This window comes from Scyliorhinus torazame, chromosome 4, assembly GCF_047496885.1.
Source record: "Scyliorhinus torazame isolate Kashiwa2021f chromosome 4, sScyTor2.1, whole genome shotgun sequence".
Lineage (NCBI taxonomy): Eukaryota > Metazoa > Chordata > Chondrichthyes > Carcharhiniformes > Scyliorhinidae > Scyliorhinus > Scyliorhinus torazame.
The window spans coordinates 12,647,532-12,789,344 of record NC_092710.1 but is presented as its reverse complement, the minus strand read 5'-3'; the positions used below and the strand labels follow the sequence as shown (position 1 = coordinate 12,789,344).

At 53.0% G+C, this 141,813-nt stretch overlaps 1 protein-coding gene across 7 annotated transcripts; it reads left to right on the top strand.

Annotated features, from left to right (window-relative positions):
* The first annotated feature begins 23,955 nt into the window (after positions 1-23,955).
* Positions 23,956-127,599, top strand: LOC140410119 (uncharacterized). 7 transcript variants are annotated; one of them, XM_072498062.1, is made up of 11 exons: positions 23,961-24,242; positions 29,050-29,091; positions 36,586-36,630; positions 48,517-48,558; positions 87,823-87,927; positions 95,003-95,107; positions 101,954-102,067; positions 112,878-112,934; positions 113,934-114,047; positions 124,311-124,422; positions 127,127-127,599. In XM_072498062.1, the coding sequence occupies exons 1-11, from the start codon at positions 24,147-24,149 to the stop codon at positions 127,186-127,188; spliced, it is 894 nt and encodes a 297-aa protein (XP_072354163.1). In that variant the 5' UTR covers positions 23,961-24,146; the 3' UTR covers positions 127,189-127,599. The 7 variants fall into 7 exon arrangements, with proteins under 7 accessions (XP_072354169.1, XP_072354166.1, XP_072354163.1 ...); XM_072498064.1 differs by having other exon boundaries at positions 23,962-24,155; XM_072498066.1 differs by lacking the exon at positions 23,961-24,242 and adding an exon at positions 24,260-24,697.
* Positions 127,600-141,813: the final 14,214 nt, after the last annotated feature.

Here is a 141,813-nt window from a genome sequence, read left to right as displayed (position 1 = left end):
AGCGTTCGCAGTTTTTGTGCTCTACTGCAAGCATATTCTTCGGACCTGACTCCCCACAGCCGCCTGGTAAGAACACTGCAAAGGCAAGGACAGTAAAACATACCAGCCCAACACCGTCAGTTCTCCAGGTGCGGGGAAACAGCTCCAATTCCCAGATTGCGGACATCACTGGCAAGGACAACATTTGTTGCCCCATCCCGGATTGCCCTGGAGAAGATGGTGAGGTAGCTGTTCATACAGTCACCAAACAGACATTCAACATGAATGGACAAGTCATTAATTCACTCTTGCACACATATGCACATGCAAACACACACTCGCAAACTCCCACTCTCCCACACACACTCACCACATTCACACAGGCTCTCACACCAGTCCCCACACACTCACACTCTCCCACACACACTCACCACATTCTCACACACAGGCTCTCACACCAGTCCCCACACACTCTCACACTCCCACACACACTCACCACATTCTCACACACAGGCTCTCACACCAGTCCCCACACACTCTCACACTCCCACACACACTCACCACATTCACACAGGCTCTCACACCAGTCCCCACACACTCACACTCTCCCACACACACTCACCACATTCTCACACACAGGCTCTCACACCAGTCCCCACACACTCTCACACTCCCACACACACTCACCACATTCTCACACACAGGCTCTCACACCAGTCCCCACACACTCTCACACTCCCACACACACTCACCACATTCACACAGGCTCTCACACCAGTCCCCACACACTCACACTCTCCCACACACACTCACCACATTCACACAGGCTCTCACACCAGTCCCCACACACACACACACTCTTCCACATACACACACCACACACACACACAGACTCTCACACCAACCCTCACACACACTTGGGCACACTCACACATACACTGATAGTCACATACACCAATACAAACACACACATAGACTCAAACCCCCTCACCTCCACACATAAGCACTCCCACAAACACACACAAATTAATACACACAGTCATTCACTGACACACACACAATGCACACATATCCACCTACTCATCTACTACTACATACACAGTAACACACCAATCATCCAGACATCCACTCTCACACACACAGAAACTCCCACACATGTGGGGACACTCACCTATACATACTAATACTCACACACACTTCACACATGCACACACCGACTCACGCACACACTTGCACACTCTCCTCCCATACTCTGTCACACAAACGCACACTCATCAACCCACCAACACACACTCACACTCACACTCACCTACACATACACTAATACTCACACACACATACGTAGAAACACAGACTAATACTCACAAATGTGTATGTCAGCACAGACTAATACTCACGCACACGTGAACATTTGCACAGACATTCACACCTGCCAGAAGTGCCCACACCTCATGAACAATTTTTTTTTAAACTCCAGGAATTGCACACACACACACACACACACACACACACTCACACACTCACTGGTTTAGCACAGGGCTAAATCACTGGCTTTAAAAGCAGACCAAGGCAGGCCAGCAGCACGGTTCAATTCCCGTACCAGCCTCCCCGAACAGGCGCCGGAATGTGGCGACTAGGGGCTTTTCACAGTAACTTCATTTGAAGCCTACTTGTGACAATAAGCAATTTTCATTTCATTTCCCTCTCACACACACACACTGTCTCACATACACACAAACACACTTACACACTCACACACACACTCATACACACACACACATATACACACACACTCTTGCGCACAAGCGCACACACAACCACAACAATGTTGCAATTAATAAACTGTGAGGATGGGATACTTTACCCCCAGGAGTGACTCCACTGACAAACGGGATTGTTTATATTGAAACAAACGTTATTCTTTACAAAGTACCAACTGCATTAATATCACAGAAAATAGCGTACAATTAACAGTTGAACAATTCTTTACACTAAAAGAAAAAACTTTAATTTCTAACTTATGTCTGTACTCTCTATAATTAAGCCCATCACAAGTCAAAAGCCACTTGTAAATAAAGCTATAATTGTTATCCTCTGTGCAGAGAGTTGCTTTCAGAAAAGGATTGGCTGGATTCTCTGGGTCCCCAGCCGTGTGTTTCTTGGCGGCAGGATTTTCTCTTGCTGCAGCTTGTCAATGAGATTTGACATTGAAGCCACCCAATGCCATCGGGAAACCCGCGGGCAGGGGTGTGGTGCCAGCGGGAAAAGAGAATCCCAACAGCCGGAGAATTCCAGCCCCTTCCAGACACAGGCTGCAAGTCCTGTATTTAGCAGCTATACTGTCTGCTACAGACCTGGCTCCTCCCTTAATGACAATCTCTATCCCACATATGACCATCGTACTCACGTTAAACACAACCTCTCAATTATCTTAACACCAGGGAAGATAAACTAATCTCCATTAGCTCTATATAGGTGAACAGTTAAATGGTTATAATCAATGATTATCCCACTTTTATCTTGATTGCATCTTTTGCAGACACACTGCCTGCCTGTGTGTTAAACCAGGATTTATAAAAATATTACTGCAACAGATATATAATACAATATATATAACGACCTCCTTTATTCATCACAACACATCATAGCTAACAATAATGTCCCAGAAACCACCATCAACTATGCCTGGGTACTTCCTGTCTCACCGGCAGCACAGACCCAGAGAGTTGATGGCACAGTGGAATACAGTCAGTGGAAACATGACCCACATAAAGGGGGCAAATCATCGTAAGAAGAGGCCCATTAAACCAACCCTTCTCCTCAAGCCTGTGACACAGGAACAGGAGGAGACCCCATTCAGCCCCTTCTCCAGCCTGTTACACAGGAACAGGAGGAGGCCCCATTCAGCCCCTTCTCCAGCCTGTTACACAGGAACAGGCCCCATTCAGCCCCTTCTCCAGCCTGTTACACAGGAACAGGAGGAGGCCCCATTCAGCCCCTTCTCCAGCCTGTTACACAGGAACAGGAGGAGGCCCCATTCAGCCCCTTCTCCAGCCTGTTACACAGGAACAGGAGGAGGCCCCATTCAGCCCCTTCTCCAGCCTGTTACACAGGAACAGGAGGAGGCCCCATTCAGCCCCTTCTCCAGCCTGTTACACAGGAACAGGAGGCGGTCTATTCTGGTTAACTCCGTGTCTACCTAACCCAGATACTGCCTGGACTGTGGAATACGTCCAGTCCTTCCTCTTATTCTTTCAGGTTTCATACCTCGCAGCATTTTGCTTTTCCAAGAATCATAGAATGGCCACTGCCTTGCTCAAGGCCATTCATGTTATTGTCTCCATGGCGACTCTACAGCAGCAGCTTAGCTGGTCCCACTGTACAAAGCCCCTCCCCATTGCTCAGCAATGTTGTTTTTTTTCCCAGGATATGCCTTTGCTCCAGGAATCCGTGGAGCCGTGGTAACCTACGGGAAAAGGTGCCGTGCTCCCACTCCACGGGCCAGGATAAATGTTCTACAATTCCCAGGGCTGGACACAGAGCTCCAGATGTATTTTAACCCGGGCTTTATCCAGCTATAACTGGACTTCATCCATCCCCTTACGTTCGCACCCTCTGTAGCGCAACAATTACTCACTCAAGTCGAGAAGTGATGAAGTCAATCGAGGCTTTATTAAGCAAGACTTGTTCCCCAGCAGCTCAGTTACAGAATGCGGCTGCTGGGAGAACTCGAGCTCTTATACTCCGCCTTTCTGGGCGGAGCCAGCAGGCGGCAGATCCAACCAGGACCCAGGACCTGTCAGCCAATAGCCTCTCGGCTTCACAGGTACCGTACTACCCCTAATACATACCACCACACCCTCTGCTTTGAGTATTCAATCAATCTTTTTGATTAGATTTTGTATCTGACCACTTTATTCAGCACGGCAAGCATTAATTCCTCCCATTTATTTGCAAATTAATATTTCAGGTGAAGAGATTGCTTCAACTCCAACCATCGAAGACAGTGCTTTACCGAGATGTTGCATCATGGTGAAAGTTTAAAATTTGTGTCCTTGTTTCCAATTCCCTCCTTGAACCACGCCCTCTCTATCCCTCTCTCTGTAACCTCCTCCAGACCCTACAACCCTCCCTGTCTCTGTAACCTCCTCCAGCCCCTACAACCCTCCCTATCACTGTAACCTCCTCCAGCCCCTACAACCCTCCCTGTCTCTGTAACCTCCTCCAGCCCCTACAACCCTCCCTGTCTCTGTAACCTCCTCCAGTCCCTACAACCCTCCCTATCTCTGTAACCTCCTCCAGCCCCTACATCTCTCCCTATCTCTGTAACCTCCTCCAGTCCCTACAACCCTCCCTGTCTCTGTAACTTCCTCCAGCCCCTACAACCCTCCCTATCACTGTAACCTCCTCCAGCCCCTACAACCCTCCCTATCTCTGTAACCTCCTCCAGCCCCTACAACCCTCCCTATCTCTGTAACCTCCTCCAGCCCTTACAACCCTCCCTATCTCTCTAACCTCCTCCAGCCCCTAGAACCCTCCCTATCTCTGTAACCTCTTCCAGCCCCTACAACCCTCCCTATCACTGTAACCTCCTCCAGCCCCTACAACCCTCCCTATCTCTCTAACCTCCTCCAGCCCCTAGAACCCTCCCTATCTCTGTAACCTCCTCCAGTCCCTACAACCCTCCCTGTCTCTGTAACTTCCTCCAGCCCCTACAACCCTCCCTATCACTGTAACCTCCTCCAGCCCCTACAACCCTCCCTATCTCTGTAACCTCCTCCAGCCCCTACAACCCTCCCTATCTCTGTAACCTCCTCCAGCCCTTACAACCCTCCCTATCTCTCTAACCTCCTCCAGCCCCTAGAACCCTCCCTATCTCTGTAACCTCCTCCAGCCCCTACAACCCTCCCTATCTCTGTAACCTCCTCCAGACCCTACAACCCTCCCTGTCTCTGTAACCTCCTCCAGCCCCTACAACCCTCCCTATCACTGTAACCTCCTCCAGCCCCTACAGCCCTCCCTATCTCTGTAACCTCCTCCAGCCCTTACAACCCTCCCTATCTGTGTAACATCCTCCAGTCCCCACAACCCTCCCTATCTCTGTAACCTCCTCCAGCCCCTACAACCCTCCCTATCTCTCTAACTCCCTTCAGCCGATACAACCCTCCCTATCTCTGCAACCTCTAGCCCTACCACCCTCATTATTTCTGTCACCTCCTCCAGCCCCTACAACCCTCCCTATCTCTGTAACCTCCTCCAGCCCCTACAACCCTCCCTATCTCTGTAACCTCCTCCAGCCCCTACAACCCTCCCTATCTCTGTAACCTCCTCCAGCCCCTACAGCCCTCCCTATCTCTGTAACCTCCGAAAACCCTCTGAGATCTTGGAGCTCCCCTTGATCTGAACTCTTGAACCTGCCCCGTTTTTAAACGCTTCACTATTGGTGGATTTCTGAGCTGGGTTTCCAAGCTCTGGAATCCACTCCCTAAATCTCTCCGCTTCCTTCTCTTTCTCCCTCTCTCTTTCTCCGTTAGAAATTGTCTTTTTTGACCGAGTTGTTGCTCACTCCTGTCCAAGTTGTTACGTGTTGCCTGATTTACGCTCTGTGACACCCATTGAGAAGGTTTTAGCTGAGTTGAAGTTGCTGTATTAATGCAACTGTTGTTGCTTGTCCTCCTGAGCGAGGACATTCTCTGTATTTAAATATTAAAGTTGGATGAGTGGGAGATTAAAAATCTGCAACCTGTGTTCCTGAGTTTTCGAGGGCGGGAGGTTTCGTCAGGAAATGGGTGAAGAACCCATAGCCCAAATTTCAACCGTTCCACCATTGGCTGCCATGTTAGCCTCCTCCATCACTGAACCCAACCAACCTTCACCGCGACTCCAGTCGGGAGATTGAAAACAGTTTATTCCATTCCTCAGGTTAAAAATAGTATAGGGACTGTACTTTTGTATGTTGAAAATATACAAAATGCACCATAAATTCATTAAATAATTGAATTAAGCGATTATTTAAAACATGTTAATGGCGGCAGGAGGTGACACGGCTGGAACATGTGGGAGCGCCACGTGTTTACGGCTTCAGCATCATCTGCTCAAGAGTCATTGAGGTGGAGGCTGAGCTGCGGACGCTCGGACATCAGGGAGGGAGAGAGGGTTACTCGGACCAAAACAGAAAAGACCGGACCCTCTCAGCAGCTCTGACAGCATCTGCGGGGAGAAAAGCGAGCTAACATTTCGGCTCTGAGTGACTCTTCGTTAAAGCTCAGGTTACGTGGAAGCTTTGTTACAGGGGGCAGTCTTTGGGCGGGCTCTTCTGGTTTGGAAAGTGGGCCGGGGACAGGGTACTGTGACTGCAGTCAAAGGGGTCCCAAAGTGTGGGACTGTCGGCCTCTGTCGTTCTCCAACAGCTTTGAGGTGCTCCCAGCTTGCATGGCTGCAAGTGGGGGTTGTGGTGGACATGCATCACTGTAAATACACAAGGGGTTAATGTAAATACACTACAACTAAGTCAACACTAGAGGGAGCACCAGAGATGTACATACAGCTAATGAACACTTAGACTAGGACACGACCAATGGGCAGTCAAGACACCCAGAGGTGACACTACCACAAGGGGGCATTACACAACCCATATAAGAGGACAGGGCACACATGCTCTGCCTCTTTCCACAGACCAGCATTTAGAGAGTACATCAGGGTTGATCAGAAGCATCACACCCAGCACGTGGCTTAGAGCAGGCTGGTTTAGTTAGACTTGAGTTACTACAGTTAGATTAGCAGGAGAGTCGAACTCAAGTCGGAGAATTGTGACCTGTTCAATAAATGTGTTGAACCTATCTCCGAGTCGGGAGCTTCCTTTGTCAGAGCGCACATCGAGGAAGCAGCTTATGCTACACGAAGAAGCAGAACGCAACAGGGGTGGATGAGCTAACTGACTCTGTCATCGTGATGTGGAGATGCCGGCGTTGGACTGGGGTGAGCAGCGCTCCGAAAGCTAGTGCTTTGAAACAAGCCTGTTGGACTTTAACCTGGTGTTGTAAGACTTCTTACTCTGTCATCGTGGTACAGGAAGTTATTCAAGTGGGGAGAGCAGATAGGAATGTAGGGGTAGAAGGGGACGGTATGGTGAGGGGGGTTGTACTGTTCTCGACAGAAAAGAGCGAGAGTCTAGACAGCTATGTTGCCTGGTTGGAGCCAGCGTTCAGGGAGATCAGGCTGCAGAGGCTCTTCCAGAGCGAGGGGGTCAATCCCATCGTTGTGGTCCATGTAGGTCTCAAGTACCTCGGGAGAACGAGGAAAGAGGTTCTACTTAGACAGCTTGAGGAGCTCGGCACTAAATGACAGAACCTCCAAGGTTCTAGGCCGGAATTCTCCGGCCAGGGGGATTCTCTTTTCCCGCTGGCCGGGGCATTGAGTATAAGAATTGGCAAGTCATGTTGCAGCTGTATAGAACCTTAGTTAGGCCACACTTGGAGTATAGTGTTCAATTCTGGTCGCCACATTACCAGAAGGATGTGGAGGCTTTAGAGAGGGTGCAGAAGAGATTTACCAGGATGTTGCCTGGTATGGAGGGCATTAGCTAGGAGGAGCGGTTGAATAAACTCGGTTTGTTCTCACTGGAACGACGGAGGTTGAGGGGCGACCTGATAGAGGTCTACAAAATAGACAGAATGGATAGTCAGAGGCTTTTTCCCAGGGTAGAGGGGTCAATTACTAGGGGCATAGGTTTAAGGTGAGAGGGGCAAAGTTTAGAGTAGATGTACGAGGCAAGTTTTTTACGCAGAGGGTAGTGGGTGCCTGGAACTCACTACCGGAGGAGGTGGTGGAGGCAGGGACGATAGGGACATTTAAGGGGCATCTTGACAAATACATGAATAGGATGGGAATAGAGGGATACATAAGAACATAAGAACTAGGAGCAGGAGTAGGCCATCTGGCCCCTCGAGCCTGCTCCGCCATTCAATGAGATCATGGCTGATCTTTTGTGCACCCAGCTCCACTCTCCAGCCCGAACACCATAACCCTTAATCCCTTTATTCTTCAAAAAACTATCTATCTTTATCTTAAACACATTTAATGAAGGAGCCTCTACTGCTTCACTGGGCAAGAAATTCCATAGATTCACAACCTTTTGGGTGAAGAAGTTCCTCCTAAACTCAGTCCTAAATCTACTTCCCCTTATTTTGAGGCTATGCCCCCTAGTTCTGCTTTCACCTGCCAGTGGAAACAACCTGCCCGCATCTAACCTATCCCCTTCATAATTTTATATGTTTCTATAAGATCCCCTCTCATCCTTCTAAATTCCAGCGAGTACAGTCCCAGCCTACTCAGCCTCTCCTCGTAATCCAACCCCTTCAGCTCTGGGATTAACCTAGTGAATCTCCTCTGCACACCCTCCAGTGCCAGTACGTCCTTTCTCAAGTAAGGAGACCAAAACTGAACACAATACTCCAGGTGTGGCCTCACTAACACCTTATACAATTGCAGCAGAACCTCCCTAGTCTTAAACTCCATCCCTCTAGCAATGAAGGACAAAATTCCATTTGCCGCCTTAATCACCTGTAAACCAACTTTTTGCGACTCATACACTAGCACACCCAGGTCTCTCTGCATAGCAGCATGTACGGACCCAGGAAGTGTAGAGGATTGTAGTTTAGACGGGCAGCATGGTCGGCATGGGCTTGGAGGGCCGAAGGGCCTGTACTGTTCTTTGTACACCCCAGCCCACGGGTTACCCAGCGGTGAGGGGCGGCTTCAGCGGGAAATCCCCATGACGAGCGACGGGACGAGAGAATTCCAACCCCCCCCCCACCACACACCCACCCGCCAGTGAACAGCGCATAGCTGCGAAACAGACAGCTGGGGTACCTGAAGAACCCTGCCCATAACCTTTGGAATATTACCCAGAGAGATGAACACGAGGCTCAACGACTGGTGTGGGGAAAGTAGGATTCAGTGTGTCGGGCACTGGCATCAGTACTGGGGGAAAGTGGGGGCTATGCCACTGGGCTGACTGACATCTGGACTGTGCTGGTCGCAAACAACCTGAGAAAGGAGAGAGATCTTAAACTAAATAAGAGGCGAGGGAGGGAGGGTGGGGATTTCATAGATATCATAGAATTTACAGTGCAGACGGAGGCCATTCGGCCCATCGAGTCTACATCTTGGAAAGAGCACCCTACCCAAGCCCACACCTCCACCCTATCCCCATAACCCAGTAACCCCACCCAACACTAAGGGCAATTTTGGACACTAAGGGCAATTTAGCGCAGCCAATCCACCTAACCTGCACATCTTTGGACTGTGGGAGCAAACCGGAGCACCCGGAGGAAACCCACGCACACACGGGGAGAACGTGCAGACTCCGCACAGACAGTGACCCAAGCCGGGAATCGAACCTGGGACCCTGGAGCTGTGAAGCAATTGTGCTAACCACCATGCCACCGTGCTGCCCTCATGGTTGTGTCGAGGGATGGTTCTGCCGAGGGGGACTGTGACATGCAAATGTACAGAATGAAAAGAGTTAATGTTCTGTTAAGCCGAGCCACTAAGGGACTATCTGGGAGCAAAGAGAAAAGGCTGGAAAATCTCAGCAAGTCTGGCAGCATCTGTAGGGAGAGAAAAGAGCGAACATTTCGAATCCGATGACTCTTTGTCAAAGCTATCTGGGAGATTAAGTTGTAGCTCGAGATTAGATTCACAGTGTATTGCAGAGTTATTTAAAATATAATTGTTATAGTTAGCAGATAGAGTTAGTGAGTGTCGTTTAATTCTTCCATGCATGTTTGCTATTTGGAAGAAGTGTCGAACTCACATTTAATAGTGTTAAAATAAAGTTAGTTTAGTTCTTTAAAAAGAGCTTTGGTCGTCTTTGCGATCACTATGTCTACCATCCTGGAAGACCCTCACAAAGATCACCTCAGGGATGTGTCGACTTACAAGGCAGCGATTTAGGTAAAGATACCCAATGTGTCAGGAAGGGACAGAGAGTACAAACATTAAAAATACCGCCAACAGATAGATAGCGCCAAAGGGGACAAAATGGTTAATAAGGCAAAATTAATGGCTCTTTACTTATGCGCGGGTAGTGATCGGTGGGCCCCGATCGCAGGCCAGGCCCCTTCGGAGCCCCCCCGAGCGTTCCCGCCGGGGTGAGCGGCGCCGGCCGGACTCTGCCGTGTCGGACCTGCCGCTCGGCCCATCGGGGCCGGAGAATCGGCGGCATCGCGGCGCGGTTGCTCCGATTCTCTGGCCCGGCGCGGGGCTCGGAGAATTGCCCCCTCAGGATTCGCGGAGTTCTGCAGCAGCAAAGCCGTCGCGGCACCCGGACCGATTCAGCGACCGTTGAGGGGGCAAGTACCACCGCCACGTGGAACGCAATCGATTCCAATGAGAAACGGCGTCGGATTTGCTGGGTCCAACATTGATACTCAGGAGGCTGACAAGCTGAAGCCGTACATACGCACTGCACTCCCCACACACACACACACACACCAGCCCAGCCAACAAGATGGCAGCGAGGAACGCGGCCACGGACGCAGAGCTCGAGACCCTGCAGGACACCGTGGAAGCGAGGCGAGCGGCCCTGTCACCCCGGCCCAGGAAGGAGGCTGCCAGCCGCCGCCATTCGCTGGGCTGGGGCGCAGATGCCAAAGCACCATGAGCAACACCGTTCGGCAGTGCCGTAAGAAACTGCACGGCATCCTCCGGGCGGCCAGGGTGAGAAGGCAGCACCGCGCCCCCCCGGCACCAACCCCAGTCCCACACACCCGATCCCCACCCTGCACCGCGTGCCGCCATGGCCGGATGCCCTGGTCACTGAAGCCGCCAGCCACCCCTGGGCTGCACGCGTCGCACTGTCTAACATTGTGCGTTTTCAGTGTCACGGTCTGATCATGCGCCTTGTCTCGCGTCTTGCAAGAGCTGCTGGTGATGGGGGCGGGTGCATCTGGTGTGCCCCGCCCCAATCGCAGCCAGGACTCCGGGTGCAGACCGTGGCAATGGCGGTCCTTTGCCTGACACCGCCCCTCGTCCCACTCCGGCCCCAGGCCCACCCCCCCTCCGACACACAGACCCTGGGACCGGGCCCCCCTCATCCGCTGCTGTCGAAGCACTGGAGAATTGCGATTTGGGTTCAACCGGCAGCCGTCACGGTTTCGGCGTCAGAACCGAATCTCCACCCAAACGCGTTTCTCGATCCCGGTGTGAGCTGATGGAGAAACCCACCCATAGTTAGAAGTAGATCAAAACTGGGAACTAAATAGTCAGGGGTGTGTGAAATATCGTACAGGCAGTCAGCAAGGAAAGGGTGGTGGGTAGCTTTCTTTGTACGAGATGGAATAAATAAATTAATGATCTTGGATCAGAAGACATAGAATCCATATAATCATAATCTTTATTATTGTCACAAGTAGGCTTACATTCACACTGCAATGAAGTTACTGTGAAAATCTCCTCGTCGCCACATTCCGACGCCTGCTCGGGTACACAGAGGGAGAATTCAGAATGTCCAATTCACCTAGCAGCGCGTCTTTCGGGACTTGTGGGAGGAAACCGGAGCACCCGGAGGAAACCCACGCAGACACGGGGAGAACGTGCAGACTCTGCACAGAGAGTGACCCGAGCCGGGAATCGAACCTGGGACCCTGGCGCTGTGAAGCCACAGTGCTAACCACTGTGCTACTGTGCTGCCCATGGGTGGAGGTAAGAAGTAACAAGGGGGAGAAGACACTGGTGGGAGTGGTCTACAGGCCCCCAAACAGTAGTTATACTGTAGGGTGGAGAATGAATGAGAAGATAACGGGGACATGTAAAAACGGCAGTACATTAATCATGGGTGACTTTAATCTTCATGTTGATTGGGTAAATCAAAGTGGGACAAGAAAGGAATCATAATATTCGGAAGTTTCATGGATCGAGAAGTGTGGGTCCAACCATGGATCAGGATATTTTGGATCTGGTGATGTGTAATGAGGCACGGTGAATAAGCAATCTCAGAATAAAAGATCCCAGAGGAAACAGTGATCACAACGTGTAAGAATTTGACATTCAATTTGAGAGTGAGAAACGTGAGTCAGAAACGACTGTGTTAAACTTAAATAAGGGCAATTCTAAAGCAGTGGAGTGGACTGCGAAAGGAGTTTAGAAGAAAAGACAGTTTAGCAGAAATAACAGGTGTTTATGAAAAGTGAAAATAGTTCATGACTCACAATAAAGCAATTATCCAGTGAGGAAGAAGGATTCTAGGAAAGAGATGAATCAACCATGCTTCACCAAGGCAGTTAAGGACAGTATTAAACTGAAAGTAAAAACAGACAATGTGGAAAATATGAGTGGTAAGCTAGAGAATTCGGAAAGGTTAAAAACCAAGAAAAGATGACCAAAAAAATGAAGATAAACTATGAGGGTAAACCAGTAAGTCATGTAAAAATGGATAGTAAGAGTTTATTTAAATATATAAGATGTAAACTTGGCCTCTGAGGGTATGAGATTGGGGAAACAGTAATGGGAAACCAGGAGTTAAATGACTTCATGTTGGGAGTAACTGTTAACATTCCAAAGATACAAAATAATTAAGGAAATAAATAGAATAAATCGCCAGACAAAACGTACTAAGGAAACTAATGGGGCTAAAGGCCTATAAGCCATAGAATCAGAGAATCATAGAATTTACAGTGCAGAAGGAGGCCATTCGGCCCATCGAGTCTGCACCAGCCATTGGAAAGAACACCCCACTAAACCCCACCTAACCTTTTTAAAAAAATATATATATTTTATTCGAGATTTTTGGCCAAACATAACAGTACGTAGTGTTTCTCTTACACAACAACAAAGCAATATAAATGACAGTGGCCAGTTTTAAACAAATAGATAAATAATATATAAACAAAAACAAAACTGAATGGCAACTGCCTTGTCCAAAATAAATACTCTCCAAAAATACAATCCAGCAATCCAATATACAATTACCTATAACAAATACCTATACATATTATACATATACAATAACATCTCTGAGAGTCCGTTCGATTCCTTCCCCCCCCCCCCCCCCCCCCCCGGGTTGCTGCTGTTGTCTACTTCTTTTCCATTCCCTCTATCTTTCTGTGAGGTAATCGACGAACGGTTGCCACCGCATGGTGAACCCCTGAGCCGAACCCCTTAACACGAACTTGATCCGTTCTAACTTTATAAACCCTGCCATGTTGTTTATCCAGGTCTCCACACCCGGGGATTTGGCTTCCTTCCACATTAACAATATCCTGCGCCGGGCTACTAGGGACGCAAAGGCCAACACGTCAGCCTCTCTCGCCTCCTGCACTCCCGGCTCTTCTGCAACCCCAAATATAGCCAACCCCCAGCTTGGTTCGACCCGGACCCCCACCACCTTCGAAAGCACCTTTGCCACCCCCACCCAGAACCCCTGTAGTGCCAGACATGACCAGAACATGTGGGTGTGATTCGCTGGGCCTCTCGAGCATCTCGCACACCTATCCTCTACCCCCCAAAATTTACTGAGCCGTGCTCCTGTCATATGCGCCCTGTGTAACACCTTAAACTGAATCAGGCTTAGCCTGGCACACGAGGACGATGAGTTTACCCTACGTAGGGCATCAGCCCACAGCCCCTCCTCAATCTCCTCCCCCAGCTCCCCTTCCCACTTCCCTTTCAGCTCATCCACCATGATCTCCCCCTCGTCTCTCATTTCCCTGTATATGTCCGACACCCTACCATCCCCCACCCATGTCTCTGAGATCACTCTATCCTGCACCTCCTGCGTCGGGAGCTGCGGGAATTCCCTCACCTGTTGCCTCGCGAAAGCCCTCAATTGCATGTACCGAAATGCATTCCCTTGGGGCAACCCATATTTTTCCGTCAGCGCTCCCAGACTTGCAAACGTCCCATCTACAAACAGATCTCTCAGTTGTACTACCCCAGCTCTTTGCCCTGCTCCAAATCCCCCATCCATTCTCCCCGGGACGAACCTATGATTGTTTCTTATCGGGGACCGCACCGAAGCTCGCGTCCTTCCCCTATGCCGTCTCCACTGCCCCCAAATTTTCAATGTAGCCACCACCACCGGGCTTGTGGTGTATTTCTTCGGTGAGAACGGCAACGGTGCCGTCACCATTGCTTGTAGGCTAGTCCCCCTGCAGGACGCCCTCTCCAATCTCTTCCACGCCGCTCCCTCCCCTTCTCCCATCCACTTACACACCATTGAAACATTGGCGGCCCAATAGTACTCACTTAGGTTCGGTAGTGCCAGCCCCCCCTGTCCCTACTACGCTGCAAGAATCCCCTCCTCACTCTCGGGGTCTTCCCAGCCCACACAAAACTCATAATACTCTTCTCGATTCTTTTGAAAAAAGCCTTTGTGATCACCACCGGGAGGCACTGAAACACAAAAAGGAATCTCGGGAGGACCACCATTTTAACCGCCTGCACCCTACCTGCCAGTGACAGGGACACCATGTCCCATCTCTTAAAGTCCTCCTCCATCTGTTCCACCAACCGCGTTAAATTAAGCCTGTGTAATGTACCCCAATTCTTGGCTATCTGGATCCCCAAGTACCGGAAGTCCCTTGTTACCTTCCTCAACGGTAAATCCTCTATCTGTCTGCTCTGCTCCCCTGGATGCACCACAAACACCTCACTTGCCCCCATGTTCAGTTTGTACCCTGAAAAATCCCCAAACTCCCCAAGTATCCACATTATCTCTGGCACCCCCTCCGCCGGGTCCGCCACATATAGCAACAAATCATCCGCATACAGAGATACCCGGTGTTCTTCTCCCCCCCTGAGTACTCCCCTCCACTTCCTGGAACCCCTCAATGCTATGGCCAGGGGTTCAATCGCCAGTGCAAATAATAACGGAGACAGAGGACATCCCTGCCTCGTCCCTCTATGGAGCCGAAAATAGTCAGACCCCCGTCCCACCTAACCTTTTTGGACACTAAGGGAAATTTAATGTGGCTAATCCACCTAACCTGTACATCTTTGGACTTGTGGGAGGAAACCGGAGCACCCGGAGGAAACCCACGCAGACAGGGGGAGAACGTGCAGACTCCGCACGGACAGTGACCCAAGCCGGGGATCGAATCCGGGACCCTGGAGCTGTGAAGCAACAGTGCTAACCACTGAGCTACCGTGCTGCCCCTGGACCTGATGTTTTGCATGCGAAGGTATTTTAAAAAGTGGACTTGGAGGTGGGGGAATGCCATGGAAATAATCTCCCAATAATTCTTAAATTCTGAAAAGTCCCAGAGGATTGAGAAACTTTCATTTAAAAAAAAGGGAAGGAGACAAAAAGGCCACTTTGCTTATTGTCTGGCAGTGCGAAAATGTTAGGGTTCACAGTAAAGGATGTAATAGAAATACATAACATAATCAAGCAGAGTCAGTACGAGTTCATGGTTATTCTTCGGTACACTTTCCTCACAGCACTCTGGCCAATCAATATCTGTGGTCTCCAGCCTTCTTTGCAGAGTCATTCATTCAGGGTCCCCACAGGCTGGAAAATGCGGTACTTGCAGGCCATAGGCTTTCTGGACAGAAGGTTCCGTTCTTATCAAACTGGGCCTTCAGCTCAAGGTTCACATTCAGGCCTCTTGTCGTTCTGGAGAGACATTTTATTCCACATCAAACCTTTGCTTTCCGCTATTGGTTCGACCTCCGGCCTTTGCAATCTGACACTAATGGCACGCAGCCCTGCTGCAGACAGCGTCCGTCCTCCCAGTGGCCTTGGGTGGAAGCTGAGTTCGATCTTTCCTGGAAGGGAGCAGGTTAGGCTCCTCCCACCAGGCGGCAGAATCAAAAGTGAAGCCAAAATGGAACCCCGTGACTCTGTAAAACATTCCGGTGGGATCAGGTCCCGTCGCCGCCTGTTACCGGGGGGGGGTGGGGAACACAGCCTTTTGGGTCAATTCATGGGCTACCAGCCAAAATCGATCAAACCGAGTCCCAGCCAATCCCTGTCATTGGTCAGCCTGCAGCTCCAGTTTGAACCAGCACAGACTAGCACCGTGATCTCCCCTGCTGCTGAAATCCTGTGCCTGAGTTAAAGGCACAGGCCTGTACTGTTGCTGCTGTTTGAATTAAAGATACAAGTTGCCTTAAAGACGCAGGGTTGAATTTTTAATTTTTTTAATTCTTCTAAAACCATCAACTCTCTGAGGGCTTCTGACATTTTCAGGATCTTTAAAGCCTGCATCCAATGATCAAAATAGTTTTCTTGTAGTCTTTCCAATTCAAGGTGTGTTTTCCCAAGCCGTTTTCTTGTGTTTCGAAATTTCTGCCTGCCTAACTCGTGCACTATTCTGGGCGTGAACCAGGTGAGCCCGTTTAAATATGCGTGCTCATCTCAGCACCGCATTCACCTGGCTCCCGGGAGTCACCGGCTACACGGGCAAGGCCTCAACCAGTCGCTGATTAGTACTGGTCTCCACAAGTAGAGACCAGTCATGATGGCCACTCGGGAGTCTCGGAGGCCTTTGGAATACCCCATGTGGTCGGGGGCAGGCCAGGGCAATATCCGGGCACTCCCCCTGGCACCTGAACACCCTGGCAGTGCCAACCGGGGACCTATGGCAGTGCCAAAAGGCCTTTATAAAAGTAATTTTCACAAATGCTTCAAGGACATCCAACGGCTAAAATTCTACTCTCTAATCAGTTAGACGGATCACATTCTTAAGGGAATCCTTATCTGGGTTTAGCCCCTTACTTAGTTTCATTGGTCCTAATTCGCAGCTGAGATCCCCTTGATTCGTTCAGGAAAGTGTCAATCGATTGGTCAATTGAATATTAATCAATTACTCCAAATTAATTACATTTCCCATGACTCTTGTCCCACGTTCAAACTCTATTCGTCATGTCTGGTCCCAGTTATGAGATTGTTTCAAACTTGTTGAATGTACTCTCATATCGCTTACTTGCAGCACCTTATTCGTAACATTTGAGACAGTCATGGACAGTATTCAAAAGTTTAGCCAATTTTATAACTTACTCATATTTCTACAAATTTTCAAGAATTATTCTATTTTCCAGTATATAGAACATAGAACATAGTACAGTACAGGCCTTTCGGCCCACGATGTGCCGACCACGTATCCTAATCTAAGAGATATTTAGCTAATATTTTAAAGGACCCCACTCTATAATTGTTGAATCCAACAGGCATGATCGATTGACCCTTAGTGTCCAAAGATGTGCAGCTTAGGGACATTTGTCATGATACGTTGTCCCTTAGTATCTAAAGATACGCCGGTTAGGTGGATTGGCCATGCTAAATTGCTCCTTCGTGTCCAAAGATGTGCAGGTTGGGTGGATTGGCCATGCTAAATTGCTCCTTCGTGTCCAAAGATGTGCAGGTTGGGTGGATTGGCCACGTTAAATTGTCCCTTAGTGTCCAAAGATGTGCAGGATGGGTGGATTGGCCGTGTTAAATTGTCCCTTAGTGTCCAAAGATGTGCAGGTTAGATGGATTGGCCGTGTTAAATTGTCCCTTAGTGTCCAAAGATGTGCAGGTTGGGTGGATTGGCTGTGTTAAATTGTCCCTTATTGTCCAAAGATGTGCAGGTTAGGTGGATTGGCCGTGTTAAATTGTCCCTTATTGTCCAAAGATGTGCAGGTTGGGTGGATTGGCCGTGTTAAATTGCCCCTTAGTGTCCAAAGATGTGCAGGTTGGGTGGATTGGCCGTGTTAAATTGCCCCTTAGTGTCCAAAGATGTACAGGTTAGGTGGATTGGCCGTGTTAAATTGCCCCTTAGTGTCCAAAGATGTGCAGGTTATATGGATTTGGCCATGATAAATTGTCCCTTAGTGTCCAAAGATGTGCAGGTTAGGTGGATTAGCCGTGTTAAATTGCCCCTTAGAGTCCAAAGATGTGCAGGTTGGGTGGATTGGCTGTGTTAAATTGCCCCTTAGTGTCCAAAGATGTGCAGGTTGGGTGGATTGGCCATGTTAAATTGTCCCTTAGTGTCCAAAGATGTACAGGTTAGGTGGATTGGCCGTGTTAAATTGTCCCTTAGTGTCCAAAGATGTGCAGGTTAGGTGGATTAGCCGTGTTAAATTGCCCCTTAGTGTCCAAAGATGTGCAGGTTGGGTGGATTGGCCGTGTTAAATTGCCCCTTAGTGTCCAAAGATGTGCAGGTTGGGTGGATTGGCCATGTTAAATTGTCCCTTAGTGTCCAAAGATGTACAGGTTAGGTGGATTGGCCGTGTTAAATTGTCCCTTAGTGTCCAAAGATGTGCAGGTTGGGTGGATTGGCCATGTTAAATTGTCCCTTAGTGTCCAAAGATGTGCAGGTTAGGTGGATTGGCCGTGTTAAATTGTCCCTTATTGTCCAAAGATGTGCAGGTTGGGTGGATTGGCCGTGTTAAATTGTCCCTTAGTGTCCAAAGATGTACAGGTTAGGTGGATTGGCCGTGTTAAATTGTCCCTTATTGTCCAAAGATGTACAGGTTAGGTGGATTGGCCGTGTTAAATTGTCCCTTAGTGTCCAAAGATGTGCAGGTTGGGTGGATTGGCCATGTTAAATTGTCCCTTAGTGTCCAAAGATGTGCAGGTTAGGTGGATTGGCCGTGTTAAATTGTCCCTTAGTGTCCAAAGATGTGCAGGTTGGGTGGATTGGCCGTGTTAAATTGTCCCTTATTGTCCAAAGATGTGCAGGTTGGGTGGATTGGCCGTGTTAAATTGTCCCTTAGTGTCCAAAGATGTGCAGGTTAGGTGGATTGGCCGTGTTAAATTGTCCCTTAGTGTCCAAAGATGTACAGGTTAGGTGGATTGGCCGTGTTAAATTGTCCCTTAGTGTCCAAAGATGTACAGGTTAGGTGGATTGGCCGTGTTAAATTGTCCCTTAGTGTCCAAAGATGTGCAGGTTAGGTGGATTGGCCGTGTTAAATTGTCCCTTAGTGTCCAAAGATGTACAGGTTAGGTGGATTGGCCGTGTTAAATTGTCCCTTAGTGTCCAAAGATGTACAGGTTAGGTGGATTGGCCGTGTTAAATTGTCCCTTAGTGTCCAAAGATGTGCAGGTTGGGTGGATTGGCCGTGTTAAATTGTCCCTTAGTGTCCAAAGATGTACAGGTTAGGTGGATTGGCCGTGTTAAATTGTCCCTTAGTGTCCAAAGATGTGCAGGTTAGGTGGATTGGCCGTGTTAAATTGTCCCTTAGTGTCCAAAGATGTGCAGGTTAGGTGGATTGGCCGTGTTAAATTGTCTGTTAGTGTCCAAAGATGTGCAGGTTAGGTGGATTGGCCGTGTTAAATTGTCCCTTAGTGTGCAAAGATGTGCAGGTTAGGTGGATTGGCCGTGTTAAATTGTCCCTTAGTGTCCAAAGATGTGCAGGTTAGGTGGATTGGCCGTGTTAAATTGTCCCTTAGTGTCCAAAGATGTGCAGGTTAGGTGGATTGGCCGTGTTAAATTGTCCCTTAGTGTCCAAAGATGTACAGGTTAGGTGGATTGGCCGTGTTAAATTGGCCCTTAGTGTCCAAAGATGTACAGGTTAGGTGGATTGGCCGTGTTAAATTGTCCCTTAGTGTCCAAAGATGTACAGGTTAGGTGGATTGGACATTCTGAATTCTCCCTCTGTGATCCGAACAGGCGCCGGAATGTGGCGACGGGGGGATTTTCACAGTAACTCCATCGCAGTGTCACTGTAAACCTACTTGTGACAATAAAGATTATTATTATTGTGAACATGTGCCTTGCCCTTTGGCCTCCCTCCTCCATTTGATTCCGGCATTGCGCATGCGCCTCGCCCGGTATCCATTCTGCCAGGCGCCCCATCCGATGGGGATGCGCGCGCAGCTACCGCCGCAGTTGCGCATGTTGCCTGATCGGGATCGAGCCTCGCGGCGGAATGCGCCTTCTGCGCATGCGTCCCGCAGGCCGTCTCCTCCCCGCCCTCCTGTGTGCCCCCCCCCCCCCCCCCCCGCGCGAGCCGGCCGCGGCCGTTTCCACTGAGAGGCGCGAGGGAGGGCGGGGCAGCGGGGTTTCCCAGGACAGCGGGCAGGGCGGAGGTGAGGAGGAGGGAATGAGGGAGGAGGGGGGAATGAGGGAGGAGGAGGGGGGGGAATGAGGGAGGAGGAGGGGGGGGAATGAGGGAGGAGGGGGGAATGAGGGAGGAGGGGGGAATGAGGGAGGAGGGGGAATGAGGGAGGAGGAGGGGGAATGAGGGGAGGAGGAGGGGAATGAGGGAGGAGGAGGGAATGAGGGAGGAGGAGGAGGGGGGGAATGAGGGAGGAGGAGGAGGGGGAATGAGGGAGGAGGAGGGGGAATGAGGGAGGAGGAGGGGGGAATGAGGGAGGAGGAGGGAATGAGGGAGGAGGAGGAGGGGGGAATGAGGGAGGAGGAGGAGGGGGAATGAGGGAGGAGGGGGGAATGAGGGAGGAGGAGGGGGAATGAGGGAGGAGGAGGAGGGGGGAATGAGGGAGGAGGAGGAGGGGGAATGAGGGAGGAGGAGGAGGGGGGAATGAGGGAGGAGGAGGAGGGGGAATGAGGGAGGAGGGGGGGAATGAGGGAGGAGGAGGGGGAATGAGGGAGGAGGAGGGGGAATGAGGGAGGAGGAGGGGGAATGAGGGAGGAGGAGGGGGAATGAGGGAGGAGGAGGAGGGGGAATGAGGGGAGGAGGAGGGGGAATGAGGGAGGAGGGGGGGAATGAGGGAGGAGGAGGAGGGGGGAATGAGGAGGAGGGGGGAATGAGGGAGGAGGGGGGAATGAGGGAGGAGGAGGAGGGGGGAATGAGGGAGGAGGGGGGAATGAGGGAGGAGGAGGAGGGGGGAATGAGGGAGGAGGAGGAGGGGGAATGAGGGAGGAGGGGGGAATGAGGGAGGAGGGGGAATGAGGGAGGAGGAGGGGGAATGAGGGAGGAGGGGGGAATGAGGGAGGAGGAGGAGGGGGAATGAGGGAGGAGGGGGGAATGAGGGAGGAGGAGGGGGAATGAGGGAGGAGGAGGGGAATGAGGGAGGAGGGGGAGGGGGAATGAGGGAGGAGGAGGAGGGGGAATGAGGGAGGAGGGGGGAATGAGGGAGGAGGAGGAGGGGGGAATGAGGGAGGAGGGGAATGAGGGAGGAGGAGGGGGAATGAGGGAGGAGGAGGAGGGGGGAATGAGGGAGGAGGGGGGAATGAGGGAGGAGGGGGAGGAATGAGGGAGGAGGAGGAGGGGGAATGAGGGAGGAGGGGGAATGAGGGTGGAGGAGGAGGGGGGAATGAGGGAGGAGGGGGGAATGAGGGAGGAGGAGGAGGGGGGAATGAGGGAGGAGGGGGGAATGAGGGAGGAGGGGGATGAGGGAGGAGGAGGGGGAATGAGGGGAGGAGGGGGGGAATGAGGGAGGAGGGGGGAATGAGGGGGAGGAGGAGGGGGGGAATGAGGGAGGAGGGGGGAATGAGGGGAGGAGGGGGAATGAGGGAGGAGGAGGGGGAATGAGGGAGGAGGAGGAGGGGGGAATGAGGGAGGAGGGGGGAATGAGGGAGGAGGGGGAGGAATGAGGGAGGAGGAGGAGGGGGAATGAGGAGGAGGAGGGGAATGAGGGAGGAGGGGGAATGAGGGAGGAGGGGGGGAATGAGGGAGGAGGGGGAATGAGGGAGGAGGAGGGGGAATGAGGGAGGAGGAGGAGGGGGGAATGAGGGAGGAGGGGGGAATGAGGGAGGAGGGGGAATGAGGGAGGAGGGGGGGAATGAGGGAGGAGGGGGAATGAGGGAGGAGGAGGGGAATGAGGGAGGAGGGGGGAATGAGGGAGGAGGGGGAGGAATGAGGGAGGAGAGGGGGAATGAGGGAGGAGGAGGGAATGAGGGAGGAGGGGGAATGAGGGTGGAGGGGGGAATGAGGGAGGAGGGGGGAATGAGGGAGGAGGAGGGGGAATGAGGGAGGAGGAGGAGGGGGGAATGAGGAGGAGGGGGGAATGAGGGAGGAGGGGGAGGAATGAGGGAGGAGGAGGAGGGGGAATGAGGGAGGAGGAGGGGAATGAGGGGAGGAGGGGGGAATGAGGGAGGAGGAGGAGGGGGAATGAGGGAGGAGGGGGGAATGAGGGAGGAGGGGGAGGAATGAGGGAGGAGGAGGAGGGGGAATGAGGGGAGGAGGGGAATGAGGGAGGAGGAGGAGGGGGAATGAGGGAGGAGGAGGAGGGGGAATGAGGGAGGAGGAGGGGGGGAATGAGGGAGGAGGAGGAGGGGGAATGAGGGGAGGAGGAGGGGGAATGATGGAGGAGGAGGAGGGGGAATGAGGGAGGAGGAGGAGGGGAATGAGGGAGGAGGAGGGGGAATGAGGGAGGAGGAGGGAGGGGAATGAGGGAGGAGGGGGGAATAAGGGAGGAGGAGGAGGGGGAATGAGGGAGGAGGAGGAGGGGGGAATGAGGGGAGGAGGAGGAGGGGGAATGAGGGAGGAGGAGGGGGAATGATGGAGGAGGAGGAGGGGGAATGAGGGAGGAGGGGGGAATGAGGGAGGAGGAGGGGGAATGATGGAGGAGGAGGAGGGGGGAATGAGGGAGGAGGAGGAGGGGGAATGAGGGAGGAGGAGGAGGGAGGGGGAATGAGGGAGGAGGAGGAGGGGGGAATGAGGGAGGAGGAGGAGGGGGGAATGAGGGAGGAGGAGGAGGGGGGAATGAGGGAGGAGGAGGAGGGGGGAATGAGGGAGGAGGAGGAGGGGAATGAGGGAGGAGGAGGGGGAATGAGGGAGGAGGGGGGAATGGGGTAGGAGGGGGGATTGGGGGAGGAGGGGGGATTGAGGGAGGAGGAGGGGGGAATGAGGGAGGGGGGAATGGGAGGGGAGAATGAGGGAGAAGGAGGGGGTGGGAAATGGTGAGTTGGAGGGGGAGGAGGAGGGGGATGAGGAAGGAGGGGATTGAGGGAGGAGGGGGGGAATGAGGGAGGAGAAGGAATGAGGTGGGAGAATAAGGGAGGAAGGAGGGAATGAAGAGGGAGGGAGTGAGGAGGGGGAGGGAAGGACGAGGGGGAATGAGGGTGGAGGGGAAATGAGGGAGGGAGAATGACTGGGGAAGGGGTACGTAGAGGGGGAAGGAGGAAGAGGAAAGGAGGGGGAGAGGTTGGAGGAGGGGAATGAGAGAGAGGGAAGGAGGATGGAGAGGGAATGAGGGAGTGGAGGGGGGAATGTGGAGAAACGGAAAGAAGGGGGGGTGAGAAGGGAGAGGGAGGAGGGAGATGGAAGGAGGGGGGGAAATGAGGCAGGGGGAATGAGGTGAGACATAGTGGAGGGGGAATGAAGTGAGATAGTGGAGGGGGAATGAGGTGAGACACGGTGGAGGGCGAATGAGGTGAGACACGGTGTAGGGCGAATGAGGTGAGACACGGTGGAGGGGGAATGAGGTGGGATATGGAAGGAGGAGGGGGAATGAAGGGGAAGGAGGAGGGACAGGGATGGAGAAATGAGGGAGGAGGAAGTCGGAAGGAGCATGAGGAGGGACAGGGAAGAACGGGAGCGGGAAGGAGGAGGGAATGGAGGGGAATGGGGATGTGGAATAGGGAGGAGGAGGGGGACCAGGGAATAGGAGAAGGGGAATGGGGAGGAGGGGAAATAGGGACGGTGAATAGGGGGAATGGGGATGGCAAATAGGGAGGAGGGGGAATGGGGAGGAGGGGGAATAGGGGGGATGGGGAATGAGGAGGAGGGGAAATAGGGACGGTGAATAGGGAGGTGGGGGAATGGGGATGGCAAATAGGGAGGAGGGGGAATGGGGAGGAGGGATGGGGAATGGGGACGGTGAATAGGGAGGAGGGGGAATAGGGACGGTGAATATGGGGAATGGGGACGGTGAATAGGGAGGAGGGGGAATGGGGATGTCAAATAGGGAGGAGGGGGAATGGGGAGGAGGAGGGATGGGTGGAGGAGGGGGAATGGGATGGAGAAGGAATGAGGAGGGGGAAGGGAGGACAAATGGGGAGTGGGAGGAGCAGGGGAATGAGGAGGGAGGGAGAAGGGAATGAGGGGGGGGAGGGAAAAGCGGAATGAGGAGGGGGAAGGAGGCGGAAGGGGGGGAGAATGGAGGGGGCATGTGTTGCCCCTGGAATCCTCAACATCGACTGTGGACCCTGCGAAGTCTCATAGCTTCAGGTCAAACATGGGCAAGAAAACTCCTGCTGATACCGGCCACCATGAGCTGACAAATCAGTCCTCCTCCACGTTCAACACCACTGAGGCTATCCAGAGGACAGAATATGCTCTGGGTGAGGGACTTCAATGTCCATGACCAAGAGTGCCTCGGTAATATCACTACAGACCGAGCTGGCCGGGCCCTAAAGGACATGGCAACTGTTAAGTAATGGGTTAAGAGCCATTCCAATTAGTTGTCTCATTTATGTTAAGTATCCAGTAATTGACACTGATATGTAAAGGGGCTTCAGGTGGCCTTTGTGTCAGGTGATGTGATGTTAGAGTTTGTGCAGAGTCTGTTGAAGTAAATTAAAGGTGTTTGTGGAAAAGGAGCAGAACCTTTGACCCTTTATACAACAGCAGCTAAACGTCTAACAAGTGGCAGCAGAGGATGGTCGCTGTGCAAATGTGAAGGGTTGAAAGATACAACTTTTCCAGACCAAACCAAGGAGTGAGTGAGAAGAAAACAAAAACAAAGATACATGGCTGAACCCAGGATAAAGATGGCCGGATATGACTATCCCCTCCTTATTTTCTGAAAGGGGATCGTAAGACCAATGGAGAAGTGCAGTACTTATGTGGACTAAGGTAACTGCCTTGGGAAAGAGAAAACAAGGTATGGCATTGGCTCTTTCTCTACCATATGACAGTAAAATCCAGAGCAAAGTGTTTTCTGAGCTGGAATTGGAAGAGTTAGAAGAAAGTGCAAACTATTGCGTTATAAGGATAGACATCGCTAATTTGAAGCAGATGTTGGACAGAGGGGAAATAGCAAAAATTAAATGGGTTGACAGTAGCTATTAATTGTCAGACTGTTTTACAAACAGAGGGACTAGCTCACAGAAAGTTTTGAATATTGTTAACGAAGGACGCCTGTTTCTGTGACTATTTTTCTTAAAATAAATGAAGGGGAAATTGCGTGTGTTTTTGAGGTCCTTGTAATTTTGTTTTCACCTCATTTTTTTTCCCCCCCAAGGAAGGGGAGACTGTTAACTAATGGGCTAAGAGACATTCCAATTAGTTGTCTCATTTATGTTAAGTATCCAGTAATTGACACTGATATGTAAAGGGGCTTCAAGTGGCCTTTGTGTCAGGTGATGTGATGTTAGAGTTTGTGCAGAGTCTTGAACTAAATTAAAGGTGTTTGTGGAAAAGGAGTAGAACCTTTGACTCTTTTTATACAACAGCAGCTAAACGTATAACAGCGACAAGTGGTGAGGGAACCAACAAGAAGGAAAACATACTTGACCTCATCCTCACCAACCTGCCTGCTGCAGGCGTATCTGTCCATGACAGTGTCGGTGGAAGTGACCACAGCACAGTCCTTGTGGAGACAAAGTCCCGTCTTCACATTGAGGATACCCTCCATCGTGTTGTGCGGCACTACCACCGTGCTAAATGGGATAGACTTCGAACCGATCTAGCAACTCAAGACTGGGAATGCGTGAGGCGCTGTGAGCCATCAGCAGCAGAATTGTACTCAACCACAATCTGTAACCTCATGGCCCGGCATATCCCCCACTCTACCATTACCACTAAGCTGATTCTCTGAAGAGTGCAGGAGTGCATGCCAGGAACAACACCAGACATACCTAAACAATGAGGTGTCAACCTGGTGAAGCTAAATCCAAGGGGTACTTGTGTGCCAAGCAGCATAGCAGCAAGTAATAGACAGAGCGAAGCGATTCCACAATGAATGCATCAGATCTAAGCTCTGCCACTTCCAGCCGTGAATGGTGGTGGTGAACTCACTGGACGAGGAGGCGCCACAAATATCTCCTTTCTCAATAATGGAGGAGCCCAGCACATCTATGCAAAAGACAAGGCTGAGACAACGATCTGCAGCAAGAAATGCCGAGTAGATGATCCATCTCGGTCTCCTCCTGTGGTCCCCAACATCACAGATGTCAGTCTTCAGCCAATATGATTCACTCCACGTGATATCAAGAAATGGCTGAAGGCACTAGATAGTGCAAAGGCTATGGGACCTGATACTATCCTGGCCATGATGTGGAGATGCCGGCGTCGGACTGGGGTGAGCACAGTAAGACGTCTTACAACACCAGGTTAAAGTCCAACAGGTTTGTTTCAAACACTAGCTTTCGGAGCGCTGCTCCTTCCTCAGAAGCCCACGGATAATCTCACGATGCTCCACTTCTCCAGCTTCCACCCTAAACATATTAAAGAAACCATACCCTATGGACAAGCCCTCCATATACACAGGATCTGCTCAGCCGAGGAGGAGCATAACAGACAACTGTAGACGCTGAAAGATGCCCTCGTACGAACGGGATATGGTGCTCGACTCATCGATTAACAGTTCCAACGCGCCGCAGCAAAAAACCGCCCCGACCTCCTCAGAAGACAAACATGGGACACAACCGACAGAGTACCCTTCGTCGTCCAGTACTTCCCTGGAGCGGAGAACTACGACATCTTCTTCGCAGCCTTCAACATGTCATCGATGACGATGAACATCTTGCCAAGGTCATTTCCATACCCCCACTACTTGCCTTCAAACAATCGCGCAACCTCAAACAAACCATTGTTTGCAACAAACTACCCAGCCTTCAGAACAGCGACCATGACACCTCACAACCCTGCCATGGCAATCTCTGCTAGATCATCGACATGGGTACCACCATTACACATGAGAACACCACCCACCAGGTACGCGGTACATACTCGCGCGACTCGACCAACGTTGTCTACCTCATACACAGCAGGAAAGAATGTCACGAAGTGTGGTATATTGGCGAGACCCTGCAGACACTGCGACAACGGATTAACGGACATCGCGTGACAATCGGCAGGCAGGAATGTTCCCTTCCAGTCGGGGAACACTTCAACAGTCAAGGGCATTCAGCCTCTGATCTCTGGGTAAGAGTTCTCCAAGGCGTCCTTCAGGACACGCGACAACGCAAAATCGCCGAGCAGAAACTTGTAGCCAAGTTCCGCACAAATCAGTACGGCCTCAACCGGGACCTGGGATTCATGTCGCATTACATTCATCCCCCACCATCTGGCCTGCGAAATCCTACCAACTGTCCTGGATTGAGACAATTCACACCTCTTTAACCTGGGGTTACCCCATCTCTGGATCTGTAAAGACTTAATTACCTGCAAATGCTCGCATTCAAAGCATTGTCTGGCATCTTTGACTTTGTCTCTCTATATATATAAATATATAGATATATGGTTCTGGAACATACCTCTTCATTTACCTGAGGAAGGAGCAGTGTTCCGAAAGCTTTGAAACAAACCTGTTGGACTTTAACCTGGTGTTGTAAGTAAGACTTCTTACTATCCTGGCAATAGTACTGAAGACTTGTGCTCCAGAACTTGTCGCACCCCTAGCCAAGCTGTTCCAGTACAACACTACCATCTACCCGCCAATGTGGAACATTGCCCTGTATACAAAAATCAGGATAAATCCAAATCAGACAATTACCGCCCGATCAGTCTACTCTCCATCATCAGTAAAGTGATGGAAGGAGTCATCTACAGTCCTATCAAGCAGCACTTACTCAGCAATAACCTGCTCACGGGCACACAGTGTGGGTTCCGCCAGGGTCACTCAGCTCCTGACCTCATTACAGCCATAGCAGCCATGACCGAGTCTGGCAACAAGGAGCCCGAGTAAAACTGCAGTCAGTGGGAATTGGGGAAAAAGTTCCGCTGGTTGGAGCCATGCCTGGCACAAAGGAAGACTGTTGTGGTTGGAGGCCAATCTCCTCAGTACCAGGATATCACTGCAGGAGTTCCTCAGGGTAGTGTCCTCGGCCCAACCATCTTTAGCCGCTTCATCAATGACCTCCCTTCCATCATAACTGGGGATGCACAATGTTAGCACCATTCGTCGCCTCAGATAGTGAAGCAGTCCCTGTCCAAATGCAGCAAGACCTGGACAATATCCAGACTTGGGGCTGACAAGGGGCAAGTTCCATTCGCGCCACACAAGTGCCCGGCAATGACCATCTCCGACAAGAGAGGATCTAACCATCGCCCCTTGACATTCAATGGCATTACCATTGCTAAATCCCCCACTGTCAACATCCTGGGGGTTACCATTGATCAGAAACTGAACTGGACCCAGCCACATTAATACTGTGGCTACCAGGGCAGGTCAGAGGCTGGGAATCCTACAGCGGGTAACTCACCACCTGATTCCCCATAAAACCTGTCCACCATCTACAAGGCACAAGTCAGGAGTGTGATAGAACAGTCTCCACTTGCCTGGATGAGCGCAACTCCAACAACACTCAACAATCTCGAAACCGTCCAGGACAAAGCAGCCCCGCTTTATTGCTCCCCCTTCCACAAACATTCACTCCCCCCACCACCAACGTACAGTGGCAGCCGTGTGTCCCATCTACAAGAAGCAGTACACACCGGGGCTCCTTAGACAGCAGCTTCTAAACCCACGACCACCACCATCTAGAAGAACAAGAGCAGCAGATACCCGGGAACCCCACCACCTGGAGGTTCCCGTCCAAGTCACTCACCACCCTGACTTGGAAACATATCGGCCGTTCCTTCACTGTCGCTGTCCTGGAACTCCCTCCCTAACAGCACAGTGGGTGTACCTACACGTCCGGGACTGTAGCAGTTCAAGAAGGCAGCTCACTACCACCTCCTGAAGGGCAACTTGGGATGGGCAACAAATGCTGGCCTAGCTAGTGATACCAACATCCTGCCTATTGAAGTTAAACAAAGGGGGAAGATGGGAAATGGAGGGGGAGAGAAGGGTGTACAATTGGCTGAGGGTGAGATGGAGGATGAGGGCAATTAGGCAGGATAGAGGAGGGGAAAGCATGGGTATTTTAAGAGCTTTGGCGAAAATGCTGGAGTGTGTGGTCTCAGTTAGATAGCTCTAACAAAGTATCTTGTCTCTCGTATCTAATGCATTTCTCTGCCCAGTGACAGTAACACAGCTAATGCACTAATTTTCTGGTGATTTCTTTCTAGTCTGGTTTGGAGCCCAGAATCAAGATGTTGCAGGGCAGTCAGGTGAGATGAAAGCTTTAACAGTGCTGCGCTATCTAAAGATCAGTACTGAGGGAGTGCTGCACTGTGTGGGTCAGTACTGACGGAGTGCCGCACTGACAGAGGGTCAGTACTGAGGGAGTGCTGCACTGTCAGAGGGTCAGTACTGAGGGAGTGCCGCACTGTCAGAGGGTCAGTACTGAGGGAGTGCTGCACTGTGAGAGGGTCAGTACTGACGGAGTGCCGCACTGTCAGAGGGTCAGTACTGACGGAGTGCTGCGCTATCTAAAGATCAGTACTGAGGGAGAGCTGAACTGTGTGGGTCAGTACTGACGGAGTGCCGCACTGACAGAGGGTCAGTACTGAGGGAGTGCTGCACTGTCAGAGGGTCAGTACTGAGGGAGTGCCGCACTGTCAGAGGGTCAGTACTGACGGAGTGCCGCACTGACAGAGGGTCAGTACTGAGGGAGTGCCGCACTGTCAGAGGGTCAGTACTAAGGGAGTGCTGCACTGTCAGAGGGTCAGTACTGAGGGAGTGCCGCACTGTCAGAGGGTCAGTACTGACGGAGTGCCGCACTGACAGAGGGTCAGTACTGAGGGAGTGCTGCACTGTCAGAGGGTCAGTACTGAGGGAGTGTCGCACTGTCAGAGGGTCAGTACTGAGGGAGTGCCGCACTGTCAGTGGGTCAGTACTGACGGAGTGCCGCACTGACAGAGGGTCAGTACTGAGGGAGTGCTGCACTGACAGAGGGTCAGTACTGAGGGAGTGCTGCACTGTCAGAGGTTCAGTACTGAGGGAGTGCCGCACTGTCAGAGGGTCAGTACTGACGGAGTGCCGCACTGACAGAGGGTCAGTACTGAGGGAGTGCTGCACTGTCAGAGGGTCAGTACTGAGGGAGTGTCGCACTGTCAGAGGGTCAGTACTGAGGGAGTGCCGCACTGTCAGTGGGTCAGTACTGAGGGAATGCTGCACTGTCAGAGGGTCAGTACTGAGGGAGTGCTGCACTGTCAGAGTGTCAGTACTGACGGAGTGCCGCACTGTCAGAGGGTCAGTACTGACGGAGTGCTGCGCTATCTAAAGATCAGTACTGAGGGAGAGCTGAACTGTGTGGGTCAGTACTGACGGAGTGCCGCACTGACAGAGGGTCAGTACTGAGGGAGTGCTGCACTGTCAGAGGGTCAGTACTGAGGGAGTGTCGCACTGTCAGAGGGTCAGTACTGAGGGAGTGCCGCACTGTCAGTGGGTCAGTACTGAGGGAATGCTGCACTGTCAGAGGGTCAGTACTGAGGGAGTGCTGCACTGTCAGAGGGTCAGTACTGAGGGAGTGTTGCACTGTCAGAGGGTCAGTACTGAGGGAGTGTCGCACTGTCAGAGGGTCAGTACTGAGGGAGTGCTGCACTGCAAGAGGGTCAGTCCTGAGGGAGTGCCGCACTGACAGAGGGTCGGTACTGAGGGAGTGCTGCACTGTCAGAGGGTCAGTACTGAGGGAGTGCCGCACTGTCAGAGGGTCAGTACTGACGGAGTGCCGCACTGACAGAGGGTCAGTACTGAGGGAGTGCTGCACTGTCAGAGGGTCAGTACTGAGGGAGTGTCGCACTGTCAGAGGGTCAGTACTGAGGGAGTGCCGCACTGTCAGTGGGTCAGTACTGACGGAGTGCCGCACTGACAGAGGGTCAGTACTGAGGGAGTGCTGCACTGACAGAGGGTCAGTACTGAGGGAGTGCTGCACTGTCAGAGGTTCAGTACTGAGGGAGTGCCGCACTGTCAGAGGATCAGTACTGACGGAGTGCCGCACTGACAGAGGGTCAGTACTGAGGGAGTGCTGCACTGTCAGAGGGTCAGTACTGAGGGAGTGTCGCACTGTCAGAGGGTCAGTACTGAGGGAGTGCCGCACTGTCAGTGGGTCAGTACTGAGGGAATGCTGCACTGTCAGAGGGTCAGTACTGAGGGAGTGCTGCACTGTCAGAGTGTCAGTACTGACGGAGTGCCGCACTGTCAGAGGGTCAGTACTGACGGAGTGCTGCGCTATCTAAAGATCAGTACTGAGGGAGAGCTGAACTGTGTGGGTCAGTACTGACGGAGTGCCGCACTGACAGAGGGTCAGTACTGAGGGAGTGCTGCACTGTCAGAGGGTCAGTACTGAGGGAGTGTCGCACTGTCAGAGGGTCAGTACTGAGGGAGTGCCGCACTGTCAGTGGGTCAGTACTGAGGGAATGCTGCACTGTCAGAGGGTCAGTACTGAGGGAGTGCTGCACTGTCAGAGGGTCAGTACTGAGGGAGTGTCGCACTGTCAGAGGGTCAGTACTGAGGGAGTGTCGCACTGTCAGAGGGTCAGTACTGAGGGAGTGCTGCACTGCAAGAGGGTCAGTCCTGAGGGAGTGCCGCACTGTCAGAGGGTCAGTACTGAGGGAGTGCTGCACTGTCAGAGGGTCAGTACTGAGGGAGTGCCGCACTGTCAGAGGGTCAGTGCTGAGGGAGAGCCGCACTGTCAGAGGGTCAGTACTGAGGGAGTGCTGCACTGTCAGAGGGTCAGTACTGAGGGAGTGCTGCACTGTCAGAGGGTCAGTACTGAGGGAGTGCTGCACTGCAAGAGGGTCAGTCCTGAGGGAGTGCCGCACTGTCAGAGGGTCAGTACTGAGGGAGTGCCGCACTGTCAGAGGGCCAGTACTGATGGAGTGCCGCACTGTCAGAGGGTCAGTACTGAGGGAGTGCTGCACTGTCAGAGGGTCAGTACTGAGGGAGTGCGGCACTGTCAGAGGGCCAGTACTGATGGAGTGCCGCACTGTCAGAGGGTCAGTACTGATGGGAGTGCTGCACTGTCAGGGTCAGTAATGAGAGAGTGCCGCACTGTCAGAGGGTCAGTACTGAGGGAGTATTGTACTGTCAGAGGGTAAGTGCTGAGGGAGTGCTGCATTGTCAGAGGGTCAGTACTGAGGGAGCGCCGCACTGTCAGAGGGTCAGTACTGAGGGAGTGCTGCGCTATCTAAAGATCAGTACTGAGGGAGTGCTACACTGTCAGAGGGCCAGTACTGAGGGAGTGCTGCACTGTCAAGAGAGTCAGTACTGAGGGAGTGCTGCACTGTCAGAGGGTCAGTACTGAGGGAGTGCCGCACTGTCAGAGGGTCAGAACTGAGGGAGTGCTGTTGGAACGTCAGCATTGTAAGGATCCTCCTGTTACTCCCTGTTTGTTCCTTGTTCATTCCCTTCATTTTCTTTTGTTTTGGCTTTTCTACTTAGAGTACCTGGACAAGTACTGGGACTTGTAGGGCTACGCGGTGGAACAGTAGTTTGCACTGGTGCCTCACAGTGCCAGGGTTCGATTCCAACCATGGGTGGCTGTGGAATTGGCATTTTCACCCTGTATCTTTGTGGGTTTCCTTCAGGTGCTCCACTCCAAAGACTTGCAGATTTGGTGGATTAGCCATGCAGAATGCTCCTCAGTGACCAAAAGGTTAGGTGTTACGGGGATAGGGCGGGGGAAGGGGCCGAGGTATGGTACTCTTTTAGAGCGTCCGTACAGACCCGATGGGCTGAATGGCCTCCTTCTGCACTGTCGGAATTCTGTACCTTTAAGATGGACTTCACCTTTAATATAAAGACAAGGAATCCAGCAGGATGTGTTGACATTGGTGATGACTATCTTGATGGACTTGGCTATCAGCCAATGTTCCACGAAGGACAGGAAAGATTCATCTTGTTTTAAGTTTTGTTTTGGGCTCAGAGCTGAAGTGGTTTTGAGTTACTCTCTCGCTGAAGGGGTAGATCTCTCTCAAATACTCCAGTGGAGACTCTGTTTTCTCCTCAGCTATGCTGGTAGACATTCTGGTGAGACCCGACAATAAGTAAGAATAAGATCCAAGCTTAGAGCTGGGTTTGTGGGAAGAGTATCCAATCCAGCCACCAGCTAAACGCAGGGTCACTTGTTAAAAAAAACCTTCTTGCAACCTCGTGTGGAGAACTCTGTTCCTTCTCACAAAAGGTCATTCTGGTGGAGTTGGGAACAAGTCAGAATTAAAGAGACCTGAGGTGGATCCTTCGAGTGAAAGCCTAGGTTAAAATGAGTTAGTAACTCGTGGGCGGAATCCCACAGACTGGGGGTTCTGACTGAATGTTGCAGCCAGAAGATCCTCGTGAGCCATTCACCCGGTTCTTGTTCACTCCACGCCCTAGAAGGACATTCAGCTGATAAAACAACTTCAGTATCTGAAGGAAGGGCAGTCCTCTTCCATGTCACGAGAATCCTCTTTTATTCCCTACCCCACTCTGCGTGCGTGTGTCTTGCATGTATTTAGGTGATGGATGGGACAGTAAAAGGGGAGGAACAGTACATTAGCTGGCCGTTATTGTAATCTAATTATTGCACGTCTATTTTTGTTACAAATAAACAGTTGTGTTTCACTTACAAATCTGGTGCCTGTAAGTCATTGGAGCAGTGAGGGGCCAAAGATCTTAGAATCTTCATAAAGATTATTGGTTGGTTCGCTTGTGATGGGACTCCAGGGCCTGTGGGGCTAGAATTCACCATGCAGTCGCACAGCATGTCATAATGTCTGAGGGAGCGCTGTAGTGCTCGAGGGTCAGTACTGGGGGAGCGCTGCATAGTCGGAGCATCAGTACTGTAAGGATCCTCCTGTTACTCCCTTTTGTTGCCTTTATTTTCTTTTGTTTTGGCTTTTATAATTTTTGTACCCGGACAAGTACTGGGACCTGAATCTTTAAGATGGACTTCGCCTTTAATATAAAGAAAAGGAATTCAGCAGGATGTGTTGACAATGGTGATGACTATCTTGATGGACTTGGCTGGCAGCCAATGATCTGTTTACATTGCCAGGCTCTTCGCTGATAGTCTATTCTGATTGGTGCTGACCGTACTGGAATGTTCTGCCAAAGACAGGAAAGCTTAGTTATGTTTGGGACTCCGAGCTGAAGGTGGCTTTGAGTTACTCTCTCCCTGAAGGGGTAGATCTCTCTCAAACACTCCAGCTGGAGGCTCTATTTTCTCCTCAGCCAAGTGGGTAGACAATCTGGTGAGACTGGACAACAAGAATGAGATCCAAGCTAAGATCAAGCTAGGTTTGAGGGGAGACGAGGAATCTTAAGGATCTTAAAGACGTTAGAATCTTTGTACAAATTATTGGATGGTTCGCTTGTGTTGGGACTCGGGACCTGTGGGATAAAATTCACCGTGCTCTCGCATCGAGTGTGTTAACAGTACTGAGGGAGTGCTGCACTGTCAGATCTGGAACTTCACAGGAGCAGCCGGAGGTGAGGTGAAAACAGCTCTCTAAAGCAGAACAGACTCTCCCTCGTAACATCAGGTGTTGCGGAACCGTCGTGGTTACTTTACAATAAAACAGAAACTGCTGGAACAGCTCTGATCTGGCAGCGCCTGTGGAGAGAGGTACCGATTTTTAAAAATTAATGTTTTTATTGGTGTTCACAGTTCAGACTTTATATTTCAGTCCGTAGGTTAAATTACAAGTTTCATAACTGTGCATAATAGCAACCAAGGAAAGATCAAAATTTACAGAAGAGAGATAAAGCAAAGAGTGGCAAAGAAAACATAAACAAACAATGATCATGGTAAATAGTTACATCGATTTGTCCTCCCCCACACACCTCTTCGGCGGGTGATAAGGGAGGCAAAGACTCAGGCATCAGGCGCCCTGGCTGCTCTGAGATCCCGACGACTGCCACGCATAGCTCCACCCTTACCCCCATAACCTTAGACATTGCCTCAAAGATGGTCGTCCAGAACCCAACGGGTCCAGAACATGTGGGTGTGGTTGGCCGAGCCTCCCTGGCACCGTTCAAATTTGCCCTCCACCTCCTTGAAGGATCTGTTCATTCAGGTTCTGGTTTGGTGTGCTATGTGGACCATCTTTTGTTGCTTTCGGCTCAGCCCTGCGCATGTGGAGGTGGAGCTCGCCCTGTGTAGAGCTTCGATCCAGTACCCTTTCTCCGCGCGCCCCCCCCCCCCCACTTCATGCCTAATTCTTCCTCCCATTTTACCCTCATCTAGAGGTAGGGGAGCAAACCTCCTCCAACAGTCTGTACAGGTCCCCACAGTTGTTTCTCTTCCCTCGGTTGCCCACATCCTCAACCAGGGAATGTCCTGGTGTCCTAACGTTTGGAGGGGGAGGCCTCCCATCTTCTTTTACTTCGTATAATCCTTCATTTGGAACCTCAGGTTCTCCCCAACTGCTCTGGCACACAAACGCCATGATTAGTTGACTACCGTGTAAAAGACGGCCTTGGGGGATGTAGATTGGTTGGGATCTGAATAGGAAGGGGAACTGTGCAGTACATTCATTTTGATCGTCTGCACTCTCCCTGCCAGCGAGAGTGGGAGTTTGTGTCCCACCTCTGCAGGCCCTTTTGACTTCCTCCACCAGACTGGTCAGGCTCCATTGGTGGATCCGTTTCCAGTTGTGGGGTACTTGGCTTCCCAAGTCACGGAATCTGTTTTGGGCTTGTTTGAATGGTAGTCCCTCCAGCTCTGTTACAGGAAATAAGGTCAGATTTATACTGTAGTGGCGAGAGGGTTGTGGAGCGGTGGAGATGGATGGAGGACTAGCGATAGGAGGAGATTGAGAAAGATGTCGAGGACAGAAGACAAAGGGGGATGTAAATGGGGTGATTTAAGACTAGGAAGGAACTGATACATAAAGAGATTTGAATGTGTGAATGGCAGAACAAAGGTAAACTATGTCAAAGGACAATTGCGGACAGATGGCCCAAGTGGGATGGAGCGGGGGTGGAGGGAAATTGTGAGGGGAAAGCAGATCGATGGAAGAAATGAATTGATAGAAATATGAGTGGAATGACGGTGGAGGAGAGAGTTCACAGTCTGAGCTTGTTGAACTCAATGTTACGTCCGGAAGGCTGTAACGTACCTAATCGAACGATGAGGTGCTGTTCCTCCAGTTTGTGCTGCGCTTCACTGGGACATTGCAACGGGACGGTGAGTCAAACGTGTGAATATGTGAGCAGGGCGGTGAGTTAAATGGTAAGCCTTTCCTCTCCCCCCACTTGGGCCATCTGTTCCTAGTTGTCCTTTGACATAGTTTACCTTTGTTCTGCCATTCACACATTCTAATCTCTTCATGTGTCTCTATCAGCTCCCTTCTTGGCCTTAATCACCCCATTCACATTCCTTTTGTCTTTCTGTCCACGGCATCTTTGTCAATCTCCACCTACCCCGGCCCCTAATCGAGCCCCACTGCTCCATGCCCCCACTCCCAAAATCTGCCCTATTACAAAGTTACCCAGACTCAAAGCGTTAGGTCCCTTCTCTCTCCAGAGATGCTGTCACACCCTCTGAGATTGTCCAGTATTTTCTGTTTTCGCTTCAGATTCCAGCATCCGCAGTAATGAACTTTTAACTGGTGAATCGTGCAACGGTCAATCGTAGGTGAAGAGGCAGATTGAGAATCTGAACTGTGTCTGAATTACTGCTCATATCGATTGTACAGTGACATCTCTCATGCTCAAATGTTATTTTGCTTGCTTTCCAGGAAGATGCAAGGCTCGGTGCTCCACTGAAGCATCACCCGGAGCAGGTGAGGTGAAAACAGCTTCACTAAATCGAATCAAACTCTCCCTCGTAACTCCAGCTGTTGGGGAACTTGTGTGGTTATTTTGTAATACAACCAGACAATGCTGGAAGAACTCGGGTCTGGCAGCATCTGTGGCGAGAGAAACAAAGAGGTTTTGATTCCGTACGACTCTTGACAGTTCGGAAGAAAGGGGATTAATGCTTTGTGTCCGTATGACTCTTTTTCAGAGCTGTCAAGAGTCCCAGGTTCGATTCCCGGCTTGGGTCACTGTCTGTGCGGAGTCTGCACGTTCTCCCTGTGTCTGCGTGGGTTTCCTCCGGTTTCCTCCCACAAGTCCCGAAAGACGCGCTGTTGGGTGAATTGGACATTCTGAATTCTCCCTCTGTGTACCCGACCTGCCGGAATGTGGCGACTAGGGGCTTTTCACAGTCACTTCATTGCAGTGTTAATGTAAGCCGACTTGTGACAATAAAGATTATTATTACATGGCGCGGTCTGATCTCACCAGAGGTTTCTTGGTTCATATGTTTATGCAGCCAGTGCATCATGTCTGGTTTCATCATTTGTTCCAGTTCCCAGTTTTTAAAGTCTGGCAAACCTGGAATCATAGGAACCGCTTCCCGGTGAATGCTCAAAGCAGCATTACTTTCTGCCCTGTTATCTGTAACGGTTCTAAGTCATAACGTAAACGAATATGGTCTTGGTGCCTGCGAACAACTCTTGTGTGTTGCAGTCTCAGAACCCAAGTCACAGTACCTCTTTGGTTCAGAATTATTCCCGGTAACCACCTCTGGCTACTTCCAAAATTCCTAATGTAAACCTGATGAGCCGGTTTGAACTGCCTCACTTTGGCATAGTCGTGTCCCTCCTTTTGGTTCTCTTGTCTCCTGCTCACCTTTGCCTTGAGATCTGGGCCAAGCAAATCCAGATGAAAGTTTGTGTCATCGTTTTTAAGGACAGGAACGATTGGAGTTGCCCAACTGAATAGGACTCCATAATTCCAAGCCTTTGTAGCCATTCCAACTCCCCAACTTTCCTTCTCATGGCAGAAGGCACTGTCGACTTGTAGATCCCTTCACCAATTATGGACGCGGAGGCTCCCGTGTCTACCTCCATCTTGATTTTCTTTGTAAAATCAATCTCTGCTCCTACCTCATTAACATGAAAAATGTTGCAAGTACGCTCCTCTGCCTGCTCCGAGCTTTCCATGTTGTGTGTAACTGTTTGAGGCCTTCTCAAATTTAAATTTTCTGACTCTGCCTTCGCCTTGCATTTCACACGCCTGCATTTCTTCACGCAATGCCCTTCCTGTTGCATCAGTGATAAAGAGCATTCAGAAACCTGCCCTGATTTACACCATGTAACCATCCACACCAGAACCCTCCACTGCTTTCACCTTTCTGCTTGCATCCTCTTGCTGTACTTGGTGGAGTATGCCTGTCTCGACACCACCATTAGTTTGCTGAATATGGCTCGCAATATTGTTAACTGGGAACATTTTCGTACTCTCCACATCAGGTACAATGGGTATTCCCAATACTATTCCTCTAGCTCCATTGGCATTTTTAGGATATATACGGTCAACAACTGTGTTCCATGTATTTCACCTCCCCCTATAATTCCTCGTTTCCCTCATCCTATCGTTTTGTGTCCTTTGTTTTCGCCAACCTCTGACCTGAGTCTGAACGTTTCTGTAAAGTAGCAACAAGAGATCTCCTTAAAGAATATCTCTGTAAAACAAATATTCCTCTGTGCCAATGAGACTTAAGGTGGATTGACAGCTGAGATGGTTGTTTTATTGATGTATTAAGTCAGAATAAAGATAGCAATTAAGTGTATTGAATTCACTGTATTGAGTTGTATGGTTTAAGGGGTAACTGTAAGCTATTTTCTTGTGTGATGTTAAAGATTTTAATACTGTGTTTTGGTAATAAAGTCTGTTTTAATATACCATATTATCTCCCATTAGATCTCCTTGAGTTAGAATCATTAAAACCTCCTCCTTTTACTCTCCTTCCCTTTCAAGATACCTTTTAAGCATATTCACATGACACACTCGGTGAGTTTTCCTTCTATCTGACGTTCTTACCAAATAATTCACCTCACTCAATTTCTTTTCAAGCTTATAAGGTCCACAAAACGTTGCTTTTAAAGGTTCACCTACCACTGGTAACAATACTAAAACTGTAACTTCACTGGCAAAACTACAAACTTTTGCTTTCCTGTCCATTACCTGTTTCATCACATGCTGTGCAACTTTTAAATGTTGTCCAGCCAATTCACCTGCTCTACCTAATCTTTCCCTAAAATTTGACACGTAATCCAATAATGTAATTTTAGACTGCTCACTCACCAATTTCTCCTTAATCAATTTAAGTGGTCCTCTTATCTCATGAACAAACATTAGTTCAAAAGGACTGAATTTGGTAGACTCATTAGGTGCATCCCTAATTGCAAACAATACAAATGGAATTCCTTTATCCCAATTCTCTGGATAATCTTGACAATAAGCCTTCGAGATTGTCTTTAATGTCTAATGTCACCGTTCTAACGCTCCCTGCGATTCTAGATGATACGCAGTTGATTTAAATTGTTTTACTCCGAAGCTATCTATAATCTTGAATAACCTCGAGGTAAAATTTGATCCTTGATCCGATTGTATTTCTGTAGGTAGTCCATATCAAGAAAGAAATTTAAGTAACTCCTCCACAATCATTTTAGCTGTAACATTGCATACTGGAATGGCCTCTGGAAACCTAGTAGACACATCCATTATAGTCAAAAGATATTGATTCCCACTTTTGTTTTAGGAAGTGTCCTATGCAATCAATTAAGACCCTTGTAAAAGGTTCCTCAAATGCTGGAATGGGTATCAAAGGCGATGGTTTTATCACTGCTTGAGATTCCCCGATCACTTGACATGTGTGACATGATCAACAAAATTTAACTACATCTTTATATAGTCCAGGCCAATAAAAATGTTTTTGTATTTTAGATTGAGTTTTCCTTACTCCCTCATGTGCAACTCGTAACACCTCTTTTCTATACCCTACCGGCAATACTACTTGATGAACGTCTGCCCACTTTTCATCCGCCTGCATATGTAAAGGTCTCCATTTTCGCAGCAAGACATAATTTTTAAGGTAATAACATTCTGGTATACACTCAGATTCCTCTTCCGTGTATGCTTTCTGATACACCCGTTTTATTTCTACATCTTTCTGTTTTAACTCCACCAACTTTCCTGCACAAAAAAATATCTGCCTCATCCTCCACCTGTTCTTGTTCTTTTCCAACCATCTGATCAAAAATCGTTTCTGATAATTGAACTTCAACTTTACCTTCACTCTTTGATTTCTCCTCTTGTCTTAACCTGTGACTTTGCGACCTTGTTACTACACAATCCGGAAAAATCCCAGGATATTCTCCTGTCAACAATTCAGTTGTTTGATTTTCCACTGGCTTATCAACCACAGTAGGCATCACTCCCACCGGCGATCCAGCTATATCATTACCCAAGATAAACTGTATTCCTGGACACGATAGTTTCTCTATTACTCCTACTACCACTTCGCCACTCTTCACTGGACTCTCTAACTTCACCTTGTATAATGGAACACTACTCTTCTCACCCTGAATTCCACATATTACCACCTTTTCTGGCAATATTCCTCCCAAATTATATAACTCCCCATCTCTTACCATCAAATATTGACTAGCTCCCATATCTCTTAAAATTTTGACTTCTTTACCTGCTCCTCCTTGTACACATGAGTAAACTTTACCCACACAAGTAAATTCTTTAAAGAGATCTGGCACCTTCTTATCAATCACCGCTTGATCAGGCTGTACATGCATTTGCACCTCCTTCGCTTCACTTGGGCTTTCCTTTCCTACTTTAACCAACCCCATTGGCTTTACCACATCAGCTTTCCGAGTGTTTTTCTTCAACCCTGACTTTACATGGCCTAGTTTATTACAGTACAAACATTTGAAACTTTTCATTTTACTTCCACCCTCCTGGATTTCCTTTTTAACCTGCGACACACTATCCTCAGTATCTCCCATTAGATCTCCTTTACCTTTAGCACCGGAGTATTTCTCTTCTCCCCAGTTTCTATCCCTCAGCGGCTGAAACTGATGTTGAAAATCAAACTTTGATTTATGAACTAATTCATCTGCCATTTCTGCTGCTAATCTCGCAGTTTTAACCATCTGCTCTTCCACATGAGTTCTCACTACATCAGGAATTGAATTTTTAAACTCCTCCAAAATTATAATTTCTCTAGCAGCTTGATACGTTTGGTCTATTTTCAAAGCCCTTATCCACCTATCAAAATTACTCTTGTTCGATCCTTTCAAACTCCATGTATGTTTGACCAGGTTCTTTCCTTAAATTTCTAAACCTTTGTCTGTAGGCTTCAGGCACTAGTTCATCTGCACCTAAGATGGATTTTTTTCACCTCCTCATACATCCCAGATATCTCCTCCGGTAGTGATGCAAACACTTCACTAGCTCCACCTACAAACTTTGTTTGAATCAGTAATACCCACATGTCCTGTGTTATGGGAGAGGTGTTTTGAGAACCCCAAAATGTATCATGGAGTTCAACCAACCTCTCCCTTTAATGGATTGTTGCTTTTGAAGCACGCGGCTTGTCTCCAGGTGTGATATTACAACTATGGACACGTGGGTTTTTAAACACAAAACAAGTTTATTCCATGAACTCAACTTAACCTCTTAAATAAACATTGGCTCTCTTAACACCCCTTACTTCAAAGATAACCCTGAAAATATTATAACACTAAATAATCCTTCAGTTATTCCTTTCAACATCCAAGAGACTGAACACCTTTAAACAGAAACACATCAGGTTAAAGGCTTTACTATTATGAGTTTAAATCATCCAAATGATCCAGAGATAGTCTTTCATGGCAGAGATCGCAGCAGATCCAGCTCACTGCAAACACAGACGCACACCCAAGCTCTTTTTCAAACTGAAACTTCAAAATGGCTGAACTGAGCTCAGCTCCACCCACTCTCTGACATCACTGTTTTCTTAAAGGTACATTGCTTAAACATCCATTTCTTAAAGGTACTCTAACATGATACCTGTGACCATTTCATTTGTTTAGCTACCTTCTCAAATGAAATGAAAACGGTTTCTTCATCCTTCTCATCAAACCTTGGCAATGCTTGGACATATTTAAATAGATTCCCACCAAGCCTTCAACTATGCCGCTCTTTCTCACTATCCTCAGACTGTATGTTTCTCTTTGCCAATTCTCACTGACTTTCACATTTCATGCCAGTTTCTGAAATTCAAAATCTCTCTTTCTCTTCCCCTGATTTGTACCTCACTTTCTCTCACATTTTGTTCTGATCGGGCTATTCGTTCTTTTTCCCTTTCCTCTCTCTCCTTTTCTTTTTCCCTGATCTGTACCTCCCTTTTTCTCACATTTTGGTCTGCTAAGGCTATTCTTTCTTTTTCCCTCATTTCGTATTCAAGCTGCTTTAATTCCTTTTCATGTTCAAGCTGCTTGATCTGAGGTTGAATTCTTTCCATTTCCAGTGATTCTGACTGTGTCTCAGGCAATTTTAAATGCTCAGCTACCGCCGCAATTACCTCTCTTTACGTATTTTGTCAGGCAATGTTAACTGCAATTTTTGTGCCAAATCTAAAAGCCCTTTTTTAGTCTCTGTCTGTAAGGTACTGCGCGTGACCTTCTCCACCCCCAAAAACGTCTGAGCCTCTGAAAGAGCCATTGTCCACAACACACTCCCGATTTAAACTTTAATACAACAACTGAAAAGCAAACCCAAATATGTTCACCCCTCACTGTCTTTAAAGTTCACTAAGCCAACTCAATCACGAAAGGTAGACTTTTATCCCAGACGAGCCCCCAATTTTGTTATGGGCCAGGTTTAGAAACTCCAAAGTGTATTATGGAGTCCACTTGACCAACAACCTTTATGTTGAATTTAGCTGGGTTGAGCACAAGAGCCTTCCTTTGAGGTGTTATTCAACGGACTTCTTCAGTGCTTTTAATAAAAAAAACAAGCTTTATTCTAAGAATTTAGTTAACATTTGTATAAACACACACAGAAAGAATTTTTATCAATTACAAACATAAAGACCCCACACAACTACAGTAATCTATGTATAACCCCTAACAAATTCCCCTTTAACTGTTCTAATTCAGAAACAAGATCACATAAAACAAAAAACCCTTTTTACCAAAACAGCAGGTTGCTCTAATCAATGGGTTTCTTCCTTGGAGCAACTCTTGAAAATGAAAATAGAGAGACAGGGCAAGATACTTCTGTTCTCTGAGTCCACAGCTAACTTGAAATTCCGTTGAATAAATTCACAAAGGATCTTTCCCACGCTGAAGCAAGGAAAACATCGCTTTTTTTCCTCTGTTGTTTCTTCCTCGTCGTCGAAGTGTTGTAGCTTGATGCCATGAAGCAGGTGGCTGAATGTGTTGTTTAAAAGAAGGAACTTCATATAAATAAAGGATGATTTTCGAATCCTCAATAGATACAGGAGAGGTACTGGCAAACTGGAGAAATGCAAACGTGGTCACATTATTTAAAGAGGAACTGAAGGAAATGCCAAACAATTATTGGCCAGTTAGTTTTATGTCGGTGGTGGGCAAATTAGTAGAATCAATCCTGAGAGACGGGATTAACTCACATAGAAAGACATGGACTACGCAGGGATGGTCAGCATGGATTTGTTAAAGGAAGGTCTTGCCTCGCAAATTTTAATTGAATTCTTTGAGGAAGTGACCAGAGGGTTGATGAAGGTAGTGCAGTGGATGTTGTGCACCTGGATTTTAGCAAGGCATTTGACAAGATCCCCCATTGCAGATTAGTAAAAAAAAAGTAAAAGCCTGTGAGATACATGGCAGTGTTGCAAACTGGATTAAAAAGTTGGCTTTGTAACAGGAAACAAAGGGTAACGGTTGATGGATGTCCTGGTGAATGGGAAGTTGCTTCAAGTGGTGTTCCACAGGGCTCGGTATTGGGACCCTTCCTGTTTGTGTTTATATATTAACGATTTGGACGTGTACATGGAGTGCACGATTGGGAAATTTGCAATGGCACAAAGATTGGCGGAGCGGTGGACGGTTTAGAGGATAGCAATAATCTCCAAACCAATAGTGGGTGGAGTGGCAGGGGGGAGGGCTGTAAAGTGGCAGATGGATTTTAACATAGGGAAGTGTGAGGTCATGAGAATGTTGCTTTAAGAAATGGTTAGCTGCTCATGTTACTGCAGTGCTGTCAGAGTGTGGGTGGAGCTGAGCTCTGGTTTTGCTTTTTAGTTTCACTTTGAGAAAAGCTTGGGTGTGTCTGTCTTTTTGGTTTTGTTTTTCAGTGTGTTTCAGCTGAAGTCAGACAAAGCAGCTGAACTGTTGAGCTCTCTGCCATGAAGGACTATCTCTGGATCATTTGGTGAATTCAGAATTATAAATGTTTTCAGGAGTGAATGTAAACCTGACGTGCTTCTGTTTAAAGGTTTGTTAAGTCTTCTGGGTGTTAAAAATGAAAGCTTAAAGGTTTACTTCGTGTTGTAGTTTTTGAGGGGTGTATTTGAATTAATGGTTGCTAAGATATTCACTGTATGTTTTAAAAAGGTTAACTTGAGTTCATAAAATAGTCATTGTTTTGTTTTTAAAAATACTTTTCCATTTCTGCTTTTTCACACCTGTAGAGTGGGCCGTGTGCTCCCCATACCACAATCTAGTAAAAGTCATGGGTCAGGTGAACTCCATGATACACTTTGGGGTTCTCTAAACCGTGGCCCTTAACAAAACAATTATAGGGAGTATGCATTAAAAGCCGAAAGCAGCAGATCTGAGAGTATCTGTGGACAGAGAAGGGAGCGAAGGTTTTGTCCGGTTGATTCTTCGTCAAAGCTGCGATTATGCAGTATTGTTTCAGATTACAGCATCTGCAGTCATTTGCTTTTAACGCAATTAATGTGTATATCCTAAGGGGGGGGTAGATGAAATGGGAGATCTTGGTGTACAGGTACACAGGTCCCTAAAGGCAGCAGTTCAAGTAGACAAGGTTGTAAAGAAGGCATATGGAATGTTCTCCTTCATTGACAGAGGTATAGACTATAAGAGTAAGGATATAATGTTAGAATTGTGTAAAACACTGGTGAGGCCACAACTGGAGTAGTGTGTGCAGTTCTGGTCACCACATTCGACGAAGGAGGTAATTGCTCTGGAGTGAATGCAGAGCAGGTTTACAGGAATGTTGCCAGGACTATAAAAGTGTAGCTACGAGGAGAGATTGGATAGGTTGGAGTTATTGTCCTTGGAACTGAGAAGGCTGAGGGGTGACTTGATTGCGGGGTACAAAATTATGAGGGAAAGAGATGGGGTGGACAGGATAAAATTGTTTCCCTTGGTGGAGAATTCTAGAACCGGGGGGGGGGGGTGGGGGGGCAAAGAGTAAAGATAGAAAGGGTGGCACAATGGTTAGCACTGCTGCCTCACATTTCCAGGGAACTGGCCTCCGGTCATGTCTGTGTCTAGTTTGCACGTTTTCCCCACGTGTCAGCATGGTTTTCCTCTGGTTGATCCGGTTTCCTTCCACAGTCCAAAGATGTGCAGGTTAGGTTCAATTTCCATACCAGCCTCCCCGAACAGGAGCCGGAATGTGGCGACTAGGGGCTTTTCACAGTAACTTCATTTGAAGCCTACTTGTGACAATAAGCGATATTCATTTCATTTCATTTTCAAGATGTGCAGGTTAGATGGATTGGCCGTGTTAAACTGTCCCTTAGTGTCCAAAGATGTGCAGGTTAGGTGGATTGGCCGTGTTAAACTGTCCCTTAGTGTCCAAAGATGTGCAGGTTAGGTGGATTGGCCGTGTTGAACTGTCCCTTAGTGTCCAAAGATGTGCAGGTTAGGTGGATTGGCCATGTTAAATTGTCCCTTAGTGTCCAAAGATGTGCAGGTTAGGTGGATTGGCCGTGTTAAATTGTCCCTTACTGTCCAATGATGTGCAGGTTAGGTGGATTGGCCATGTTAAATTGTCCATTAGTGTCCAAAGATGTGCAGGTCAGGTGGATTGGCCGTGTTAAATTGTCCCTTAGTGTCCAAAGATGTGCAGGTTAGGTGGATTGGCCATGTTAAATTGTCCCTTAGTGTCCAAAGATGTGCAGGTCAGGTGGATTGGCCGTGTTAAATTGCCCCTTAGTGTCCAAAGATGTGCAGGTTGGGTGGATTGGCCGTGTTAAATTGTACCTCAGTGTCCAAAGATGTGCAGGTTAGATGGATTGGCCGTGTTAAATTGTCCCTTAGTGTCCAAAGATGTGCAGGTTAGGTGGATTGGCCGTGTTAAACTGTCCCTTAGTGTCCAAAGATGTGCAGGTTAGGTGGATTGGCCATGTTAAATTGTCCCTTAGTGTCCAAAGATGTGCAGGTCAGGTGGATTGGCCGTGTTAAATTGTCCCTTCGTGTCCAAAGATGTGCAGGTTCGGTGGATTAGCCGTGTTAAATTGCCCCTTAGTGTCCAAAGATGTGCAGGTTAGGTGGATTAGCCATGTTAAATTGCCCCTTAGTGTCCAAAGATGTGCAAGTTAGGTGGATTAGCCATGTTAAATTGCCCCTTAGTGTCCAAAGATGTGCAAGTTAGGTGGATTAGCCGTGTTAAATTGTCCCTTAGTGTCCAAAGATGTGCAGGTTCGGTGGATTAGCCGTGTTAAATTGCCCCTTAGTGTCCAAAGATGTGCAGGTTAGGTGGATTAGCCATGTTAAATTGCCCCTTAGTGTTCAAAGATGTGCAAGTTAGGTGGATTGGCCGTGTTAAATTGTCCCTTAGTGTCCAAAGTTGTGCAGGTTCGGTGGATTGGCCGTGTTAAATTGTCCCTTAGTGTCCAAAGATGTGCAGGTTCGGTGGATTAGCCGTGTTAAATTGCCCCTTAGTGTCCAAAGATGTGCAGGTTAGGTGGATTAGCCATGTTAAATTGCCCCTTAGTGTTCAAAGATGTGCAAGTTAGGTGGATTGGCCGTGTTAAATTGTCCCTTCGTGTCCAAAGATGTGCAGGTTCGGTGGATTAGCCGTGTTAAATTGCCCCTTAGTGTCCAAAGATGTGCAGGTTAGGTGGATTAGCCATGTTAAATTGCCCCTTAGTGTCCAAAGATGTGCAAGTTAGGTGGATTAGCCATGTTAAATTGCCCCTTAGTGTCCAAAGATGTGCAAGTTAGGTGGATTAGCCGTGTTAAATTGCCCCTTAGTGTCCAAAGGACAGGTGGGGTTACAGAATTACAGGGATAGGCTGGGGGACTGGGCCTAGCTCGAGTGCTCTTTCGGAGTGTTGGTGCAGACTCGATGGGGCAAATGTCCTCCTTCTGTACCGTAGGGATTGTATGATTCTAAGTGGCAGAGGGTTTAGAGGGAACATGAGGAAGAACCTTTTTACAGAGAGGGTAGTGTCATGCTTGTGTGTGTCTGTGTTTTGCAGTGAGCTGGATCTCTGCCATGAAAGACTATCTCTGGATCATTTGGGTGATTTAAAGTAAAGCCTTTAACCTGATGTGATTTTGTTTAAAGGTGTTAAGGCTCTTGGAAGTTTGAAGGAACATTTTAAGGAATTATTTACTGCTGCAATATTTTCTGAGTTATCTTTGAAGTAAGGGGTGTTAAGAGATCCAATGTTTATTTAAGATGTTAAGTTGAGTTCATGGAATGTACATTGTTGTATGTTTAAAAACCCACGTGTCCATAATTGTAATCGCACACCGAGGGAACAAGCCGTGTGCTCGGAAAAGCAACAAATGCATTAAAGGGGGAGGTTGGTTGAACTCCATGATACATTTTGGGGTTCTGATAACGCCTCGCCCATAACAGTAGTGAGTGTCCGGAATTCACCAACCGGGTTGGTGGTGGAGGCAGAGACTCGAAACTATTAAAAAGTAACTGGATCGGCACCTTATGTGCTGCAAGATCCAGGGCTATGGGTGGGGTGCAGGAAGGTGGGATTAGAAAGGGGACCTGGGTTTTCCCGGGCCGGCATAGACAAGGTGGGCTGAATGTCCTCCTTCTGCGCTGGAACATTCCCATGATTCTATGGGTCTCTGGAATGAGAAAGTTGTCCTCTGACAAGGACATAGAAGCATGGAGTGGGCCATTGAATAGGCCATTGGGCCCCATCATGTCTGCTCCGCCATTTAACGAGAATGGGGACTGTACCTTCCAGACGTCTGCACCTGAACCGTGCTGGGACCCTGATACACAATCAATACGCTTGAGTCCACGAGGAGTCATATCGATTCAGCTTTAATCAGATAGAACTGTACCCAGCAGCGAAGTTACAGAAGTGAAGGCTGCTGGGACAGCATTGGTTCTTATACCCCGCCTCTCAGGGCGGGGCTATGTACATTGCCCAATGGTAGACCCCGCGGTCTAGCCAATGGTCATTCCTCTCTCTGGTACCGCAATACCTGGTATTACCACAGACCCGTGTTCGAGTGAAACAGAGACGTAGAGGAGGTTTTAAACTAAATAGTGGGGGTGAGGGGTCGAATGTAGAAATTTGGGATACAGCTAAGGTGAGGTAAAAGATGAAAATAGTGATATGGGAATGAGGGTCAGAGAACGGCAGAAAGGGACAGAGAGAGAGGGGGTTGTGTGGGGGTGAGTGGGTGGGAGGGCATGAATTGGGGGGGGGGTGGTCTGTAGGCCCCCTCAGTAACTACGATGTAGACAAGGTACACAAACCGAAATATTGGGCGCTTGTGATGAAGGGATGGAAATAATCCGGGATGACTTGAATCTATTCATCAATGGGAGAGATCAGATTGGCTGTAGTGGCCTGGATGAGAGCTCACGCAGCTAACATATTTATGTTCTGACCATTTTTTCCCCAGTCTGGTTCAGAGCCTCATCATTCGCAGGGGCAACACCATCAGGTAAGGTGACACCGTCTTATTTCATCAGCACAGTCTATCCCTCACATCTCTGCTTGTTATCCCAAAGCTGTTTCAGAGATCTTGCTATGCAGGTGATTCCGTATTGCCCCCGTCACAACACTCGGTGCACGTTGAAAGAGATTCACAGCCCAGAAAAGCCTTGCAGATGTCCTGAGTTGGTGATTGGTCCGATTGTCATGTTAGCCATGGTTCAGTGACAAGCCTTTCACTCATCTCTGCGTCTGGAGGGGGCGGATTTCAGACAAAAATCCAAGACATCTGCTTCCAAAGACAAGACAGGCACTTCCACATGCAGCTACTTAGGGGACTCGGCACTGTCAGAGGGCCCATACTGAAGGAGTGCTGCACTGTCAGAGGGTCAGTACTGAGGGAGTGCTGCACTGTCAGAGGGTCAGTACTGAGGGAGTGCTGCACTGTCAGAGGGTGAGTACTGAGGGAGTGCTGCACTATCAGAGGGTCAGTACTGAGGGAGTGCTGCACTGTCAGAGGGTCAGTACTGAGGGAGTGCTGCACTGTCAGAGGGTCAGTACTGAGGGAGTGCTGCACTGTCAGAGGGTCAGTACTGAGGGAGTGCTGCACTGTCAGAGGGTCAGTACTGAGGGAGTGCTGCACTGTCAGAGGGTCAGTACTGAGGGAGTGCTGCACTGTCAGAGGGTCAGTACTGAGGGAGTGCTGCACTGTCAGACGGTCAGTACTGAGGGAGTGCTGCACTGTCAGAGGGTCAGTACTGAGGGAGTGCTGCACTGTCAGAGGGTCAGTACTGAGGGAGTGCTGCACTGTCAGAGGGTCAGTACTGAGGGAGTGCTGCACTGTCAGAGGGTCAGTACTGAGGGAGTGCTGCACTGTCAGAGGGTCAGTACTGAGGGAGTGCTGCACTGTCAGAGGGTCAGTACTGAGGGAGTGCTGCACTGTCAGAGGGTCAGTACTGAGGGAGTGCTGCACTGTCAGAGGGTCAGTACTGAGGGAGTGCTGCACTGTCAGAGGGTCAGTACTGAGGGAGTGCTGCACTGTCAGAGGGTCAGTACTGAGGGAGTGCTGCACTGTCAGAGGGTCAGTACTGAGGGAGTGCTGCACTGTCAGAGGGTCAGTACTGAGGGAGTGCTGCACTGTCAGAGGGTCAGTACTGAGGGAGTGCTGCACTGTCAGAGGGTCAGTACTGAGGGAGTGCTGCACTGTCAGAGGGTCAGTACTGAGGGAGTGCTGCACTGTCAGAGGGTCAGTACTGAGGGAGTGCTGCACTGTCAGAGGGTCAGTACTGAGGGAATGCTGCACTGTCAGAGGGTCAGTACTGAGGGAGTGCTGCACTGTCAGAGGGTCAGTACTGAGGGAGTGCTGCACTGTCAGAGGGTCAGTACTGAGGGAGTGCTGCACTGTCAGAGGGTCAGTACTGAGGGAGTGCAGCACTGTCAGAGGGTCAGTACTGAGGGAGTGCCGCACTGTCAGAGGGTCAGTACTGAGGGAGTGCTGCAGTCAGAGGGTCAGTACTGAGGGAGTGCCGCACTGTCAGAGGGTCAGTACTGAGGGAGTGCTGCACTGTCAGAGGCTCAGTACTGAGGGAGTGCTGCACTGTCAGAGGGTCAGTACTGAGGGAGTGCTGCACTGTCAGAGGGTCAGTACTGAGGGAGTGCAGCACTGTCAGAGGATCAGTACTGAGGGAGTGCCGCACTGTCAGAGGGTCAGTACTGAGGGAGTGCTGCACTGTCAGAGGGCAAGTACTGAGGGAGTGCAGCACTGTCAGAGGGTCAGTACTGATGGAGCGCCGCACTGTCAGAGGGTCAGTACTGAGGGAGTGCCGCACTGTCAGAGGGTCAGTACTGAGGGAGTGCTGCACTGTCAGAGGGTCAGTACTGAGGGAGTGCTGCACTGTCAGAGGCTCAGTACTGAGGGAGTGCTGCACTGTCAGAGGGTCAGTACTGAGGGAGTGCTGCACTGTCAGAGGGTCAGTACTGAGGGAGTGCTGCACTGTCAGAGGGTCAGTACTGAGGGAGTGCTGCACTGTCAGACGGTCAGTACTGAGGGAGTGCTGCACTGTCAGAGGGTCAGTACTGAGGGAGTGCTGCACTGTCAGAGGGTCAGTACTGAGGGAGTGCAGCACTGTCAGAGGGTCAGTACTGAGGGAGTGCTGCACTGTCAGAGGGTCAGTACTGAGGGAGTGCTGCACTGTCAGAGGGTCAGTACTGAGGGAGTGCTGCACTGTCAGAGGGTCAGTACTGAGGGAGTGCTGCACTGTCAGAGGGTCAGTACTGAGGGAGTGCTGCACTGTCAGAGGGTCAGTACTGAGGGAGTGCTGCACTGTCAGAGGGTCAGTACTGAGGGAGTGCTGCACTGTCAGAGGGTCAGTACTGAGGGAGTGCTGCACTGTCAGAGGGTCAGTACTGAGGGAGTGCTGCACTGTCAGAGGGTCAGTACTGAGGGAGTGCTGCACTGTCAGAGGGTCAGTACTGAGGGAGTGCTGCACTGTCAGAGGGTCAGTACTGAGGGAATGCTGCACTGTCAGAGGGTCAGTACTGAGGGAGTGCTGCACTGTCAGAGGGTCAGTACTGAGGGAGTGCTGCACTGTCAGAGGGTCAGTACTGAGGGAGTGCTGCACTGTCAGAGGGTCAGTACTGAGGGAGTGCAGCACTGTCAGAGGGTCAGTACTGAGGGAGTGCCGCACTGTCAGAGGGTCAGTACTGAGGGAGTGCTGCAGTCAGAGGGTCAGTACTGAGGGAGTGCCGCACTGTCAGAGGGTCAGTACTGAGGGAGTGCTGCACTGTCAGAGGCTCAGTACTGAGGGAGTGCTGCACTGTCAGAGGGTCAGTACTGAGGGAGTGCTGCACTGTCAGAGGGTCAGTACTGAGGGAGTGCAGCACTGTCAGAGGATCAGTACTGAGGGAGTGCCGCACTGTCAGAGGGTCAGTACTGAGGGAGTGCTGCACTGTCAGAGGGCAAGTACTGAGGGAGTGCAGCACTGTCAGAGGGTCAGTACTGATGGAGCGCCGCACTGTCAGAGGGTCAGTACTGAGGGAGTGCCGCACTGTCAGAGGGTCAGTACTGAGGGAGTGCTGCACTGTCAGAGGGTCAGTACTGAGGGAGTGCTGCACTGTCAGAGGCTCAGTACTGAGGGAGTGCTGCACTGTCAGAGGGTCAGTACTGAGGGAGTGCTGCACTGTCAGAGGGTCAGTACTGAGGGAGTGCTGCACTGTCAGAGGGTCAGTACTGAGGGAGTGCTGCACTGTCAGACGGTCAGTACTGAGGGAGTGCTGCACTGTCAGAGGGTCAGTACTGAGGGAGTGCTGCACTGTCAGAGGGTCAGTACTGAGGGAGTGCAGCACTGTCAGAGGGTCAGTACTGAGGGAGTGCTGCACTGTCAGAGGGTCAGTACTGAGGGAGTGCTGCACTGTCAGAGGGTCAGTACTGAGGGAGTGCCGCACTGTCAGAGGGTCAGTACTGAGGGAGTGCTGCACTGTCAGAGGGTCAGTACTGAGGGAGTGCTGCACTGTCAGAGGGTCAGTACTGAGGGAGTGCTGCACTGTCAGAGGGTCAGTACTGAGGGAGTGCTGCACTGTCAGAGGGTCAGTACTGAGGGAGTGCTGCACTGTCAGAGGGTCAGTACTGAGGGAGTGCTGCACTGTCAGAGGGTCAGTACTGAGGGAGTGCTGCACTGTCAGAGGGTCAGTACTGAGGGAGTGCTGCACTGTCAGAGGGTCAGTACTGAGGGAGTGCTGCACTGTCAGAGGGTCAGTACTGAGGGAATGCTGCACTGTCAGAGGGTCAGTACTGAGGGAGTGCTGCACTGTCAGAGGGTCAGTACTGAGGGAGTGCTGCACTGTCAGAGGGTCAGTACTGAGGGAGTGCTGCACTGTCAGAGGGTCAGTACTGAGGGAGTGCAGCACTGTCAGAGGGTCAGTACTGAGGGAGTGCCGCACTGTCAGAGGGTCAGTACTGAGGGAGTGCTGCAGTCAGAGGGTCAGTACTGAGGGAGTGCCGCACTGTCAGAGGGTCAGTACTGAGGGAGTGCTGCACTGTCAGAGGGTCAGTACTGAGGGAGTGCTGCACTGTCAGAGGGTCAGTACTGAGGGAGTGCTGCACTGTCAGAGGGTCAGTACTGAGGGAGTGCTGCACTGTCAGAGGGTCAGTACTGAGGGAGTGCTGCACTGTCAGAGGGTCAGTACTGAGGGAGTGCTGCACTGTCAGAGGGTCAGTACTGAGGGAGTGCTGCACTGTCAGAGGGTCAGTACTGAGGGAGTGCTGCACTGTCAGAGGGTCAGTACTGAGGGAGTGCTGCACTGTCAGAGGGTCAGTACTGAGGGAGTGCTGCACTGTCAGAGGGTCAGTACTGAGGGAGTGCTGCACTGTCAGAGGGTCAGTACTGAGGGAATGCTGCACTGTCAGAGGGTCAGTACTGAGGGAGTGCTGCACTGTCAGAGGGTCAGTACTGAGGGAGTGCTGCACTGTCAGAGGGTCAGTACTGAGGGAGTGCTGCACTGTCAGAGGGTCAGTACTGAGGGAGTGCAGCACTGTCAGAGGGTCAGTACTGAGGGAGTGCCGCACTGTCAGAGGGTCAGTACTGAGGGAGTGCTGCAGTCAGAGGGTCAGTACTGAGGGAGTGCCGCACTGTCAGAGGGTCAGTACTGAGGGAGTGCTGCACTGTCAGAGGCTCAGTACTGAGGGAGTGCTGCACTGTCAGAGGGTCAGTACTGAGGGAGTGCTGCACTGTCAGAGGGTCAGTACTGAGGGAGTGCAGCACTGTCAGAGGATCAGTACTGAGGGAGTGCCGCACTGTCAGAGGGTCAGTACTGAGGGAGTGCTGCACTGTCAGAGGGCAAGTACTGAGGGAGTGCAGCACTGTCAGAGGGTCAGTACTGATGGAGCGCCGCACTGTCAGAGGGTCAGTACTGAGGGAGTGCCGCACTGTCAGAGGGTCAGTACTGAGGGAGTGCTGCACTGTCAGAGGGTCAGTACTGAGGGAGTGCTGCACTGTCAGAGGCTCAGTACTGAGGGAGTGCTGCACTGTCAGAGGGTCAGTACTGAGGGAGTGCTGCACTGTCAGAGGGTCAGTACTGAGGGAGTGCTGCACTGTCAGAGGGTCAGTACTGAGGGAGTGCTGCACTGTCAGACGGTCAGTACTGAGGGAGTGCTGCACTGTCAGAGGGTCAGTACTGAGGGAGTGCTGCACTGTCAGAGGGTCAGTACTGAGGGAGTGCAGCACTGTCAGAGGGTCAGTACTGAGGGAGTGCTGCACTGTCAGAGGGTCAGTACTGAGGGAGTGCTGCACTGTCAGAGGGTCAGTACTGAGGGAGTGCCGCACTGTCAGAGGGTCAGTACTGAGGGAGTGCTGCACTGTCAGAGGGTCAGTACTGAGGGAGTGCTGCACTGTCAGAGGGTCAGTACTGAGGGAGTGCTGCACTGTCAGAGGGTCAGTACTCAGGGAGTGCTGCACTGTCAGAGGGTCAGTACTGAGGGAGTGCTGCACTGTCAGAGGGTCAGTACTGAGGGAGTGCTGCACTGTCAGAGGGTCAGTACTGAGGGAGTGCTGCACTGTCAGAGGGTCAGTACTGAGGGAGTGCTGCACTGTCAGAGGGTCAGTACTGAGGGAGTGCTGCACTGTCAGAGGGTCAGTACTGAGGGAATGCTGCACTGTCAGAGGGTCAGTACTGAGGGAGTGCTGCACTGTCAGAGGGTCAGTACTGAGGGAGTGCTGCACTATCAGAGGGTCAGTACTGAGGGAGTGCTGCACTGTCAGAGGGTCAGTACTGAGGGAGTGCAGCACTGTCAGAGGGTCAGTACTGAGGGAGTGCCGCACTGTCAGAGGGTCAGTACTGAGGGAGTGCTGCAGTCAGAGGGTCAGTACTGAGGGAGTGCCGCACTGTCAGAGGGTCAGTACTGAGGGAGTGCTGCACTGTCAGAGGCTCAGTACTGAGGGAGTGCTGCACTGTCAGAGGGTCAGTACTGAGGGAGTGCTGCACTGTCAGAGGGTCAGTACTGAGGGAGTGCAGCACTGTCAGAGGATCAGTACTGAGGGAGTGCCGCACTGTCAGAGGGTCAGTACTGAGGGAGTGCTGCACTGTCAGAGGGCAAGTACTGAGGGAGTGCAGCACTGTCAGAGGGTCAGTACTGATGGAGCGCCGCACTGTCAGAGGGTCAGTACTGAGGGAGTGCCGCACTGTCAGAGGGTCAGTACTGAGGGAGTGCTGCACTGTCAGAGGGTCAGTACTGAGGGAGTGCTGCACTGTCAGAGGCTCAGTACTGAGGGAGTGCTGCACTGTCAGAGGGTCAGTACTGAGGGAGTGCTGCACTGTCAGAGGGTCAGTACTGAGGGAGTGCTGCACTGTCAGAGGGTCAGTACTGAGGGAGTGCTGCACTGTCAGACGGTCAGTACTGAGGGAGTGCTGCACTGTCAGAGGGTCAGTACTGAGGGAGTGCTGCACTGTCAGAGGGTCAGTACTGAGGGAGTGCAGCACTGTCAGAGGGTCAGTACTGAGGGAGTGCTGCACTGTCAGAGGGTCAGTACTGAGGGAGTGCTGCACTGTCAGAGGGTCAGTACTGAGGGAGTGCCGCACTGTCAGAGGGTCAGTACTGAGGGAGTGCTGCACTGTCAGAGGCTCAGTACTGAGGGAGTGCTGCACTGTCAGAGGGTCAGTACTGAGGGAGTGCTGCACTGTCAGAGGGTCAGTACTGAGGGAGTGCAGCACTGTCAGAGGATCAGTACTGAGGGAGTGCCGCACTGTCAGAGGGTCAGTACTGAGGGAGTGCTGCACTGTCAGAGGGCAAGTACTGAGGGAGTGCAGCACTGTCAGAGGGTCAGTACTGATGGAGCGCCGCACTGTCAGAGGGTCAGTACTGAGGGAGTGCCGCACTGTCAGAGGGTCAGTACTGAGGGAGTGCCGCACTGTCAGAGAGTCAGTACTGAGGGAGTGCTGCACTGTCAGAGGGTCAGTACTGAGGGAGTGCTGCACTGTCAGAGGGTCAGTACTGAGGGAGTGCCACACTGTCAAAGGGTCAGTACTGAGGGAGTGCTGCAGTGTCGGTGGGTCAGTACTGAGGGAGCGCTGCACTGTCAGAGGGTCAGTACTGAGGGAGTGCTGCACTGTCAGAGGGTCAGTACTGAGGGAGTGCTGCACTGCCAGTGGGTCAGTCCTGAGGGAGTGCCGCACTGTCAGAGGGTCAGTACTGAGGGAGAGCTGCCTGTCACAGGGTCAGTACTGAGTGAGTGCTGCACTGTCAGAGGGTCAGTACTGAGTGAGTGCTGCACTGTCAGAGAGTCAGTACTGAGGGAGTGCTGCACTGTCAGAGGGTCAGTACTGAGGGAGTGCTGCACTGTCAAAGGGTCAGTACTGAGGGAGTGCCGCACTGTCAGAAGGTCAGTACTGAGGGAGTGTCGCACTGTCAGAGGGTCAGTACTGAGGGAGTGCTGCACTGTCAGAGAGTCAGTACTGAGGGAGTGCTGCACTGTCAGAGGGTCAGTACTGCGGGAGAGCTGCACTGTCAGAGGGTCAGTACTGAGGGAGCGCTGCACTGTCAGTGTCAGTAACGAGGGAGTGCTGCAGTGTCGGAGGGTCAGTACTGAGGGAGTGATGCACTGTCAGAGAGTCAGTACTGAGGGAGTGCTGCACTGTCAGAGGGTCAGTACTGCGGGAGAGCTGCACTGTCAGAGGGTCAGTACTGAGGGAGCGCTGCACTGTCAGTGTCAGTAACGAGGGAGTGCTGCAGTGTCGGAGGGTCAGTACTGAGTGAGTGCTGCACTGTCAGAGAGTCAGTACTGAGGGAGTGCTGCACTGTCAAAGGGTCAGTACTGAGGGAGTGCTGCACTGCCCGAGGGTCAGTACTGAGGGAGTGCTGCACTGTCAGAGGGTTAGTACGAGGGAGTGCTGCACTGTCAGAGGGTCAGTACTGAGGGAATGCTGCACTGTCAGAGGGTGAGTACTGAGGGAGTGCTGCACTGTCAGAGGGTCAGTACTGAGAGAGCGCCACACTGTCAGAGGGTCAGTACTGAGGGAGTGCTGCACTGTCAAAGGGTCAGTACTGAGGGAGTGCCACACTGTCAGAAGGTCAGTACTGAGGGAGTGTCGCACTGTCAGAGGGTTAGTACTGAGGGAAAGCTGCACTGTCACAGGGTCAGTACTGCGGGAGTGCTGTACTGTCAGAGGGTCAGTACTGAGGGAGTGCTGCACTGCCCGAGGGTCAGTACTGAGGGAGTGCTGCACTGTCAGAGGGTTAGTACGAGGGAGTGCTGCACTGTCAGAGGGTCAGTACTGAGGGAGTGCTGCACTGTCAGAGGGTGAGTACTGAGGGAGTGCTGCACTGTCAGAGGGTCAGTACTGAGGGAGTGCTGCACTGTCAGTGGGTCAGTACTGAGGGAGCGCTGCACTGTCAGTGTCAGTACCGAGGGAGTGCTGCACTGTCAGAGGATCAGAACTGAGGGAGCGGTACACTGTCTGTGGGTCAGTACTGAGGGAGTGCTGCACTGTCAGAGGGTCAGTACTGAGTAAGTGCTGCACTGTCAGAGGGTCAGTACTGCGGGAGAGCTGCACTGTCAGAGGGTCAGTCCTGAGGGAGTGTCGCACTGTCAGAGGGTCAGTACTGAGGGTTTGCTGCACTGTCAGAGGGTCAGTACTGAGGGAGGGTCGCACTGTCAGAGGGTCAGTACTGAGGGAGTGCTGCACTCTCAGAGGGTCAGTACTGAGGGAGTGCTGCACTGTCATAGGGTCAGTACTGAGGGAATGCTGCACTGTCAGAGGGTCAGTACTGAGGGAGTGCTGCATTGTCAGAGGGTCAGTACTGAGGGAGAGCTGCCTGTCACAGGGTCAGTACTGAGGGAGTGCTGCACTGTCAGAGGGTCAGTACTGAGGGAATGCTGCACTGTCAGAGGGTCAGTACTGAGGGAGTGCTGCACTGTCAGGGGGTCAGTACTGAGGGAGCACTGGACTGTCTGAGGGTCAGTGCTGAGGGAGTGCTGCACTGTGAGAGGATGAGTACTGAGGGAGTGCTGTACTGTCAGAGGGTCAGTACTGAGGGAGTGCTGCACTGTCAGAGGGTCAGTACTGAGGGAGTGTCGCACTGTCAGAGGGTCAGTACTGAGGGAGCGCTGCACTGTCAGAGGGTCAGTACTGAGGGAGTTCTGCACTGTCAGAGGGTCAGTACTGAGGGAGGGCCGCACTGTCAGAGGGTCTGTACTGAGGGAGTGTTGCATTGTCAGAGGGTCAGTACTGAGGGAGCGCTGCACTGTCAGAGGGTCAGTACTGAGTGAGTGCTGCACTGTCAGTGGGTCAGTACTGCGGGAGAGCTGCACGATCAGAGGGTCAGTCCTGAGGGAGTGCCGCACTGTCAGAGGGTCAGTACTGAGGGTGAGCTGCACTGTCAGAGGGTCAGGACTGAGGGAGGGTCGCACTGTCAGAGGGCCAGTACTGAGGGAGTGCTGCACTGTCAGAGGGTCAGTACTGAGGGAGTGCTGCACTGTCATAGGGCCAGTACTGAGGGAGTGCTGCACTGTCAGAGGGTCAGTACTGAGGGAGTGCAGCACTGTCAGAGGGTCAGTACTGAGGGAGTGCCGCACTGTCAGAGGGTCAGTACTGAGGGAGTGCTGCAGTCAGAGGGTCAGTACTGAGGGAGTGCCGCACTGTCAGAGGGTCAGTACTGAGGGAGTGCTGCACTGTCAGAGGCTCAGTACTGAGGGAGTGCTGCACTGTCAGAGGGTCAGTACTGAGGGAGTGCTGCACTGTCAGAGGGTCAGTACTGAGGGAGTGCAGCACTGTCAGAGGATCAGTACTGAGGGAGTGCCGCACTGTCAGAGGGTCAGTACTGAGGGAGTGCTGCACTGTCAGAGGGCAAGTACTGAGGGAGTGCAGCACTGTCAGAGGGTCAGTACTGATGGAGCGCCGCACTGTCAGAGGGTCAGTACTGAGGGAGTGCCGCACTGTCAGAGGGTCAGTACTGAGGGAGTGCTGCACTGTCAGAGGGTCAGTACTGAGGGAGTGCTGCACTGTCAGAGGCTCAGTACTGAGGGAGTGCTGCACTGTCAGAGGGTCAGTACTGAGGGAGTGCTGCACTGTCAGAGGGTCAGTACTGAGGGAGTGCTGCACTGTCAGAGGGTCAGTACTGAGGGAGTGCTGCACTGTCAGACGGTCAGTACTGAGGGAGTGCTGCACTGTCAGAGGGTCAGTACTGAGGGAGTGCTGCACTGTCAGAGGGTCAGTACTGAGGGAGTGCAGCACTGTCAGAGGGTCAGTACTGAGGGAGTGCTGCACTGTCAGAGGGTCAGTACTGAGGGAGTGCTGCACTGTCAGAGGGTCAGTACTGAGGGAGTGCCGCACTGTCAGAGGGTCAGTACTGAGGGAGTGCTGCACTGTCAGAGGGTCAGTACTGAGGGAGTGCTGCACTGTCAGAGGGTCAGTACTGAGGGAGTGCTGCACTGTCAGAGGGTCAGTACTCAGGGAGTGCTGCACTGTCAGAGGGTCAGTACTGAGGGAGTGCTGCACTGTCAGAGGGTCAGTACTGAGGGAGTGCTGCACTGTCAGAGGGTCAGTACTGAGGGAGTGCTGCACTGTCAGAGGGTCAGTACTGAGGGAGTGCTGCACTGTCAGAGGGTCAGTACTGAGGGAGTGCTGCACTGTCAGAGGGTCAGTACTGAGGGAATGCTGCACTGTCAGAGGGTCAGTACTGAGGGAGTGCTGCACTGTCAGAGGGTCAGTACTGAGGGAGTGCTGCACTGTCAGAGGGTCAGTACTGAGGGAGTGCTGCACTGTCAGAGGGTCAGTACTGAGGGAGTGCAGCACTGTCAGAGGGTCAGTACTGAGGGAGTGCCGCACTGTCAGAGGGTCAGTACTGAGGGAGTGCTGCAGTCAGAGGGTCAGTACTGAGGGAGTGCCGCACTGTCAGAGGGTCAGTACTGAGGGAGTGCTGCACTGTCAGAGGCTCAGTACTGAGGGAGTGCTGCACTGTCAGAGGGTCAGTACTGAGGGAGTGCTGCACTGTCAGAGGGTCAGTACTGAGGGAGTGCAGCACTGTCAGAGGATCAGTACTGAGGGAGTGCCGCACTGTCAGAGGGTCAGTACTGAGGGAGTGCTGCACTGTCAGAGGGCAAGTACTGAGGGAGTGCAGCACTGTCAGAGGGTCAGTACTGATGGAGCGCCGCACTGTCAGAGGGTCAGTACTGAGGGAGTGCCGCACTGTCAGAGGGTCAGTACTGAGGGAGTGCTGCACTGTCAGAGGGTCAGTACTGAGGGAGTGCTGCACTGTCAGAGGCTCAGTACTGAGGGAGTGCTGCACTGTCAGAGGGTCAGTACTGAGGGAGTGCTGCACTGTCAGAGGGTCAGTACTGAGGGAGTGCTGCACTGTCAGAGGGTCAGTACTGAGGGAGTGCTGCACTGTCAGACGGTCAGTACTGAGGGAGTGCTGCACTGTCAGAGGGTCAGTACTGAGGGAGTGCTGCACTGTCAGAGGGTCAGTACTGAGGGAGTGCAGCACTGTCAGAGGGTCAGTACTGAGGGAGTGCTGCACTGTCAGAGGGTCAGTACTGAGGGAGTGCTGCACTGTCAGAGGGTCAGTACTGAGGGAGTGCCGCACTGTCAGAGGGTCAGTACTGAGGGAGTGCTGCACTGTCAGAGGCTCAGTACTGAGGGAGTGCTGCACTGTCAGAGGGTCAGTACTGAGGGAGTGCTGCACTGTCAGAGGGTCAGTACTGAGGGAGTGCAGCACTGTCAGAGGATCAGTACTGAGGGAGTGCCGCACTGTCAGAGGGTCAGTACTGAGGGAGTGCTGCACTGTCAGAGGGCAAGTACTGAGGGAGTGCAGCACTGTCAGAGGGTCAGTACTGATGGAGCGCCGCACTGTCAGAGGGTCAGTACTGAGGGAGTGCCGCACTGTCAGAGGGTCAGTACTGAGGGAGTGCCGCACTGTCAGAGAGTCAGTACTGAGGGAGTGCTGCACTGTCAGAGGGTCAGTACTGAGGGAGTGCTGCACTGTCAGAGGGTCAGTACTGAGGGAGTGCCACACTGTCAAAGGGTCAGTACTGAGGGAGTGCTGCAGTGTCGGTGGGTCAGTACTGAGGGAGCGCTGCACTGTCAGAGGGTCAGTACTGAGGGAGTGCTGCACTGTCAGAGGGTCAGTACTGAGGGAGTGCTGCACTGCCAGTGGGTCAGTCCTGAGGGAGTGCCGCACTGTCAGAGGGTCAGTACTGAGGGAGAGCTGCCTGTCACAGGGTCAGTACTGAGTGAGTGCTGCACTGTCAGAGGGTCAGTACTGAGTGAGTGCTGCACTGTCAGAGAGTCAGTACTGAGGGAGTGCTGCACTGTCAGAGGGTCAGTACTGAGGGAGTGCTGCACTGTCAAAGGGTCAGTACTGAGGGAGTGCCGCACTGTCAGAAGGTCAGTACTGAGGGAGTGTCGCACTGTCAGAGGGTCAGTACTGAGGGAGTGCTGCACTGTCAGAGAGTCAGTACTGAGGGAGTGCTGCACTGTCAGAGGGTCAGTACTGCGGGAGAGCTGCACTGTCAGAGGGTCAGTACTGAGGGAGCGCTGCACTGTCAGTGTCAGTAACGAGGGAGTGCTGCAGTGTCGGAGGGTCAGTACTGAGTGAGTGCTGCACTGTCAGAGAGTCAGTACTGAGGGAGTGCTGCACTGTCAAAGGGTCAGTACTGAGGGAGTGCTGCACTGCCCGAGGGTCAGTACTGAGGGAGTGCTGCACTGTCAGAGGGTTAGTACGAGGGAGTGCTGCACTGTCAGAGGGTCAGTACTGAGGGAATGCTGCACTGTCAGAGGGTGAGTACTGAGGGAGTGCTGCACTGTCAGAGGGTCAGTACTGAGAGAGCGCCACACTGTCAGAGGGTCAGTACTGAGGGAGTGCTGCACTGTCAAAGGGTCAGTACTGAGGGAGTGCCACACTGTCAGAAGATCAGTACTGAGGGAGTGTCGCACTGTCAGAGGGTTAGTACTGAGGGAAAGCTGCACTGTCACAGGGTCAGTACTGCGGGAGTGCTGTACTGTCAGAGGGTCAGTACTGAGGGAGTGCTGCACTGCCCGAGGGTCAGTACTGAGGGAGTGCTGCACTGTCAGAGGGTTAGTACGAGGGAGTGCTGCACTGTCAGAGGGTCAGTACTGAGGGAGTGCTGCACTGTCAGAGGGTGAGTACTGAGGGAGTGCTGCACTGTCAGAGGGTCAGTACTGAGGGAGTGCTGCACTGTCAGTGGGTCAGTACTGAGGGAGCGCTGCACTGTCAGTGTCAGTACCGAGGGAGTGCTGCACTGTCAGAGGATCAGAACTGAGGGAGCGGTACACTGTCTGTGGGTCAGTACTGAGGGAGTGCTGCACTGTCAGAGGGTCAGTACTGAGTAAGTGCTGCACTGTCAGAGGGTCAGTACTGCGGGAGAGCTGCACTGTCAGAGGGTCAGTCCTGAGGGAGTGTCGCACTGTCAGAGGGTCAGTACTGAGGGTTTGCTGCACTGTCAGAGGGTCAGTACTGAGGGAGGGTCGCACTGTCAGAGGGTCAGTACTGAGGGAGTGCTGCACTCTCAGAGGGTCAGTACTGAGGGAGTGCTGCACTGTCATAGGGTCAGTACTGAGGGAATGCTGCACTGTCAGAGGGTCAGTACTGAGGGAGTGCTGCATTGTCAGAGGGTCAGTACTGAGGGAGAGCTGCCTGTCACAGGGTCAGTACTGAGGGAGTGCTGCACTGTCAGAGGGTCAGTACTGAGGGAATGCTGCACTGTCAGAGGGTCAGTACTGAGGGAGTGCTGCACTGTCAGGGGGTCAGTACTGAGGGAGCACTGGACTGTCTGAGGGTCAGTGCTGAGGGAGTGCTGCACTGTGAGAGGATGAGTACTGAGGGAGTGCTGTACTGTCAGAGGGTCAGTACTGAGGGAGTGCTGCACTGTCAGAGGGTCAGTACTGAGGGAGTGTCGCACTGTCAGAGGGTCAGTACTGAGGGAGCGCTGCACTGTCAGAGGGTCAGTACTGAGGGAGTTCTGCACTGTCAGAGGGTCAGTACTGAGGGAGGGCCGCACTGTCAGAGGGTCTGTACTGAGGGAGTGTTGCATTGTCAGAGGGTCAGTACTGAGGGAGCGCTGCACTGTCAGAGGGTCAGTACTGAGTGAGTGCTGCACTGTCAGTGGGTCAGTACTGCGGGAGAGCTGCACGATCAGAGGGTCAGTCCTGAGGGAGTGCCGCACTGTCAGAGGGTCAGTACTGAGGGTGAGCTGCACTGTCAGAGGGTCAGGACTGAGGGAGGGTCGCACTGTCAGAGGGCCAGTACTGAGGGAGTGCTGCACTGTCAGAGGGTCAGTACTGAGGGAGTGCTGCACTGTCATAGGGTCAGTACTGAGGGAATGCTGCACTGTCAGAGGATCAGTACTGAGGGAGCGCTGGACTGTCTGAGGGTCAGTGCTGAGGGAGTGCTGCACTGTCAGAGGGTTAGTACGAGGGAGTGCTGCACTGTCAGAGGGTTAGTACGAGGGAGTGCTGCACTGTCAGGGAGTCAGTACTGAGTGAGTGCCGCACTGTTAGAGGGTCAGTACTGAGGGAGCGCTGGACTGTCAGAGGATCAGTACTGAGGGAAAGATGCACTGTCACAGGGTCAGTACTGCGGGAGGGCTGTACTGTCAGAGGGTCAGTACTGAGGGAGTGCTGCACTGTTAGAGGGTCAGTACTGAGGGAGTGCTGCACTGTCAGAGGGTTAGTACGAGGGAGTGCTGCACTGTCAGAGAGTCAGTACTGAGGGAGTGCTGCACTGTCAGAGGGTTAGTACTGAGGGAATGCTGCACTGTCAGAGGGTCAGTCCTGAGGGAGCGCTGGACTGTCTGAGGGTCAGTGCTGAGGGAGTGCTGCATTGTCAGAGGATCAGTACGGAGGGAAAGCTGCACTGTCACAGGGTCAGTACTGCGGGAGTGCTGTACTGTCAGAGGGTCAGTACTGAGGGAGTGCTGCACTGTCAGAGGGTCAGTACTGAGGGAGTGCTGCACTGTCAGAGGGTTAGTACGAGGGAGTGCTGCACTGCCAGAGGGTCAGTACTGAGGGAGTGCCGCACTGTCAGAGGGTCAGTACTGAGGGTGTGCTGCACTGTCAGAGGGTCAGTACAGCGGGAGAGCTGCACTGTCATAGGGTCAGTACTGAGGGAGTGCTGCACTGTCAGAGGGTCAGCACTGAGGGAGTGCTGCACTGTCAGAGGGTCAGTACTGAGGGAGTGCTGCACTGTCTGAGGGTAAGCACTGAGGGAGAGCTGCCTGTCACAGGGTCAGTACTGAGGGAGTGCTGCACTGTCAGAGGGTCAGTACTGAGGGAATGCTGCACTGTCAGAAGGTCAGTACTGAGGACTGAGGGAGTGCTGCACTGTCAGAGAGTCACTACTGAGGGAGTGCTGCACTGTCAGAGGGTCAGTACTGAGGGAGCACTGCACTGTCAGTGTCAGTACCGAGGGAGTGCTGCACTGTCAGTGGGTCAGTACTGAGGGAGTGCTGCCCTGTGAGAGGGTTAGTACTGAGGGAGTGCTGCACTGTCAGAGGGTCAGTACTGAGGGAGTGCTGCACTGTCTGTGGGTCAGTACTGAGGGAGTGCTGCACTGTCAGAGGGTCAGTCCTGAGTGAGTGCTGCACTGTTAGAGGGTCAGTACTGAGTGAGTGCTGCACTGTCAGAGGGTCAGTACTGAGGGAGTGCTGCACTGCCAGAGGGTCAGTCCTGAGGGAGTGCCGCACTGTCAGAGGGTCAGTAGTGAGGGAGTGCCGCACTGTCAGAGAGTCAGTATTGAGGGAGTGCCGCACTGTCAAAGGGTTAGTACGAGGGAGTGCTGCACTGTCAGAGAGTTAGTACTGAGGGAGTGCTGCACTGTCAGACGGTCAGTACTGAGGGAGTGCTGCACTGTCAGTGTCAGTACTGAGGGAGTGCTGCCCTGTCAGAGGGTCAGTACCGAGAGATTGCCGCACTGTCAGAGGGTCAGTAGTGAGGGAGTGCCGCACTGTCAGGGGGTCAGTACTGAGGCAGTGCCGCACTGTCAGAGGGTCAGTACTGAGGGAGTGCTGCACTGTCTGTGGGTCAGTACTGAGGGAGTGCTGGACTGTCTGATGGTCAGTACTGAGGGAGTGGTGCACTGTCAGAGGATCAGTACTGAGGGAAAGCTGCACTGTCACAGGGTCAGTACAGCGGGAGTGCTGTACTGTCAAAGGGTCAGTACCGAGGGAGTGCTGCACTGTCAGAGGGTCAGTACTGAGGGAGTGCTGCACTGTCAGAGGGTCAGTACTGAGGGAGGGTCGCACTGTCAGAGGGTCAGTACTGAGGGAGTGCTGCACTGTCAGAAGGTCAGTACTGAGGGAGCACTGCACTGTCAGTGTCAGTACCGAGGGAATGCTGCACTGTCAGAGGGTCAGTACTGAGGACTGAGGGAGTGCTGCACTGTCAGAGAGTCACTACTGAGGGAGTGCTGCACTGTCAGAGGGTCAGTACTGAGGGAGCACTGCACTGTCAGTGTCAGTACCGAGGGAGTGCTGCACTGTCAGTTGGTCAGTACTGAGGGAGTGCTGCCCTGTGAGAGGGTCAGTACCGTGAGGGAGTGCCGCACTGTCTGGGGGTCAGTACTGAGGCAGTGCCGCACTGTCAGAGGGTCAGTACTGAGGGAGTGGTGCACTGTCTGTGGGTCAGTACTGAGGGAGTGCTGCACTGTCAGAGGGTCAGTCCTGAGTGAGTGCTGCACTGTCAGAGGGTCAGTCCTGAGGGAGTGCCGCACTGTTAGAGGGTCAGTACTGAGGCTGCGCTGCACTGTCAGAGGGTCAGTACTGAGGGAGTGCTGCACTGTCAGAGTGTCAGTCCTGAGAGAGTGCCACACTGTCAGAGGGTTAGTACTGAGAGAGTGAGGTCAAGTCAGAGGGTCAGTACTGAGGGAGTGGAGCACTGTCAGAGGGTTAGTACTGAGAGAGTGAGGCCCTGTCAGAGGGTCAGTACTGAGGGAGTGCGGCACTGTCAGAGGGTCAGTACTGAGGGAGTGCTGCACTGTCAGAGGGTCAGTACTGAGAGAGTGCCGCACTGTCAGAGGGTCAGTACTGAGGGAGTGCCGCACTGTTAGAGGGTCCGTACTGTGGGAGTGCCGCACTGTCAGAGGGTCAGTACTGAGGGAGCGACGCAGTGTCCGAGGGTCAGCACTGAGGGTGTGCTGTACTATCAGAGGGTCAATACTGAGGGAGTGCTGCACTGTCAGAGGGTCAGTACTGAGGCAGCGCTGCACTGTCAGAGGGTCAGTACTGAGGGAGTGCTGCACTGTCAGAGGGTCAGTACTGAGGGAGCGCTGCACTGTCAGAGGGTCAGTACTGGGGGAGTGCCGCACTGTCAGAGGGTCAGTACTGAGGGAGTGCTGCACTGTCAGAGGGTCAGTACTGAGGGAGTTCCGCATTGTCAGGGTCAGTACTGAGGGAGTGCCGCACTGTCAGAGGGTCAGTACTGAGGGAGTGCTGCACTGTCAGAGGGTCAGTACTGAGGGAGTGCCGCATTGTCAGGGTCAGTACTGAGGGAGTGCCGCACTGTCAGAGGGTCAGTACTGAGGGAGTGCTGCACTGTCAGAGGGTCAGTACTGAGGGAGTGCCGCATTGTCAGGGTCAGTACTGAGTGAGCGCCGCACTGTCAGTGGCTCAGTACTGAGGGAGTGCTGCACTGTCAGAGGGTCAGTACTGAGAGAGTGCTGCACTGTCAGAGGGTCAGTACTGAGGGAGTGCTGCACTGTCAGAGGGTCAGTACTGAGGGAGTGCTGCACTGTCATAGGGTCAGTACTGAGGGAGTGCTGCACTGTCAGAGGGTCAGTACTGAGGGAGAGCTGCCTGTCACAGGGTCAGTACTGAGGGAGTGCTGCACTGTCAGAGGGTCAGTACTGAGGGAATGCTGCACTGTCAGAGGGTCAGTACTGAGGGAGTGCTGCACTGTCAGGGGGTCAGTACTGAGGGAGCACTGGACTGTCTGAGGGTCAGTGCTGAGGGAGTGCTGCACTGTGAGAGGATGAGTACTGAGGGAGTGCTGTACTGTCAGAGGGTCAGTACTGAGGGAGTGCTGCACTGTCAGAGGGTCAGTACTGAGGGAGTGTCGCACTGTCAGAGGGTCAGTACTGAGGGAGCGCTGCACTGTCAGAGGGTCAGTACTGAGGGAGTTCTGCACTGTCAGAGGGTCAGTACTGAGGGAGGGCCGCACTGTCAGAGGGTCTGTACTGAGGGAGTGTTGCATTGTCAGAGGGTCAGTACTGAGGGAGCGCTGCACTGTCAGAGGGTCAGTACTGAGTGAGTGCTGCACTGTCAGTGGGTCAGTACTGCGGGAGAGCTGCACGATCAGAGGGTCAGTCCTGAGGGAGTGCCGCACTGTCAGAGGGTCAGTACTGAGGGTGAGCTGCACTGTCAGAGGGTCAGGACTGAGGGAGGGTCGCACTGTCAGAGGATCAGTACTGAGGGAGCGCTGGACTGTCTGAGGGTCAGTGCTGAGGGAGTGCTGCACTGTTAGAGGGTCAGTACTGAGGGAGTGCTGCACTGTCAGAGGGTTAGTACGAGGGAGTGCTGCACTGTCAGAGAGTCAGCACTGAGGGAGTGCTGCACTGTCAGAGGGTTAGTACGAGGGAGGGTCGCACTGTCAGAGGGTCAGTACTGAGGGAGTGCTGCACTGTCAGAGGGTCAGTACTGAGGGAGTGCTGCACTGTCATAGGGTCAGTACTGAGGGAATGCTGCACTGTCAGAGGGTCAGTCCTGAGGGAGCGCTGGACTGTCTGAGGGTCAGTGCTGAGGGAGTGCTGCATTGTCAGAGGATCAGTACTGAGGGAAAGCTGCACTGTCGCAGGGTCAGTACTGCGGGAGTGCTGTACTGTCAGAGGGTCAGTACTGAGGGAGTGCTGCACTGTCAGAGGGTTAGTACGAGGGAGTGCTGCACTGTCAGAGGGTTAGTACGAGGGAGTGCTGCACTGTCAGGGAGTCAGTACTGAGTGAGTGCCGTACTGTTAGAGGGTCAGTACTGAGGGAGCGCTGGACTGTCAGAGGATCAGTACTGAGGGAAAGATGCACTGTCACAGGGTCAGTACTGCGGGAGGGCTGTACTGTCAGAGGGTCAGTACTGAGGGAGTGCTGCACTGTTAGAGGGTCAGTACTGAGGGAGTGCTGCACTGTCAGAGGGTTAGTACGAGGGAGTGCTGCACTGTCAGAGAGTCAGTACTGAGGGAGTGCTGCACTGTCAGAGGGTTAGTACTGAGGGAATGCTGCACTGTCAGAGGGTCAGTCCTGAGGGAGCGCTGGACTGTCTGAGGGTCAGTGCTGAGGGAGTGCTGCATTGTCAGAGGATCAGTACGGAGGGAAAGCTGCACTGTCACAGGGTCAGTACTGCGGGAGTGCTGTACTGTCAGAGGGTCAGTACTGAGGGAGTGCTGCACTGTCAGAGGGTCAGTACTGAGGGAGTGCTGCACTGTCAGAGGGTTAGTACGAGGGAGTGCTGCACTGCCAGAGGGTCAGTACTGAGGGAGTGCCGCACTGTCAGAGGGTCAGTACTGAGGGAGTGCTGCACTGTCAGAGGGTCAGTACTGAGGGTGTGCTGCACTGTCAGAGGGTCAGTACAGCGGGAGAGCTGCGGGAGAGCTGCACTATCAGAGGGTCAGTCCTGAGGGAGTGCCGCACTGTCAGAGGGTCAGTACTGAGGGTGAGCTGCACTGTCAGAGGGTCAGTACTGAGGGAGGGTCGCACTGTCAGAGGGTCAGTACTGAGGGAGTGCTGCACTGTCAGAGGGTCAGTACTGAGGGAGTGCTGCACTGTCATAGGGTCAGTACTGAGGGAGTGCTGCACTGTCAGAGGGTCAGCACTGAGGGAGTGCTGCACTGTCAGAGGGTCAGTACTGAGGGAGTGCTGCACTGTCTGTGGGTCAGTACTGAGGGAGTGCTGCACTGTCAGAGGGTCAGTACTGAGGGAGTGCTGCACTGTCAGAGGGTCAGTCCTGAGTGAGTGCTGCACTGTTAGAGGGTCAGTACTGAGTGAGTGCTGCACTGTCAGAGGGTCAGTACTGAGGGAGTGCTGCACTGCCAGAGGGTCAGTCCTGAGGGAGTGCCGCACTGTCAGAGGGTCAGTAGTGAGGGAGTGCCGCACTGTCAGAGAGTCAGTATTGAGGGAGTGCCGCACTGTCAAAGGGTTAGTACGAGGGAGTGCTGCACTGTCAGAGAGTTAGTACTGAGGGAGTGCTGCACTGTCAGACGGTCAGTACTGAGGGAGTGCTGCACTGTCAGTGTCAGTACTGAGGGAGTGCTGCCCTGTCAGAGGGTCAGTACCGAGAGATTGCCGCACTGTCAGAGGGTCAGTAGTGAGGGAGTGCCGCACTGTCAGGGGGTCAGTACTGAGGCAGTGCCGCACTGTCAGAGGGTCAGTACTGAGGGAGTGCTGCACTGTCTGTGGGTCAGTACTGAGGGAGTGCTGGACTGTCTGATGGTCAGTACTGAGGGAGTGGTGCACTGTCAGAGGATCAGTACTGAGGGAAAGCTGCACTGTCACAGGGTCAGTACAGCGGGAGTGCTGTACTGTCAAAGGGTCAGTACCGAGGGAGTGCTGCACTGTCAGAGGGTCAGTACTGATGGAGTGCTGCACTGTCAGAGGGTCAGTACTGAGGGAGGGTCGCACTGTCAGAGGGTCAGTACTGAGGGAGTGCTGCACTGTCAGAAGGTCAGTACTGAGGGAGCACTGCACTGTCAGTGTCAGTACCGAGGGAATGCTGCACTGTCAGAGGGTCAGTACTGAGGACTGAGGGAGTGCTGCACTGTCAGAGAGTCACTACTGAGGGAGTGCTGCACTGTCAGAGGGTCAGTACTGAGGGAGCACTGCACTGTCAGTGTCAGTACCGAGGGAGTGCTGCACTGTCAGTTGGTCAGTACTGAGGGAGTGCTGCCCTGTGAGAGGGTCAGTACCGTGAGGGAGTGCCGCACTGTCTGGGGGTCAGTACTGAGGCAGTGCCGCACTGTCAGAGGGTCAGTACTGAGGGAGTGGTGCACTGTCTGTGGGTCAGTACTGAGGGAGTGCTGCACTGTCAGAGGGTCAGTCCTGAGTGAGTGCTGCACTGTCAGAGGGTCAGTCCTGAGGGAGTGCCGCACTGTTAGAGGGTCAGTACTGAGGCTGCGCTGCACTGTCAGAGGGTCAGTACTGAGGGAGTGCTGCACTGTCAGAGTGTCAGTCCTGAGAGAGTGCCACACTGTCAGAGGGTTAGTACTGAGAGAGTGAGGTCAAGTCAGAGGGTCAGTACTGAGGGAGTGGAGCACTGTCAGAGGGTTAGTACTGAGAGAGTGAGGCCCTGTCAGAGGGTCAGTACTGAGGGAGTGCGGCACTGTCAGAGGGTCAGTACTGAGGGAGTGCTGCACTGTCAGAGGGTCAGTACTGAGAGAGTGCCGCACTGTCAGAGGGTCAGTACTGAGGGAGTGCCGCACTGTTAGAGGGTCCGTACTGTGGGAGTGCCGCACTGTCAGAGGGTCAGTACTGAGGGAGCGACGCAGTGTCCGAGGGTCAGCACTGAGGGTGTGCTGTACTATCAGAGGGTCAATACTGAGGGAGTGCTGCACTGTCAGAGGGTCAGTACTGAGGCAGCGCTGCACTGTCAGAGGGTCAGTACTGAGGGAGTGCTGCACTGTCAGAGGGTCAGTACTGAGGGAGCGCTGCACTGTCAGAGGGTCAGTACTGGGGGAGTGCCGCACTGTCAGAGGGTCAGTACTGAGGGAGTGCTGCACTGTCAGAGGGTCAGTACTGAGGGAGTTCCGCATTGTCAGGGTCAGTACTGAGGGAGTGCCGCACTGTCAGAGGGTCAGTACTGAGGGAGTGCTGCACTGTCAGAGGGTCAGTACTGAGGGAGTGCCGCATTGTCAGGGTCAGTACTGAGGGAGTGCCGCACTGTCAGAGGGTCAGTACTGAGGGAGTGCTGCACTGTCAGAGGGTCAGTACTGAGGGAGTGCCGCATTGTCAGGGTCAGTACTGAGTGAGCGCCGCACTGTCAGTGGCTCAGTACTGAGGGAGTGCTGCACTGTCAGAGGGTCAGTACTGAGAGAGTGCTGCACTGTCAGAGGGTCAGTACTGAGGGAGTGCTGCACTGTCAGAGGGTCAGTACTGAGGGAGTGCTGCACTGTCATAGGGTCAGTACTGAGGGAGTGCTGCACTGTCAGAGGGTCAGTACTGAGGGAGAGCTGCCTGTCACAGGGTCAGTACTGAGGGAGTGCTGCACTGTCAGAGGGTCAGTACTGAGGGAATGCTGCACTGTCAGAGGGTCAGTACTGAGGGAGTGCTGCACTGTCAGGGGGTCAGTACTGAGGGAGCACTGGACTGTCTGAGGGTCAGTGCTGAGGGAGTGCTGCACTGTGAGAGGATGAGTACTGAGGGAGTGCTGTACTGTCAGAGGGTCAGTACTGAGGGAGTGCTGCACTGTCAGAGGGTCAGTACTGAGGGAGTGTCGCACTGTCAGAGGGTCAGTACTGAGGGAGCGCTGCACTGTCAGAGGGTCAGTACTGAGGGAGTTCTGCACTGTCAGAGGGTCAGTACTGAGGGAGGGCCGCACTGTCAGAGGGTCTGTACTGAGGGAGTGTTGCATTGTCAGAGGGTCAGTACTGAGGGAGCGCTGCACTGTCAGAGGGTCAGTACTGAGTGAGTGCTGCACTGTCAGTGGGTCAGTACTGCGGGAGAGCTGCACGATCAGAGGGTCAGTCCTGAGGGAGTGCCGCACTGTCAGAGGGTCAGTACTGAGGGTGAGCTGCACTGTCAGAGGGTCAGGACTGAGGGAGGGTCGCACTGTCAGAGGGCCAGTACTGAGGGAGTGCTGCACTGTCAGAGGGTCAGTACTGAGGGAGTGCTGCACTGTCATAGGGTCAGTACTGAGGGAATGCTGCACTGTCAGAGGATCAGTACTGAGGGAGCGCTGGACTGTCTGAGGGTCAGTGCTGAGGGAGTGCTGCACTGTTAGAGGGTCAGTACTGAGGGAGTGCTGCACTGTCAGAGGGTTAGTACGAGGGAGTGCTGCACTGTCAGAGAGTCAGCACTGAGGGAGTGCTGCACTGTCAGAGGGTTAGTACGAGGGAGGGTCGCACTGTCAGAGGGTCAGTACTGAGGGAGTGCTGCACTGTCAGAGGGTCAGTACTGAGGGAGTGCTGCACTGTCATAGGGTCAGTACTGAGGGAATGCTGCACTGTCAGAGGGTCAGTCCTGAGGGAGCGCTGGACTGTCTGAGGGTCAGTGCTGAGGGAGTGCTGCATTGTCAGAGGATCAGTACTGAGGGAAAGCTGCACTGTCGCAGGGTCAGTACTGCGGGAGTGCTGTACTGTCAGAGGGTCAGTACTGAGGGAGTGCTGCACTGTCAGAGGGTTAGTACGAGGGAGTGCTGCACTGTCAGAGGGTTAGTACGAGGGAGTGCTGCACTGTCAGGGAGTCAGTACTGAGTGAGTGCCGCACTGTTAGAGGGTCAGTACTGAGGGAGCGCTGGACTGTCAGAGGATCAGTACTGAGGGAAAGATGCACTGTCACAGGGTCAGTACTGCGGGAGGGCTGTACTGTCAGAGGGTCAGTACTGAGGGAGTGCTGCACTGTTAGAGGGTCAGTACTGAGGGAGTGCTGCACTGTCAGAGGGTTAGTACGAGGGAGTGCTGCACTGTCAGAGAGTCAGTACTGAGGGAGTGCTGCACTGTCAGAGGGTTAGTACTGAGGGAATGCTGCACTGTCAGAGGGTCAGTCCTGAGGGAGCGCTGGACTGTCTGAGGGTCAGTGCTGAGGGAGTGCTGCATTGTCAGAGGATCAGTACGGAGGGAAAGCTGCACTGTCACAGGGTCAGTACTGCGGCAGTGCTGTACTGTCAGAGGGTCAGTACTGAGGGAGTGCTGCACTGTCAGAGGGTCAGTACTGAGGGAGTGCTGCACTGTCAGAGGGTTAGTACGAGGGAGTGCTGCACTGCCAGAGGGTCAGTACTGAGGGAGTGCCGCACTGTCAGAGGGTCAGTACTGAGGGAGTGCTGCACTGTCAGAGGGTCAGTACTGAGGGTGTGCTGCACTGTCAGAGGGTCAGTACAGCGGGAGAGCTGCGGGAGAGCTGCACTATCAGAGGGTCAGTCCTGAGGGAGTGCCGCACTGTCAGAGGGTCAGTACTGAGGGTGAGCTGCACTGTCAGAGGGTCAGTACTGAGGGAGGGTCGCACTGTCAGAGGGTCAGTACTGAGGGAGTGCTGCACTGTCAGAGGGTCAGTACTGAGGGAGTGCTGCACTGTCATAGGGTCAGTACTGAGGGAGTGCTGCACTGTCAGAGGGTCAGCACTGAGGGAGTGCTGCACTGTCAGAGGGTCAGTACTGAGGGAGTGCTGCACTGTCTGAGGGTAAGCACTGAGGGAGAGCTGCCTGTCACAGGGTCAGTACTGAGGGAGTGCTGCACTGTCAGAGGGTCAGTACTGAGGGAATGCTGCACTGTCAGAAGGTCAGTACTGAGGACTGAGGGAGTGCTGCACTGTCAGAGAGTCACTACTGAGGGAGTGCTGCACTGTCAGAGGGTCAGTACTGAGGGAGCACTGCACTGTCTGTGTCAGTACCGAGGGAGTGCTGCACTGTCAGTGGGTCAGTACTGAGGGAGTGCTGCCCTGTGAGAGGGTTAGTACTGAGGGAGTGCTGCACTGTCAGAGGGTCAGTACTGAGGGAGTGCTGCACTGTCTGTGGGTCAGTACTGAGGGAGTGCTGCACTGTCAGAGGGTCAGTACTGAGGGAGTGCTGCACTGTCAGAGGGTCAGTCCTGAGTGAGTGCTGCACTGTTAGAGGGTCAGTCCTGAGTGAGTGCTGCACTGTCAGAGGGTCAGTACTGAGGGAGTGCTGCACTGTCAGAGAGTTAGTACTGAGGGAGTGCTGCACTGTCAGACGGTCAGTACTGAGGGAGTGCTGCACTGTCAGTGTCAGTACTGAGGGAGTGCTGCACTGTCAGTGGGTCAGTACTGAGGGAGTGCTGCCCTGTCAGAGGGTCAGTACCGAGAGATTGCCGCACTGTCAGAGGGTCAGTAGTGAGGGAGTGCCGCACTGTCAGGGGGTCAGTACTGAGGCAGTGCCGCACTGTCAGAGGGTCAGTACTGAGCGAGTGCTGCACTGTCTGTGGGTCAGTACTGAGGGAGTGCTGGACTGTCTGATGGTCAGTACTGAGGGAGTGGTGCACTGTCAGAGGATCAGTACTGAGGGAAAGCTGCACTGTCACAGGGTCAGTACAGCGGGAGTGCTGTACTGTCAAAGGGTCAGTACCGAGGGAGTGCTGCACTGTCAGAGGGTCAGTACTGAGGGAGTGCTGCACTGTCAGAGGGTCAGTACTGAGGGAGGGTCGCACTGTCAGAGGGTCAGTACTGAGGGAGTGCTGCACTGTCAGAAGGTCAGTACTGAGGGAGCACTGCACTGTCAGTGTCAGTACCGAGGGAATGCTGCACTGTCAGAGGGTCAGTACTGAGGACTGAGGGAGTGCTGCACTGTCAGAGAGTCACTACTGAGGGAGTGCTGCACTGTCAGAGGGTCAGCACTGAGGGAGCACTGCGCTGTCAGTGTCAGTACCGAGGGAGTGCTGCACTGTCAGTTGGTCAGTACTGAGGGAGTGCTGCCCTGTGAGAGGGTCAGTACCGTGAGACTGCAGCACTGTCAGAGGGTCAGTAGTGAGGGAGTGCCGCACTGTCTGGGGGTCAGTACTGAGGCAGTGCCGCACTGTCAGAGGGTCAGTACTGAGGGAGTGGTGCACTGTCTGTGGGTCAGTACTGAGGGAGTGCTGCACTGTCAGAGGGTCAGTACTGAGGGAGTGCTGCACTGTCAGAGGGTCAGTCCTGAGTGAGTGCTGCACTGTCAGAGGGTCAGTCCTGAGGGAGTGCCGCACTGTTAGAGGGTCAGTACTGAGGCTGCGCTGCACTGTCAGAGGGTCAGTACTGAGGGAGTGCTGCACTGTCAGAGTGTCAGTCCTGAGAGAGTGCCACACTGTCAGAGGGTTAGTACTGAGAGAGTGAGGTCAAGTCAGAGGGTCAGTACTGAGGGAGTGCGGCACTGTCAGAGGGTCAGTACTGAGAGAGTGAGGCCCTGTCAGAGGGTCAGTACTGAGGGAGTGCGGCACTGTCAGAGGGTCAGTACTGAGGGAGTGCTGCACTGTCAGAGGGTCAGTACTGAGAGAGTGCCGCACTGTCAGAGGGTCAGTACTGAGGGAGTGCCGCACTGTTAGAGGGTCCGTACTGTGGGAGTGCCGCACTGTCAGAGGGTCAGTACTGAGGGAGCGACGCAGTGTCCGAGGGTCAGCACTGAGGGTGTGCTGTACTATCAGAGGGTCAATACTGAGGGAGTGCTGCACTGTCAGATGGTCAGTACTGAGGCAGCGCTGCACTGTCAGAGGGTCAGTACTGAGGGAGTGCTGCACTGTCAGAGGGTCAGTACTGAGGGAGCGCTGCACTGTCAGAGGGTCAGTACTGGGGGAGTGCCGCACTGTCAGAGGGTCAGTACTGAGGGAGTGCTGCACTGTCAGAGGGTCAGTACTGAGGGAGTGGAGCACTGTCAGAGGGTTAGTACTGAGAGAGTGAGGCCCTGTCAGAGGGTCAGTACTGAGGGAGTGCGGCACTGTCAGAGGGTCAGTACTGAGGGAGTGCTGCACTGTCAGAGGGTCAGTACTGAGAGAGTGCCGCACTGTCAGAGGGTCAGTACTGAGGGAGTGCCGCACTGTTAGAGGGTCCGTACTGTGGGAGTGCCGCACTGTCAGAGGGTCAGTACTGAGGGAGCGACGCAGTGTCCGAGGGTCAGCACTGAGGGTGTGCTGTACTATCAGAGGGTCAATACTGAGGGAGTGCTGCACTGTCAGAGGGTCAGTACTGAGGCAGCGCTGCACTGTCAGAGGGTCAGTACTGAGGGAGTGCTGCACTGTCAGAGGGTCAGTACTGAGGGAGCGCTGCACTGTCAGAGGGTCAGTACTGGGGGAGTGCCGCACTGTCAGAGGGTCAGTACTGAGGGAGTGCTGCACTGTCAGAGGGTCAGTACTGAGGGAGCGCTGCACTGTCAGAGGGTCAGTACTGAGGGAGTGCCGCACTGTCAGAGGGTCAGTACTGAGGGAGTGCTGCACTGTCAGAGGGTCAGTACTGAGGGAGTTCCGCATTGTCAGGGTCAGTACTGAGGGAGTGCCGCACTGTCAGAGGGTCAGTACTGAGGGAGTGCTGCACTGTCAGAGGGTCAGTACTGAGGGAGTGCCGCATTGTCAGGGTCAGTACTGAGGGAGTGCCGCACTGTCAGAGGGTCAGTACTGAGGGAGTGCTGCACTGTCAGAGGGTCAGTACTGAGGGAGTGCCGCATTGTCAGGGTCAGTACTGAGTGAGCGCCGCACTGTCAGTGGCTCAGTACTGAGGGAGTGCTGCACTGTCAGAGGGTCAGTACTGAGAGAGTGCTGCACTGTCAGAGGGTCAGTACTGAGGGAGTGCTGCACTGTCAGAGGGTCAGTACTGAGGGAGTGCTGCACTGTCATAGGGTCAGTACTGAGGGAGTGCTGCACTGTCAGAGGGTCAGTACTGAGGGAGTGCAGCACTGTCAGAGGATCAGTACTGAGGGAGTGCCGCACTGTCAGAGGGTCAGTACTGAGGGAGTGCTGCACTGTCATAGGGTCAGTACTGAGGGAATGCTGCACTGTCAGAGGGTCAGTCCTGAGGGAGCGCTGGACTGTCTGAGGGTCAGTGCTGAGGGAGTGCTGCATTGTCAGAGGATCAGTACTGAGGGAAAGCTGCACTGTCGCAGGGTCAGTACTGCGGGAGTGCTGTACTGTCAGAGGGTCAGTACTGAGGGAGTGCTGCACTGTCAGAGGGTTAGTACGAGGGAGTGCTGCACTGTCAGAGGGTTAGTACGAGGGAGTGCTGCACTGTCAGGGAGTCAGTACTGAGTGAGTGCCGCACTGTTAGAGGGTCAGTACTGAGGGAGCGCTGGACTGTCAGAGGATCAGTACTGAGGGAAAGATGCACTGTCACAGGGTCAGTACTGCGGGAGGGCTGTACTGTCAGAGGGTCAGTACTGAGGGAGTGCTGCACTGTTAGAGGGTCAGTACTGAGGGAGTGCTGCACTGTCAGAGGGTTAGTACGAGGGAGTGCTGCACTGTCAGAGAGTCAGTACTGAGGGAGTGCTGCACTGTCAGAGGGTTAGTACTGAGGGAATGCTGCACTGTCAGAGGGTCAGTCCTGAGGGAGCGCTGGACTGTCTGAGGGTCAGTGCTGAGGGAGTGCTGCATTGTCAGAGGATCAGTACGGAGGGAAAGCTGCACTGTCACAGGGTCAGTACTGCGGGAGTGCTGTACTGTCAGAGGGTCAGTACTGAGGGAGTGCTGCACTGTCAGAGGGTCAGTACTGAGGGAGTGCTGCACTGTCAGAGGGTTAGTACGAGGGAGTGCTGCACTGCCAGAGGGTCAGTACTGAGGGAGTGCCGCACTGTCAGAGGGTCAGTACTGAGGGAGTGCTGCACTGTCAGAGGGTCAGTACTGAGGGTGTGCTGCACTGTCAGAGGGTCAGTACAGCGGGAGAGCTGCGGGAGAGCTGCACTATCAGAGGGTCAGTCCTGAGGGAGTGCCGCACTGTCAGAGGGTCAGTACTGAGGGTGAGCTGCACTGTCAGAGGGTCAGTACTGAGGGAGGGTCGCACTGTCAGAGGGTCAGTACTGAGGGAGTGCTGCACTGTCAGAGGGTCAGTACTGAGGGAGTGCTGCACTGTCATAGGGTCAGTACTGAGGGAGTGCTGCACTGTCAGAGGGTCAGCACTGAGGGAGTGCTGCACTGTCAGAGGGTCAGTACTGAGGGAGTGCTGCACTGTCTGAGGGTAAGCACTGAGGGAGAGCTGCCTGTCACAGGGTCAGTACTGAGGGAGTGCTGCACTGTCAGAGGGTCAGTACTGAGGGAATGCTGCACTGTCAGAAGGTCAGTACTGAGGACTGAGGGAGTGCTGCACTGTCAGAGAGTCACTACTGAGGGAGTGCTGCACTGTCAGAGGGTCAGTACTGAGGGAGCACTGCACTGTCTGTGTCAGTACCGAGGGAGTGCTGCACTGTCAGTGGGTCAGTACTGAGGGAGTGCTGCCCTGTGAGAGGGTTAGTACTGAGGGAGTGCTGCACTGTCAGAGGGTCAGTACTGAGGGAGTGCTGCACTGTCTGTGGGTCAGTACTGAGGGAGTGCTGCACTGTCAGAGGGTCAGTACTGAGGGAGTGCTGCACTGTCAGAGGGTCAGTCCTGAGTGAGTGCTGCACTGTTAGAGGGTCAGTCCTGAGTGAGTGCTGCACTGTCAGAGGGTCAGTACTGAGGGAGTGCTGCACTGTCAGAGAGTTAGTACTGAGGGAGTGCTGCACTGTCAGACGGTCAGTACTGAGGGAGTGCTGCACTGTCAGTGTCAGTACTGAGGGAGTGCTGCACTGTCAGTGGGTCAGTACTGAGGGAGTGCTGCCCTGTCAGAGGGTCAGTACCGAGAGATTGCCGCACTGTCAGAGGGTCAGTAGTGAGGGAGTGCCGCACTGTCAGGGGGTCAGTACTGAGGCAGTGCCGCACTGTCAGAGGGTCAGTACTGAGCGAGTGCTGCACTGTCTGTGGGTCAGTACTGAGGGAGTGCTGGACTGTCTGATGGTCAGTACTGAGGGAGTGGTGCACTGTCAGAGGATCAGTACTGAGGGAAAGCTGCACTGTCACAGGGTCAGTACAGCGGGAGTGCTGTACTGTCAAAGGGTCAGTACCGAGGGAGTGCTGCACTGTCAGAGGGTCAGTACTGAGGGAGTGCTGCACTGTCAGAGGGTCAGTACTGAGGGAGGGTCGCACTGTCAGAGGGTCAGTACTGAGGGAGTGCTGCACTGTCAGAAGGTCAGTACTGAGGGAGCACTGCACTGTCAGTGTCAGTACCGAGGGAATGCTGCACTGTCAGAGGGTCAGTACTGAGGACTGAGGGAGTGCTGCACTGTCAGAGAGTCACTACTGAGGGAGTGCTGCACTGTCAGAGGGTCAGCACTGAGGGAGCACTGCACTGTCAGTGTCAGTACCGAGGGAGTGCTGCACTGTCAGTTGGTCAGTACTGAGGGAGTGCTGCCCTGTGAGAGGGTCAGTACCGTGAGACTGCAGCACTGTCAGAGGGTCAGTAGTGAGGGAGTGCCGCACTGTCTGGGGGTCAGTACTGAGGCAGTGCCGCACTGTCAGAGGGTCAGTACTGAGGGAGTGGTGCACTGTCTGTGGGTCAGTACTGAGGGAGTGCTGCACTGTCAGAGGGTCAGTACTGAGGGAGTGCTGCACTGTCAGAGGGTCAGTCCTGAGTGAGTGCTGCACTGTCAGAGGGTCAGTCCTGAGGGAGTGCCGCACTGTTAGAGGGTCAGTACTGAGGCTGCGCTGCACTGTCAGAGGGTCAGTACTGAGGGAGTGCTGCACTGTCAGAGTGTCAGTCCTGAGAGAGTGCCACACTGTCAGAGGGTTAGTACTGAGAGAGTGAGGTCAAGTCAGAGGGTCAGTACTGAGGGAGTGCGGCACTGTCAGAGGGTCAGTACTGAGAGAGTGAGGCCCTGTCAGAGGGTCAGTACTGAGGGAGTGCGGCACTGTCAGAGGGTCAGTACTGAGGGAGTGCTGCACTGTCAGAGGGTCAGTACTGAGAGAGTGCCGCACTGTCAGAGGGTCAGTACTGAGGGAGTGCCGCACTGTTAGAGGGTCCGTACTGTGGGAGTGCCGCACTGTCAGAGGGTCAGTACTGAGGGAGCGACGCAGTGTCCGAGGGTCAGCACTGAGGGTGTGCTGTACTATCAGAGGGTCAATACTGAGGGAGTGCTGCACTGTCAGATGGTCAGTACTGAGGCAGCGCTGCACTGTCAGAGGGTCAGTACTGAGGGAGTGCTGCACTGTCAGAGGGTCAGTACTGAGGGAGCGCTGCACTGTCAGAGGGTCAGTACTGGGGGAGTGCCGCACTGTCAGAGGGTCAGTACTGAGGGAGTGCTGCACTGTCAGAGGGTCAGTACTGAGGGAGTGGAGCACTGTCAGAGGGTTAGTACTGAGAGAGTGAGGCCCTGTCAGAGGGTCAGTACTGAGGGAGTGCGGCACTGTCAGAGGGTCAGTACTGAGGGAGTGCTGCACTGTCAGAGGGTCAGTACTGAGAGAGTGCCGCACTGTCAGAGGGTCAGTACTGAGGGAGTGCCGCACTGTTAGAGGGTCCGTACTGTGGGAGTGCCGCACTGTCAGAGGGTCAGTACTGAGGGAGCGACGCAGTGTCCGAGGGTCAGCACTGAGGGTGTGCTGTACTATCAGAGGGTCAATACTGAGGGAGTGCTGCACTGTCAGAGGGTCAGTACTGAGGCAGCGCTGCACTGTCAGAGGGTCAGTACTGAGGGAGTGCTGCACTGTCAGAGGGTCAGTACTGAGGGAGCGCTGCACTGTCAGAGGGTCAGTACTGGGGGAGTGCCGCACTGTCAGAGGGTCAGTACTGAGGGAGTGCTGCACTGTCAGAGGGTCAGTACTGAGGGAGCGCTGCACTGTCAGAGGGTCAGTACTGAGGGAGTGCCGCACTGTCAGAGGGTCAGTACTGAGGGAGTGCTGCACTGTCAGAGGGTCAGTACTGAGGGAGTTCCGCATTGTCAGGGTCAGTACTGAGGGAGTGCCGCACTGTCAGAGGGTCAGTACTGAGGGAGTGCTGCACTGTCAGAGGGTCAGTACTGAGGGAGTGCCGCATTGTCAGGGTCAGTACTGAGGGAGTGCCGCACTGTCAGAGGGTCAGTACTGAGGGAGTGCTGCACTGTCAGAGGGTCAGTACTGAGGGAGTGCCGCATTGTCAGGGTCAGTACTGAGTGAGCGCCGCACTGTCAGTGGCTCAGTACTGAGGGAGTGCTGCACTGTCAGAGGGTCAGTACTGAGAGAGTGCTGCACTGTCAGAGGGTCAGTACTGAGGGAGTGCTGCACTGTCAGAGGGTCAGTACTGAGGGAGTGCTGCACTGTCATAGGGTCAGTACTGAGGGAGTGCTGCACTGTCAGAGGGTCAGTACTGAGGGAGTCCTGCACTGTCAGAGGGTCAGTACTGAGGGAGTGCCGCACTGTCAGAGGGTCAGTACTGAGGGAGTGCCGCAATGTCAGAGGGTCAGTACTGAGGGAGTGCCGCACTGTCAGAGGGTCAGTACTGAGGGAGTGCCGCAATGTCAGAGGGTCAGTACTGAGGGAGTGCCGCACTGTCAGAGAGTCAGTACTGAGGGAGTGCTGCACTGTCACAGGGTCAGTACTGAGGGAGTGCAGCACTGTCAGAGGGTCAGTACTGAGGGAGTGCCACACTGTCAGAGGGTCAGTACCGAGGGAGTGCCGCACTGTCAGAGGGTCAGTCCTGAGGGAGTGCCGCACTGTTAGAGGGTCAGTACTGAGGCTGCGCTGCACTGTCAGAGGGTCAGTACTGAGGGAGTGCTGCACTGTCAGAGTGTCAGTCCTGAGAGAGTGCCACACTGTCAGAGGGTTAGTACTGAGAGAGTGAGGTCAAGTCAGAGGGTCAGTACTGAGGGAGTGGAGCACTGTCAGAGGGTTAGTACTGAGAGAGTGAGGCCCTGTCAGAGGGTCAGTACTGAGGGAGTGCGGCACTGTCAGAGGGTCAGTACTGAGGGAGTGCTGCACTGTCAGAGGGTCAGTACTGAGAGAGTGCCGCACTGTCAGAGGGTCAGTACTGAGGGAGTGCCGCACTGTTAGAGGGTCCGTACTGTGGGAGTGCCGCACTGTCAGAGGGTCAGTACTGAGGGAGCGACGCAGTGTCCGAGGGTCAGCACTGAGGGTGTGCTGTACTATCAGAGGGTCAATACTGAGGGAGTGCTGCACTGTCAGAGGGTCAGTACTGAGGCAGCGCTGCACTGTCAGAGGGTCAGTACTGAGGGAGTGCTGCACTGTCAGAGGGTCAGTACTGAGGGAGCGCTGCACTGTCAGAGGGTCAGTACTGGGGGAGTGCCGCACTGTCAGAGGGTCAGTACTGAGGGAGTGCTGCACTGTCAGAGGGTCAGTACTGAGGGAGTTCCGCATTGTCAGGGTCAGTACTGAGGGAGTGCCGCACTGTCAGAGGGTCAGTACTGAGGGAGTGCTGCACTGTCAGAGGGTCAGTACTGAGGGAGTGCCGCATTGTCAGGGTCAGTACTGAGGGAGTGCCGCACTGTCAGAGGGTCAGTACTGAGGGAGTGCTGCACTGTCAGAGGGTCAGTACTGAGGGAGTGCCGCATTGTCAGGGTCAGTACTGAGTGAGCGCCGCACTGTCAGTGGCTCAGTACTGAGGGAGTGCTGCACTGTCAGAGGGTCAGTACTGAGAGAGTGCTGCACTGTCAGAGGGTCAGTACTGAGGGAGTGCTGCACTGTCAGAGGGTCAGTACTGAGGGAGTGCTGCACTGTCATAGGGTCAGTACTGAGGGAGTGCTGCACTGTCAGAGGGTCAGTACTGAGGGAGAGCTGCCTGTCACAGGGTCAGTACTGAGGGAGTGCTGCACTGTCAGAGGGTCAGTACTGAGGGAATGCTGCACTGTCAGAGGGTCAGTACTGAGGGAGTGCTGCACTGTCAGGGGGTCAGTACTGAGGGAGCACTGGACTGTCTGAGGGTCAGTGCTGAGGGAGTGCTGCACTGTGAGAGGATGAGTACTGAGGGAGTGCTGTACTGTCAGAGGGTCAGTACTGAGGGAGTGCTGCACTGTCAGAGGGTCAGTACTGAGGGAGTGTCGCACTGTCAGAGGGTCAGTACTGAGGGAGCGCTGCACTGTCAGAGGGTCAGTACTGAGGGAGTTCTGCACTGTCAGAGGGTCAGTACTGAGGGAGGGCCGCACTGTCAGAGGGTCTGTACTGAGGGAGTGTTGCATTGTCAGAGGGTCAGTACTGAGGGAGCGCTGCACTGTCAGAGGGTCAGTACTGAGTGAGTGCTGCACTGTCAGTGGGTCAGTACTGCGGGAGAGCTGCACGATCAGAGGGTCAGTCCTGAGGGAGTGCCGCACTGTCAGAGGGTCAGTACTGAGGGTGAGCTGCACTGTCAGAGGGTCAGGACTGAGGGAGGGTCGCACTGTCAGAGGGCCAGTACTGAGGGAGTGCTGCACTGTCAGAGGGTCAGTACTGAGGGAGTGCTGCACTGTCATAGGGTCAGTACTGAGGGAATGCTGCACTGTCAGAGGATCAGTACTGAGGGAGCGCTGGACTGTCTGAGGGTCAGTGCTGAGGGAGTGCTGCACTGTTAGAGGGTCAGTACTGAGGGAGTGCTGCACTGTCAGAGGGTTAGTACGAGGGAGTGCTGCACTGTCAGAGAGTCAGCACTGAGGGAGTGCTGCACTGTCAGAGGGTTAGTACGAGGGAGGGTCGCACTGTCAGAGGGTCAGTACTGAGGGAGTGCTGCACTGTCAGAGGGTCAGTACTGAGGGAGTGCTGCACTGTCATAGGGTCAGTACTGAGGGAATGCTGCACTGTCAGAGGGTCAGTCCTGAGGGAGCGCTGGACTGTCTGAGGGTCAGTGCTGAGGGAGTGCTGCATTGTCAGAGGATCAGTACTGAGGGAAAGCTGCACTGTCGCAGGGTCAGTACTGCGGGAGTGCTGTACTGTCAGAGGGTCAGTACTGAGGGAGTGCTGCACTGTCAGAGGGTTAGTACGAGGGAGTGCTGCACTGTCAGAGGGTTAGTACGAGGGAGTGCTGCACTGTCAGGGAGTCAGTACTGAGTGAGTGCCGCACTGTTAGAGGGTCAGTACTGAGGGAGCGCTGGACTGTCAGAGGATCAGTACTGAGGGAAAGATGCACTGTCACAGGGTCAGTACTGCGGGAGGGCTGTACTGTCAGAGGGTCAGTACTGAGGGAGTGCTGCACTGTTAGAGGGTCAGTACTGAGGGAGTGCTGCACTGTCAGAGGGTTAGTACGAGGGAGTGCTGCACTGTCAGAGAGTCAGTACTGAGGGAGTGCTGCACTGTCAGAGGGTTAGTACTGAGGGAATGCTGCACTGTCAGAGGGTCAGTCCTGAGGGAGCGCTGGACTGTCTGAGGGTCAGTGCTGAGGGAGTGCTGCATTGTCAGAGGATCAGTACGGAGGGAAAGCTGCACTGTCACAGGGTCAGTACTGCGGGAGTGCTGTACTGTCAGAGGGTCAGTACTGAGGGAGTGCTGCACTGTAAGAGGGTCAGTACTGAGGGAGTGCTGCACTGTCAGAGGGTTAGTACGAGGGAGTGCTGCACTGCCAGAGGGTCAGTACTGAGGGAGTGCCGCACTGTCAGAGGGTCAGTACTGAGGGAGTGCTGCACTGTCAGAGGGTCAGTACTGAGGGTGTGCTGCACTGTCAGAGGGTCAGTACAGCGGGAGAGCTGCGGGAGAGCTGCACTATCAGAGGGTCAGTCCTGAGGGAGTGCCGCACTGTCAGAGGGTCAGTACTGAGGGTGAGCTGCACTGTCAGAGGGTCAGTACTGAGGGAGGGTCGCACTGTCAGAGGGTCAGTACTGAGGGAGTGCTGCACTGTCAGAGGGTCAGTACTGAGGGAGTGCTGCACTGTCATAGGGTCAGTACTGAGGGAGTGCTGCACTGTCAGAGGGTCAGCACTGAGGGAGTGCTGCACTGTCAGAGGGTCAGTACTGAGGGAGTGCTGCACTGTCTGAGGGTAAGCACTGAGGGAGAGCTGCCTGTCACAGGGTCAGTACTGAGGGAGTGCTGCACTGTCAGAGGGTCAGTACTGAGGGAATGCTGCACTGTCAGAAGGTCAGTACTGAGGACTGAGGGAGTGCTGCACTGTCAGAGAGTCACTACTGAGGGAGTGCTGCACTGTCAGAGGGTCAGTACTGAGGGAGCACTGCACTGTCTGTGTCAGTACCGAGGGAGTGCTGCACTGTCAGTGGGTCAGTACTGAGGGAGTGCTGCCCTGTGAGAGGGTTAGTACTGAGGGAGTGCTGCACTGTCAGAGGGTCAGTACTGAGGGAGTGCTGCACTGTCTGTGGGTCAGTACTGAGGGAGTGCTGCACTGTCAGAGGGTCAGTACTGAGGGAGTGCTGCACTGTCAGAGGGTCAGTCCTGAGTGAGTGCTGCACTGTTAGAGGGTCAGTCCTGAGTGAGTGCTGCACTGTCAGAGGGTCAGTACTGAGGGAGTGCTGCACTGTCAGAGAGTTAGTACTGAGGGAGTGCTGCACTGTCAGACGGTCAGTACTGAGGGAGTGCTGCACTGTCAGTGTCAGTACTGAGGGAGTGCTGCACTGTCAGTGGGTCAGTACTGAGGGAGTGCTGCCCTGTCAGAGGGTCAGTACCGAGAGATTGCCGCACTGTCAGAGGGTCAGTAGTGAGGGAGTGCCGCACTGTCAGGGGGTCAGTACTGAGGCAGTGCCGCACTGTCAGAGGGTCAGTACTGAGCGAGTGCTGCACTGTCTGTGGGTCAGTACTGAGGGAGTGCTGGACTGTCTGATGGTCAGTACTGAGGGAGTGGTGCACTGTCAGAGGATCAGTACTGAGGGAAAGCTGCACTGTCACAGGGTCAGTACAGCGGGAGTGCTGTACTGTCAAAGGGTCAGTACCGAGGGAGTGCTGCACTGTCAGAGGGTGAGTACTGAGGGAGTGCTGCACTGTCAGAGGGTCAGTACTGAGGGAGGGTCGCACTGTCAGAGGGTCAGTACTGAGGGAGTGCTGCACTGTCAGAGGGTCAGTACTGAGGACTGAGGGAGTGCTGCACTGTCAGAGAGTCACTACTGAGGGAGTGCTGCACTGTCAGAGGGTCAGCACTGAGGGAGCACTGCACTGTCAGTGTCAGTACCGAGGGAGTGCTGCACTGTCAGTTGGTCAGTACTGAGGGAGTGCTGCCCTGTGAGAGGGTCAGTACCGTGAGACTGCAGCACTGTCAGAGGGTCAGTAGTGAGGGAGTGCCGCACTGTCTGGGGGTCAGTACTGAGGCAGTGCCGCACTGTCAGAGGGTCAGTACTGAGGGAGTGGTGCACTGTCTGTGGGTCAGTACTGAGGGAGTGCTGCACTGTCAGAGGGTCAGTACTGAGGGAGTGCTGCACTGTCAGAGGGTCAGTCCTGAGTGAGTGCTGCACTGTCAGAGGGTCAGTCCTGAGGGAGTGCCGCACTGTTAGAGGGTCAGTACTGAGGCTGCGCTGCACTGTCAGAGGGTCAGTACTGAGGGAGTGCTGCACTGTCAGAGTGTCAGTCCTGAGAGAGTGCCACACTGTCAGAGGGTTAGTACTGAGAGAGTGAGGTCAAGTCAGAGGGTCAGTACTGAGGGAGTGCCGCACTGTCAGAGGGTCAGTACTGAGAGAGTGAGGCCCTGTCAGAGGGTCAGTACTGAGGGAGTGCGGCACTGTCAGAGGGTCAGTACTGAGGGAGTGCTGCACTGTCAGAGGGTCAGTACTGAGAGAGTGCCGCACTGTCAGAGGGTCAGTACTGAGGGAGTGCCGCACTGTTAGAGGGTCCGTACTGTGGGAGTGCCGCACTGTCAGAGGGTCAGTACTGAGGGAGCGACGCAGTGTCCGAGGGTCAGCACTGAGGGTGTGCTGTACTATCAGAGGGTCAATACTGAGGGAGTGCTGCACTGTCAGATGGTCAGTACTGAGGCAGCGCTGCACTGTCAGAGGGTCAGTACTGAGGGAGTGCTGCACTGTCAGAGGGTCAGTACTGAGGGAGCGCTGCACTGTCAGAGGGTCAGTACTGGGGGAGTGCCGCACTGTCAGAGGGTCAGTACTGAGGGAGTGCTGCACTGTCAGAGGGTCAGTACTGAGGGAGTGGAGCACTGTCAGAGGGTTAGTACTGAGAGAGTGAGGCCCTGTCAGAGGGTCAGTACTGAGGGAGTGCGGCACTGTCAGAGGGTCAGTACTGAGGGAGTGCTGCACTGTCAGAGGGTCAGTACTGAGAGAGTGCCGCACTGTCAGAGGGTCAGTACTGAGGGAGTGCCGCACTGTTAGAGGGTCCGTACTGTGGGAGTGCCGCACTGTCAGAGGGTCAGTACTGAGGGAGCGACGCAGTGTCCGAGGGTCAGCACTGAGGGTGTGCTGTACTATCAGAGGGTCAATACTGAGGGAGTGCTGCACTGTCAGAGGGTCAGTACTGAGGCAGCGCTGCACTGTCAGAGGGTCAGTACTGAGGGAGTGCTGCACTGTCAGAGGGTCAGTACTGAGGGAGCGCTGCACTGTCAGAGGGTCAGTACTGGGGGAGTGCCGCACTGTCAGAGGGTCAGTACTGAGGGAGTGCTGCACTGTCAGAGGGTCAGTACTGAGGGAGCGCTGCACTGTCAGAGGGTCAGTACTGAGGGAGTGCCGCACTGTCAGAGGGTCAGTACTGAGGGAGTGCTGCACTGTCAGAGGGTCAGTACTGAGGGAGTTCCGCATTGTCAGGGTCAGTACTGAGGGAGTGCCGCACTGTCAGAGGGTCAGTACTGAGGGAGTGCTGCACTGTCAGAGGGTCAGTACTGAGGGAGTGCCGCATTGTCAGGGTCAGTACTGAGGGAGTGCCGCACTGTCAGAGGGTCAGTACTGAGGGAGTGCTGCACTGTCAGAGGGTCAGTACTGAGGGAGTGCCGCATTGTCAGGGTCAGTACTGAGTGAGCGCCGCACTGTCAGTGGCTCAGTACTGAGGGAGTGCTGCACTGTCAGAGGGTCAGTACTGAGAGAGTGCTGCACTGTCAGAGGGTCAGTACTGAGGGAGTGCTGCACTGTCAGAGGGTCAGTACTGAGGGAGTGCTGCACTGTCATAGGGTCAGTACTGAGGGAGTGCTGCACTGTCAGAGGGTCAGTACTGAGGGAGTCCTGCACTGTCAGAGGGTCAGTACTGAGGGAGTGCCGCACTGTCAGAGGGTCAGTACTGAGGGAGTGCCGCAATGTCAGAGGGTCAGTACTGAGGGAGTGCCGCACTGTCAGAGGGTCAGTACTGAGGGAGTGCCGCAATGTCAGAGGGTCAGTACTGAGGGAGTGCCGCACTGTCAGAGAGTCAGTACTGAGGGAGTGCTGCACTGTCACAGGGTCAGTACTGAGGGAGTGCCGCACTGTCAGAGGGTCAGTACTGAGGGAGTGCCACACTGTCAGAGGGTCAGTACCGAGGGAGTGCCGCACTGTCAGAGGGTCAGTACTGAGGGAGTGCCGCACTGTCAGAGGGTCAGTACTGAGGGAGTGCTGCACTGATGGTCTCTGGCCAATTCTTCCAGTGCTGGTTATAGGAAATTGTTGGGCATAAAACGGTTGTTGTGTTGGCTGACATTACCAGACTTTAATAATGACTGTCATTGATTGTGATGTGCCTTGTAACAACCTCTGAAAAGATGCTGTGTGTGTGTGGAAAGAAGCTGTGTGTGTGTCTGTGGAAAGATGCTGCTTGTCTCGAGTTGAAAGGTGCGATATGACTATACATCCTTTCTTGTTGTTCTAGTCATTCGATTCTGGAGATATTATGTACGGTGAAAATATCGTGGAAGAGAGTTTCTGTCTCAAGCGTGTCAGCTTGTTTGTCAGCAGGGATCTGAAAATATTTGGTGTAAGCCAATCCGTTACTCACCGCCCAGGTCCCGTCGTGAAGCACATGATGTACTTTTGTATGTTTGTAATATCTCTTGCACTGACGCACCACTGAACCTGCCCAGCCAGTCCCACTCCCCGCTCTATTCCTGAAACTGCATCTTTGGACACTAAGGGGACACAATTTATCATGGCCAATCCACCTAACCTGCACGTCTTTGGACCGTGGGAGGAAACCGGAGCACCCGGAGGAAACCCACGCACACACGGGGAGAACGAGCAGACTCCGCACAGACAGTGACCCAGTGGGGGATTGAACACTGCTCCCTGGCGCTGCAAGTCAGCAATGCTAACCACTGTGCCACCCTGCCACCCCCACAAAATGTCCTAATGACCACAGGGTTGTGCATCAGGCATCTGTGACACATTGTGAGAGGTTAGGTGAGTTGACTCAGAGATAGGTATGAAGGTGCTCATTCAAGACAGATCGTGAAAAATGTTCCCCCTCACTCCACAAGCAAGTTGTACAGAAGATGGTGCCTTTAAATTACCACGGCTGTGTGGCTCTGTAAAATAAAGCGACTGCACAATTCAAGAAATCACAAGCACTGTTGAGACATACATTAGAGGACCTGTTGGTGTTGAGGTTAAAGGAGGGAATTGCAATGCTGTGAGTGTTGTTGCCTGTGGGGAAGGAATGACAATCGGATCCAATTTAGAGGTGTGCAGAGATCGTGGACGGGTTTCTCAAGTTGGAGGAGGTTGCAGAGATAGGGAGGGTTGTAGGGGCTGGAGAAGGTTACAGAGATAGGGAGGGTTGTAGGAGTTGGAGGAGGTTACAGAGATAGGGAGGGTTGTAGGGGCTGGAGGAGGTTACAGAGATAGGGAGGGTTGTAGAGGCTGGAGGAGGTGACAGAGATAGGGAGTGTTGTAGGGGCTGGAGGAGGTTACAGAGATAGGGAGGGTGTAGGGGCTGGAGGAGGTTACAGAGATAGGGAGGGTTGTAGGGGCTGGAGGAGGGTACAGAGATAAGGAGGCATGTAGGGACTGGTTACAGAAAGGGAGGGCTGCAGGGGCTGGTGGAGGTTACTGTCATAATATACATCAGTATATCATGGTGCAGACACACACACTGATGGACACACAGCAAGACCAATCAACACACACAACACCGCAGCCAATCACCAGTTAGAGCACACTCACTATATAGACAGAGGGCATCAGAGTTTGTGCTCATTCGGGATGCAGCCTCTCAGGACAGAGCTTGCAGCTTACAGCACAGATCCTCACCATGTGCTGAGTGCATAGACTGGTTAGGACAGGCATCGGTCTTTAGTTTAATCTAACATCGAGTTAACCCACAGTGAAAGTACGTTCAACAGTTTCTAACTTAATATGTTGAGGGATGTTAGAACTTCTTAGACCTACCTGCAAGTGATCTGCCTTCCACCAGCATACAGCCATCCTGCAAAATGGACAGCGTCCGCCCGCCGCCGCCGCTCGGCATCACCGGTAACCTAGGGGCCAACTGGAAGATATTCAAACAACGTTTCCAGCTCTACCTTGAAGCCACAGACCGGAAAACTGCCTCAGCCACCAGGAAGATCGCTCTCTTCCTATCCATGGCCGGGGAACATGCCATCCACATTTTCAATTCTCTCACCTTTGCTGATGGTGAAGATAAATCAAAATTCAAGACGGTCCTCCTCAAGTTTGACAGTCACTGCAGCATCGAGGTGAATGAAAGTTTCGAGCGCTACGTGTTCCAGCAGCGTTTGCAGGGTAAGGATGAACCTTCCCAGTCCTTTCTCACCCACCTCCGCATCCTTGCACAGTCCTGTAATTATGGGCCCACCTCCGACTCCATGATACGCGACCAGATCGTTTTCGGTGTTCAGTCGGACCCCCTACGCCAGCAGCTCCTCAAAGTAAAGCAGCTCACCCTAGCGACCGCCATCGAGACCTGCGTGCTACACGAACACGCCACTAGTCTGTATTCCCACATCCAAGCTGCTGAAACAGCACGGCAAGGTCCCCACGAGGCAGAACGGGTCCAAGCAACCGAGCAACTCCAGGGCCTCAGCCTGGATGAGGGCGGCCATTTTGCGCGCTTTTCGCGGACCTGTGCGCAACGAGCGAGGAGGTGGCGACATCGATGAACTTACTGCGCAGGCGCGCACCACATACGACCGCACCGCGCATGCGCGGTGGCGCAGCAAACATACTGACGCTACAACATGCGGCAACTGTGGCTCCGTCCACTTAAAGCGGCAATGCCCTGCCAAATCCCGACGATGCCTGAGATGTGGCAAACTCGGACACTATGCTGCTTTATGCAGATCAGCTCAGCCTGCCAACTCTCATCGCTCCAGCCAGCCTCGCAGGAATGTCCGGGCCATTCAACCCACGGTCACCGAGCCAGATTCGGACCTGCTACCCAATATTGACACCGAGGACCCGAAGGCGCCTTTTCGAGTCGGTATCATTACAAAAAACTGGGTGTCCCCGAAGCAAAGAATCCAGCCTCTATCGGTATACAGCATCGATCCGGACGATGAGTGGTGTGCCACCCTTACGGTCAACCAGAATTCGTCGCCCACCTCAGAGACTAAATTTATGAACTTTTTGAATTTATGGACTCTCTGAATTGTTTCGTTGCTTTGTTTGATCGTTTCCCTGGTTTGTATATAGTGTTCATCTCGTTATTCTTGTTGCATAGTGCTTCTCTGCACCAGGCACCTTCCCATGTAAATAGCTTAGTTCTCAGGTACGTAGTCCTGTAAATATGTCTTTGCACCCCACACGTAGTTAGGAACACTATCACCACACATAATTTATTGCCACACACATACATTTTTTAATAAAAGGGGGGGATGGCATAATATACACCAGTATATCATGGTGCAGACACACACACTGATGGACACACAGCAAGACCAATCAACACACACAACACCGCAGCCAATCACCAGTTAGAGCACACTCACTATTAAGACAGGGGGCATCAGAGTTTACAGCTTACAGAACAGATCCTCACCATGTGCTGAGTGCATAGACTGGTTAGGACAGGCACAGGTCTTTAGTTTAATCTAACATCGCGTTCACCCACAGTGAAAATATGTTCAACAGTTTCTGACTTAATAAAATAGTGTTGCACTATTTTAAGTGTTGGTGGCCTGTATGTGTTCCACGGATCCAGAGCACCCAACTCATCAGTTACAGAGGTGGGGAGTGTTGTAGGGACTGAAGGAGGTTACAGAGATAGGGAGGGTTGTAGGGGCTGGAGGTGGTTACAGAGAAAGGGAACGTTGTAGGGGCTGGAGTTTAGAGAGATAGGGAGGGTTGTTGGGGCTGGAGGAGGTTACAGAGGTAGGGAGGGTTGTAGGGACTGGAGGAGTTTAGAGAGATAGGGAGGGTTACAGGGGCTGGAGGAGGTTACAGAGATAGGGAGGGTTGTAGGGGCTGGAGGAGGTTACAGAGGTAGGGAGGGTTGTAGGGACTGGAGGAGTTTAGAGAGATAGGGAGGGTTACAGGGGCTGGAGGAGGTCACAGAGATAGGGAGGGTTATCGGGCTGGAGGAGTTTAGAGAGATTGGGAGGGTTGTCAGGGACTGGAGGCGTTAGAGAGCCAGGAGGAGTTTAGAGAGATAGGGAGGGTTACAGGGGCTGGAGGAGGTCACAGAGATAGGGAGGGTTATCGGGCTGGAGGAGTTTAGAGAGATTGGGAGGGTTGTCAGGGACTGGAGGCGTTAGAGAGCCAGGGAGGATTGTAGGGGCTGGAGTTTAGAGACACAGGGAGGGTTGTATGTGTTGTGTCCTGTTGTCCTGTTGCTACAATAATGCTCATCGAATTGTTGATGAGTTACTTCGAATGATGATTTATTCGTTAACAAGTGGAAGGATAACAGGTAGATTGTTAGACAGACTAGGTTGCTCTGGAGGTACCCGTGTGACCGTCCTTGTGTACGCCTTACTACCAACTATTGTGTCCGCCACATCACGTCACCAAGGTCTGATGCCACCAGCTGGTTGGAGGTCACATTGCTATCTGCATGCAATCTTATTCACAGACAGATCACCACAGTAGGGACTGAGGAGGTTACAGAGATAGGGAGGGTTGTAGGGGCTGGAGGAGGTTAGAGATAGGGAGGGTTGTAGGGGCTGGAGGAGATTACAGAGATATTGAAGGTGATAGGGACTGGAGGAGCTTACAGAGATGGAGAGGGTTGTAGGGGTTGGAGGAGGTTACAGAGATAGGGAGGGGTGTAGGGGTTGGAGGAGGTTACAGAGATAGATAGGGTTTTTAGGGGCTGGAGGAGGTTACAGAGATAGAGAGGGTTGTAGGGACTGGAGGAGGTTACAGAGATAGGGAGGGTTGTAGTACTGGAGGAGGTTGCAGCGATAGGGAGGGTTGTAGGGGCTGGAGGAAGTCACAGTGATAGGGAGGGTTGTAGGGACTGGAGGAAGTTACAGTGATAGGGAGGGTTGTAGGGGTTGTAGGAGGTTACAGAGATAGGGAGGCGTGTAGGGATTGGAGGAGGTTACAGAGATAGGGTTTTTAGGGGCTAGAGGAGGTTACAGAGATAGGGAGGGTTATAGGGGCTGGAGGAGGTTACAGAGATAGGGAGGGTTGTAGGGACTGGAGGAGGTTACAGAGATAGGGAGGGTTGTAGTACTGGAGGAGGTTGCAGCGATAGGGAGGGTTGTAGGGGCTGGAGGAAGTTACAGTGATAGGGAGGGTTGTAGGGGCTGGAGGAGGTTACAGAGAGAGGGAGGGTTATAGGGACTGGAGGAAGTTACAGTGATAGGGAGGGTTGTAGGGGCTGGAGGAGGTTACAGAGATAGGGAGGGTTGTAGGGGCTGGAGGAGGTTACAGAGAGAGGGAGGGTTGTAGGGGCTGGAGGAGGTTACAGAGATAGGGAGGGTTGTAGGGCTGGAGGAGGTTACAGAGATAAGGAGGGATGTAGGGGCTGGAGGAGGTTACAGAGGTAAGGAGGGGTGTAGGGGCTGGAGGAGGTTACAGAGATAGGGAGGGTTATAGGGGCTGGAGGAGGTTACAGAGATAGGGAGGGTTGTAGGGGCTGGAGGAGGTTACAGAGATAGGGAGGGTTGTAGCGGCTGGAGGAGGTTACGGAGATAGGGAGGGTTGTAGGGGCTGGAGGAGGTTACAGAGATAGGGAGGGTTGTAGGGGCTGGAGGAGGTTACAGAGATAGGGTTGTAGAGGCTGGAGGAGGTTACAGAGATAGGGAGGGTTGTAGAGGCTGGAGGAGGTTACAGAGATATTGTTGTGGGGCTGGAGGAGGTTACAGAGATATTGTGGGCGAGTACAGGGATTTGAAAACAGGAATGAGATTTTGAAGATTGAGATGTTACTGGACTTGGAGCCAATGCAGGGCTGCGAGTGAACAGCTGGAATCGCAAACCGGAGGCAGGCGGGACAGAGTTTAGTTCTAACAGTATATCTGGGAAGGAAGCAATTGTAATTCCCATTGTCCGTCCACAGACTTCATTACACACAAACCCAATAATGCCAAAAATAGAACAGCAATTAAATTAAATTGAGGAGACACAACTTTCTGAGGGAGCACTGCATAGTCAGCGGGTCAGTACTGAGCGAGTGCTGCACTGTCAGAGGGTCAGTACTGAGGGAGTGCCGCACTGTCAGAGGGTCAGTACTGAGGGAGTGCTGCACTGTCAGAGGGTCAGTACTGAGGGAGTGCTGCAATGTCAGAGGGTCAGTACTGAGGGAGTGATGCATAGTCAGCGGGTCAGTACTGAGGGAGTGCCGCACTGTCAGAGGGTCAGTACTGAGGGCGTGCTGCACTGTCGGAGGGTCAGTACTGAGGGAGTGATGCATAGTCAGCGGGTCAGTACTGAGCGAGTGCTGCACTGTCAGAGGGTCAGTACTGAGGGAGTGTTGCACTGTCAGAGGGTCAGTACTGAGGGAGTGCTGCACTGTCAGAGGGTCAGTACTGAGGGAGTGCTGTCCTGTCAGAGGGTCAGTACTGAGGGAGTGCTGCACTGTCAGAGGGTCAGTACTGAGGGAGTGCTGCACAGTCAGAGGGTCAGTACTGAGGGAGAGCTGCACTGTCAGAGGGTCAGTACTGAGGGAGTGCCGCACTGTCAGAGGGTCAGTACTGAGGGAGTGCTGCACTGTCAGAGGGTCAGTACTGAGGGAGTGCCGCACTGTCAGAGGGTCAGTACTGAGGGAGTGCTGCACTGTCAGAGGGTCAGTACTGAGGGAGAGCTGCACTGTCAGAGGGTCAGTACTGAGGGAGTGCCGCACTGTCAGAGGGTCAGTACTGAGGGAGTGCTGCACTGTCAGAGGGTCAGTACTGAGGGAGAGCTGCACCGTCAGAGGGTCAGTACTGAGGGAGTGCCGCACTGTCAGAGTGTCAGTACTGAGGGAGTGCTGCACTGTCAGAGGGTCAGTACTGAGGGAGTGCCGCACTGTCAGAGGGTCAGTACTGAGGGAGTGCTGCACTGTCAGAGGGTCAGTACTGAGGGAGTGCTGCACTGTCAGAGGGTCAGTACTGAGGGAGTGCCGCACTGTCAGAGGGTCAGTACTGAGGGAGTGCTGCACTGTCAGAAGGTCAGTACTGAGGGAGTGCCGCAATGTCAGAGGGTCAGTACTGAGGGAGTGCCGCACTGTCAGAGAGTCAGTACTGAGGGAGTGCTGCACTGTCACAGGGTCAGTACTGAGGGAGTGCCGCACTGTCAGAGGGTCAGTACTGAGGGAGTGCCACACTGTCAGAGGGTCAGTACCGAGGGAGTGCCGCACTGTCAGAGGGTCAGTACTGAGGGAGTGCCGCACTGTCAGAGGGTCAGTACTGAGGGAGTGCTGCACTGATGGTCTCTGGCCAATTCTTCCAGTGCTGGTTATAGGAAATTGTTGGGCATAAAACGGTTGTTGTGTTGGCTGACATTACCAGACTTTAATAATGACTGTCATTGATTGTGATGTGCCTTGTAACAACCTCTGAAAAGATGCTGTGTGTGTGTGGAAAGAAGCTGTGTGTGTGTCTGTGGAAAGATGCTGCTTGTCTCGAGTTGAAAGGTGCGATATGACTATACATCCTTTCTTGTTGTTCTAGTCATTCGATTCTGGAGATATTATGTACGGTGAAAATATCGTGGAAGAGAGTTTCTGTCTCAAGCGTGTCAGCTTGTTTGTCAGCAGGGATCTGAAAATATTTGGTGTAAGCCAATCCGTTACTCACCGCCCAGGTCCCGTCGTGAAGCACATGATGTACTTTTGTATGTTTGTAATATCTCTTGCACTGACGCACCACTGAACCTGCCCAGCCAGTCCCACTCCCCGCTCTATTCCTGAAACTGCATCTTTGGACACTAAGGGGACACAATTTATCATGGCCAATCCACCTAACCTGCACGTCTTTGGACCGTGGGAGGAAACCGGAGCACCCGGAGGAAACCCACGCACACACGGGGAGAACGAGCAGACTCCGCACAGACAGTGACCCAGTGGGGGATTGAACACTGCTCCCTGGCGCTGCAAGTCAGCAATGCTAACCACTGTGCCACCCTGCCACCCCCACAAAATGTCCTAATGACCACAGGGTTGTGCATCAGGCATCTGTGACACATTGTGAGAGGTTAGGTGAGTTGACTCAGAGATAGGTATGAAGGTGCTCATTCAAGACAGATCGTGAAAAATGTTCCCCCTCACTCCACAAGCAAGTTGTACAGAAGATGGTGCCTTTAAATTACCACGGCTGTGTGGCTCTGTAAAATAAAGCGACTGCACAATTCAAGAAATCACAAGCACTGTTGAGACATACATTAGAGGACCTGTTGGTGTTGAGGTTAAAGGAGGGAATTGCAATGCTGTGAGTGTTGTTGCCTGTGGGGAAGGAATGACAATCGGATCCAATTTAGAGGTGTGCAGAGATCGTGGACGGGTTTCTCAAGTTGGAGGAGGTTGCAGAGATAGGGAGGGTTGTAGGGGCTGGAGAAGGTTACAGAGATAGGGAGGGTTGTAGGAGTTGGAGGAGGTTACAGAGATAGGGAGGGTTGTAGGGGCTGGAGGAGGTTACAGAGATAGGGAGGGTTGTAGAGGCTGGAGGAGGTGACAGAGATAGGGAGTGTTGTAGGGGCTGGAGGAGGTTACAGAGATAGGGAGGGTGTAGGGGCTGGAGGAGGTTACAGAGATAGGGAGGGTTGTAGGGGCTGGAGGAGGGTACAGAGATAAGGAGGCATGTAGGGACTGGTTACAGAAAGGGAGGGCTGCAGGGGCTGGTGGAGGTTACTGTCATAATATACATCAGTATATCATGGTGCAGACACACACACTGATGGACACACAGCAAGACCAATCAACACACACAACACCGCAGCCAATCACCAGTTAGAGCACACTCACTATATAGACAGAGGGCATCAGAGTTTGTGCTCATTCGGGATGCAGCCTCTCAGGACAGAGCTTGCAGCTTACAGCACAGATCCTCACCATGTGCTGAGTGCATAGACTGGTTAGGACAGGCATAGGTCTTTAGTTTAATCTAACATCGAGTTAACCCACAGTGAAAGTACGTTCAACAGTTTCTAACTTAATATGTTGAGGGATGTTAGAACTTCTTAGACCTACCTGCAAGTGATCTGCCTTCCACCAGCATACAGCCATCCTGCAAAATGGACAGCGTCCGCCCGCCGCCGCCGCTCGGCATCACCGGTAACCTAGGGGCCAACTGGAAGATATTCAAACAACGTTTCCAGCTCTACCTTGAAGCCACAGACCGGAAAACTGCCTCAGCCACCAGGAAGATCGCTCTCTTCCTATCCATGGCCGGGGAACATGCCATCCACATTTTCAATTCTCTCACCTTTGCTGATGGTGAAGATAAATCAAAATTCAAGACGGTCCTCCTCAAGTTTGACAGTCACTGCAGCATCGAGGTGAATGAAAGTTTCGAGCGCTACGTGTTCCAGCAGCGTTTGCAGGGTAAGGATGAACCTTCCCAGTCCTTTCTCACCCACCTCCGCATCCTTGCACAGTCCTGTAATTATGGGCCCACCTCCGACTCCATGATACGCGACCAGATCGTTTTCGGTGTTCAGTCGGACCCCCTACGCCAGCAGCTCCTCAAAGTAAAGCAGCTCACCCTAGCGACCGCCATCGAGACCTGCGTGCTACACGAACACGCCACTAGTCTGTATTCCCACATCCAAGCTGCTGAAACAGCACGGCAAGGTCCCCACGAGGCAGAACGGGTCCAAGCAACCGAGCAACTCCAGGGCCTCAGCCTGGATGAGGGCGGCCATTTTGCGCGCTTTTCGCGGACCTGTGCGCAACGAGCGAGGAGGTGGCGACATCGATGAACTTACTGCGCAGGCGCGCACCACATACGACCGCACCGCGCATGCGCGGTGGCGCAGCAAACATACTGACGCTACAACATGCGGCAACTGTGGCTCCGTCCACTTAAAGCGGCAATGCCCTGCCAAATCCCGACGATGCCTGAGATGTGGCAAACTCGGACACTATGCTGCTTTATGCAGATCAGCTCAGCCTGCCAACTCTCATCGCTCCAGCCAGCCTCGCAGGAATGTCCGGGCCATTCAACCCACGGTCACCGAGCCAGATTCGGACCTGCTACCCAATATTGACACCGAGGACCCGAAGGCGCCTTTTCGAGTCGGTATCATTACAAAAAACTGGGTGTCCCCGAAGCAAAGAATCCAGCCTCTATCGGTATACAGCATCGATCCGGACGATGAGTGGTGTGCCACCCTTACGGTCAACCAGAATTCGTCGCCCACCTCAGAGACTAAATTTATGAACTTTTTGAATTTATGGACTCTCTGAATTGTTTCGTTGCTTTGTTTGATCGTTTCCCTGGTTTGTATATAGTGTTCATCTCGTTATTCTTGTTGCATAGTGCTTCTCTGCACCAGGCACCTTCCCATGTAAATAGCTTAGTTCTCAGGTACGTAGTCCTGTAAATATGTCTTTGCACCCCACACGTAGTTAGGAACACTATCACCACACATAATTTATTGCCACACACATACATTTTTTAATAAAAGGGGGGGATGGCATAATATACACCAGTATATCATGGTGCAGACACACACACTGATGGACACACAGCAAGACCAATCAACACACACACCGCAGCCAATCACCAGTTAGAGCACACTCACTATTAAGACAGGGGGCATCAGAGTTTACAGCTTACAGAACAGATCCTCACCATGTGCTGAGTGCATAGACTGGTTAGGACAGGCACAGGTCTTTAGTTTAATCTAACATCGCGTTCACCCACAGTGAAAATATGTTCAACAGTTTCTGACTTAATAAAATAGTGTTGCACTATTTTAAGTGTTGGTGGCCTGTATGTGTTCCACGGATCCAGAGCACCCAACTCATCAGTTACAGAGGTGGGGAGTGTTGTAGGGACTGAAGGAGGTTACAGAGATAGGGAGGGTTGTAGGGGCTGGAGGTGGTTACAGAGAAAGGGAACGTTGTAGGGGCTGGAGTTTAGAGAGATAGGGAGGGTTGTTGGGGCTGGAGGAGGTTACAGAGGTAGGGAGGGTTGTAGGGACTGGAGGAGTTTAGAGAGATAGGGAGGGTTACAGGGGCTGGAGGAGGTTACAGAGATAGGGAGGGTTGTAGGGGCTGGAGGAGGTTACAGAGGTAGGGAGGGTTGTAGGGACTGGAGGAGTTTAGAGAGATAGGGAGGGTTACAGGGGCTGGAGGAGGTCACAGAGATAGGGAGGGTTATCGGGCTGGAGGAGTTTAGAGAGATTGGGAGGGTTGTCAGGGACTGGAGGCGTTAGAGAGCCAGGAGGAGTTTAGAGAGATAGGGAGGGTTACAGGGGCTGGAGGAGGTCACAGAGATAGGGAGGGTTATCGGGCTGGAGGAGTTTAGAGAGATTGGGAGGGTTGTCAGGGACTGGAGGCGTTAGAGAGCCAGGGAGGATTGTAGGGGCTGGAGTTTAGAGACACAGGGAGGGTTGTATGTGTTGTGTCCTGTTGTCCTGTTGCTACAATAATGCTCATCGAATTGTTGATGAGTTACTTCGAATGATGATTTATTCGTTAACAAGTGGAAGGATAACAGGTAGATTGTTAGACAGACTAGGTTGCTCTGGAGGTACCCGTGTGACCGTCCTTGTGTACGCCTTACTACCAACTATTGTGTCCGCCACATCACGTCACCAAGGTCTGATGCCACCAGCTGGTTGGAGGTCACATTGCTATCTGCATGCAATCTTATTCACAGACAGATCACCACAGTAGGGACTGAGGAGGTTACAGAGATAGGGAGGGTTGTAGGGGCTGGAGGAGGTTAGAGATAGGGAGGGTTGTAGGGGCTGGAGGAGATTACAGAGATATTGAAGGTGATAGGGACTGGAGGAGCTTACAGAGATGGAGAGGGTTGTAGGGGTTGGAGGAGGTTACAGAGATAGGGAGGGGTGTAGGGGTTGGAGGAGGTTACAGAGATAGATAGGGTTTTTAGGGGCTGGAGGAGGTTACAGAGATAGAGAGGGTTGTAGGGACTGGAGGAGGTTACAGAGATAGGGAGGGTTGTAGTACTGGAGGAGGTTGCAGCGATAGGGAGGGTTGTAGGGGCTGGAGGAAGTCACAGTGATAGGGAGGGTTGTAGGGACTGGAGGAAGTTACAGTGATAGGGAGGGTTGTAGGGGTTGTAGGAGGTTACAGAGATAGGGAGGCGTGTAGGGATTGGAGGAGGTTACAGAGATAGGGTTTTTAGGGGCTAGAGGAGGTTACAGAGATAGGGAGGGTTATAGGGGCTGGAGGAGGTTACAGAGATAGGGAGGGTTGTAGGGACTGGAGGAGGTTACAGAGATAGGGAGGGTTGTAGTACTGGAGGAGGTTGCAGCGATAGGGAGGGTTGTAGGGGCTGGAGGAAGTTACAGTGATAGGGAGGGTTGTAGGGGCTGGAGGAGGTTACAGAGAGAGGGAGGGTTATAGGGACTGGAGGAAGTTACAGTGATAGGGAGGGTTGTAGGGGCTGGAGGAGGTTACAGAGATAGGGAGGGTTGTAGGGGCTGGAGGAGGTTACAGAGAGAGGGAGGGTTGTAGGGGCTGGAGGAGGTTACAGAGATAGGGAGGGTTGTAGGGCTGGAGGAGGTTACAGAGATAAGGAGGGATGTAGGGGCTGGAGGAGGTTACAGAGGTAAGGAGGGGTGTAGGGGCTGGAGGAGGTTACAGAGATAGGGAGGGTTATAGGGGCTGGAGGAGGTTACAGAGATAGGGAGGGTTGTAGGGGCTGGAGGAGGTTACAGAGATAGGGAGGGTTGTAGCGGCTGGAGGAGGTTACGGAGATAGGGAGGGTTGTAGGGGCTGGAGGAGGTTACAGAGATAGGGAGGGTTGTAGGGGCTGGAGGAGGTTACAGAGATAGGGTTGTAGAGGCTGGAGGAGGTTACAGAGATAGGGAGGGTTGTAGAGGCTGGAGGAGGTTACAGAGATATTGTTGTGGGGCTGGAGGAGGTTACAGAGATATTGTGGGCGAGTACAGGGATTTGAAAACAGGAATGAGATTTTGAAGATTGAGATGTTACTGGACTTGGAGCCAATGCAGGGCTGCGAGTGAACAGCTGGAATCGCAAACCGGAGGCAGGCGGGACAGAGTTTAGTTCTAACAGTATATCTGGGAAGGAAGCAATTGTAATTCCCATTGTCCGTCCACAGACTTCATTACACACAAACCCAATAATGCCAAAAATAGAACAGCAATTAAATTAAATTGAGGAGACACAACTTTCTGAGGGAGCACTGCATAGTCAGCGGGTCAGTACTGAGCGAGTGCTGCACTGTCAGAGGGTCAGTACTGAGGGAGTGCCGCACTGTCAGAGGGTCAGTACTGAGGGAGTGCTGCACTGTCAGAGGGTCAGTACTGAGGGAGTGCTGCAATGTCAGAGGGTCAGTACTGAGGGAGTGATGCATAGTCAGCGGGTCAGTACTGAGGGAGTGCCGCACTGTCAGAGGGTCAGTACTGAGGGCGTGCTGCACTGTCGGAGGGTCAGTACTGAGGGAGTGATGCATAGTCAGCGGGTCAGTACTGAGCGAGTGCTGCACTGTCAGAGGGTCAGTACTGAGGGAGTGTTGCACTGTCAGAGGGTCAGTACTGAGGGAGTGCTGCACTGTCAGAGGGTCAGTACTGAGGGAGTGCTGTCCTGTCAGAGGGTCAGTACTGAGGGAGTGCTGCACTGTCAGAGGGTCAGTACTGAGGGAGTGCTGCACAGTCAGAGGGTCAGTACTGAGGGAGAGCTGCACTGTCAGAGGGTCAGTACTGAGGGAGTGCCGCACTGTCAGAGGGTCAGTACTGAGGGAGTGCTGCACTGTCAGAGGGTCAGTACTGAGGGAGTGCCGCACTGTCAGAGGGTCAGTACTGAGGGAGTGCTGCACTGTCAGAGGGTCAGTACTGAGGGAGAGCTGCACTGTCAGAGGGTCAGTACTGAGGGAGTGCCGCACTGTCAGAGGGTCAGTACTGAGGGAGTGCTGCACTGTCAGAGGGTCAGTACTGAGGGAGAGCTGCACCGTCAGAGGGTCAGTACTGAGGGAGTGCCGCACTGTCAGAGTGTCAGTACTGAGGGAGTGCTGCACTGTCAGAGGGTCAGTACTGAGGGAGTGCCGCACTGTCAGAGGGTCAGTACTGAGGGAGTGCTGCACTGTCAGAGGGTCAGTACTGAGGGAGTGCTGCACTGTCAGAGGGTCAGTACTGAGGGAGTGCCGCACTGTCAGAGGGTCAGTACTGAGGGAGTGCTGCACTGTCAGAAGGTCAGTACTGAGGGAGTGCTGCAATGTCAGAGGGTCAGTACTGAGGGAGTGCTGCACTGTCAGAGGGTCAGTACTGAGGGAGTGCCGCACTGTCAGAGGGTCAGTACTGAGGGAGTGCTGCGCTGTCAGAGGGTCAGTACTGAGGGAGTGTACCCTTGAAAGATCTCTCTCGTAAATACTGTCTGATATTCCCATCTTTCTTACCTGTACGATTGCCTAACTGTCCATTTAAGCAGTTTATTTCTATGGAACATAATTCTTGTACTTCTATTGCAGATCACCGAGATAATGATTGGAATAATTCAGATGTTATTCGGTTTGTGCCTGAATTTTGTTGAAAGCTACGTCTTTGCTGTTTTAATCGGGGTCCCCTGGTGGACAGGAATTTGGGTACGTTAAATTTGATAAAGGAAGCCAGTGGTATGAATTAATGTAGTTATTTTAACTCTAATAATAAGCTGCACACAGCAATAATTCTCTCCAATCACAGTCCCCTTTGGGACAACCAAGATGCCTGTTCTTCTCCGGCCGTGTTTCCTGGTCGATTTAACGAGCCCCAGTGGGTGGGCCTTCAACATGCAACTTGGGAAGCACGTACACGAGCCCCACGGGGAGATGGACACTCGTTTCCCGGTGGGCTTTGTGGGGGTTTAGGGACCCCACTCCCCCAGTCTGAATGTTCCTCCTCTGTCGTCATCTGAGGAGGCTTTCAGAGTCGTGTCACCCGAGGCTCAGCTTCGCTGGTACGTGGTTAGCACTGCTGCCTCTCAGCCTCAGGGACCGGGTTCAGTTCTGGCCTCGGGTCACTGTCTGTGTGGCGTTTGCACGTTCTCCCCGTGTCTGCGGGGTTTTATCAGGGTGCTCCGGTTTCCTCCTACAGTCCAAAGATGTGCAGGTTCAGTGCATTGGCTGTGGTAAATTGCCCCTTGGTGTCCATCGTATATAGGTGGGGTTGCGGGATAGTGGACCAAGGTAGGGTGCGCTTTTAGAGGGTCGGTGTAGGATCAATGGGCCGAATGGCCTCCTGCACTGTAGTGATCCTATGATTCTGCCTGCAGTAGGCATGGGTCGGATGGTGTGTTACTATTGGTCGATCTCCTTTTTCCGGCAGCCCGCCAGACGGCTATTGCCGGAACCCGGGCCCGGGACACGGCATCGTCCGTCCGCACGGAAGCCTCTGAGTCCATATCCGAGGCAGAGTCATCGTCCTCCTGCTGCTCCAGTCGATGGGCTACGGTGCGAATGGGTTCCCTGGCTGCCGGGTGACTCCTGGCAAGGCCTCTCATTGAGCATGGTGTAGCACAGGCTCCTGCTTCTTAAGGTGGTCAACATGCTTGTTTTGGATTTTCCCTTTATCCTGGAATTCATAGGGAACTGGTCCTGTCCTCACAATTTTATCACTTCTCTAAAGTTGTGGGCATCGACCATGTCTCCTGTTTGGAATGTCTGCCCTGGCACTTGTTATGGGCCAGGGTTTAGAGAACCCCAAAGTGTATCATGGAGTTCACCTGACCCACAACTTTTACTAGATTGTGGTACGGGGAGCACACGGCCCACTCTACAGGTGTGGGACAGCAGAAATGGAAAAGTATTTTTCAAAGCAAAACAATGTTTATTCTATGAGCTCCAGTTAATCTTTTTAAAACATACAGTGAACGTCTTCGCAACCATTAATTCAAATACACCACTAAGTAATGCTTAAGCTGTCCTTTAAACATCCAGAAGACTAAAAACAAAACCTTTAAATAGAAGCACATCAGGTTAAAGTCACTACTGAGAGCAGTTATTAGATTTAAATCACCCAAAGGATCGATTTACTGTCCTTAGAATACAGAGAGAGAGACTCATACACCTTCTGGCTGTGACTGCAGCTATCCAGCTCTGAAAACGAAACTAAAACACAGCCTGCAAGCAAACAGCCTAAAACAAAAGTAAAAAGCTGACAGACAGCCCAGCTCCACCCACTCTCTGACATCACTGCTGTAGTAAACACCCATTTCTTAAAGGTACTCTCACTGCAGATATTTATATACACACCCATTTATAAACACCCATTTCTTAAAGGGACTCTCACATCACACATGACGGTCCCCACTCAGGCTCAAGTGGGTTCCCCCGCCTGTGGCCCATCAGCAGTTCTGCTGGTGCCACCCCTGTTGTCACGTGCGGCAAAGTCCTGTACTTTAAAAGGAATCTTGCCAGTCACGTATCTATGGCGACCGCGGTCATCTTCTTTCTGCCTCTTTTAAATGTTTGAAAAGTCGAGTGAAACCATTATTAACTTGTCGTAAAAACCCACCTGGTTCATTATCTGCCTTCCTTACCTGGCCTGGAATCCAGATCCACAGCGATGTAGTTGAGTCTCTAATGCCCTCTGAAATGGAAGGCAGTTAGGGATTGGCAATAAATGCTGGCCCAGGGCAGCACGGTAGCCTTGTGGATAGCACAATTGCTTCACAGCTCCACGGTCCCAGGTTCGATTCCGGCTTGGGTCACTGTCTGTGCGGAGTCTGCAAATCCTCCCCGTGTGTGCGTGGGTTTCCTCCGGGTGCTCCGGTTTCCTCCCACAGTCCAAGGATGTGCAGGTTAGGTGGATTGGCCATGATAAATTGCCCTTAGTGTCCAAAATTGCCCTTAGTGCTGGGTGGGGTTACTGGGTTATGGGGATAAGTGGAGGTGTTGACCTTGGGTAGGGTGCTCTTTCCAAGAGCCTGTGCAGACTCGATGGGCCGAATGGGCTCCTTCTGCACTGTAAATTCTATGATAATTCTATGAAAAAATTGACAATTTTGCATTTTCCCTCATTATATTCCATTTGCCAGATTTTTGCCCACTCATTTAACATATCCATCCCTCTTTGTTGCCTAATTTTCTGTCCCATCTATTTTTGTGTCATCAACAAAGTTAGAGACCATACCTTCAGTCCATTCATCCAAGTCATTTCTATACATTGTCAGAAACTGACCCCTGTTGCCCCATCGTGCCAACCAGCAAAGACCCATTGATGCCAACTCTGTTTCTTGTTCACGACCAACCTTCAACCTCCTCCACCATGAGCCTTTCTCTTCCGCAATAACCTTTGATTGGCACCTTGCTAAATATCTCCTGGAAATCTAAGTACAATACATCCATCAATTTCCCGCTCGAATTCCTAAAGGCCATTTGCGTCTGCCCCCTACCGCCCACTCCCCCGCCCTATCCCCGTCACGAAACATGCACATCTTGGGACCGCGGGAAGAAACCGGAGCACCCGGGGGAAAACCACGCAGACACGGGGAGAACGTGCAGACTCCGCACAGATAGTCACCCGAGGTCAGAATCGAACCTGTGCGCCTGGCGCTGTGAGGCAGCAATGCTAACCACTGTGCCCAACTGCGCCTGGCGCTGTGAGGCAGCAATGCTAACCACTGTGCCCAACTGTGCGCCTGGCGCTGTGAGGCAGCAATGCTAACCACTGTGCCCCCGTGTTCTGAAGTTGTGTCTAGGATGCCCGTCGGATTTGGGCATCGCTGGCTCGACCAGCATTTATCCCCCATCCCGAATTGCCGTTTCAGAAGGTGGGGGTCAGTCTCCTTGTTGAACTGCTCCAGTCCCTGTGGTGTAGGTACATCCACGATGCTGTCAGCAAGGAATTTTGATTGCTGCAGTGCATCTGATAGGTGGCATACATCGGCGTTGATGGGGGGCCAATCAAGTTGACGGTTTTGTACTGTATGGTGTTGAGCTGTTGAGTGCAATTGAAGCTGCCCTCATCCAGCTCGGTAAGTGTGGACACCATCCAGACCTGGGATTTGTCAGCCCACAGACCCCACAATATATCGATACCATTGAAAGGTCACAGAAGCATTGGAGAAGGTGCAAACACCAAGCCTTACATGGATGGTACCAGACCTGAGGGATCACAACTATCCGGGACCATTTTACAGACGAGGGTGATTTCTCTAGAACAGAGAGGACTGAGGGCTGATCTGATTTGAGGCTTTAACATTACAAAGACGTAGGATTGTTCAGATTGGGAGAGATGCGACAACACCTGAGTATTTCCAACATTTTCTGATTTTGTTTCCCAGTATTTTGATTTTGATTTTTGCGGAGGGAATAATTTTACCGCACGGAAAAGGCCCCTGAACCCACCGCTGAACTAAACCCCAGAGGGAAAGGAGAAGCTTCTTTGCACAGAGCGGCGAGGGGCTGAGGCGAATATTTTAGATATAAAGTATGCCAGAGAAAAGGCGATAGAATGACACCTTGAAGGGCTGATGCGAGACAGATGGATTGGAAGGAGAGGTTCAAAGGAAATGACTGCAGATGCTGGAATCTGAAACTAAAACAGGAAATGCTGGACAATCTCAGCAGGCCTGACAGCATCTGTGGAGAGAGAAGGGAGCTAATGCTTCCAGTCTGGGTCACTTTTTGTCAAAGCTGTAGAACTGGAAATAGGGCCAGATTTATACTGCAGTGGGGGGGGGGGGGGGGGGGGTGAAACGGTGGGGCTGGACGCGCGACAACGCAGAATCGCCGAGCAGAAACTGATAGCCAAGTTCCGCACACATGAGTACAGCCTCAACCGGGACCTGGGATTCATATCGCATTACATTCACCCCTCACCATCTGGCCTGGGCTTGCGAAATCCTACCAATTGTCCTGGCTCAGACAATTCACACTTCTTTAACCTGTGATTATCCCTCTCTCCAGTCACACTGTCTGGACCTGTAAAGACTTAATTACCTGCAAAGACTCTCATTCAAAGTATCGTCTTGCATCTTTGACTTTGTCTATATATATGTTTGTGGAACCCACCTCTTCATTCACCTGAGGAAGGAGCAGTGCTACGAAAGCTAGTGATTCCAAACAAACCTGTTGGACTTTAACCTGGTGATAGAATCTAACCTTTTTATATAGGTGAAAAAGGTTCAATTTGAATAAATGATTTAAAGAAACCATTACATTTCCTATTGTAAAATGGCTGACTGCTTGAAAATCTGATAATAAATACTGCAAACGTTTGCAGTATCAATTTGAAAGAAAAGCTTTTGTATTCAAGAATTTGGAGTTGGCTTATGGACATTGCATTTTTGAGCTTACATGGTATAGAATCAGATATGAGGGTGCTGTGACGAGCAAGGTCAAATTGACCCATGAAAAGTCTTCAGGAAAAAACTAGATGGCATCCAGGCGCATGTTCAGGATAACCGCAGACTATTACAAGATAACTATAGAAAATTGCCCTACAAACGAATGTGCTAAAGCAGCTTCTTGAGATTACTAAAATAATGTTTCGACTAACTGACAGACAATTGTGTGATCAAATTAGAAGAATTATAGAAGATCTCAGACCAACCAAAGCTTTGAAGGGGCCAGGCTTCATAGATAATAACTGATGCTCGATCAATGACTCCAGAAGCGAGATTGGATGACAATTGAAGGCTTTATTGGACTAGATGCTTCCCCCAGCAGCGCAGGTACAGAATGCAGCTGCTCGGGAGACACAGGCTCTTATACTCCGCCTTACTGGGTGGAACCAGCAAGCAGGCTTCACCAATGATCTTCCTGTCTCAGGTACCTCCCACACCAATGGTCTTACAGCCACAACCTAGGCACTGTAATACCCCTAATAGCGACTACCACATTTACCCCCTGTTAAAAAAAAGAGTCCGGCGGGGGTGATGGTCTCGCGTCATACAGTGGTAGAGGTTATGGTGGTACCCGTCGGTGGTACAGTGTTTTGCCTTATTACATGTCACAACTATTTACAGTTTCATTTTACTTGTACATATCACAATGAAACAATTAGTCGATCGGGGACCCTGGTCGTCCTCTGTGATCGTCGCAGTTTCGGCGGTGATGCAGGCGCCGGCTCGGGCATCCGTGACTCCGGGAGCGTGACTTTGGCTTCTTCGGTAGCTTCATCACCCCTGGGTGGGACCAGTGGAAGAACCGATCCCCCTGGGAAGGGGGCAGCCGTGGGGTGCGCCGATGGGAGGGAGGGTGGGGTGGGGGGTGTGGGTGGGGATCCAGCAGGCGCCAGGTCCCGTAGGAAGACCGTATCCTGCCAGCCGTCGGGGTACGCCACGTAGGCGTACTGAGGGTTAGCGTGAAGGAGGTGGACCCTCTCGACCAATGGGTCAGACTTGTGCGCCCGCAGGTGTTTGCGGAGCAGAATGGGTCCAGGAGCTGCCAGCCAGGTTGGCAGGTTGGGAGCGAGGTCCCGGAGGAGGACTTCCTAGGGAAGACAAGGAGATGTTCATGAGATGTTTTGTTTGTCGTGGTACACAGCAGTGATTGGATGGAGTGGAGTGCATCGGGAAGGACCTCCTGCCAGCGGGAGACTGGGAGATTCCTGGACCGTAAGGCCAGTAGGATGGTCTTCCAGACCGTTCCGTTCTCCCTCTCTACCTGTCCGTTTCCCCGGGGGTTATAACTGGTCATCCTGCTCGAGGCGATGCCCTTGCTGAGCAGGAATTGACGCAGTTCATTGCTCATGAAGGAGGACTTCCTATCGCTGTGTATGTAGGCCGGGAAACCGAACAGGGTAAATATACTGTGGAGGGCTTTTATGACGGTGGCTGCGGTCATGTCGGGGCAGGGGATGGCGAATAGGAACCGGGAGTACTCGTCAATCACATTCAGGAAGTACGTGTTGCGGTCGGTGGAGGGGAGGGGGCCTTTGAAGTCCATGCTGAGGCGTTCAAAGGGACGGGAAGCCTTTATCAGGTGCACTTTCTCTGGCCTGTAGAAGTGCGGCTTGCACTCCGCGCAGATTTGGCAGTTCCTGGTGGCGGTCCTGACCTCCTCGATGGGAGTAGGGCAGGTTGCGGGTCTTGATAAATGGAAGAATCGAGTGACCCCCGGGTGGCAGAGGTCCTCATGGAGGGCCCGGAGTCGGTCCACTTGTGCGCTGGCACATGTGCCGCGGGATACATAGAACAGTACAGCACAGAACAGGCCCTTCGGCCTTCGATATTGTGCCGAGCCTTGTCCGAAACCAAGATCAAGCTATCCCACTCCCTGTCATTCTGGTGTGCTCCATGTGCCTATCCAATAACCGCTTGAAAGTTCCTAAAGTGTCCGACTCCACTATCACAGCAGGCAGTCCATTCCACACCCTAACCACTCTCTGAGTAAAGAACCTACCTCGGACATCCCTCCTATATCTCCCACCCCCAACCTTATAGTTATGCCCCCTTGTAACAGCTACATCCACCCGAGGAAATAGTCTCTGAAAGTCCACTCTATCTATCCCCCTCATCATCTTATAAACCTCTATTAAGTCGCCTCTCATCCTCCTCCGCTCCAAAGAGAAAAGTGCTAGCTCCCTCAACCTTTCCTCATAAGACCTATCCACAGGGCATCAGGAGGCTCGTTTAGCTTCCCGGGACGATACAAGAGCTCATAGTTGTAGGTGGAGAGCTCGATCCTCCACCGTAAGATCTTATCGTTCTTTATCTTGCCCCGCTGTGCAGTATCGAACATGAAAGCTACCGACCGTTGGTCAGTGAGGAGCGTGAATCTCCTGCCAGCCAGGTAATGCCTCCAGTGCCGCACAGCTTCTACTATAGCCTGGGCCTCCTTTTCAATGGAGGAATGACGGATTTCTGAAGCATGGAGGGTGCGTGAGACGAAGGCCACGGGCCTGCCCGCTTGGTTAAGGGTGGCCGCCAGAGCTACGTCGGACGCATCGCTCTCGATTTGGAAGGGAAGGGATTCATCGATTGCGTGCATCGTGGCCTTTGCGATGTCCGCCTTTATGCGGCTGAAGGCCTGGCGGGCCTCTGCTGATAGGGGGAAAACCGAGGATTGGATTAATGGGCGGGCCTTGTCCACATAATTGGGGACCCACTGGGCGTAATATGAAAAATACCCCAGGCAGCGTTTCAGGGCCTTGGAGCAGTGGGGGAGGGGAAACTCCATGAGGGGGCGCATGCATTCGGGATCTGGGCCTTTGACTCCATCATGCACTCCGTAGCCGAGGATGGCTAGACGGTCAGTGCTGAACACGCATTTGTCCTTGTTGTCAGTTAAGTTAAGGGTTTTTGCGGTATGGAGGAATTTGCGGAGGTTGGTGTCGTGGTCCTGCTGGTAGTGGCTGCAGATGGTGACGTTGTCGAGGTACGGATATGTGGCCCGCAAACCGTACTGGTCAACCATTCGGTCCATCTCCCGTTGGAAGACCGAGACTCCATTTGTGACACCGAAGGGAACCCTTAGAAAGTGGTAGAGCCGCCCATCTGCTTCGAATGTGTACTTGCGGTCGCCCGGACGGTTGGGGAGCTGGTGGTAGGCGGATTTGAGGTCCACCGTGGAAAAGACCATGTATTGTGCGATCTGATTGACCAAATCAGATATGCGGGAGAGAAGGGTACGCATCGAGCTGCAAATACCTGTTGAATGTCTGACTATAATCGATGACCATCCTGTGCTTCTCCCCGGTCTTTACAACCACTACTTGAGCTCTCCAGGGGCTGTTGCTAGCCTCAATAATACCTTCCTTCAGTAACCGCTGGACTTCCGACCTAATGAAGGTCCGGTCCTGGGCACTGTACCGTCTGCTCCTGGTGGCGACGGGTTTGCAATCCAGGGTGAGGTTCGCAAAAAGGGAAGGCGGGTCGACCTTAAGGGTCGCGAGGCTGCAGACAGTGAGGGGGTGGTATAGGGCCGCCGAATTTAAAGGTTAAACTCTGGAGGTTGCATTGGAAGTCCAATCCCAGGAGCGTGGCAGCACAGAGGTGAGGGAGGATGTAGAGTCGGAAATGTTTTAATTCTCTTCCCTGGACCGTGTGGTTCGCTACGCAGAACCCCTTGATCTCTACAGAGTGAGACCCGGAGGCCAGGGAGATTCTTTGGTTAACTGGGTGTATGGGAAGAGAACAGCGCCTTACCGTGTTGGGGTGTATGAAGCTCTCTGTGCTCCCGGAGTCGATCAGGCAGGATGTTTTGCGCCCGTTGATGAGCACGGTCATCGTTGCGGTCAAGAGCGTTCGGGGCCGAGACTGGTCCAGGGTCACCGAGGCGATTTGTGGTAAAAGTTGAAGATTTTCCTCGGGCGGTGTGTAGTCATCCGAATCGGGGTCCTGAGACTCCAGCCAAGATGGCGGCGCCCACGGGTCGCACATGGCTGGGGGTGGGCAAGATGGCGGCGCCCACGCATCGCACGTGGTCCCTGGGGAACAAGATGGCGGCGCCCGGGGCCCGCACATGGCCCGGGAAAATGAAGATGGCGGCGCCCGCGGCCCGCTCATGGCCCGTGGAGAGAGTTGTGGTGGCGGACCCAGTTCGCCCCTGGAGACAGCGGCGACCGCCCTGGCCTGGCATACCGCCACAAAATGGCTCTTTTTGCCACAAGCTTTGCAGGTGGAGGAGCGGGACGGGCAGCGCTGCCGGGGGTGCTTGGCTTGCCTGCAAAAATAACAGCGGGGCCCTCTGGGGTTTCCTGGTAGCCACGCGGCACAAGCTTGTGGGGGGATGCATCGGGGTCGGCCGTGGGTGGGTGCCACGCTGTCCAAGGGGCTGCCGCGCGGTCGGGGACGTCCGCGCGGGCGTTTCGGGAGGCCACATCTAGGGAGCTAGCAAGGGCCTGTGCCTCCTTGAGGCCTAGTGTCTCTTTCTCCAGCAGCCGCTGACGGATTTGGGAGGACAGCATACCTGCAACGAATGCGACCCGGATTAAAAGTTCTGTGTGGTCGCTGGCTGAAACTTGCGGGCAGTCACAGTTCCTACCTAGTACCAGGAGCGCGCGGTAGAATTCATCCAGCGATTTCCCCCAGGATTTGTCGCCTTGTCGCTAGCAGATGGCGGGCGTAAACCTGGTTTACTGGGCGAATGTAGTGTCCTTTCAACAGGGCCATCACGGCCTCGAAATCGTCCGCATCCTCGATGAGGGTGTAGATCTCTGGGCTCACCCTCGAGTGGAGAACTTGCATCTTCTGGTCCTCTGTGGGTGCAGTCGTGGCCGTCCTGAGGTACCCGTTGAAGCACGCCAGCCAGTGTTTGAAGGTTGACGCTGAGTTTGCCGCGTGGGGGCTGAGTTGCTGACACTCCGGCTTGATTCGGAGCTCCATTCTTTAAAATCTAGTCCAATAAATTAATGTTCGATCAATGACTCCAGAAGCGAAATTGGAGACAATTGAAGGCTTTATTGGGCTAGATGTTTCCCCCAGCAGCGCAGGTACAGAATGCGGCTGCTAGGGAGACACAGACTCTTATACTCCGCCTTACTGGGCGGAACCAGCAGGCAGGCTGCACCAATGATCTTCCTGTCTCAGGTACCTCCCACACCAATGATCTTACAGCCTCAGCCTAGGTACCGTAATACCCCTAATACAGACTACCACAATAACATCATAATTTCAATAAAAAGTTAGGTTTCGGGATGATAAGTCAGTGCTTTTTGCTTATGCTATCTGCTTGTGCTGTGAAATTGTTATTCTAACTTAAACTGAGCAGTTTCTATTTACTGTACAAATTTGATTTGAATTGTTAATGTATCTTGAATTCAACCTATCTGTAATTGCGAGAGGCAATCATTTCGAAAAAGCTTCCCGCAGGGCTCAGTTGACAACATTTTAATCATCTGTAAAAAAAGCCAATCATCAGTAGACACATCAAATTAGGGTTAGGGTTAGGGTTAGTTGACATTAAACCCCAATTTAAGTTCAGTCTCAAGGTCTGTTCAAATAGTATATGTTCGGCGACATAGAAATACACTAACGAAAAGAGCAGAACTTAACACCTGGTGCGTCAAAGGGCAACTAGGGACAGGGAATAGATGGGGACGGGGAAGGGAACAATGGGGACGGCAATACCAGATCAACGGGAAATATATTGACAGAAATAAAAATGGGGTTTAAGTGGAGGAAGAGAGCTCACAGTCTGAAGTTGTTGAACAATGTTAAGTCCGGAAGGCTGTAACGTGCCTAAATGGAAGATGAGGTGACGATCCTCCAGTTTGCGTTGGATTTTCACTGGAACAGTGCAGCAGGCCGAGAACGGACATGTGGACATGAGGGCAGGCGAGGTGTTTGGGGAATGCACAGACCTGTTGGACCAAATGAGCTGATTCCCTGCTATATGTTCAATGTAAACTGTAATCTTACATACCTGTATGAAGCTCATCCTTTGCAATGGAACATATTAATATCATCTTTAAATTTGCTAATGTGCCCTCAAACATTACTCACACAATGTACGTCTTTCTTCCTAGTATATCATATCAGGATCACTGGTGGTTGACATTATAAACACATCAAATGCCCACCTTGTAAGTATTTTGAACCTTTATTCCCAGGCCCGTGGCCCTCACTGTTATTTGTTTTCTGGGTCCTATCTGGGAGAAGGCGGCATTCCTGAATTTTCTCAGTAATGGTTTACAAGATCAGGGGCGGGATTGTCTCCCCCTCCCCCCCGCCGGGCGGGAGAATCGCCGGGGCGCCGTGCGCGTCGCACCGCCCCGACCGCCGCTCGCGGCGATTCTCCCGCCCGGATGGTCCGAGCAGCCGGCGAAAAAAATGACAGTTCTGCCTGCGCCGTTCTAACCTGCTCTCGGGCCGGCGGGACCTGGGGCTTCAAGGGCCGGGAGCGGCCTGTGGGGGCGGGGAGAGGGGTTCCAGCCCCGGGGAGGCCCTCCGGAGTGGCCTGGCCTGCGATCGGGACCCAGCGGTCGACGGGCCGTCCTCTCTGTCGGCGGGCCTCCTTTCTTCCGCCGGCGAGCCCGGATTCATGCGCCATTTTTGTGCGGGGCGGCCTGGGGGAGGACAGCCACCGCGCATGCGTGAGTTGGCGCCGGCCCAACTGCGCATGCGCGGGACCCAAGGCGTCAAAGACCCAAAGGTCTTTTACGCGGCGCCGGGTCTCTTGATGCCGAGGCCCCGCCCCCGTAAATCACGCGACCCCCTGCCAGCCCCACTGAGGCCCCAGAATGGAGGTCTGGGAACGGGCGCCGACGCCGGAGTAAAACACTCCGGTTTTTACTCCGGCGTCGGCACTTAGACTCCCGTTGGGAGAATCCCGTCCCAGGTATCTAGCTGGAAGCCTGCTGGGGGCGTTAGAGGAGTCAGCCGTGTTGTTGTGGGGCTGGTGTCACACACTGTGTACAGACTCTGCCGCAGCTTGGCAAGGGTGGAGGGTGGCATAGGATGAGGGAGGGCTAGGGCGAAAGGCAACATTGGTAGCTCCTTTTCTCGGGAAGGCAAACACCATCCTCAGATGGGATTTGAGGATTTGGGGACCACAGAGTAACGTGTGTTTACATTCCTTGCAGAAACAAGTGATATTACTGATGCACATAGTCAGCAGTATCGCAGCGTTGATTGGCACAGCAGCTTACTTTGTTTCCCTCTACCTGATGCCACCCCTGAACACCAATTTCTTTTACGTGAGTATCTCTTCCATTGTGGGCAAAAGTGCAGCCGGGGCGGGAGCAAAGGAATTGCCTCAGGATGGGACAGAGAAAGTGCACAGGGTGGAAGGGGCAGGACATGGAGAGAGGATGCGGTGTTCCGGATGAAGGGAGAGAGAAAGAGAGGGCTCAGGATTTGGGTGCAGTGCCCTAAACAGGTAGAGATTGCCTGGGAGAGGAGGAGAGAGGGAGGCAGTGCTCGGAGGAGAGAGAGAGAGGGGCAGTACTCGAAGGAGAGAGAGAGGGGCAGCGCTCAGAGGAGAGGGAGAGTGAGAGAGAGAGAGAGAGAGGCAGTGCTCGGAGGAGAGGAAGAGAGAGTAGTACCAGGTATTGCGGTACCTAAGAGGCTGATGACCATTGGTTAGACCCAGGAGTCTACCATTGTCTGTTGTTACGTAGCTCCGCCCTGTCAGGCGGAGTATAAGAGATGGTGCCGTCCCAGCAGCCTTCACTTTCTGTATCGAAGCTGCTGGGGGAAGGTTCTAGTAGATTAAAGCCTTCAGTTATGAAATCACTTTGTCTTGAGTGTAATTGATCGCGCATCAATTTAATCTACTAGACTTAAGCTGGGAGGATGGATCTCCGAATCAAACCGGAGTGCCTTCAACTCAGCCCCCACGCAGAGAACTCGGCGGCGATATTTAAACACTGGCTGGCGTGCTTTAAAGGCCACCTGGAGACGGCAAAGCCCTGGGGAATCGTTGGAAGATTTCTACCGGGCGCTACTGGTGCTGGGAGGCGAGGGAGAGGGGCAGTGCTCGGAGGCGAGGGAGAGAGAGGGGCAGTGCTCGGAGGGGAGAGAGAGAGAGAGAGAAAAAGAGGCAGTGCTCGGAGGGGAGAGAGAGAGAGAGAGAAAAAGAGGCAGTGCTCGGAGGTGAGAGAGAGAGAGAGAGAGAGGGGCAGTGCTCGGAGGTGAGGGAGAGAGAGGGGCAGTGCTCGGAGGCGAGGGAGAGAGAGGGGCAGTGCTCGGAGGCGAGGAAGAGAGAGACGCAGTGCTCGGAGGCGAGGGAGAGAGAGAGAGAGAGGCAGTGCTCGGAGGAGAGAGAGAGAGAGAGAGAGGGGCAGTGCTCGGAGGCGAGGGAGAGAGAGGGACAGTGCTCGGAGGTGAGGGAGAGAGAGAGAGAGAGGCAGTGCTCGGAGGGGAGAGAGAGAGAGAGAAAGAGGCAGTGCTCGGAGGGGAGAGAGAGAGAGAGAGAGAGGGGCAGTGCTCGGAGGCGAGGGAGAGAGAGGGACAGTGCTCGGAGGTGAGGGAGAGAGAGAGAGAGAGGCAGTGCTCGGAGGGGAGAGAGAGAGAGAGAAAGAGGCAGTGCTCGGAGGGGAGAGAGAGAGAGAGAGGGGCAGTGCTCGGAGGCGAGGGAGAGAGAGGGGCAATGCTCGGAGGCGAGGAAGAGAGAGACGCAGTGCTCGGAGGCGAGGGAGAGAGAGAGAGAGGCAGTGCTCGGAGGGGAGAGAGAGAGAGAGAAAGAGGCAGTGCTCGGAGGGGAGAGAGAGAGGGGCAGTGCTCGGAGGCGAGGGAGAGAGAGGGACAGTGCTCGGAGGTGAGGGAGAGAGAGGGAGAGAGGCAGTGCTCGGAGGGGAGAGAGAGAGAGAGAGAAAGAGGCAGTGCTCGGAGGGGAGAGAGGGGCAGTGCTCGGAGGCGAGGGAGAGAGAGGGACAGTGCTCGGAGGTGAGGGAAAGAGAGAGAGAGAGAGACGCAGTGCTCGGAGGTGAGGGAGAGAGAGAGAGAGACGCAGTGCTCGGAGGAGAGAGAGAGACGCAGTGCTCGGAGGAGAGAGAGAAAGAGAATTTGAGGCACGATCAATTTGGCTGAAGACGAAGTTGAATCCAAACTGAGGCTTTATTAGTATCTGAAGTGTGGCCTCCCACAGCAGCTGCCGAAATGGCTGCGAGCTGGAGGCCACGCATATTTATACCCCGTCTCCTCGGCGGAGCTAGCTGGCAGGGCCCAGGTGAACCTGTAGTGCAGGTTCTACCGTACAACCCTTAATATAGGAACACAGTGGTTTAACCACAGAGAGGCAGTGCTCGGAGGAGAGAGAGAGGGGCAGTGCTTGAAGGAGAGAGAGAGAGGGGCAGTGCTCGGAGGAGAGAGAGAGAGGGGGGCAGTGCTCGGAGGAGAGAGAGAGGGGCAGTGCTCGGAGGAGAGAGGGGCAGTGCTCGGAGGAGAGAGGGGCAGTGCTCGGAGGAGAGAGAGAGGGGCAGTGCTCGGAGGAGAGAGAGAGGGGCAGTGCTCGGAGGAGAGAGGGGCAGTGCTCGGAAGAGAGAGAGAGGGGCAGTGCTCGGAGGAGAGAGAGAGGGGCAGTGCTCGGAGGAGAGGGAGAGAGTGTGAGAGAGGCAGTGCTCGGAGGAGAGGGAGAGAGAGTGAGAGAGGCAGTGCTCGGAGGAGCGGGAGAGTGAGTGAGAGAGGCAGTGCTCGGAGCAGAGAGAGAGAGAGAGGCGGTGCTCGGAGGAGAGGGAGAGAGAGTGAGAGAGGCAGTGCTCGGAGGAGAGGGAGAGAGAGTGAGAGAGGCAGTGCTCGGAGCAGAGAGAGAGAGAGAGGCAGTGCTCGGAGGAGAGGGAGAGAGAGTGAGAGAGGCAGTGCTCGGAGGAGAGAGAGAGAGAGAGGCAGTGCTCGGAGGAGCGGGAGAGTGAGTGAGAGAGGCAGTGCTCGGAGGGGAGGGACAGAGAGGCAGTGCTTGGAGGAGCGGGAGAGAGAGAGAGAGAGTGGCAGTGCTCGAAGGAGAGAGAGAGAGGCAGTGCTCGGAGGAGAGGGAGAGAGAGAGAGAGAGGCAGTGTTCGGAGGAGAGGGAGAGAGAGAGAGAGAGGCAGTGTTCGGAGGGGAGGGACAGAGAGGCAGAGCTCGGTGGAGAGGGAGAGAGAGTGAGAGAGGCAGTGCTCGGAGGAGCGGGAGAGTGAGTCAGAGAGGCAGTGCTCGGAGCAGAGAGAGAGAGAGAGGCGATGCTCGGAGGAGAGGGAGAGAGAGTGAGAGAGGCAGTGCTCGGAGGAGAGAGAGAGAGCGAGAGAGTGGCAGTGCTCGGAGGAGCGTAGAGAGAGAGAGAGGCAGTGCTCGGAGGAGCGGGAGAGTGAGTCAGAGAGGCAGTGCTCGGAGCAGAGAGAGAGAGAGAGGCGATGCTCGGAGGAGAGGGAGAGAGAGTGAGAGAGGCAGTGCTCGGAGGAGAGAGAGAGAGCGAGAGAGTGGCAGTGCTCGGAGGAGCGGAGAGAGAGAGAGAGGCAGTGCTTGGAGGAGAAAGAGGCAGTACTCGGAGGAGAGAGAGAGAGCGAGGCAGTGCTCGGAGGAGAGAGGCAGTGCTCGGAGGAGAGAGAGAGAGCGAGGCAGTGCTCGGAGGAGAGAGAGAGAGCGAGGCAGTGCTCGGAGGAGAGAGGCAGTGCTCGGAGGAGAGAGAGAGAGCGAGGCAGTGCTCGAAAGAGAGAGGCAGTGCTCGGAGGAGAGAGAGAGAGAGAGAGAGTCTCGGAGGAGAGAGAGAGAGAGAGTCAGTGCTCGGAGGAGAGAGAGAGAGAGAGAGGGGGGCAGTGCTCAGAGGAGAGAGAGAGAGGCAGTGCTCGGAGGAGAGAGAGAGAGAGGCAGTGCTCGGAGGAGAAAGAGGCAGTACTCGGAGGAGAGAGAGAGTGAGGCAGTGCTTGGAGGAGAGAGGCAGTGCTCGGAGGAGAGAGAGAGAGCGAGGCAGTGCCCGGAGGAGAGAGGCAGTGCTCGGAGGAGAGAGAGAGAGCGAGGCAGTGCTCGGAGGAGAGAGAGAGAGCGAGGCAGTGCCCGGAGGAGAGAGGCAGTGCTCGGAGGAGAGAGAGAGATCGAGACAGTGCTCGGAGGAGAGAGAGAGAGCGAGGCAGTGCCCGGAGGAGAGAGGCAGTGCTCGGAGGAGAGAGAGAGAGAGGCAGTGCTCGGAGGAGAGAGGCAGTGCCCGGAGGAGAGAGACAGTGCTCGGAGGAGAGAGAGAGATCGAGACAGTGCTCGGAGGAGAGAGGCAGTGCCCGGAGGAGAGAGAGAGAGAGGCAGTGCCCGGAGGAGAGAGGCAGTGCTCGGAGGAGAGAGAGAGAGAGGCAATGCCCGGAGGAGAGAGGCAGTGCTCGGAGGAGAGAGAGAGATCGAGACAGTGCTCGGAGGAGAGAGAGAGATCGAGACAGTGCTCGGAGGAGAGAGGCAGTGTTCGGAGGAGAGGGACTTTCCTCTTTTGTGACTGGGATTGGGGCCGATATTATCTGGCAGCGGCTCCGAGAAGGGGCCACGCGCGATCTCGCAGAGACTAAAACGCTAGCGTTCTCTATGACAGTCGCCCTGCGCAACGTCCAGTCCTACGTCCCCAACTGCGCGGCCCACTCCTCATACACTTTATGGGCCCCACAGGCAGCTGCCCCAGCGGGGGCGCTACGCACCCAATACGCCTGCGCTACGCGCCAGCCAGCGAACCCCGGGGCCCCCGATGCTACTTTTGTGGCCAGCAAAAACACCCCCGCCTTTGTAAGGCCTGCGGGAAGAAGGGCCACTTCGCTGCCGTGTGCCAGGCCCGCTCAGTGGCCGCGGTCCACCCCACCCTCCCAGTCACGGACAATGGGTGCCGCTATCCTCCCCTCCTCCCCAAGCCATGTGCGAGCAATGGGCGCCGCCATCTTCTCCGCCGCACAACACGTGTGTTTCGTGGGCGCCGCCATCTTGCTCCACCCCCGCAAAGTGCGTTCCATGGGCACCGCCATTTTGTAATCCCCAGGATCTCCGGGCGCCTCCATCTTGTCTACCGCTCTCACATGGACACCAACAGAGTTCCAGGACCCCAACTCAACGGCCGCCCCATTACCCGATGACCCACCACGGCTCGCCTCCATGTCACTCGACCAGTCTCGCCCGCAGAACCTGACCAACGCATCCACCAGCGTGAATGTCAACGGCCATGTGACCTCCTGCCTACTGGACTCCGGGAGCACCGAGACCTTTATACAGTAAGGCGAATACGGTAAGGCGCTGATCCCTTAAGGTACACCCTACCAAAGTATCTCCCTGGCCTCCGGATCCCATCGCGTAGCGATCCGGGGGTACTGCACGGTCACGCTCACAGTCCAAGGCGTAGAGTTCCACGGTTTTCGCCTCTACGTCCTCCCTAACCTCTGCGCTGCACTTATCCTCGGCCTGGACTTCCAGTGCAACCTCCAGAGCCTGACCCTTAAATTCGGCGGACCCTTACCACCCCTCACTGTGTGCGGCCTCGCGACCCTAAAGGTCGATCCTCCTTCCCTCTTTGCCAATCTAACTCCAGATTGCAAACCCGTCGCCACCAGGAGCAGACGGTACAGCACCCAGGATAAGGCCTTCATCAGGTCCGGGGTCCAGCGGTTGCTTCGGGAAGGCATCACCGAGGCCAGAAACAGCTTCTGGAGAGCTCAAGTGGTCGTGGTTAAGTCTGGGGAGAAAAACCGAATGGTCGTAGACTACAGCCAGACCATCAACAGGTACACGCAGCTCGATGCGTACCCCCTCCCACACATATCTGACATGGTTAACCAGATTGCACAGTACCGGGTCTTCTCAATGGTGGACCTGAAATCCGCTTACCACCAGCTCCCCATCCGTAAATCGGACCAGCCATACACCGCCTTCGAGGCAGACGGTCGCCGAGACCACTTCCTTAGGGTCCCCTTCGGCGTCACTAACAGGGTCTCGGCCTCCCAAAGGGAGATGGACCGAATGGTCGACCGGTACGGCTTGCGGGCCACGTTTCCGTACCTAGACAATGTGACCATTTGCGGCCATGATCAGCAGGACCACGACCCCAACCTCGCTAAATTTCTCCGCACCGCCACTCTCCTCAACCTCACGTACAACAAGGAGAAGTGTGTGTTCAGCACAAACCGCTTAGCCATCCTCGGCTATGTGGTCCAGAACGGCGTTCTGGGGCCCGATCCCGACCACAAGTGCCCCCTCATGGAGCTCCCCCTTCCCCACTGCCCCAAGGCCCCCAAACGTTGCCTGGGGTTCTTTTCTTACTACGCGCAGTGGGTCCCAAACTATGCGGACAAGGCCCGCCCACTCATACAGTCCACCCATTTCCCCCTGACAGCCGAGGCCCAACAGGCCTTCGCCCGGATCAGAGCTGATATTGCCGAAGCTGGAATGCACGCTGTAGATGAAACACTTCCTTTCCAAGTAGAAAGCGACGCATCGGACGTCGCCCTTGCCGCCACCCTCAACCAGGCAGGCAGGCCAGTGGCGTTCTTTTCCCGCACATTCCATGCCTCTGAAATTCGGCACTCGCCTGTCGAAAAAGAGGCCCAGGCTATCGTTGAGGCTGTGCGGCATTGGAGGCATTACCTGGCCGGCAGGAGATTCACTCTCCTCACTGACCAACGGTCGGTAGTCTTCATGTTTAACAACACACATTAGTGATGAGCTACGTCAGTTCCTGCTCAGCAGGGGTATCGCCTCCAGCAGAACGACAAGCTACAACCCACGGGGAAACGGACAGGTAGAAAGGGAGAATGGGACGGTATGGAGGGCCGTCCAGCTGGCCCTACGCTCCAGAAATCGCCCGGCCTCCCACTGGCAAGAGGTCCTCCCTGATGCACTACATTCCATTCGCTCATTACTCTGCACTGCCACTAACAATACGTCTTTTTGCCTTCCCCAGTGATGCAACCATCAATTCACTCGAAGACACGTGGAGAAGTAAACCGTGGTTTTAATCAGCTTAGAACTGAGCCTGCCTGTGACCGTACAACACTGAAGGCGGCCCCGCAGGTCAGCAGCTCTTATACTTCCTGTAAAGGGGGTGGAGCCATGGGCAGAGCCCGTACAGGCCCCAACAAATCCCCTGTGGGTGAAGCCACACAATGGCCCATAGGTAGAGCCCACAGGGTTAATAACATAACACAGTGCACTGGTGAATTATCAGTAATTATACATTCACCACATTCACCCCCTGTTTAAAAAATGAAGTCCGGCGGGGGTGACAGGCTCATAGATTCAGTCGGTCCGGTGCCCGGATCGTACGTTGTGACCGCCGAAGCACTTGTGTTGCAGCCGCTTCGGGTGGCTGTGGAAGTGGGTCCGGAGCAGGCACAGGTGTGGACTTCATTCCTGTGGACCGGTGCGGCGGGTGGGAGGGAGCGCGGGAACCATATCGGGGTGGGGACGCTGAACATGGGATGTTGGACGGGACATAGTGTGGGGGATGAAGTAGTGGGAGTGGTGTTGGAGCCTGCGGGCGACGGGTCCCGGAGGGAGACGGTATCTTGCCGGCCATCAGGGTGTTCTATGTATGCATAGTAGCCGGCGGCGTGATCGGCGGTGCTGGGGCGGCCCCGCAATGGCTGTCTGTGTAGGTCGTACGAGTCGAGCAGCGTAGCAGATGGCGGCCAAGATGGCGGCCCCCATGGATCGCATGTGGCCGGCCGCATGGGGGAGGATGGCCAAGATGGCGGCCCCCATGAGTCACACGTGGTGTGCGGAGGCGGAGGCGGCAGACACGCTGCCACCTTGTGGGGTCTGCGGGCCTGTGGATCGGGTCTGTGAGTTCGAGTTCTTAGACCTGGCCAGGCAGACCTTGGCGAAGTGTTCTTTTCGCCCGCAGCTGCTGCAGTTCACGTTGCGGGCCGGGCAGTGCAGCCGGGGGTGTTGGGACTGGCCGCAAAAGTAGCAGGGTAGCCCCCCATGATGGGCGGGCGGCCACGCGGCACAGGCCTGGGGTAGTCTCGGGTCGGGGGGCCCACGAGGGGGTCGCGTGATCGGCCGGGAACGCAGTAAGGCTCTGAAACGCGGCCTCCAGAGAGGTAGCCAGTTTTACCGTGTCGTCCAGGTCCTGGGCCCCTGTTTCGAGCAGGCGCTGTCTCACATAGTTCGATCGGACCCCTGCCACGTAAACGTCTCGGACGGCGAGCTCCATGTGCTGAGTGGCTGTAACGGCCTGGTAATTACAGTTGCGTGCGAGGGCTTTGAGGTCGGGTAGGTAATCATCAAGCGACTCCCCGGGGCGCTGGCGGCGAGTGGTGAAGACGTGTCGCGCGTATACCTCGTTCACAGGCCGCACATAGAGGCGTTCGAGTAGTGCGAGAGCCTCTGTATAGGAAGCGGCTTTGTCGAGCTGGACACCCGTGCGTGGAGGAGGCTCCGCTTCTGTTCGTCAGTGACGGATGGCGTGATCAGAGGTGCTGGGGCGGCCCCGCAATGGCTGTCTGCGTAGATCGTACGAGTCGAGCGGCGTAGCAGATGGCAGCCAAGATGGCAGCGAGATAGGCCCTGAAGCATCGAAGCCAATGTGAAAAATTTATTTTGCCTCCGCGGCCTGTGGATCGAGTTCCAGTCTGCCAGGTTTGAGGGCTGATTCCATGGTAGTATTTTGAGCTGATTAAATTGATGCGACCATCAATTCACTCGAAGACACGTGGAGAAGTAAACCGTGGTTTTAATCAGCTTAGAACTGAGCCTGCCTGTGACCGGTACAACACTGAAGGCGGCCCCGCAGGTCAGCAGCTCTTATACTTCCTGTAAAGGGGGTGGAGCCATGGGCAGAGCCCGTACAGGCCCCAACATATCCCCCGTGGGTGAAGCCACACAATGGCCCATAGGTAGAGCCCACAGGGTTAACATAACACAGTGCACTGTTGAATTATCAGTAATTTTACATTCACCACACCCAGGAAGTCCACATCCGGGGTATCGCTCCCGACTTGGCTCACAGCTCCGGGAACCGTGCTTCTCCGTAAACATGTGCGGCTCCACAAGGTGGACCCGTTGGTGGAGAGGGTGCACCTGCTCCACGCAAACCCACAGTACGCCTACGTGGCGTTCCCCGACGGCCGCCAGGATACCGTCTCCCTCAGGGACCTAGCACCAGCAAGTTCCACCCCCACACTACCCCCGGCGCCACCCTCCCCTCCCCCGTCGCTCCCATCACCACCCCCTAGGACCGTCTGTCCTCCCCTGCCCAAGCCTGGCGATGAAGAGGATTTCGGCACGCTCCCGGAGTCAACTTCGACCACGTCTGCGCCAACATCGCCATTGCCACTTTGTCGATCTCAAAGGACTATCAAGGCACCGGACCGGCTGAACCTCTGACAGGCCCACCGGATGCTAAGAGACATTATTTTTTTGCTGCTCTGTAAATATTAAAATTTCTGATTGTATATAGTTTTCCACCACCCCCGCCGGACTCCTTTAACAAGGGGTGAATGTGGTAAACCACTGTGTTCTGATATTAGAGGTTGTACGGTAGAACCTGCACTACAGGCTCGCCTGTGGCCCCTGCATGCTAGCTGCGCCCAGGAGGCGGGGTATAAATATGCGTGGCCTCCAGCTCGCAGCCATTTCATCAGCTGTTGTGGGAGGCCACACATCTGATACGAATAAAGCCTCAGTTTGGATTCAACTTCGTCTCCAGTCAAATTGATCGTGCCTCATGTGCATCATTTCTAGGGATCAAAAGTCTATTTTTTATTCACTTTCTGATACCGTGGGTGGGCAGCACAATGTAGCACAGTGGTTAGCACAATTGCTTCACAGCTCCAGGGTCCCAGGTTCGATTCCGGCTTGGGTCACTGTCTGTGCGGAGTCTGCACATCATCCCCGTGTGTGCGTGGGTTTCCTCCGGGTGCTCCGGTTTCCTCCCACAGTCCAAAGATGTGCAGGTTAGGTGGTTTGGCCATGATAAATTGCCCTTAGTGTCCAAAATTGCCCTTAGTGTTGGGTGGGGTTACTGGGTTATGGGGATAGGGTGGAGGTGTTGACCTTGGGTCGGGTGCTCTTTCCAAGGGCCGGTGCAGACTCGATGGGCCGAATGGCCTTCTGCACTGTCAATTCTATGATATTCCCGTTGCGCAAGCCCAGAATTCCCGAATTCTCATCCGAGGTAATCAGAACTGTCTGCCAAATTTCCTGCCGTGGGTGGGACCAGAAAATTTACCCCCATGGTTCATGTATAGGATAGTAGTGTTTATCAGTGTCTGTCTCTGTGAGAGGCTTCATTGACTTGAACAGAAATGGCAGCCATCAGTGCATGACATGGTGGAGTTACATGACTATGGCAAGCTAGGTAGCACACTTCCTAAGATTGCAGACACCGACAGTCACAGAGACAGATGCAGCTCGGGTGGGTGAGAAAGTGGGCCAGCTACTGGTCAGGGATGTGTGTGATGGGGAGCGTACTTGTGAGGGAGGGAGTGTCTGATGTTTACAAATCTATTTTTGAGGTGGGATTGTTGCCCGTTGAAGGAACAGGATGACAAGGGAATGGCTGAGGGATCTCACCTTGTGTTTTACAGTTAGAGCCCTTGGTCTTGGTCTTCTTGCTGATGGCGCTGAGCTGTCTGGAATTTGTCATCGCCTCCATGATCCTGTTCCTTCACTGCACGCTTGTTGTACGTGAGCTTTACGGTAAGATGGAGCCAGTAATATTGGAGGGACTGTAATGGCGCACTAAGTTACACCCAAGATTTTTCCTCAGTTGAAATCCCTCAGCAGCCTGATGGAGTTTTCCCCTTAGAGCATGGACCAGGAGACATTTCTTCGCACAAGGGACTGTAAATCTTGTGAATTCGCTACCCCAGAGAATTGTGGAAGTATATTCGTGATGGGTTGAGAAGCTTTTGGATATTGAGCTAATTGAAAGATAATGGGAATAGGACAGGAAGACAGATCAGGCATAATTTTCAGACTGGAGACCAGTTACCAGCGGGGTACCACAGGGATCAGTGCTGGATCCTCTGCTATTTGTGATTGTTATCAATGACTTGGAGGAGGGGGCTGAAGGGTGGGTCAGCAAATTTGCTGATGACACCAGGATTGGTGGAGTAGTGGATGAGGTGGAGGGCTGTTGTAGGCTGCAAAGAGACATTGATAGGATGCAGAGCTGGGCCGAAAAATGGCAGATGGAGTTTAACCCTGATAAGTGCGAGGTGATTCATTTTGGGAGGACAAATTTGAATGCGGATTACAGGGTCAACGGCAGGGTTCTGAGGAATGTGGAAGAACAGAGAGATCTTGGGGTTCATGTCCACAGATCTCTGAAGGTTGCCACTCAAGTGGACAGAGCCGTGAAGAAGGCCTATAGTGTGTTAGCGTTTATTAACAGGGGGCTTGAGGTTAAGAGCCACGGGGTTATGCTGCAACTGTACAGGACCCTGGTGAGACCACATTTGGAGTATTGTGTGCAGTTCTGGTCACCTCACTATAGGAAGGATGTGGAAACATTGGAAAGGGTGCAAAGGGGATTTATCAGGATGCTGCCTGGTTTGGAGGATAGGTCTCATGAGGAAAGGTTGAGGGAGCTCGGGCTTTTCTCTTTGGAGCGGAGGAGTATGAAAGGCGACTTAATAGAGGTTTATAAGATGATGAGGGGGATAGATAGAGTGGACTTTCAGAGACTATTTCCTCAGGTGGATGTAGCTGTTACAAGGGGGCATAACTATAAGGTTAGGGGTGGGAGATATAGGAGGGATGTCCGAGGTAGGTTCTTTACTCAGAGAGTGGTTAGGGTGTGGAATGGACTGCCTGCTGTGATAGTGGAGTCGGACACTTTAGGAACTTTCAAGCGGTTATTGGACAGGCACATGGAGCACACCAGAATGACAGGGAGTGGGATAGCTCGATCTTGGTTTCGGACAAAGCTCGGCGCAACATCGAGGGCCGAAGGGCCTGTTCTGTGCTGTACTGTTCTATGTTCTTTATAATCCCATTATTTGGCAGAGCATGCTCAAACGGCCTAAAGGCCTTCTCCTGCTTTCCCTACTATTTCTGTAGCTCCAGCTCCTACAACCCTCCCTCTCTGTAACCTCCTCCAGACCCTACAACCTTCCCTATCTCTGTAACCTCCTCCAGTCCCTACAACCCTCCCTATCTCTGTAACCTCCTCCAGCCCCTACATCCCTCCCTATCTCTGTAACCTCCCCCAGCCCCTACAACCCTCCCTATCTCTGTAACCTCCTCCAGACCCTACAACCTTCCCTATCTCTGTAACCTCCTCCAGTCCCTACATCCCTCCCTATCTCTGTAACCTCCTCCAGCCCCTCCAACCCTCCCTATCTCTGTAACCTCCTCCAGCCCCTACAACCCTCCCTATCTCTGTAACCTCCTCCAGCCCCTACAACCCTCCCTATCTCTGTAACCTCCTCCTGACCCTACAACCCTCCCTATCTCTGTAACTCCTCCAGCCCCTACAACCCTCCCTATCTCTGTAACCTCCTCCAGCCCCTACAACCTTCCCTATATCTGTAACCTCCTCCAGCCCCTACAACCCTCCCTATGTCTGTAACCTCCTCCAGCCCCTACAACCCTCCCTATCTCTGTAACCTCCTCCAGCCCCTACAACCCTCCCTATTTCTGTAACCTCCTCCAGCCCCTACAACCCTCCCTATCTCTGTAACCTCCTCCAGCCCCTACAACCTTCCCTATATCTGTAACCTCCTCCAGCCCCTACAACCCTCCCTATCTCTGTAACCTCCTCCAGCCCCTACAACCTTCCCTATATCTGTAACCTCCTCCAGCCCCTACAACCCTCCCTATCTCTGTAACCTCCTCCAACCCCTACAACCCTCCCTATCTCTGTAACCTCCTCCAGCCCCTACAACCCTCCCTATCTCTGTAACCTCCTCCAGCCCCTACAACCCTCCCTATTTCTGTAACCTCCTCCAGCCCCTACAACCCCCCCCATCTCTGTAACTCCTCCATCCTTCATAATCCTCCAGAGCTCTGAGCTTGTCCAATTCTGGCCTCTTGCACAATCCCAATTGGAACGGCTCCATCGTTCAGCTGTTTGAACCCCTGAGCTCCTGAATTGCCTCCTGAAGTCTCTCTACCTTTCTCTCTCCTGTAGGACATTCTTTGAAATCCATATCTTTGACCAAGCTTTGGTCACCCTTTTAATATCAGGATGAAGTGTGAAACATCTTGGAATATTTTTACCGAGTTAGTTATTGATTGGCGAGCATTGTCCTGTGTTTCACAGGCTGAACTGCCTGGATATGGGAAGTTGCGAATGTGACAAGGGCATCTGGTGAAGGGAGAGGAGGTTTGGGTGAAATTGTGCTGAGGTGTACTTGTTAAGTAAAACTGTAAGTAAACTCTATATTGATTCTTTTAGCGTCAAGTTTCCACAGGAATTTAGCGGAAAGTATCCACAGGAATCTAGCAAGACACCATTGAAGTTGGGCATCGCTGGAAGAGCCAGAATGACCCACTCGGTTACCAGAGACAGACTCCAGATAATTGGTATTCGGCACTCTGCAAGGCCTTGACTTTACTCTAACAGATCTGAATGGGAGTCAGTGATCTTCATCATCTCTCCACATGGCCTCTACAATTGAAGAGAACAAGTGGAGCCCTGTTGTCTTTGTGCAGAAAGAGGAAATCCCTCACTAAGTTCCTTGCTTGTACTTGGTTTCCAGTTGCAACCAAAGGGTCTGTCCTCTTTTTTTCTTGCGCAGAAAGAATACAGCAGTGTGATACTAAGCCTTTTGAGCTTTCACCAGGTGGGGAGGCTTCTGTTCCGATAGTCTAACCAAAAGAATGTTGACTTTTACATCTAAATCAATAAAAGAAATGTTATCCACAGAAGGGTCCATACAACTTTTTCACAGCCTAAAATTGGGAGTAGCTTTCAGGTAGGGACACAGACTTGTCACTGTACTATTGCCAGTATTCATCGGGGGTTTGACAAGGTCAATGCTGAGAGGACGCTTCCTCTTGTGGGAGAGTCTAGGACCAGAGGGCAGAATATCAGAGTAAGGGGTAGCCCATTTCACACAGAGATGAGGAATTTAGTGGGCAGCATAGTTGCTTCACAGCTCCAGGGTCCCAGGTTCGATTCCCGGCTTGGGTTACTCTTATGCGGAGTCTGTATGTTCTCCCCGTGTTTGTATGGGTTTCCTCCGGGTGCTCCGGTTTCCTCCCATAGTCCAAAGATGTGCAGGTTAGGTGGATTGGCTATGCTAAATTTCCCGTAGTGTCCAAAAAAATGTTCGGTTGGGTTATGGGGATAGGGTGGAGGTGTGGGGATAGGGTGGAGGTATGGGCTTAGGGTGCTCTTTTCCAAGGGCCGGTGCAGACTCGATGGGCCGAATGGCTTTCTGCACTGTAAAAAATTCTATGAATCTGTGGAATTCTTTACCGCAGAGAGCAGTAGAGGCTGGGTCATTAAGTTCAAGGCCGAGGCAGACAGAGTTTGAGGGGGTCGAGGGTTATTGGGATAAGGTGGGAATGTGGAGTTGAGGATTATCACATCAGGTCACTCACAATCTCATTGAATGGCCGCCTTCTGCTGCTACATCTTGTGTATGTGATTGTTTCACTGGTGGGGTGGGAGATAGGATGGGGCAACCAGGAGAATGCCTCAGCTTAAATATTTATAGGCGATGGTGTAATATGTACAGGATGAGCTATTTGGGAGAAACATTCAGCGGAGCCATTCGCTTTTTCATTCACCCCTGTTCTGTCTCCGGTTACAGCAACGAATCAGTCTACCATACTGCATGGGAGGGCATCATTTGATAGTCATGTATGTGCTAGCTTTTTCATGTGTCCAAATTCTTTCACCTGCCGCTGGAAACAGTTCTACTTATTTATTCGAGATGCATGATATTTGAACACCTCGATTAAATCACCCTCCTTCACCGAAGACAATGGCATCTTCTCCATTTTAACTCCAGTCCCCTCATCCCCTGTCTCACTCCAGGAACTGCCCACTCCAAGGTTTCTGGAGTGGAAGAGCTTGGTATGAGAATAACAAGGTGAAGAAGGTTATGATGAATTCCACCAGAGAAGATCTTGAGGATTGTTAAGATGATCATTGGTGATGCCTGGATGGGACAAAAGGAATCACTGCCCAGTTTCTCACCCCAATAAAAGACAGCCTGAGATTTGTAATCCGGCCAAGAATCTTCAACACAAGAGGAGCCACAGGAAGGTCAATTTTTAAATGCAATGTTAGTACTTTAACTGACACTGAATAAAGGATTCCCCCGATACAGAAAATGATCATCACTAATGTGGCAGGAATGTTCTATGTGGAGATCGGGAGGGGAGGTAGTTATGCTGCAAACAGACCAGATGTTAAATAACGGATTGTGGCTATGATGTGGAGATGCCGGCGTTGGACTGGGGTGAGCACAGTAATAAGTCTTGCAACACCAGGTTAAAGTCCAACAGGTTTGTTTCAAACACTAGCTTTCGGAGCGCTGCTCCTCCCTCAGGTGAATAAAGAGGTATGTTCCACAAACATATATATGGACAAATTCAAAGATGCCAGACAATGCTTTGAATGCGAGCATTTGCAGGTAATTAAGTCTTTACAGATCCAGAGATAGGGGTGACCCCAGGTTAAAGAGGTGTGAATTGTCTCAAGCCAGGACAGTCGGTAGGATTTTGCAAGCCCAGGCCAGATGGTGGGGGATTGTGGCGGTTTTGGAATGTGTTTCCTGTGTCGTCGTGTCCCCCTCTGGCTCACGTGGCTGGATCAACGCAGACCAGAACACGGCGAGTCAGTCTCAGAATAAAGGGTCAGACTCACTTGTGAATCTTTGGAATGATCTATCCCAGTACGCTGTATTCAAGACAGAGTTTGTGAAGGCAGCTTGTCATGTCAATGAGCTGCTTTGCAAACTCTGAATTTTATCTTTCAGGTGCTCAGCAGTATTTTCTTATGGAGGTGAGGACAGTGCTCTGGAGGTGTGGAAAAAGTAGAATCATCTTCAGTTGCAATCGGTTTCTGCATATGTTGAATATTTATTATGTCAACATTATGTAATTAGCATTGATAATTATTACAAACCATACACAAGAGGGCTGGAGATCAGCTGGACACTCGAGTGGAAGAAACATCAATTGTCGTATGTGTTTTGTGGGGAGCTGTAACTTCCCAGACCGCCTGGGATGAATGCATGGTGTAGCGATCGCACCAAGATCTCTGCAAACTGATGTTTCTCATCCCCCAATACACCAACCACTCCTGATTGGAGGAAATGAACTGACTGTCAGCTCCGAATGCCTCGCTACAAATTTGGATGATCCACTGTAAAACCGCAAAGTGTCAGCGCACCAGTGATTTTCTCTCTCTCAAACCTCATTTGCAGGAACAATGAGCCCTCAGTTAAATGAACTATTTCTGCTCGGGCTCACAGCAGTGGATGACAAAGGCACCAACACCAGTGTTTCCGCAGGGGTTGGAGGAGGGGGGGGGGGGGGCGCGATACCTACACATCCCCATCAGATATCTGCAGCAATTGGGGGTCAGACTTTGCAGTGCACTGCAATTTTCCCGTGTCTTTGGTTCTGAGGGAAGCTGAGAATGACCTACCGTCACATTGAGGCCAGGAGAGAGGAGCAGGTACTGGAGGTGGTATGCAGTAGCTCTGCATCAACATGATTTGCCGTCCCAATTTACACAAGTTCCAAAGGTGGATCGGCCAGTGACACATTACTCCAAGGCTAGTTTTGGACCGAACAGGGAAGACTTTATTCCAGAAGCCAGAACCTGAGCGAATGATGAAGGTCGTGTGATGGAGTGGGACTCTTGTATGTGACATGATTTTCTCAGCCTCCGGGGTTTGGAGAAGGAGCTTCCTGACTTGGGTGCTGCCAGTCCCTGGCCTGTGGCTCCAGTCCATTCAACAATCTACTCAAACACACCACTGATTTCCGCTAACGCAGGACAAAGGAGTTTCAGCTCTGTTCCAGTTCTATTGCCAGCAGACAGAGACAGACACGGCTGTCCGGATCCAGATCAAATCACCAAAACAGCGGTGGTGGCAGCTTCTTGTTGTTGTCAGACTCCTGCCTGTCTGTTGCTTTCCATAAACCAGTTTGGAGCACTGCGTCTGTAAAATAATTGAAAACAAAATGGTGTATGTAAAGCACTTGCCCATTCTACTTTATTTCATCCCCTAATGGCTGCTCGATCCCACCCAGCAATTGCTTTAAGACCACTGTCTACACGAGAGTCTCTACACTTTGCCACTGTTGAGTTTTACAGGAGAGCAGGGCACCGGCTGCCCGTTTGGTTCAGCATACGCACTGATGGCACGATCTGGGGCGGGCTTCTCCGTCAGCCGACACAGAAATCGGGAAACTCGATTGGGCAGAGAATCGGTTCAGACGCCAAGATCCGGGGTCACGCCAAATCGCAAATCTCCGTCTCCTCGACAGAGGCGTCAACGTGTTCCACTCCGCACATACGGTAAACAACGTTTGCATATCATTAGCGGGCCTGACCTGGTATTCTCCAGGGCCTCTGCGATTCTCCGCCTCCATTGGGGGGATTTCCCGATGGGTGTGAGAGGTAGGACATAGTGAGGCGTGACCGCGGGCTGTCGGTCCGGAGACTGGCTAGGGGTGGGGAGGGTGGTGGTGATGGGAGCGATGGGCCATGGGGCCGGTGTGACCCCCCACCCCGAAACTGGGGTGGTGTCCCAGGCATCGACCGCGATTGCCGCGGCAGCAAGGTGCCCCACTGACCACCAAGCTTTCACTACTTGCAAACAATGTAACAACGTACTTTGGTACACAACCAGAACTGCAGCCCTGCAGGATCCACTGTGGCTGTAAGAGTTGGGTATGCTAGAGAAAGAGGAAGCTGTAGCAGCAGAATTGCGAGGCCGAAGAGGAGGCATTGCATGAGGTCTCTCATGTACTGGCAACGCCTGTCATTCAAGGACCTGCCGGACCGGGCTTGCCTAAGACTCCGGCTGAGCAGAGTGACAGTGCAACACATCTTCTGGATCATGGTGCATCTGGCACTTTGTGGAAATGGGAGAAGGATACCCGCTCCCGATGGTCGTCAAGGTGACGGTCGCTCTAAACTTTTATGCCACGGGCTCCTTCCAGTCGCTGAGTGGGGACCTGTCTGTATCTCGCAGAGCTTGGTGCACAGCTGCATCCGCGCTGGCAAGGAGGCTCTATATACCCACTCAGCACAATACATCCATTTGAATATGGACCAAGCTCACCAGGATGCCTGGAGAGCAGGGTTTACAGCCATCGCCGGGATCCAGAGGGTGATCAAAGAACAAAGAACAAAGAAATGTACAGCACAGGAACAGGCCCTTCGGCCCTCCAAGCCCGTGCCGACCATACTGCCCGACTAAACTACAATCTTCTACACTTCCTGGGTCCGTATCCTTCTATTCCCATCCTATTCATATATTTGTCAAGATGCCCCTTAAATGTCCCTATCGTCCCTGCTTCCACTACCTCCTCCGGTAGTGAGTTCCAGGCACCCACTACCCTCTGCGTAAAAAACTTGCCTCGTACATCTACTCTAAACCTTGCCCCTCTCACCTTAAACCTATGCCCCCTAGTAATTGACCCCTCTACCCTGGGGAAAAGCCTCTGACTATCCACTCTGTCTATGCCCCTCATAATTTTGTATACCTCTATCAGGTCGCCCCTCAACCTCCTTCGTTCCAGTGAGAACAAACCGAGTTTATTCAATCGCTCCTCATAGCTTATGCCCTCCATACCAGGCAACATTCTGGTAAATCTCTTCTGCACCCTCTCTAAAGCCTCCACATCCTTCTGGTAGTGTGGCGACCAGAATTGAACACTATACTCCAAGTGTGGCCTAACTAAGGTTCTATACAGCTGCAACATGACTTGCCAATTCTTATACTCAATGCCCCGGCCAATGAAGGCAAGCATGCCGTATGCCTTCTTGACTACCTTCTCCACCTGTGTTGCCCCTTTCAATGACCTGTGGACCTGTACTCCTAGATCTCTTTGACTTTCAATACTCTTGAGGGTTCTACCATTCACTGTATATTCCCTACCTGCACTAGCCCTTCCAAAATGCATTACCTCACATTTGTCCGGATTAAACTCCATCTGCCATCTCTCCGCCCAAGTCTCCAGACAATCTAAATCCTGCTGTATCCTCAGACAGTCCTCATCGCTATCCGCAATTCCACCAACCTTTGTGTCGTCTGCAAACTTACTAATCAGACCAGTTACATTTTCCTCCAAATCATTTATATATATATACTACAAAGAGCAAAGGTCCCAGCACTGATCCCTGTGGAACACCACTGGTCACAGCCCTCCAATTAGAAAAGCATCCCTCCATTGCTACCCTCTGCCTTCTATGGCCTAGCCAGTTCTGTATCCACCTTGCCAGTTCACCCCTGATCCCGTGTGACTTCACCTTTTGTACTAGTCTACCATGAGGGACCTTGTCAAAGGCCTTACTGAAGTCCATATAGACAACATCTACTGCCCTACCTGCATCAATCATCTTAGTGACCTCCTCGAAAAACTCTATCAAGTTAGTGAGACACGACCTCCCCTTCACAAAACCGTGCTGCCTCTCACTAATACGTCCATTTGCTTCCAAATGGGAGTAGATCCTGTCTCGAAGAATTCTCTCCAGTAATTTCCCTACCACTGAAGTAAGGCTCACCGGCCTGTAGTTCCCGGGATTATCCTTGCTACCCTTCTTAAACAGAGGAACAACATTGGCTATTCTCCAGTCCTCCGGGACATCCCCTGAAGACAGCGAGGATCCAAAGATTTCTGTCAAGGCCTCAGCAATTTCCTCTCCAGCCTCCTTCAGTATTCTGGGGTAGATCCCATCAGGCCCTGGGGACTTATCTACCTTAATATTTTTTAAGACACCCAACACCTCGTCTTTTTGGATCACAATGTGACCCAGGCTATCTACACCCCCTTCTCCAGACTCAACATCTACCAATTCCTTCTCTTTGGTGAATACTGATGCAAAGTATTCATTTAGTACCTCGCCCATTTCCTCTGGCTCAACACATAGATTCCCTTGCCTATCCTTCAGTGGGCCAACCCTTTCCCTGGCTACCCTCTTGCTTTTTATGTACGTGTAAAAAGCCTTGGGATTTTCCTTAACCCTATTTGCCAATGACTTTTCATGACCCCTTCTAGCCCTCCTGACTCCTTGCTTAAGTTCCTTCCTACTTTCCTTATATGCCACACAGGCTTCGTCTGTTCCCAGCCTTTGAGCCCTGACAAATGCCTCCTTTTTCTTTTTGACGAGGCCTACAATATCTCTCGTTATCCAAGGTTCCCGAAAATTGCCGTATTTATCTTTCTTCCTCGCAGGAACATGCCTGTCCTGTATTCCTTTCAACTGACACTTGAAAGCCTCCCACATATCAGATGTTGATTTGCCCTCAAACATCCGCCCCCAATCTATGTTCTTCAGTTCCCGCCTAATATTGTTATTATTAGCCTTCCCCCAATTTAGCACATTCATCCTCGGACCACTCTTATCCTTGTCCACCAGTACTTTAAAACTTACTGAATTGTGGTCACTGTTACCGAAATGCTCCCCTACTGAAACATCTACCACCTGGCCGGGCTCATTCCCCAATACCAGGTCCAGTACCGCCCCTTCCCTAGTTGGACTGTTTACATATTGTTTTAAGAAGCCCTCCTGGATGCTCCTTACAAACTCCGCCCCGTCTAAGCCCCTGGCACTAAGTGAGTCCCAGTCAATATTGGGGAAGTTGAAGTCTCCCATCACCACAACCCTGTTGTTTTTACTCTTTTCCAAAATCTGTCTACCTATCTGCTCCTCTATCTCCCGCTGGCTGTTGGGAGGCCTGTAGTATACCCCCAACATTGTGACTGCACCCTTCTTATTCCTGATCTCTACCCATATAGCCTCACTGCCCTCTGAGGTGTCCTCTCGCAGTATAGCTGTGATATTCTCCCGAACAAGTAGCGCAACTCCGCCTCCCCTTTTACATCCCCCTCTATCCCGCCTGAAACATCTAAATCCTGGAACGTTTAGCTGCCAATCCTGCCCTTCCCTCAACCAGGTCTCTGTAATGGCAACAACATCATAGTTCCAAGTAGTAATCCAAGCTCTAAGTTCATCTGCCTTACCCGTAATGCTCCTTGCATTAAAACATATGCACTTCAGGCCACCAGACCCGCTGTGTTCAGCAACTTCTCCCCGTCTGCTCTGCCTCAGAGCCACACTGTCCCTATTCCCTAGTTCTCCCTCAATGCTCTCACCTTCTGACCTATTGCTCCCGTGCCCACCCCCCTGCCATACTAGTTTAAACCCTCCCGTGTGACACTAGCAAACCTCGCGGCCAGGATATTTATGCCTCTCCGGTTTAGATGCAACCCGTCCATCTTATACAGGTCACACCTGCCCCGGAAGAGCTCCCAGTGGTCCAGATAACGGAAACCCTCCCTCCTACACCAGCTGTTTAGCCACGTGTTTGTCTGCTCTATCTTCCTATTTCTAGCCTCACTGGCACGTGGCACAGGGTAGTAATCCCGAGATTACAACCCTCGAGGTCCTGTCTTTTAACTTTCTGCCTAGCTCCCTGAACTCCTGCTGCAGGACCTCATGCCCCTTCCTGCCTATGTCGTTAGTACCAATATGTACAATGACCTCTGCCTGTTTGCCCTCCCCCTTCAGGATTCCCTCTACCCGTTCGGAGACATCCTGGACCCTGGCACCAGGGAGGCAACATACCATCCTGGAGTCTCTTTCACGTCCACAGAAGCGCCTATCTGTGCCCCTGACTATAGAGTCCCCTATTACTATTACTCTTCTGCGCTTTGACCCTCCCTTCTGAACATCAGAGCCAGCCGTGGTGCCACTGCTCTGGCTGCTGCTGTTTTCCCCTGATAGGCTATCCCCCCCGACAGTATCCAAAGGGGTATATCTGTTCGAGAGGGGGACAACCACAGGGGATTCCTGCACTGACTGCCTGCCCTTTCTGGTGGTCACCCATTTCTCTGCCTGCACCTTGGGTGTGACCATATTTACATAACTGCGATCTATGACGCTTTCCGCCACCTGCATGCTCGTAAGTGCATCCAATTGCTGCTCCAACCGAACCATGCGGTCTGTGAGGAGCTGCAGTTGGGTGCACTTTCTGCAGATGAAGCCATCCGGGACGCTGGAAGCCTCCCGGACCTGCCACATCTCACAGTCAGAGCACAGCACCCCTCTAACTGACATTGCGTCAATTAATTAAAATTAAAATTTGTCTTTTTTTTTAAATACTTTTTTTTTAAATTGCAAAGTTACTGTCAACTATCTGTTTCCTAGCACTAGATTTCTAATAGAAATGCGATAGCTAACTATAATACTCTCCGATCTCTGGCTTAGATATCCTCTAAATTATAATTAAGTTATTATGTTTAATTAGTTCCCAAATACTCACATTTTTAAAAAAAATTTAGGTTAGAATCCCAACCAGCCACTCAGGTCACAGCTTTTCTGTGATGTCACTTTAGTTTCCCCCCGACACACACAATTTGAAAAAAGGTATAAAAGTAAAAATCACTTACTTACCTTCTTACCTTCTGAGTGTCTGAGATGTTCTCAGGTTCTCTCGCTGACAGAGACTGCTCCTCCACCTCCGATCCTTGACCTGCACAATGCTAATAATATAATAATATAATATGGCACTTACCTTACACCAATGGGTCTTATTATTAGGTTAGAGGAGGGCGGGTGGGAGACACTACACGTGTAGGGTCTCGGGTTTCCTCTCCACCAGAATTTATTGGTTGGGGGGGGGGACGGGACTTGCCAGAGGTCGAACTTACGGTTCCCGCCTTATATAAAAACAAATAAAACAGAAAAGAAGAACAGACACGGGACCAGGCAAGGCTTTTAAACTCACTACTCACCTCCAAGAAGGCCCCTGTGCACCGCTGCCGCCGAAATCCAAAGGGCTGCTCCTGTAAAGGTAAGGCTTTTTAAATTCACTACTCACCTCCAAGAAGGCCCCTGCGCACCGCTGCCGCCGAAATCCAAAGGGCTGCTCCTGTAAAGGTAAGAGCTTTTAAACTCACTACTCACCTCCCAGAAGGCCCCTGCGCACCGCTGCCGCCGAAATCCAAAGGGCTGCTCCTGTAAAGGCAAGGCTTTTTAAATACACTACTCACCTCCCAGAAGGCCCCTGCGCACCGCTGCCGCCGAAATCCAAAGGGCTGCTCCTGTAAAGGTAAGAGCTTTTAAACTCACTACTCACCTCCCAGAAGGCCCCTGCGCACCGCTGCCGCCGAAATCGACGGCATGCATGTCCCCCTACGGGTACCTGCAAATGACAGGCCTCTCTTCACAAACTGAAAGGCGTTCCACTCAACATGTAGCTGGTGTGTGACCATCAGATGTGCATCATGCACGTGTGTGCCCAATACCCAGGCAGACTCCTGCATCCTGGCACACTCAGTTCCTGGCATCTTCGAGGCACACCACTGGCATGGGGGGGGGTTTGACTCCTGGGTGACAGAAGCTATCCACCTCGATCGTGGCTATTGACGCCAAACCGAGCGGATCCCGCTACAACAACGCCCATTCAGCGACCAAGGGTGTGATCGAGCGGTGCTTTGACGGTTCAGGTGCCTGGACCTCTCTGGAGGAGCCTTCCAGTATAATTTGACAACAAGTGACTCCTGCCCACAGTTACACTTTCCACTGTCCACTTGGGTGATCCCGACATGCGAGGTGGCCATTCCATTACGCGGTCTCATCGAATCCCTGAGGACTCCTCCAGCCGCACCTTCAGCTGCTGGGTGCTTGCCTACTACCCTGACTCTGTGGGACCAATCGATGGGACCGTCCGTTCAAGATGCCCAAAACCCGTCTGGACAGCAGCGAGTCCCTGGGGTCGGCCTGCCCTCTGACTGTCCGCCCCCTCGGGAGTCCCTACCTCCACCTGCTGGACCAGGCCAAGTGTGGTGCGCACCAGGTAGCGTCCCAGGGGCCTCGTCACGAAAGTGCCCGACCGAGGTGAGTGTCTCTGGGATGATGGAGGGTGTTGGAGGCCGCTGTGACGGGGGAATCCGTGTCATCCCCGGACTCGGAGATTTGGGTTGACGGATGCTGTCTGTGTCGGGATCATCCCCGTCGCTGGTCGGGGTTGTGGCTGTGGATGGAGTCGGGGGTGGAGGACACTAGACGGCCCCGCCCCATCACCAGCAGCTCCTGCAAGACACAAGACAAGACGCATGATTAGACTGCGGGCTGGGGGGGATTGAGGTGTGTTTGGGAGGGGGGTGTATGGGTGGAGCAGGGGTGTGGAAGGGATCACACACATCACGGGGAACCGCATCTCAGTGGGGTCTCATTTCCTCGCCCGATGCTGACCTCCACCCCGGCCACAGCCCTTTCTTCTGGGCGGCTGACGGTATCTAGGGCCCTCTGCTCCGCTTCAGTCTTCTCCTGCTCCCGGCGGTTCTGGACGACCTTCTCCTGGGCGGGGGTAACTGAAAATGCAGTGGCTTTTTGGAAAAATATTTTATTGAGGCATTTATATATTAACACAATATACAGAAACATAACCCCCAAACCCTAGACTCCCGGGTCTCCTGACTCACCAAAAATCACCACCTCTGGACTCGGGACCACCTTCAGGACCTCCGACGTAACGTCGGCAAATCCCTACCAGAATCCCACAAGCTTCAGACAGGCCCAGAACATGTGGACATGATTCTCGGGGCCCGCACACGCACACCTATCCTCCACCTCTTCAAAAAGCCTGCTCATCCTTTCCACAGTCATAAATGCCGTGGACCACCTTAAACTGGATAAGGCTAAGCCTAATGCACAACGAGGATGCATTAACTCTCCTCCCGTAACCCAGCCTCCACCTCCCTACCCAACTCTTCCTCCCACTTATGCTTCGCTACCCCTATCCGGGCTCCCTCCAGCAGTTCCTTATAAATTTCCGACACTGATGCACGATCAATCACTACTGAAGCGAGATTGTAGTCCAATTGAAGGCAGTTCCCCCAGCAGCTCCGGTACAGAATGACTGCTGTGGGTGAAACACAGACTCTTATGCTCCGCCTGCTGGGCGGAACCAATCATACTACAGTATAAGGTACATCCCACCTAGGTACCGCGATACACCTAATATAGCCTATCACAGACACCTTCCCTTCCCCTACCCCTGTTCTCGACACCACCTTATCCTGTAGCCCCTGGGGCAGCAGGTGAGGAAAGGACGCTACCTGCCTCCGCACACAGTCCCTCACCTGTAAGTAACGGAACCCATTCCCACCGGGCAGATCGATCTCCTCCTCCAACTCTTCAGCACAGAAAGTCGCCGTCATGAACAGATCCCCAAACCGCTCGATTCCCGCCCGCTGCCACCCCCGAAGCCCCCCATCCAGCACCCCCCCCCCCCCCCCCCCGGTGGCTTCCACATATCGGTGCCCACACCGAGGCCCCCTCCAGCCCCATGTGTTGCTGCCACTGTCCCCACACCCTCGGAGTCGTCACCACTACCGGGCTTGTGGAGTATCTGGCTGGAGGCACCGTCAACAGTGCTCCCAAATTGGTGTCCCTACATGAGGCCGCCTCCATCCGCTCCCACACTGACCCGCCCACTTCCTGACCATCGCTATGTTTGCCGTCCAGTAGAAATTCAGTAATTCAGGAAGTTTGCCAGCCTCCCCCCCCGCCCCCGCTCCGTGGGGTATTACCCACCCACACAAACCCTGATATCACCGCGTTCACTCTCCTGAAAACACCTTGGGAATAAAACTCGGGAGGCTCTGGAACACAAACAAGAACCTCGGGAGGCCCATTACCTTCACCGTCTGAACCCTTCCCACCAATGACAGCGGGAGCACATCCCGCCTCCTAAAATCCCCCTTCATCCTCTGCGCCACCCCAGCCAGATTCAGCTTATGCACGACTCCAACCCCCACCCCAACCCCACCTGAATACCCAAATACCAAAAGATCCCCCCCAAACATTCTAAACGGCAACTCCCACAGCCTCCTCTCCTGCCCCCTCACCTGGATTGGGAAAACCTCGCTACTCCCCAAATTCAATTTATATCCCTGAACCGGCCGAATTCCTCTAAAATCCTCAGAATCCCCCCAATACCACCCAGCGGGTCGGAATATACAGCAGCAAGTCATCCGCATCTAGCGGGACCCTCTGTTCTACCCCCCGTACTAACCCCTGCCAGTCCCTTGACACTCTCAGTGCCGTCGGCAGTGGCTCTATCGCCGAGGTAGAGCAATGGGGAGAGTGGACATGCTGGCCTCGTCCCCCGGTGCAGCCTGAAATATTCCCACCTGACCCGGTTCGTCCACACCCGTGCCTGGTACAGCAGCTGGGCCCAATCCACTAACTCCACACTCGCCCCCGGTGCCTGGTACAGCAGCTGGGCCCAATCCACTAACTCCACACTCGCCTCCGGTGCCTGGTACAGCAGCTGGGCCCAATCCACTCACTCCACACTCGCCTCCGGTGCCTGGTACAGCAGCTGGGCCCAATCCACTAACTCCACACTCGCCCCCGGTGCCTGGTACAGCAGCTGGGCCCAATCCACTAACTCCACACTCGCCCCCGGTGCCTGGTACAGCAGCTGGGCCCAATCCACTAACTCCACACTCGCCTCCGGTGCCTGGTACAGCAGCTGGGCCCAATCCACTCACTCCACACTCGCCTCCGGTGCCTGGTACAGCAGCTGGGCCCAATCCACTAACTCCACACTCGCCTCCGGTGCCTGGTACAGCAGCTGGACCCAATCCACTAACTCCACACTCGCCTCCGGTGCCTGGTACAGCAGCTGGGCCCAATCCACTAACTCCACACTCGCCCACGGTGCCTGGTACAGCAGCTGGGCCCAATCCACTCACTCCACACTCGCCCCCGGTGCCTGGTACAGCAGCAAGGCCCAATCCACTCACTCCACACTCGCCTCCGGTGCCTGGTACAGCAGCTGGGCCCAATCCACTCACTCCACACTCGCCTCCGGTGCCTGGTACAGCAGCTGGGCCCAATCCACTCACTCCACACTCGCCCCCGGTGCCTGGTACAGCAGCTGGGCCCAATCCACTAACTCCACACTCGCCTCCGGTGCCTGGTACAGCAGCTGGACCCAATCCACTCACTCCACTCTCGCCTCCGGTGCCTGGTACAGCAGCTGGACCCAATCCACTCACTCCACACTCGCCCCCGGTGCCTGGTACAGCACCTGGGCCCAATCCACTAACTCCACACTCGCCTCCGGTGCCTGGTACAGCAGCTGGACCCAATCCACTCACTCCACACTCGCCTCCGGTGCCTGGTACAGCAGCTGGGCCCAATCCACTAACTCCACACTCGCCCACGGTGCCTGGTACAGCAGCTGGGCCCAATCCACTAACTCCACACTCGCCTCCGGTGCCTGGTACAGCAGCTGGGCCCAATCCACTAACTCCACACTCGCCCCCGGTGCCCGGTACAGCAGCTGGGCCCAATCCACTCACTCCACACTCGCCCCCGGTGCCTGGTACAGCAGCTGGGCCCAATCCACTCACTCCACACTTGCCCCCGGTGCCTGGTACAGCAGCTGGGCCCAATCCACTAACTCCACACTCGCCTCCGGTGCCTGGTACAGCAGCTGGACCCAATCCACTCACTCCACACTCGCCTCCGGTGCCTGGTACAGCAGCTGGGCCCAATCCACTAACTCCACACTCGCCCCCGGTGCCTGGTACAGCAGCTGGGCCCAATCCACTCACTCCACACTCGCCCCCGGTGCCTGGTACAGCAGCTGGGCCCAATCCACTCACTCCACACTCGCCTCCGGTGCCTGGTACAGCAGCTGGGCCCAATCCACTCACTCCACACTCGCCCCCGGTGCCTGGTACAGCAGCTGGGCCCAATCCACTAACTCCACACTCGCCCCCGGTGCCTGGTACAGCAGCTGGGCCCAATCCACTCACTCCACACTCGCCTCCGGTGCCTGGTACAGCAGCTGGGCCCAATCCACTCACTCCACACTCGCCCCCGGTGCCTGGTACAGCAGCTGGGCCCAATCCACTCACTCCACA

Excerpts from the sequence above, each read along its gene's own strand:
- LOC140410119 (XM_072498062.1), top strand. The coding sequence starts at position 24,147 with ATGCTCTGGGTGAGGGACTTCAATGTCCATGACCAAGAGTGCCTCGGT. Across the intron at positions 87,928-95,002 it reads GGGATCTGAAAATATTTGGT|TCATTCGATTCTGGAGATAT; the intron begins GTAAGCCAATCC and ends TTGTTGTTCTAG. Across the intron at positions 95,108-101,953 it reads GGGATCTGAAAATATTTGGT|ATCACCGAGATAATGATTGG; the intron begins GTAAGCCAATCC and ends CTTCTATTGCAG.